The 144,179-nt window shown below is 42.7% G+C and overlaps 1 protein-coding gene across 4 annotated transcripts; it reads left to right on the forward strand.

Moving 5' to 3' along the window:
* Positions 1-18,304: 18,304 nt before the first annotated feature.
* Positions 18,305-78,018, forward strand: LOC141144295 (mycocerosic acid synthase-like). Of its 4 annotated transcripts, none has more exons than XM_073629826.1 (7): positions 18,305-18,442; positions 24,470-24,613; positions 47,408-47,561; positions 55,602-55,762; positions 56,790-56,993; positions 68,167-68,348; positions 72,060-78,018. In XM_073629826.1, exons 2-7 carry the CDS (start codon positions 24,556-24,558, stop codon positions 77,541-77,543), a joined length of 6,243 nt encoding a protein of 2,080 aa, XP_073485927.1. In that variant the 5' UTR covers positions 18,305-18,442; positions 24,470-24,555; the 3' UTR covers positions 77,544-78,018. The 4 variants fall into 4 exon arrangements, with proteins under 4 accessions (XP_073485927.1, XP_073485929.1, XP_073485930.1 ...); XM_073629828.1 differs by lacking the exon at positions 18,305-18,442 and adding an exon at positions 18,479-18,650; XM_073629829.1 differs by lacking the exon at positions 18,305-18,442 and adding an exon at positions 18,479-18,642.
* Positions 78,019-144,179: the final 66,161 nt, after the last annotated feature.

The raw sequence follows: 144,179 nt of genomic DNA on the forward strand, positions 1-144,179 counted from the left end.
AACTTGTCTTGCATACACACGGTCACACAAAGTTGTCGGAAAATCCGATCGTTTTAAACGCGGTGACGTAAAACATGTACGTCGGGACTATAAACGGGGCAGTGGCCAATAGCTTTCATCTCTTTATTTATTCTGAGCATGCGTGGCACTTTGTCCGTCGGATTTGTGTACACACGATCGGAATTTCCGACAACGGATTTTGTTGTCGGAAAATTTTATCTCCTGCTCTCCAACTTTGTGTGTCAGAAAATCCGATGGAAAATGTCCGATGGAGCCCACACACGGTCGGAATTTCCGACAACACGCTCCGATCGGACATTTTCCATCGGAAAATCCGACCGTGTGTACGGGGCATGACTCTACTCCATAATCCTCTTTGGTCAGAACCACCAACCCTCCCCCCTTGTCCACAGGTCTTATCACTATGTTTTTACTTTTCTCAAGCTTTCTTATTCCCTGCCATACTCTCTCTGTTTTCCTCGGTTTCTTTGGTATAATAGTTTTTATTTCTTTTTCCACCATTCTTTTAAAAACCTCAATATGCTGATTAGAACTGGATTTGGGATTGAACGTGGACTTGTTCTTTAAAAGACTGTGGGTGTACACAGTACTAGTCTGTTGTACATCGCTTTCTCCTTTTACCAAAAAATGTTTTTTCAAATTAAGCTTCCTAATGAATATTTGTAGATCAATAAATGCTTCAAACTGGTTAAACGGCTTGCTGGGTGCATATTTTATTCCTTTGTCTAAAACTACTAATTCTTCCTGGGAAAAGACTATGTCCGTTAAGTTAAAGATTCCCTCACCTAATTTTCTCTTTTTCTTTTTGCTTCCCCCTCTACACCCTCTCCTTCTTGCGGGTTTCTGTTCCAAGTAAGCCAGGTAAGCCAGTAGCAGTGTTCCTGATCACTGCCACACCAGTCTCAGTGTCACCAGACCAGTGTAATTCAGCGACAATGTTCCTGATTGCCACCACACCAGTCCCGTTGTCTCCAGATCAGTGCAAGCCAGCAACAGTGTTCCTTCTTGCCACCACATGAGTCCCAGTGTCACCAGAATAGTGTGAGTCATTCACAGTGTGCCTGATCACTGACACACCAATCCCAGTGTTACCAGACGAGTTCAGCCAGCAATAATGATCCTGATCACCACCACACGAGTCCCAGTATCACCAGACCAGTCTAAGCCAGCTACACTGTTCCTGATCACCACTACACCATCAGCCAGCAACAGTGTTTCTGATCAACACCACACATGTGCCAGTGACCCAAGCTAGTGTAGCCAGCAACAGTGTTCCAGATCATCACCACAACAGTTACAGTGTCATCAGGCCAGTGCAACCAACAAAAGTGTTTCTCATTGCTGCCACACCAGTCCTAGTGTCACCAAACCAGTGTAAGCCAGCAATAGGTTTCCTTTTCACTGCCACAACAGTCCCATTGTTACCAGACTAGTGCAGCCAGCAACAGTGTTCCTGATTGTTGCCACACAGCGGCGTATCAATATGGGGGCGGGGGGGTGTAGTCCACCCCAGGTACCACACATTGGGGGGTGTCAGTGGCTGAGTGACTTTGCTATGGGGTGCACTCCGCACCTGAGTCAGGTGACACGTCTGATCATCCCAAGAGCATCCCTGCTGTCTCTGGTTGCTCATTTTCACTTTAGTTGTTTTTTTAGAACACCCCCCCAGCGCTGCGGCCACAATAGACTGATCCAGACTGTCCAGTGAGTGACTGTTTTCCCTCCAGGTAGCTCCGCTTCCACCCACTACTGCTGCGGCCTGTGTGTGTCATCTCTCTCCGCTGGGGCGGCTGCTTCCACACACCGAATCCGGACCTCCCTAGCTGAGACTGAGAGCCTGAGGTGGTGAGCAGGGCGAAGGGGGTATTGTAAGCAGTAGAGGCTGGCTGCTGATGAGTGTCTCTGTCTGCCCTGCCACCCCTGTGCTGGTCCGACGGGGGGTAATTGCTGTGTCCACCACCCCCTTGCCACGTGAATAGTATAGCTGACCTGATGGGGGGATTTCAGAATACAGATATGTGCTATATACAGGTTGCAGAATGCAGAAATGTACTATATACAGGGTGCAGAATGCAGATATGTGCTATATACAGGTTGCAGAATTCAGATATGTGCGATTCACAGTGTGCAGAATTCAGATATTTGTGAATTACTTGTTGCAGAATGCAGATATGTGCTATATACAGGATGCAGAATGCAGATATGTGCGATTTACAGGTTGCAGAATGTAGATATGTGCGATTTACTGTTTGCAGAATGCAGATATGTGCTATATACAGGTTGATAAAGAGAAAGTGTATGAGAATTAAATGGTGTGCAGACCTGCCTTCATCCTAGATATTCAGAAAATATATGCAACAAAATGCATGGAGGGGACGCCCCTTTGGTCTTTATAGAGCAGGAAAGGAGTATAGAGAGTAAATATATGTAAAAGGCAAAAAAATGCCAACTTTATTGATGTACAAAAAATATAAAAAAAGTTTTTAAAAAAAATACATAATACAATTCACTTGGAAGGCAATAATGAAATGAGTTGATATATAACATACAAAGCATGTAATGTATATCACCCAAAGCTAGCAAACCCAAGTCATTTCTTGGGACTTGACCGTATTCATTTCCACCCAGGAGGTGGGGATTTCAAAAAGGGCCTTCAATGCGAACTTAGGTGGATCCACAACCTACGGGCTACCTCACCACCTGGATTGAATGAGGCCTTTAATTTTAGATCATTCCTCCCCGGGTTTTCTTCTGGGGTTTTTGAGCTGAATCTATGAATTTCTGGCTTTTTTATCCGCACCTCTGATTACAATAATATTGTTTGTACTGTATTTTCAATTTTTATCTTTTATATGGTTATCTTTTATATAGTTGGCTATAACAATGTTGAGCTACTTAATAATAGCTATTTTTTTGCTATTTTTTCAAATTTTTATTTTTTTATTTTGTATGTTAAAAAATGCAAAGCCACAATGATGTGCTCCATGTAACCCTTTTCACCCACTTCTCTTTCTTTATTTTGTCCTTTTCTTTCTGTGAACCTGCTGGCTGATATTCCATTTTCACCCACTAGATGGCCCGTGGTCCATCTAGTGGGCCACGGTGTGTAGGCTCCACCTGTGCAGCAGGGACCTATGACGGACTAGTTTCCGTCTCTGCCCTGGATTGGCTTGCAGGGGGGAGCGTATCCATGCTCTCACCGTCGTCTCCCTGACGATCGGTGAGTGTTTACCCGCCGGTGATGCGTGACGTCATCACGCCCTTTGTGGGCGTGGCTACACCGTGCGCCTCAGCATCAGAGGAACGTCCTGACCTTCGCTGTCTTGCTGTGTTTATACACAGCTGTACCGGCGAAGTTGATTGTCTCTATCTTACTGGCTGACCCTTTCATTAATCAGGTACTTAAGTGCTTACTCCCGGACGGCCTGTGTCAGTTCACTGGCCGTTACCGGGATGTTAACAGCATACTTGAATGTCCAGCCTGAGGTAAGCACCATGCCCTTAACAAGCCATATATACACATGGCTGTTTGTTTTTTAAACACCTGTTGTACTTTTTCTCTCCCCCTTTTTTTACTCCTCTCCACACCTCATGAGATTTTTTTATCCTTAATATCTTTTTTGGCACAATTTCTCCCTACAGTGGCATTAATTTGGTCGCTGTGGGGAGGACTGGGTGTCCCCTGTGAACACGCTTTTGTGGATTAACGCATGGACATGGACCCCCTTACTTTTTGCCATACACGGACCTTTGAAGCCAGCATGTGACTTCCTGTTTGTTTTTCATTCCTCTTTTAATGAGTCTGACTATGTAAGTACTATGTATTTGTTTATTCTACATAGTGGCATGATGGGTCAGTCTTTGATGCTTTTGCTATGTCACTTTTTGTAACATTATTATGTGTATATACGTCTATGTTTCAGAAACAAGAAAATATCTTTACCCAACTGTGTAAATTCCCCTGAAGAAGGAATATATACGTCCTATTACGGCTCTTTTTCGAAACATGTCGGGATGTACACTTTAGCTGCCAACCCAAACTCGTGCCCAATTTGATTTGGGATGGCTTATTGGGTTTGCTAGCTTTGGGTGATATTCATTACATGCTTTGTATGTTATATATCAACTCATTTCATTATTGCCTTCCAAGTGAATTGTATTCTGTATTTAAAAAAAAAAACCTTTTTTTAAATTTTTTGTACATCAATAAAGTTGGCATTTTTTTGCCTTTTACATATATTTACTCTCTATACTCCTTTCCTGCCCTATAAAGTCCAAAGGGGCGTCCCCTCCATGCACTTTGTTGCATACATTTTCTATATACAGGGTGCAGAATACAGATATGTGCTATATGCAGGTTGCAGAATGCAGATATGTGTGATTTCCAGGTTGCAGAATGCAGATATGTGTATGATTTCCAGGTTGCAGAATGCAGATATGTGCGATTTACAGGTTGCAGAATGCAGATATGTGTGATTTACAGGTTGCAGAATGCAGATATGTGTGATTTACAGGTTGCAGAATGCAGATATGTGCTATATACAGGGTGCAGAATGCAGATATGTGCTATAAACAGGGTGCAGAATGCAGATATGTGCTATATACAGGTTGTGGAATGCAGAATTGTGCTATTTAGAGTGTGCAGAATGCAGATATGTGTGATTTACAGGTTGCAGAATGCAGATATGTGCCATATACAGGGTGCAGAAGGCAGATATGTGCTATATTCAGGTTGCAGAATACAGATACGTGCGATTTACAGGGTTTAGAATGCAGATATGTGCTATATACAGGTTGCAGAATGCAGATATGTGCTATATAAAGGTTGCAGAATGCAGATATGTGCTATATACAGGTTGCAGAAAGCAGATATGTGCTATATACAGGTTGCAGAATGCAGATATGTGCTATATACAGGGTGCAGAATGCAGATATGTGTTATTTACAGGTTGCAGAATGCAGATATGTGCGATTTACAGGTTGCAGAATGCAGATATGTGCTATATACAGGTTGCAGAATGCAGATATGTGCTATATACAGGGTGCAGATTACAGATATGTGCAATTTACAGTGTGCAGAATGCAGATATGTGCTATATACAGGGTGCAGAATGCAAATATGTGCTATATACAGGTTGCAAAATGCAGATATGTGCTGTATACAGGGTGTAGAATGCAGATATGTGCGATTTACAGGGTGCAGAATGTGACAGACTCACCCGGGACAGAGGCTTTTGGAGGGGACTGAATGCCAGCCTCTTGCTTACCGATTATGTTCCCTGGCATTTGGAGGAGCGGTGCGCTCTGTGAGCTGTATGCCTAGGGACCCTTGAGGTGGTGTTACTTTGGATTCAGGTCCATATCCCCCCAAGACACACATGCTCTGGGAACCCTGTATTTGCCATATTATAAATAGTGACTGATTCATACTGTTGGGACACATATTGTGAGGAGATGCTAATATCATCAACTCCAGCCACCTGTCTAATGTTAATGAGTCTAGTCTGGCTTACCACAGCTTCTAATGGGGCGTACACACGGTCGAACTTTGTGACCAGACTGGTCTGACGGACGCCGACGGACCAAATCCGGTGGACAATCCGATCGTGTGTGGGCTTCACCGGACCTTCAGCTGACTTTTCCAGTCGCAAATCTGACGGACTTCAGATTTGGAACAGGCTTCAAATCTTTACGTCGTAACTCCACCGGACCCAGAAATCCGCTCGTCTGTATACTAGTCCGACGGACAAAAAACGACGCTAGAGCAACTATTGGCTACTGGCTATCAACTTCCTTATTTTAGTCCGGTGTACGTCATCACCTACGAATCCGTTGGACTTTGGTGTGATCGTGTGTAGGCAAGTCCGTTCGTTAAAATGTCCGTCAGAAGTCCGTCAAAAGTCCATCGAAAGTCAGCTGGAAAGTCTGTCGGACCAGTCTGGTCGAAAAGTCAGCCCGCGTGTATGCGGCATAAGAGTATTCCACCCATTGTTGTTTGTGATAATTAACCCTGTGTTGATGTTTATGGTAATGTGTTTTGAATAGTCAGTGAGCTAGGAGATGTAAAGTCTTAAACTGAAAAGTCATATCTCTGAGTCACCTAGTCTGGGTCACTGATTAGATAACTAGCAGTTTTATTGTAAGCCTGCTGTATATATATTTGTGTGTCATCTCAAATAAAATGAGTCCATGTTAGCAGTTTAAGCATGTGTCGTCTTGTTTTGTGCTTATGAGCGGTTGGAATATCTGATATCTATATCCAGACTGGGAGGAAGTGGTATAATGACGGAACCACTCAAGCAGAGTGCGGGATAGGTTCTGTTACACAGAATGCAGATATGTGCGATTTACAGGGTGCAGAATGCAGATATGTGCGATTTATAGGGTGCAGATATGTGCGATTTACAGGTTGCAGAATGCAGATATGTGCGATTTACAGGTTGAGGAATGCAGATATGTGATAAATACAGGTTGCAGAATGCAGATATGTGCTATATACAGGGTGCATTATACAGATATGTGCGAATTATAGGTTGCAGAATGCAGATATGTAATATATAGAGGGTGCATAATGCAGAAATGTGCTATATACAGGTTGCAGAATGCAGATATGTGCTATATACAGGTTGCAGAATGCAGATATGTGCGATTTACAGGTTGCAGAATGCAGATACGTGCGATTTACAGGTTTCAGAATGCAGATATGTGCTATATACATGTTGCAGAATGCAGATATGTGCGATTTACAGTGTGTAGAGTTCAGTAAATGTTATAAATAATTGAAATAAGTTTAAGTGAGTACGTTAATAACTTATTTTCCAATGTTTTTTTTTTTTTTTAAGTTGATGTAAAGTTTACAAATTTGTGCAATAAATATTCTTGAAAACATGAAAAAAAAATTGTGGGTGTTTTTCCATTTAAAAGTTGGGGGGGTGCCAGATGTAGGATCCGCCCCTGCTGCCACACAAGTCCCAGTGTCAACATACCAGTGAAAGTCAGCATTAGCATTTTTGATTGCTAGCCACACCAGTCCTCAGTGTCACCAGACCAGTGTAAGTTAGCAAGAGTGTTCCTGATCGCCATCACACCATGCCAGTGTCACCAGGCCAGTGCAGCCATCAACAGTGATCCTGAGATCAAGCAAGGATCAAACACAGGATGTCTATCAGGAACAAGGCAGAAGCAGGTGTGTGGAGCAAGCTGGGCTCAGAGCCAGGAAAGAAGCCAGAACAGGTCAGGGGTAAGCTGGGTCGGTAACGTGTAATCCAGCAGAAGCACAAGGCACAGGATACAAGGCTGATAATAATTCAGAAATTTATGAGAGGAACTGCTGTCCTTTTATAGGCAAGTGGACATTGGCAATTAGTGTGATTCACATACACGCATTAGTGTGGCTATACTGGATATTGCCATATTTGTCAGGTCTTATCGGAATTCTTCCCTGACAGAGAAACAACTCTGGAGGAATGAGAACGCTTTCATAATTTTGTTTCCCCTACAGTTTTTTAAAATGTACAGTACCTGACCGCGAGATTGTGTTGGGATCGCGCTGGTTCTCGGCGATAGGGTGCTGTGCATCTCGTGCTGGCTCGCTCATCAGGAAAGGAAAAATGTGTTTTTTCCTTTCCCGATGAGCGACACGCATTGCTGACAGGTGTCTGCGTGGGGGTCCCCCCAAAATCCATATCAGACCCTTATCCGAGCACGCAGTGCGAGCGCCCCCCCTCCTGAGCCGCATGCCCTCAACATGGGGGATGGATGCTTTGGGGGAGGGGGCGGTGTACAGTTCTTCTGCCAGGCTCCTCCGCTATCTTCTGCTGCTCTTTTGCTAGCGGTGGCCCAGTCTTCTGCACCATCTTCTCCCCTCTTCTCTTCTTCCGATGTTGACACAACGCTCTCTCTCGCTGTAATGCTGTGTGCGAGCTGCGCAACCATTTATATAGGCATTGGGCGTGGTCACCGGATGATGTCACCCGGTGACCCCGCCCCTTATGACGCCACAGTCCCTGCGCATGCTGGGACTGTGACATCATAAGGGGGTGGGGTCACCGCCTATATAAGTCATTGCAGAGCACTCACACAGCATTACAGCGGGAGAGAGCGTGGTGTCAACATCGGAAGAAAAGAAGAAGAGAAAAAGGGAGAAGACGGCGCAGAAGACCGGGCCACCACTAGCAAAAGAGCGGCAGAAGATAGCGGAGTAGCCTGGCAGAAGAACCGGACATCGGGAGAAGAGGCCGAACACCGGGAGAAGAACCGTACACTGGGAGAAGAGGCTGAACACCGGGAGAAGAGGCCGAACACTGGGAGAAGAGGCTGGAGAGAGCGGAGAAGTCAGAAAGAAGACCCCTGAAGTCAGAAGAAGACCCCCGAAGTCGGAAGAAGATCCCCAGAGCTTCTTAATAAATTACTTTAAAAACCTGTGTAGTGTGTTTTATTTATTGACACTTTTTTCCCTAGGTGAATAGGGTGGAAGGCCGAGATCTGAGGGCCCCCTTATCAAACGGGGATCCCGGATTCCGATAAGCCCCCCACCAGCAGACCCCGACAACCAACGGCCAGGGTTGTCAGGAGACCCTTGTCCTCATCAACATGGGGACAAGGTGCTTCGGGGTGGGAGGGGCCGCAGGGCGCCCCCCTCCCCCAAAGCACCCACCCCCCCATGTTGAGGGCATGCGGCCTGGTACGGTTCAGGAGGGGGGGGGGGGCGCTCGCTCATCCCCACCCCCTTTCCTGACCGGCCGGGCTGCATGCTCGGATATGGATTTTGGGGGGACCCCACGCCTATTTTTCGGTGTAGGGGGTTCCCTTTAAAATCCTTACCAGACCGAAGGACCTGGTATGCTCCTGGAGGGGAACCCATGCTGGTTTTTTATTTAAAATTTGGCGCGGCGTTCCCCCTCATGATTCATACCAGACACCTGTCAGCAATGTGTGTCGCTCATCGGGAAAGGAAAAAACACATTTTTCCTTTCCCGATGAGCGAGCCAGCTCAGCACTGGCTCCCGTGACGGGGCTCGCAGGTGTCAAATCTCGCCGATAACAACGGCAAGATTGATACAATATCGTGGTCGCCTACTGTATTGCAACATTCTGGTATTAGGGTGTAGAGTTCAAAGTAAATACTGCTTTTATCCAAGAACTGCTGTCCACTGGTGATAACAGTCCATAATTTGATATTTTTGCAGACACTGCTCAGAACAAAGGATGCCCCATCAATTTTTACAGTAACATATTGCATTATGAAAAATGTTATTGACAATAAAATTATTACACGTAAAAGGCAGACTAATGTCCCTGAATTTAGTGATATCCTATCAAATGTCAGCTATGGATTTTTTTTCCAGGTAAACCACATATTGTGTTGATGGCTTTTACATTGTATATAACATTGACACCAATATGATAATTTGTGATAGACTATTGTTTTCAACTTTATGGGTTCACATGCATGTCATTGTACGTTCTTTGTGCTACCTTTACTTTGCTACTGTATAAATTAATAATATGAAACTCTGGAACAGATTGGGTTGACTCATGTAGTTGGTTATGTGATTGCCATCATCCCATATAATATTTCAAAAATTGCACAAACCTCTAATTTGGGATTTTTAAGGCAATGAAACAATTTAGATTAGATATAAAATTCATTTATTGTGAATATAAATATAGATAGAAAAATTGATTGATTATAATTCAACATATTGTAAGATTCCTGCTACGTGACGCCACCTTTTTGCATTGGTGGTGATTGTATCTTGTAGTAAGCTGTATCACTTTCTAAAAAACTTTTTCAAATATGCAAAGTGATTCACATGTTGAAGTATAATCAATAATTTTTTCTATTTATATTTATATTCACAATAAATGAATTTTATATCTAATCTAAATTGTTTAGTTTAGAAGCTTCTGAAGACGCCCAGTGGGAGGGGCGAAACATGTCAAGCTAAGGACTATATGTGAAGGCTGTTTGGATGCCAAGGCGGCAATTTTGCACATTTTAAAGATTTTTCATGTAAGTGTAATGATTTTAAACCTTTTAAATAAATCTTGCAGTATTACACTATATCGTCTCTCTCTTCACTTGCCCGAACTTTACCATTGCAATTACCTATGATTGAGTAAAGTATGTAGGACTCATAACAAGCGGTGGAGGAGAGAACAACTTATCCATTTTGCTGGACAGAAGATACCATCTTTAAACACAAAGGCGCATTGATTTTCACTATCTGGTGAGTGGGGACCCAGGAGGGGAACACAGGAAGTCACCAAGATTACACCTATGTGTCACCATTTCCGTACTCCACAATAGATGAACTTTATTGATTGCACTTTATTCTTTGCACCTTATTGTATCATATTGTATGAATTTATTGGCACTTTAGCACTTTGCTGTATATGTTGTTATATGACATATATTTGATGTAAGTAGATGTAAATTATGATATAGAGAGGCAGTGCTGAGTATTAATTTCTTTTTCATCAGTTTTTTGGGGGGTACTTACCTCACCACTACAGCGGCAGCCCCATTGCATACATCTTGTGTGTGTGTGTGTGTGTGTGTGTGTGTGTGCAGACATACACACACATTTACATTTTGGATTCACTAAAAATACTTTATTTACATTCGTTTTTTTCACTCACTATATTCACTCCACGGCGCGGGTCCATTCTCATTATTTAAATTGTTTCATTGCCTTAAAAATCCCAAATTAGAGGTTTGTGCAATTTTTTAAATAATATGAAACTCTAACTGATATGTATGCTAATTTATAATCTATGTTTTTTTTTCTGTTATAATACACAGTACTTTTTCTAATAGTGGTATTTGATATGTATTACTTTTAACCACTTGCCCTCTGGAACATTTACCCCCCTTCATGTCCAGGCCATTTCTTGCGATACAGCACTGCATTACCTTAACTGACAATTACACAGTCGTGCAACTCTGTACCCATATAAAATGTATGTCCTTTATTACAAATAGAGCTTTCTTTTGGTGGTATTTGATCACCTCTGCGGTTTTTATTTTTGCGCTATAATCAAAAAAGGACCAACAATTTAGAAAAAAAAAAACCCCAATATTTTACTTTCTGCTATTAAACATATCCAATAACAAATAAAAATAAAATCGAATTTCTTCATCAATTTAGGCCAATATGTATTCTGCGACATATTTTTGGTAGCAAAAAAATCCCAAACAGCATATATTGATAGGTTTGCGCAAAAGTTATAGCGTCTACAAACTATGGGATTATTTTTAAAATTTTTCTTTTATTTATTTCGTTTTTACTAGTAATGGCGGCAATCAGTGACTTATAGAGGGACTGCGATATTGCGGTGGACAAATCGGACACTGACACTTTTGACACTTTTTGGGGACCAGGGACACGAATACAGTGATCAGTGATAAAAAAAACATGCACTGTCACTGTACTAATGACACTGGCTGGGAAGGGTTTAACATCAGGGGCGGTCAAAGGGTTAACTGTGTGCCTAGCCTGTGTTTTACTGTAGTGTGGGAGGTGCTTTTACTAAGGGAAGCCATAGATCCATGTCCCTGCAGGAACACAGGATCAATGCCTTCCCTACTAACAGAACAGTGATCTGCCTTGTTTACATAGGCAGATCGCTGTTCTGCCTGTGTACTGAACAAGCGGCGGGTGCCACTGGGGCCCGCTGTGTGTGATCACAGCAGGAGCAGGCTGGTGACGGCAAGCATGCGTGTCCCAGACCCGGAAGTGTCAGATCATGTACTAGGTAGGGGAGAAAAAATATCTATGGTGGGCAGTCTGCAAGTGGTTAAATAAATAAAAAATCTATTGAAACACAAAAGATACGTGTTCTTTGAATTTTTTTATGAAAGACAAAATAAATAAATATAAATAAACACCTTGCATTGTCAACAATAGTGAAACAATCTTTCCTGATCCCCAAAAGGAAGAGGGATACTCCAGAGATCAAAATTCTAATATCTCATATAAAGTAATACGTATCCATCCAGCTCCTCCATGCCATAAATTAATTACAAGCCCTTCTCTGTAGTCTCTGCAAGTGGTTATCAAGCCTGTCAATAAAGAATCTGTAAAAACCTGAAGCAATGTATTTGAAACAACTGAGCTCAAATCTTTGAGGACACAGTGTATCTCTGTGTCTTTCAAGCCCAGCAATATGCTGACACAGAGGCTTATCCATTTGACCTCTGGAAGATTTACCCCCCTTCATGACCAGGCCATTTTTGCTATTAAGCCCTGCGTTACCTTAACTAACAATTGCGCGGTCATGCAATCCTGTACAAAAATGAAATTTATATAGTTTTTTAAGCACAAATAGAGCTTTCTTTTGGTGGTATTTGATCATCACTGGGTTTTTAATTTTTTGCACTTAAAAAAGACCAAAACGTTTGAAAAAAAAAAGATTTTATTATCTAAAAAAAAATTTCCAATAAAACACTTTAAAAAATATAATTTCTTCATAATTTTAGATTAATATGTATTCTGCTACATATTTTTGGTAAAAAAAAAAACAATAAATGTTAATTGGTTTGTTTGTGCATAAGTTATAGCGTCTACAAACTATGGTGCATATATACTGGAATTTCTATTTATTTATTTTTTATTCTAGTAATGGCGGCAATCAGCAACTTATAGCGGGACTGCGATAGTATGGCGGGCAATCTGACACTAACTAACACTTTGTAGGAACCAGTGACACTAATACAGTGATCAGTGATAAAAATATGCACTGTCACTATACTAATGACATTGGCTGGGAAGGGGTTAAACATCTAAGGTGATCAAAGCGTTAAATGTGTGCCTAACCAGTGTTTATGTGTGTACTGTGCTTTCACTAAGGCTCCATTCACACCTGGGCGATTTGAAATATTTCTCAATGGCTCCCTAAATGTGGTGCGATGTGCTGCAATTGTTCCACAACAAATTGCGGAACAAATTGTGCAAACAAAATCACGGGACGCATGTTGCCCAATAGAAGTTCTGGAGCTTCTTTTAAGCGACATGCGTCCCGTGATATTGTTTGCGCATTTTGCCACAAATTTTTGCAAGACAATCATGGCAAAATCACATCTCATTTTGGGGTGCCATTCAGAAATAATGTAATCGCATTAGCATCCTGCATTTTGCTGTGATTCTGAATTGTGGGCAGAATTGCAGCGATTCTGTCTGCGGTTCAAATCACCCAGGTGTGGATGGAGTCCAAGAGGAGTGCTGGTTGTTATTCCCTGCTTTGAAATCCTTCTGTAACCAATGCCATCTGTATGTTTTGCAACAATAAGGTTACAAAGTTCTTGAGATAGCTCTTTGCTTTTACCCATCATGAGATGTTTCTGTGTGACACCTTGGTAATGAGACGCCTGCCTTTACATGCACATGAACTTAATAGCATCCTAGTCTTAGTCCGTAGAGTTCAATGTTGAGTTGGCCCACCCTTTACGGCTATAACAGCTTCAACCCTTTTGGGAGGGCTGTCCATAAGGTTTAGGAGTGTGTCTATGGGAATGTTTGACCATTCTTCCAGAAGTGTATTTGTGAGGTCAGGCACTGATGTTGATGGAGAAGACCTGTCTCACAGTCTCTGCTCTAATTCACCCCAAAGGATTTCTATTGGGTTGAGATCAGGACTATGTGCAGGCCAGTCAAGTTCCTCCACCCCAAACTCCTTCATCCATGTCTTTATGGACTTTGCTTTGTGCATTGGTCCAAATCATTTGGTGGAGGGGGGACTATGGTGTAGTGTTGTTTTTCAGGGGTTGGGCTTGGCCCCTTAGTTCCAGTGAGGGGAACTTTTAAGGTGTCAGCATACCAAGACATTTTGGACAATTTCATGCTCCCAACTTTGTGGATGAACAGTTTAGGGATGGCCCCTTCCGGTTCCAACATGACTGCGCACCAGTGCACAAAGAAATGTCCATAAAGACATGGATGAACGAGTTTGGGGGTGGAGAAACTTGACTGGCCTGTACAGAGTCCTGACCTCAACTTGATAGAAACACCTTTGGGAAGAATTAGAGAGGAGACTGCGTGCCAGGCCTTCTCTTCCAACATCAGTGCCTGACCTCACAAATGCACATCTGGAAGAATAGTCAAACATTCCCATAGACACACTCCTAAACCTTGCAGACAGATTTCTCAGAAGAGTTGAAGCTCTAAAGCCCCATACACACTATTAGATTTTCTGCTGATTTTTGTCTTCAGATTTACCAAAACCATGTAGTGCAAGGGCCTGCCTGATTGCATACACATTGAAACTCCTAAGGTTTGACCTCATATTATATGGTTTTGGTAAATCTGAGAGAAAAAATCAGCAGAAAATGTGATAGTGTGTATGGTGCTTTATAGCTGCAAAGGGTGGGCCAACTCTTATATTAAACCCTATGGACTAATGCCGCATACACACAATCGGAATTTCGGGCCGCAAAAGACCGATGAGAGCTTTTCGTCGGAAAATGCGACCGTGTGTATGCTCCATTGCTCTTTTGCTGGCCAAATTCCAGCCAGCAAAAGATTGGGAGCATGTTCTTAAGTTCCTATGTGAAAATGTGATCGTCTGTGGCAATTCCGATGTGCAAAATCCCTACGCATGCTCATAAACAATTTGATGCATGCTCGGAAGCATTGAACTTCATTTTCATGGCTTGTCGTAGTGATGTACGTCACTGCGTTCTTGACGGTCGTAAGTTCAGTGAACTTTTGCATAACCGTGTGTTTGCAAGGCAAACTTGAGCCGAATTCTGTCGGAAAAGCCATCATATCTTTTTCTGATGAGAAGTCCGATCATGTGTATGCGGCATTAGACTGGGATGCCATTAAAGTTCATGTGCGTGTAAAGGCAGGTGTCCCAATACTTTTGGTAATATAGCATATATATATATATACAGTTTAGTGCCAGCAATCAGGTCTTCCCACCGACCTTATATATAGAAAAAAAGTCCAAGAGGTTGCGGCACTTAAAAACTTCTTTGCTTTATTTCACAATATCTTCAGGAGAGATTTACAAAGCAAGTATAATCCTTTCAAGCAATATCAAAAAGCAACAAATGCTTACACAGTTTCAGACATGAGTAGATTCAGATATGGATGGATGGATGGATTACGTTTCGGGCTAGTCAGCTTACGCCCTTCCTGAGATCCATTGAAACGTAATCCATCCATCCATATCTGAATCTACTCATGTCTGAAACTGTGTAAGCATTTGTTGCTTTTTGATATTGCTTGAAAGGATTATACTTGCTTTGTAAATCTCTCCTGAAGATATTGTGAAATAAAGCAAAGAAGTTTTTAAGTGCCGCAACCTCTTAGACTTTTTTTCTATATATATATATATATATATATATATATATATATATATATATATTACTAATGTGGCTATTACTGATCACAGACAATGGCTGCCACGCTTGCATACATTGTCATCAGTGTAACATCGAATGTCTCTGATGAATAGAGAAAGCAGTACTGCACACTGTACTGCTCAGAATTGTTGTTTATTTTCTTCATAATGACTGTAGTAAGCAGTCAGTTCCCTCTCTCAGCTGACCGCTTATAGCGTTTGTTAACATCTGTGATTGGTCACATGGTACAGGGCCAATTTCATCACCCCATTCTGTGATTAGCTGTATCGGAAGGAGTAGCTGATACGGGAGTACAAAAGGTGCGTCCACCCGTATCAACGCTTGTCCCATCCAGCTGTTTATGTACATGGGCTGGACAGGAAGCTTTTAGAGTAACTTCTAGCAAAAAAAAAATACATTTTAACTTGTATGGGAAAACATTTTACATTTCCCTTGTAGAAAAGTGGCTAAGCAAGGATTTGTTGCATAAGTAGTATAAGTACACACGGTCGGATTTTCCAACGGAAAATGTGTGATAGGACCTTGTTGTCGGAAATTCCGACCATGTGTAGGCTCCATCACACATTTTCCATCGGGTTTTCCGACACACAAAGTTTGAGAGCAGGCTATAAAATTTTCCGACAACAAAATCCGTTGTCGGAAATTCCGATCGTGTGTACAGAAATCCGACGGACAAAGTGCCACGCATGCTCAGAATAAATAAAGAGATGAAAGCTATTGGCCACTGCCCCGTTTATAGTCCCGACGTACGTGTTTTACGTCACCGCGTTTAGAATGATCGGATTTTCCGACAACTTTGTGTGACCGTGTGTATGCAAGACAAGTTTGAGCCAACATCCGTCTGAAAAGATCCTAGGATTTTGTTGTCGGAATGTCCGAACAAAGTCCAACTGTGTGTACAGGGCATTACACAAGACAAAATTTAGTAAAAACACCTATTTTAGAAGAATAACAGTAGTAAAAGTGGTATGTTATCATGCTTTGACACATGCAAGTTATTATCCCAGTAATATGCCAGAAAGGGTGTCAATGACATATAACTTTATGTTGGGGATATTAAGGATGTCAACAAGATTTTAGTTTAAAGTGCAGATAGTTATTGCACTAACCAGTAAAGGAAAAAAAATATTTGATGAGCTTCTACATAAGAATGTGACAAAAATTCATAAAGTGGTGAAATGTGGAAATGTAGCGCTAAAGTGAAAACAGTAATGGTAAATAACTGTGGAAAACTCAAATCAATAACATCAATGTGCAAATAAGAGAACAAAACAAGTCCCAGGTGGGTCAATCCAGACAGTCTAGGGGGTGCATACCTGGTGGTCCAGATGTTAATGGCCATCCTGGTGGTCCTGGGCGGCATGATGGTGGTCCTGGGCGGGATCCGAGGGGGGGGGCTGCGCTGATAAACAATCAGCACAGACCCCCCCCTGTCAGGAGAGCCGCCGATCGGCTCTCCTCTACTCGCGTCTGTCAGACGCGAGTGAGGAAAAGCCGATCACCAGCTCTTCTTGTTTACATCATGATCAGCCGTGATTGGACACGGCTGATCACGTGGTAAAGAGCCTGCGCCAGAGGCTCTTTACCGAGATCGGTGTAGCGGTGTGTCACACTGACACACTGCACCACCGATCGCCACAATGCGCACCCCCATGTTAGCTGTTATCCTGAAGGGCGTCATATGACGCCCAGTCAGGATAACTGAACCACCGCCCCGCCGTCATTCTGCTATAGGCCGGGCGGAAAGTGGTTAAGGGGGACTATTGACAACTATTTCAGTGGGTTTGGGAAGCTGGGCTCTGAAGGTGCATGGAACTAAAAGATTGTAGTGGGGCTCTGAGGTTGGGTTCACACCGGTTTGATGCCAGACATCGCATGTAATTTGCACTGCATTGCTGTGCACATCACATGCGATGGGAATTCAGCCATACAGTTTGTATGACTGAAATTGCATTGTATTCGCACCAAAATAGTGCAGGACCCTTTTTTGGTCCGCACTGGAATTGGATCACATGGGTGCTAACAACTATGTGATCCGATTCCTGCACCATTTGACAGTTCACACTGTGATCTGCGAACCAATCTGGGGGTGTCAGTAACTTAACAATGACACCCCCAGTGGTTCGCAGATGTCAGTGTGAATCAGTCTGAGACATGGGAACCGGCACTGAATTTTTAGGGTTTCCCGCATCACACCAGTGTGAACCTGGACTGAGGGAGGAAGGGGCCTGAAAGGGCTTGATACCATGTGTGTCTATCATTGCTGGTGTTTGACAGGTGGTGAGGGGGTAATATTACTGCGTAATCAGTTTGCATGAACAGGTTTGCGAATTAGATGTGGTGCGGATTTGCAGCAAATTTGCACCACTACTAGTGTGAACTGGCCCCTGGGTGATAACATTTGAGTCATAAATAGGAAAAAAAGTGGAATCAGGGAAAAGGAATGAGTGAAAACATGAAGGCGGTGGGGTAGTAAGGGCCTGTTCAGCATGTCTGCATTTTATCGCCTCTGGGCTGCATTGCACTGGAAATGGGGCACAAATAAACAATTGTATTCTATATAAGCCATTGCAGTGACTGGCTTTTCCAGTGTGAAAATAAGCCAGTTACTGCAGTAGAGTGAGCCCCTGCAGTGTTAATAAAGAGCAGAGTAAATAGGTGCAGAGAATGTGCAAGGTGAATGAATGATGGTCACAGGATAGTTCCAGAATAGAAAAAGCTAAAAAATAAGCTGTAATGGAAAGGGTGCCTGTAGCAAGTCCAACGCTGAGATCAGGAGGCTGCAGTGAGGTTTGCTGTAGGGAGAGCAGAGATCATAAGAAAAACAGAAGAGATAAGGTGAATGAGGAGATGGGCAGGAAGATCGGTGTAAGGAGAGTCTAATTGCAGGATTGTACTGGGGGAAATGAGCAGACAGGGGGGGGAGGAGCAAAGTGAAAGTAACTTATCTTAAACAAACACCAAGAAGGAGAGCAAGACAATGCAATTAACTCATAGTAGAAGCTGCTAGAACAGAGCGGAAGGAGAATAACAGCCACTTCCATCTGCCAGGTAGGAGAATCATCTGATGCTCCACTGCCCCCTTTTCACACAAATTAACACTGCGCTCAGGGCAAGTGCCCTCTCTACCCACCCCTTGTACCGGCACTGCTCATATGAAAGCAGATGATAAGCTGAGTGTGTAAAACATCCAAGGAGAATGACAGCAGGAGTACACTGTCAAGCAAATCTCCAGGGAGGAAAACAGCAAGGTGGGCTGGTGAGTGTTACAGTCAGAGGACTGATAGGCATGCCTTATCTTACATCCAATGTAAGATAAGATTATTTACTCTTACAGGACCTGAATGCCAGGGACACCAGGTCAATCAGGCATGGATATCCAAATCAATGGATCCACAGGAATTTTAATTACTGTGATTCACTCTTCAGTTATATTGATAAAGTTTACTGTGTCATAAACTTACTTGTTATAATGCAGCTATAAATTGTTTGAGTATTTGCAAGATGATTGGCTAAAATGTTCATACAGTTCTTTAGAGTGAAATATAAGAGGAATGGTTTCTCAGTTGTATTTCATGTTTCTGTTTTTTGTTTTTTTTTTTTTAATTCAAAGAAAATAGAGCACAGGTAAAATGCATCTATTATTGTTTTTAGTGTTATTATTGTACATTTTTAGGTTCAAACAGTTTCAATTCAGTGTATTTGCTAAAAGTACTGTATATATAAAAACATAACAATTTATATACACAGTATATATGAAATTAATCTATTGTTGTTTTTAGTGTTATTATTGCATATTTATATATTTGTTTTTTGTTGCTGATGTGCAAAAGATAAGGTCTACGTATCAGTTGTGACATAGACCTGGTAGGAATACCTACAAGAAAACATAGAAAAGTGATGGCAGAAAAAAAATTCTGCCGCATTTTTAAAAATTTACACTTTTATTTTTTTTTGTTATTTGTTGTCTGAGTATTGATCTATGTTTGTCCCAAGCATATTTGCCTCCACTTACTGTTGACTGACTCACTACCTCTGCTGGAAGTCTATTTCAAGCATCAACTACCCTTTCAGAAAAATAATACTTTCTAAGATTAGTTTTGAAAGTTTAGTTTTGAAATTTCTTCCTTATTTACATCTAAAAAATTAATCAATTATATTCAGAAATTAGGATGAATTAAAAGACAGCACAATACAGTATCTATCAATCTATGAAATCAGCTTTGCTTAGTTTGGATATTCAAAAACAATTTTTTTTAAGGGTACATGCACTGTATATGGTATTCAATGATTTAGTTTCTGCTAACATGGTTTTGCGTGTTGCAGTTTAGCAAAATGCAGCGTAAGGTTTTTTCCCTTTTTTTTTAATTCTTTATTTAAATTGATACTAAACACACACTGTTTAATTTACATTCTCTCTTCTATTTCTGTATGTGGATGACAGCACTGAAATTATTTTCATTTAAAAAAAATATCTAAGTACCGTTTTCCTATGTGATATACAGCCATCACATGACCCATATCTTTCCCAGCCTGTCTGCAGGGAAACATAAGTAGGAGGAGCTTCTAGTCCTCTGCTGCTGGTCACATGTTCAAAATAAAAAAACAGCCCTTGCAATACAGAGTAAAAAACGTCAATAAACTGTTTTAAATTGACATACAAATTTATATTTGAAATCAAATCTTTATTATTTTTTTGGAAATAACATGGTGTGGGCAGATTTTGTCCAGTCACACCCCTGCAGCCTGTGTCTTAGAATAAGAGGGAGGTGAAGCCACCATTAATATACATGTAATATCCCACCCACATTGTTTTTAGTTGTTTAGTGGGCATTGAGGAGGAGGAGGGAGGGAGTGGGCTGTCATTTACCACTGTGTATACGCCCACATGTGTGACTCTATAGTCACATGGGCTGCTCAGATGTGATAGGGAAGAAATGCTCAGCATAGAAGCTCACTTAAAACTGAGCATGTGCACATTTGCCACCACAGCTGCAAAATCCCTAGCTGAATTGGGGACATGAACAGAAGGTAGAGATAGAGAGTAGCAGAATCAACCAGGATTTTTGCAGAATAAAGAAACAAATCCCATAGTGACTGAGTGAGTATGAACAGCATGTAATACAGCATTTGTTGATAGTTTTTTATGATGTGTGTTTAGTGACATTTTCAAACAGGTCATATCCATATATAGTACATTTCACGTACATCAAAGTAAGCAGTAAATATGGCAAGTGGTACAAGGATCATAAGGGCATATTCAAAAATACTATTACAAATTATGTCACCATGCACAAAGCAGGGGGTCCCTGTAATTAGAAAGGTCTACAGGCATAAAGACAGAGATAAAAAGACATGATCACAGGGTGTCTGAACTGACAAGCATGGTAACATTAAAAGATTCAGCTGTATATGGTCACAAAGGAGAGATGCGATCCAGTAAACCAGCAAGGTCATAAACATCAGTTTAAACAAATTGGAAAGGGGGCAGGTAGAGGGAAGTGGGAATTGGAAGAAAGTAGAATAAAGAACAGAACAGAAAGGGGTGCAGAACAAAGCAGACCAGTGCACCTGGGGAGGAGCCCTACTCCTAGGTCTATACGAAAATTCCTATGGAAAACAGGCATTAGACATGGGAAACTGGTACAGGGACTGTGTCTGGAGCATCCATGAGAAAACATGGACATGTCAAGATAAGGGAGCCCGGGCATCTGGGGTCATTATTCATTGGTAGGAGGGAGAGCAAGAAAGTTCCATCCAAGGGAGCCAGGTGTTGCGATATTTCTCTTCTTGTTTACAGAGGGTAGCTGTCAGCATCGCCATCTTACAAATTTCATTGATTCTGGAAAATCACATATGAGCCATGGAAGATATTGTTGATTTCACGTGCCAGAACACGCACATACTGTGGTACAGTATTTATATGTAGAAGGTAGCTGATGGGGTTCTTCCCCAGATCAACTGGGGTAAGCTGGAGAGTTAATCTACGAACCAGCTGCAGTATGGAGCAGTGCCAGAAGATGTGGGACAACAGCCCCAGACCAGATTGGTATTGCCATCAGCTTATGAAGAACAACAGGTACACAGTACCACTGACTTCTGGAAAGGGAATTTCAAAGGTTAAGCTTTCCATTTTTGTATGTAGGGAGGGACATAGTCATCAGATGGAGCAATAAGCCACCTTTACAATAGAGAGAGTACATGAGGGACACTAGCTGCATCATGACATAAAGACTCAAAGGGGGTAAGTGGCTTAGCATAATGTGTCAGAGAAGGTGGAGATCTAAGGAAGTGTTTAAGTTGAAATTCGACCAGGAAATCAGGGAATTTGGATTCCCTAATGGCTGTGCCAATCTTGTTTCACTAGGAAATGCAGAATTCTGATCTTACCAGCATCCATAGGGCTTCTTAGGTGTTTGTTGTATAGGCCAGCAGGGAACTTAGGGCAGCTCAGTACCAGAAGTAACAGTGTGATCTTCGTGTTCAGAGAGGTTCAGTTTGCAATCCGGAGGGTGGCCCCAATGGCCAAGTGGCACTTTAGGACTTGTCACACACTAGGAGTGAGCTATGGGGGGATATAGAAGAACTATCCTGTTCCACAGAGACCCAGCGTTAAAGCAGCAGATATATTTACCTATGTCTGGGATTCTAGTAGCTCCATATAATTTGGAGAGAGACAAGACGGGGAAACATAACTGAGGACACTGTTTATCCTAAATGTAAGACCACAACAAAGCACAGAGATGATTGAAGTATGCTTGAGGGATGTACAGTATATAGAGAGCATATGAAGGAAAGAAAACACTAAATTCACCCCCAGCACACACAGGTGTATCCAGCCAAAAAAAAAAACTTCAATGCCAGTAATATTGAACAAATATACCCAGGATCTTGGGGCAGCACCGTGGTGTAGTGGGTAGCACTCTCACCTAGCAGTAAGAAGGGTCGCTGGTTCGAATCCCAACCACGACACTACCTGCCTGGAGTTTGCATGTTCTCCCTGTGCCTGCGTGGGTTTCCTCCGGGTACTCCGGTTTCCTCCCACACTCCAAAGACATGCTGGTAGGTTAATTGGCTTCTGTTCAGAATTGGCCCAGGTGTATGGGTGTGAGTTGGGGACCTTGGATTGTGGGCTCCTTGAGGGTAGGGACCGATGTGGGTGTACAATGTATGTGCGGAGTGCTGCGTGAATTGGCGGCGCTATATGGGTACCTTAAATAAAAAAAATAGGGATGATTGTAGACACTTTTTTTTGTCTTTATTCAACCTTACTAACTATGTAACTATATATATATGTAACTATATATATATGTAACTATGTATATGATCTGTGCAGCTGCCCTTTAACTTGTCTGATTAAGGTCTTGGTCACAATCCATACAACAAAGGAAACAAAAAGGAAAGAGCAACTTAGTGCAATAAATCCTAATAAAATAGAGTAAAAACAATAAAATACCACAATACAATACCACAATAAAATACCACTAACAAGAGAGGTGTGTGACTATTGTTAATAAATCAGTTAAATTTGGACTTGTCAAACAAATCTTTAAGTAGTTTATGTACTCTCTTGTAAGTGAATAAGTGTGTCCTTGTTTCAAGCACGTGGTAAAAAAAGACATTTGGGCTCACAAGCATTACTCCATTACTGTACAAGCACTTGGAAGAGATGGACTTTTTGAAGTGGGACTTACTTATATATGTATTAATATTTAAATTTATGTAATTTTTTAAAATATATTTTAAGGATTTGTTTTTTCTGAAGATTAAGTATGATATTCATGAGGTTATATAGTAGTACATGGTAAAAGGCAGTCCCACTTTTAGTACTGCACATTTTTTGTTTATTATTTCTACAGCCTTTTGATGAGCCTCCATGGCAGACACCCTAGTTTGCACAGCAGTTAGATTCAGTCTCACCTCCAAGATCCTTGCACAGCTCTACCACAATACGTTGGGCTAGGATTTCTAAGTCTTTTGTGGTTGGGAGGGAGTCCAGGTCCTGTCTGGTAGGTAGAGATTGCAAGATGTTTCTTAGATCTGAGTCTTCTGCCCACAAATGGTAGATAGAAACTCGTGATGAGTCCGACTCTGAGGGAGAAGCGTTACTCATGATGGGTGATGGGTCAGTCGGCTACTCCTCAGGGGGGAGAGTCTCGACCTGTAAATCCATTTTCTCATCTTCCTTGATGTAGGATGCAGCTGGGTGCCATCTTGTGAGGAGAGCAGGGTGAACTCAAAGGGGCCAAAATTGTTAGATAACACCGGAGGCCCAAGGTTTTAGGCATACAACCCAAGTCAGGGTACTTCTATCTTCTGGTCATTGGGTAAAGGAGGCAAACATTTGTCTCGATTGCCCTCAGTATATCAGAGCTCCACTATTCAGCTACAGCCCTGGACCATCGTCAGGCCACCCCCCTCTCCCTCCAGTTTCTGAAATACAGCCTCATTATTTTCATTGGCCCAGTGCATGTAGACCCAAAACAAACTAGCACTAGACCAGAAGCAGGTCTATGCTGGAAGCTCATACAACTCGTGCAAACCTCAAGAAATCAGGAAGCAAAACAAATTCACAGAAATGGGCTTTAGAGATTCAGTGAGGAGGGTTTAATGTTATGATGTGCTGTAATTTACGTAAAAAACTACATGTTAAGGACATTTAAGGAAGTTTTAGGATTTTTATTGTTCTCTGGGTCAAATTTTCCCTAAACACTACTTCAGTAGGCTCCTAGTGCCTCAAAGAACAAATGTACTGGATACTAGGTGTCCAGTACGAAACATTGGTGGACACTGAGGCAGTTAATGTGTGGGTTGTAGAAGAGCACAACGGAGGTCTCCATTGCTGAAGCAGTTGGCATGCTTAGTGGATACTTTGCCAGGTATTGTGGAGCGGTATCCAAATGTAGACTCTGAGAAATATGTAATTTCACCAAAAAAAGGGGGATAGATGTGCACAAAGTTAGTGTAGGGAACAAATATCATAAGATCTTTGAACTGTTCTGTGCCATATACCAAATCTGCAGTGCAGCAAATATAAAAATCACAGCGATTATAACACATTCTTCTTTTGTTTCCCAGCATTAATCAGGTTGGAAAAACCTTTCCTCACCCTATGGTTATCTTACAGTATACAGTTAGCATTTACCTTTTAGAAATACTGGAATATGGATTACCCAGAAGATGCAATCGCAATAGTTGGAATAGGATGCAATTTTCCTGGTGGTGAGTATTTCAAACCATGATACACATGATAAAACCATGATATATGCAGTGTTTAGTAAGCTGTATAATATGCATATGAGGAAAAAAAGCTGGTGTCAATATAACCACACATTTTATTATGCTCTCTTTTGTATTTTCAGTGCCAAACAATTATCACAAAGCAGAAAATAGGCAAAGTGCAAAATTAGAATATTTAAATAGCAAAAGGAATGCAAACAGTACAAAATTTGTTTTAAAATGTATGTACAGTATACCCAAAACCTTTTTTTGAGTTCTGAATAGCATATGAAAGCGTAAAAATAACAGGAAATCAAGAAGAAATTTGTCTTAGACTGTTGTTGCTGAAAATCTGTCTCCAATTAATGATTTACCGGTACCTTCATTTCTTGCTATGGTGACAAGTCAACAATTTTGATTATGTCATAACTTTGCTGTCCTGCCCAAATAGAGAGGGTGAATATCCCAGGGTAGTATACAGACATCAGTATAAATGTGACAGAGGGTCAAACTTACTCCACTATATGCAAAACTAGAAAAATAGATTTAGCCTTTTCATACACCCTAAGAAATACTGAACAGAAAATGTGTGCGCAAAAAAATAAAATAAAAAAAATTAAGATAGTTGGGTTACATTAAGGTCTTGTTCTCAAGTGGCATATGAATCTGTGCCTTGTTTGATGGCCAGGGATGCACAGGTGTTCCATGCATCTCTGAGTGGGTAGTCCCATTGCTGTCAATTGGGACACAGCTAATGCTCCCAATGTGACAACTGTGCGGGTGCATGGTCCCAAACTTACCAAGGGTGCGTGCACCCATACCTGCACAGATGTCACATTGGTTATGTACACAAATGCCAGAAGCCTGGTTAATATAATGGAAGAACTAGAACTTCTGATATTCAAGGGGGAATTTGACTTTGTGGAAATATCAGAAACCTGGGTTGTTAGCTCACATAAATGTGCTTCACTCAAAAGTGAAATTTCACACTCTACTGGACAAAAGTGAAATTTCACACTCTACTGGAGAGCCATAAACTCACCACAAGGGATGGACCTCTGTCAGATAACAAAAGGTCTAAAGCACATTTTGGAATTATGTGTCCTCTCCTTCATAGACCTGGATAAGCTCAACTCATAGAGAGAGGTTTTACACAATGAGTCTCCCCCACCATTTCTTTTTCTATGAGTGGAGCTTATCTGGGTCTGTGAAGGAGAGGATACATAATTCCATATTGCGCTTTTGACCTTTTGTAATCTGACAAACGTCAAGCCCCTATGGTAAGTTGAATGCTGTTTAGAAGAGTGCGCATGTGACTTTGACTATTTCTGGTGTGGAAGGATCACAAATGAAATTTCACTTTTGAGTGGAGCACATTTAATGTACTTCATTTTGTCATCTGATTATTTATTTTTGGAACAGATGTAGCACGCTGGTGTTCAGGCAGGGTTGCTAATATATTTAGTTTGCCAGGAGGTAATTTTCCTGGTTGATTGTTAGAAGATCAATTGATTTCTCTCTAACTCTGGAATTGCTGCACCTTTTTCTCTTCTGTCACTAGGTGGCACTGTGGCTGGTAACAATAGAATGGCAGGGGCTTAGCAAGGTCAGATCACGAATGGATGAGTATCTCAGTCAAATGGCAGGGGTTTTGTTAGTCCGTTGGCCTCCTGGGAGAGCCTATATATTTGGGTGGAGTCAGGTGATCGGGGTTCTGTGCCACCAGGACGGCTGTCTAGATGGACGTGTGTTATGTTGCCCCGGGCTGCTAGGCCAGAAGCCTGAGGCCTATCCCAGAGCAGAAGAAGCAGCATAGGGTTGGGACTGCAGGATTGGAGTCCAACAAAGTTAAGAAGGTTCAGCTGGATGGGGGAACCAGTTGTGGTCGGAGGTAGAAGGGAAGCTAATTTACCATCCATTTAACTACCAGAGACTACAGTGAGTAAGCTTGAGCAAATACCAGAACAGTCTTCTCACCAACCGGGGACGGTGAAGAAATGGGAAAGCATCAGCAAGTGCCCAGCAAGGGACCCAGCAGGATAGCAGGGGCAACGCTTGAGGAGTTTACAGCGGGATAGCTGTGGAAGAGCTCAGGGGATCCAGTGACGACTGGGATCTGAAAGTCTAGTGAGAGACTGGGAGCTCAGTGAGTGAAGATCTACAGTGGGATACTGTGAGATAAGAAACGGACTGTTCTGTGTTACCAAGAGTTGCGTACAACTACCTTTAGTGACTGTTACAAGATTAGTTGCCATAGGAGACAGCGGTCCTACCTATACAGAAGTGTTTTCTGGCTGGAGGCTTATAGAACTCCCGGAGTCTGCCAGTTAGCATTGCATCTACTCAAGGGGGTCCTGGCCCTAACCCCCTCTCCCCCATAGTTCTGTTAAGAGACAATAAATCTCTTTTTCGCATTCAAAAATTGACTGGCGCCCATCATTTTCTTGCATTACATCCACCATGCCTGGCAACCCACTCTACATGGAAGGATGTCAGCTCTCCCTGACACTGGAGGTCACCATTAGGCCTCTAGGGATCGGGGCCCTTGCTACACATATCTTTGCTAATGCATGGTGGAATGGACACTTTGATGCATTTTAAGATTTTTTTGCACTAATAATTGATTTGTACTTTATGCATTGTAGCACTTTATGATTTTGCTGTGATATTGCTGTGAAAAAATATCTTATATTTGTAAGGTAGTGCAGCAGCTTTTTTTTGCATTGATATTTATTTATTAGTGGGGTTTTAGTGCTGCCTGAAATTTCTACATGTTTTTTGATAGTCTAAAGCCAGTCTTGTGAACTATCCAAGAGTGGTCCCTATATCAGAGGGAAAGGGTAAGCAGAAGAGGGGGAGAGGTATGCCTGTATGTGAAGAGTGATTTGATTGTGAGTATAATGAATATCATTATATATAAATACTTAATTCTGCGCTAAGGTAAGTATACATAGAGATAAGTGTGGCTGCTGCCTATCCCAAAAACTCCACTAGGTAATCGTTGAAATAGTCTAAATTGATTGGGGAGGGTTATGGTGACGCTGCCAATTGTGTAAGATTAAATATGTGTGCATGGTCTTACATCATAACATCCTCTGCGTGCTCAGTGTAAGTGATGATCCATTTAAATTAATAAACATCATCTATAACAAATATAATAATCAATATAAATAAAGTGCAACGTGCTTATGGTGCAAAACATGACCATCAAATAGTTCAAGTTCATAAAATTGTAAGAAATTACTTTAAACAACAGAAAATGAAAAATATAATAATATAATCTGTAGTGGCCCCATTGGCTTTGAGTAAATAATGAGAGGAGAGCTTCTGATTGGTGCAGTACTTTTATTCTTTGTCTCAAAGGTGTGCATTAAGGTTGAACACCACAGAGGTTAATCTTTTGACTCCTTAAACACCATAAGCACCATTTGTACGATTTGCACCGTGAAAACTGTAAAATGACATACAATACAATTAGTTTACAGAGATCACCAAAAAAGGGGGTTACAACAGAATTACAAAAGTGGAGTTACAAAGTGGTGTTCCATTATCTATACACATATATCTAAATTAACATTAAACATCTAAGGAAAATTGACTATGTATTCAAACATGTGGTTTGTCTACAACATATCTTTTAACTAACAGCATGGACTCAATTTATGCCTAAAAACATATATACTGACAATGACAATGCACCTTTACTGCATACCTTGCTCCGCTTGCCAAGGGGTGCAAACTTTAAACTTTAGAAAACTTCCATAAACTGTATCCTTCCTACAAAGTACTGCTTCATTGCCTGGATGCTGAATTAAATGAAAGCCCCTTGGAAAACTAGAGGAAGCAGGCAGTTTCTGGTGATTAAAACATTCCCCAGAGAAACAAGAGAAAGGCAATAAAGGTTCCACCTGTCAGTCAGTGCTGAACAAAGATTTAAAGTGACAAGTGGACAGTTACACTCCCACCAAATTATGTTAATGATGAATAAGATTTAGAGTCATACATTATTTACAGAACATAACCATGGCCACTATAAAACATGAGTCTTACACAATTTAGCTTGTAGGGACAGTGCTGGTACAAGCCCATCTGGTGCCCAGGGCGAAGATGGCAAACTGCGCCCCCCCCCAGGTATAAAGAAAGAGTCAGTGTCCTTTCAAAACCAGAAAACACTTAAAACAATACAACAATACAATACTGTAGCTGCAGCCTCTGCCACCGCACCTCTGGACCCCTTTACATTACACAGCACCCTGCCCCTCTGGACCCCTTTACATTACACAACTCCCTGCACCTCTGGACCCCTTTACATTACACAACTCCCTGCACCTCTGGACCCCTTTACATTACACAACTCCCTGCACCTCTGGACCCCTTTACATTACACAGCACCCTGCACCTCTGGACCCCTTTTAATTACACAGCACCCTGCCCCCCTGGATCCCTTTACATTACACAGCACCCTGCACCTCTGGACCCCTTTTAATTACACAGCACCCTGCACACATTTACATTACACAGCACCCTGCACCTCTGGACCCCTTTACATTACACAGCACCCTGCACCTCTGGACCCCTTTACATTACAAAACCCCCTGCACCTCTGGACTCCTTTACATTAAACAGCACCCTGAAGCCTTTGGGTTCACACTTGTGTAATGGAGTTTGTCGCAGTGCTGGCGTATACGTTTTTTTTTTGTACAATTTATCCCCATTTTTAGCTGCAATCCCACAGAATTCTATTAGCTTGTGTAATTTTACTGTGTTTTCTGAAAGCACACCAAAGATTCAGTATAGAGGACATTTGGTGCGCTTTCAGAAAATGTTGCAAAAATGTGTAACCTAATAGAAGTCTGTGGGACTGTAGTGAAAATTGAGGTAAATGCAGGAAAACTGTGTATACACCAGCACTGCAACTGAACCACAGGGCATCAGTGTGAACCCACTTGAGTCCTGGTTAAGGATGAGCTCCGGCGTGTTCGCATGCTGCATGCGCAGAGCCCGTCAAGAAGTCGGCATTGCACGGCGCTAATCACAAGCAGTGAGACATTTCCCGATGTGCGGCTGCAAAGATCAGGAAATGTCTCACTGCCTGTGATTAGCGCAGCGCATTGCCGACTTCCTGGCGGGCTCGGCATGTGCAGCATGCGAACATGCCGGAGATCATCCTTAGTCCTGGTTCACATATATGTGATGCAGAAATCGGAGCGATTCCAGTGCGGATTCCTGCATTGCATGTCGCTTGTCGGCCGTCCACATTGCCCTTTGCAAACTGCTACGGGTATCAATTTCAAAATTAATGACACCCCCAGATCAGTTTGCAGATTGCAGTGAGAACTGTAAAATGGTGCAGGAATCGGATTGCATAGTGTAAACACCCATCCAATCCGATTCCAGTGCAGACCAAAAAAAGGGTCCTGCATAGTTTCGGTGCAAATGCGATTTCAGCCATACAGTTTGTATGGCTGAATTCACATCGCACAGACATCGCATGTGATTTGTACAGCAATGCGGTGCGAATCACATGCAATGTCTCTGATCACACTAGTGAAAACCCTGGCTAAAGGAACATGATGGGGCCAACTATTAGCATAGAGATAATGAAAGACTCTGCTACTGGACAACAGAGAAAAGAGGGGGAGTGAAAGATTGGGAGAGAGAGAGAGAGAGAGCAGAGTCTGGACACAGTGACAGTGCTGATAACTCACTTCCCAGGTTGATCACACTAGTTCCGTCGGCGGCTACTTGTTTAAATGTTCCCGCCCCCACATTCCTTTCGGAGGCAGCACACGGGCTGCACGGAGTATAGACGGGACACAGAAACAGAGGGGAGGGAGGGGCAGAGCCGATGCAGCCTTTTCTATCTCTGTGGAGGGGGGGGAGTTGTACTCATTGGGCTATTAGAGTTTAACAGAGAGTGAGACACACAGCATTGTGACAATGGGTCAGTCCGCCTGAGCTCTCCCAGCGCTGTCAGCATGTCACACTGTTTCATAGAGGGGAGGATGAGGTAGCCGCCTGACACCCCCCCTAGTTAGTACGCCACTGCTGCGCCCCCCTTCATGCAATAAATTGATCCGCCCAGGGCATCCGCCCCTTCCGCCCACCCCCCGGCCCTGTGTAGGGACCTCTGTGACTGGCTACTGTATTGCATGGTGGTATGCTAGTGTATCACTAAACTGGTAACTCATTTACTTTCTATGAGAACTACTAGCTTTTCAATAGGACATTCAATAATTGAGGGTTTTGATACATAGCCCTTCTTATCTTGCAATCTTCTGTCACTTTTGTACCTAAGGTAAGAACAGGCACCATATCCTAAGTTGCTGGCATCGGAAAAGTGTTCCACCTTCACTATTTTACCAAAGTCAGGATGGTAGCATCTGAGTATCTTGATTTTCCTTAAAGCTTGCAGACTACTCTTCCAGGCCTCCCACTGTGGGCTTAAGCTCTCATGAAGTGCTTCATCCCAACTGATGCCCCTGCGACAAAGCTCCTGAAGAATGCACTTGCCACTCAGTATGAAGGGAGCTATGAAGCCTAGAGGATCATAAAGAGAGGCTACGACTGACAGGATACCACGATGAGTTGAGGGTCGATCCTTTATGTCAACGCTGAAACTGAAGGTGTCATTTTCAATTGACCACTGATGCCAAGTACTTGTCCTTCTGATGTTGAGTCTGGGTTAAGGTTCACTAGTTTTTGCTCTTTCTGATGGAGCTACACAAGACAGGATGTCCCTGTTATTAGAGTTGAACTTATGCAGTCTAAAAGTGGGAGTCCGGCGACCAATCTTTTTTTTTTTTTTTTTAGGTCATTGAGATACTTTGCTAACCCCAAAATAATACTCACAGTTTGGGTGTAATATTTCCGCCTCTGTCTGTTCGTACTGAAGAATAACTTAAAAAACGTGATGCTGGCTGTTTCCATCTTGCTTGTGGGCATGTGAAGCCAACAAGCATTGATTTCCTGGATACGGTGAATGCTATTCATTCACAGCTTGTTCACACTGAATCTTGGGAAGCCTGACACTAAGCTCCCAGGAGACAGTGCGGCGCCGGGGAAAAGCAATAAACACGCCTACTCCCATGGGAGGAGAGACAGGAAGTGCCACAATAAAGTACAATATAATGGTAATTACAGCGATAAAAAAAAAAATTTCGTGCGGCATTTGAACATCTATGCAATTAACTGAAGTGGGTAAGATTAAGTTAAAAATTTGAGTGGAACCCCGCTTTAAGCCAGTATTTTTACATAATCCTTGCGCTTCGAGGATTAGATTTGTAGCTTCACTGATTGTTGAAACACTGGTTAGGCTGTCGTCGACATAAAAGTTCTTCTCAATGAAGGCTGATGCTGAAGGATACTCTGCCTTGTGTTGTTGTGCAAGATACTTGAGGCCAAAGTTGGCACATCCTGGAGATGAACTGGCACTGAAAAGGTGAACTGCCATTCTGTATTCTTTTGGTTCTGTTTCTCCCACCAAAGGAACCTTAAGTAACTGCACATTTCTGGGGGAATGTAGAACTGGTGGAACATCCTTTCAATTTCGCATTTCACATCGACTGCTTTCTTCCTGAAGCGACAGAGGACTCCCACTGGAGAATTTATCAGGTCGGGACCTGTCATTAAGGTGTCGTTTAGGGAGATGCCTTGAAATTTTGCTGAACAATCAAAGACGACTCTTAACTTGTCTGGCTTCTTGGGGTGATAAACCCCGTGATGTGGGATGTACCACACTGTTTCTTTCTCTGATAATGAAAGGGCTGGTTCTGCATCACCCTTTCTGATCGTTTCTTCCATGAATGCAGTGTAATGTTCGTTGTACTGTTTATTTGCCTTTAACCTTTTCTTTAGATGTTGAAGTCGAATAATGGCCAGCCTCTTATTGTTTGGTAGTGTTGGTTGACTGTTGTCTTTGAAGGGTAACGGCATCTCATAGTGTCCATCTTTCGTTTTCATTATGATTTCAGAGAGAAGCTGCACAAAACGAACGTCATCTTGAGACACGTACTTATCTTCAGAATTTCTTTCAGAGAAGTCCATTTCTAGAGCCTTTAACACATCAGTGACCAAGGGCATTGGCATTTCTTTTACTGCGACTCTATGTACGAAGCTCTGGCTACCCTGTCTATCAAGATGTGGATTTGCTGATCCTATGATGCTCCAGCCCAGCATAGTTTTTTGAGCAAAGGGTTCATCTTCAGAGCCTGTAATGACCTCCAAGGGAGCCAGTGCTGATGGGCAATCGTAACCAAACAGCAGTCCGACTTTGCAGTCTTGAAGTGGCTGTAACTTGTTTGCCAAATGCTTAAGGTGTGGCCAATGAAGTGGAATGAAATCTCTCGTATAGGCTTGATGGAGTTGAACTATAGCTTTAGAGTTGAAACCACGCACTTGCAGACCATGAGCAATTTGGCTTGATATAACTGTATCAATGGCTGTCATGGTGCTGAGCTTTAGCTGTAACGGCTTGGTGCTCACACTTAGCTTAGATACCAGGTTTGCCAAAATAAAGGTTGAATCACTCTGCGTGTCAAGTAAGGCATAAGTGAGGATTTCTCTCTGAGGCTCCGCTGCAGCTGACAACAGAACTGGAACAATGCAGGAGGTGGCAAGAGCATGCCTTGTCAATGTATGGGACATAACTTTGGGAACGTTGTCATTTACCTTATCTCCCGTAGCTACTGAGTCATCGTTTGGTGTTTTGACAGGCTCAGTGATTCTCTGTATGTGCAAACAGGTTGGATGACGACGATTACATATGCTACATGTGTGTCTTCCTCTGCAGTCTTTTGAAGTATGGCCCTTTCTCAAGCAACCAAAGCAGAGGTGGTTTTCATAAATAAGAGGCCTTCCTTTCATCGATGGTCCTTGCTGCAAAAGTGAGACATTTAGTGACACCGTGCGTTTTGTCTTTGCAGACTAGGCAGGGTGGTTTTGGTCTTGAAGCTGAGATCTCTGGAACACTGGAGGTGGAGGGCTTCATTTGAGTGCTTGTGTTGAGCGCCTTGGCTCTTTTGGGAATTCTCTCATCTGTGGTCTTAGTACTGAGGAGGAAGGGGGAGGCAATGGGGTTGCATGCTATCTTGGCTTCCTTCTGCAGGAACTCTGTGAAAGGAGCAAAGGTTGGGCATTTTTGAGACTTGTCTAATTCGTCCAGAACGATGCAACTCCATCTACGCACGACCCATTCAAGCAGTTTCTTGAGAAGCTTGTGGTTTTCTTCACAATCATTTAGAATAGCTAGGCCTTTAACATGGGGAATGGCCTCCACACAGCCTTGAAGGAAACCCGCAAACTCTCTTAGTGCTACAGGGTCGTTTACTGATATCTTTGGTCAGCCTTTCTCTGAAAGCTCTTTGCACTATGAATGGACCTCCATAAATGTCCTGTAGGATTCCCCAGGCACCCAGATAAATGTCTTCTGAATTCCGATAGAAGAAACCTTCCACTGCCTTATGAGCTTCACCACCGAGATACCTCTTCAAGTGCAGCATTTTTTCGCACACAGGGATTGTTTTTTGATCAATCAGCACCATAAAGGATATTTTCCAATCTATGAACTTTAAAGGATCACCTGTAAATACAGTTGGTTCAGGTATAGGGAGACGGTTGGAGATGAGCAGACTTGTGAGTCCTGGAATTAGACTACCTTTTTCTTGTGGTCTTGACACTTCAAGCAGTGTATTTGAAGGTTGAAATGACACAGCTTTCGGATTCAATGAGGTTTGTGGTTCATTTTTTTTTTAAAGATTTTTTACCTTGTAGTCTGTCTCCTATTCACAATATTCAAAACTATCATAGGCGTTGTAAGCTTTCACTCTTGCTGCAGCTACCTTGACTTCATGTTCTGCTTGTAGCTGTTGCAGTCTTGTCTTTTCCTCTTCTAACCTAAGTTTAATTTCTGCTTCAATTTTGCTCAGCTTAGCTTGTTCTATCTTGGCTGCAAGGTTGGCTTCTGCGTCTGCGTGTTTGCCAGAAGATCTGGAAGTAGCTCTCGAGCTTGAGCTAGAGTCTGGTAATGACTCTGAGAGGACAGTTTCTATTTCCATGTTTCCAAAGACTGACTCATGCTCTTCTTTATTAAGTACCATCCTCACTCTTTCCTTCTCAAGTTGATTGTTAAAGGTTTTCTCCACATTCTCTAGCCGCTTGTTGGTGAGTTTGCAGATTTCAGCTGTTAACGTGGTGCATGCATCCATTCTTTTAACAACATATGAGGTAGTGGAATGATTATGGCAAATGGACTCATACTGTTGGTGTACCAACGCTTCTTTGGCTTTAATCTCTTTCATTCTTGTATCAAGGTCTTCGGCTAGGCAGAAGTTCTTTAACTTCATCCTAATTTCTTTTGCTAGCTCCTTCCAAGAGTCATATGCCTTGTTGAATGCTATTTCATTTTTCTTAACTGTTTCTTTGTGCATCTCTTGGCCCTTTTCTGTTAATCTTCGCTCTCTGGAGCTGGACCGCACTTCTTGTGACTCGGTGGGTTTGTCTGTTTCTTTAGTGGGTGACAACATTTTGTTTTAGTGTGACTTTGCCTTCCAAGTGTGTGTGTGCCTGAAACCTAATCTGAATGAGAGTTGGCTCAAACTTGCTACCAATAGGCTTCGAAAGAAAATAGGCATTTACACTTGTAACTTACAAAGATTAGCAAACAATGCATACCATATGACAAAATGTAGTTAAACGAATATACTGCTGATATTTTTTAACACCAGACAATTTACCCTTTATGTAATTAACAACAGTTTAGTGGATTAGGAACTTAGGATATAGCGTTGTTTATGTAAATCTGTAAAAAATATGAGTTTATTCAATCAAAGGCAGGTTGTAACTTTTAAAACCGCACTATCAATAGTGCTGGAAGATCAGTAACAATCGTTTACAGCCAAGAATCTGGGATGCCGTGTGTTCCACAGATGAAAATTCATCAGAAGAGGCAGCTTCTGATGACGTCGGATGATGAAACGCATAAGGCAGAGCTTGGAGAGCCATCATGTCACTTCCGGTTTTGTCCCAGATTCTCAGCTGTAAATGATTGGTACTGATCTTCCAGCACTATTGATAGTGCAGTTTTAAAAGTTACAACCTGCCTTTGATTAAATAAACTCATATTTTTTACAGATTCATGCTATGAGTGTCAATCTTCTCCATTCATCCATATGTGAACTTACCACATGACCGTAACCATTGGGGAAGAGGAATCAATATCGGCACTGAGATCAGAAGCAACTCTGCTTGGGCGTGCTTTACCACTGCAGGGGTACATCTTTCTGGTGAGTGTGGAACCAGGAGGGGAGCATAAGTGAATCACCTTTTTGCACTGAAAATTGTGTCAGATTCATGCACAAGCTACTTTGGAAGTTACAACACTAGAACACAATTTTGTCTATTTTTTGGACTGTTTTTTGCACCAGAGAACAAAGATTATATTCTTATATTTAATTTTCTGTTGTTTAAGGAATTTAGTCCAAATTGATAAACTGAAACTATTTGATGGTCAGGCTTTGCACCATAAGCACTTTGCACTTTATTTATATTGATTATTATATTTATTAAAGATGATGTTTATTAGTTTATATGGACCATCACTTACACTGAGCACGTAGAGGATGTTATGATGTAAGACACCAGACACACATATTTAATCTTACACAATTGGCAGCGCCACCATACCCCTCCCCCATCAATTAATACTATGAAGAATAACATTACCAATGGGGTTAGCGAAGAGGTTGAGTCTTTGTGGCTGGGGCTTCAAAGGGACAAAACAAATGTTAAATTAATAGTGAGTGTATGCTATAGTCTCCTTAACCTTGAAAAGGAGGTGGAGACTCAACTTATTTCACAGTTAGAAATGGCTGGAAGGCAGGACCATGTTATCATGTAATCTTGTGGAACTTCAATTATTATGATATTCATTGGGCAGACGGAACTAAACACTCAACTAAGGGTCGTCATTTCGTGAATGTAATGCAGGACAATTTCATGTGTAAAATGGTTGAAGCCCCAACTAGAGATAATGCTCTTCTGGACATACTAATTAAAACAATGCAAAGCTGATTGCAGAGAGTAAAAAAAAAACAATATTTTTCAAATTTATTAATTTTAAAAATCTGGTATTACCTGGATCAACTACCCCTGTCATTGTTACTCTGAATGTTAATATCCAGTTATATTTTGTGCATTTAGGAATGCATCCAGCCCTTTATAAAACATCCCGTGCTAAGTGTCAAAAATGTTAAATAAATATCACATTTGAAACCAAATGCGACTTTGAAAAAAATCGCTAAAAAGTCCCATGCAGATAATTGGTTGCAAAAATCAATAACCTTGAAGCAATAAAAATTCCAAATCCCAAGTAAAGTGCTTGTGCTCTACAAAGTGGATATGAATCCGTGCTTGATAAGTGCTTGACATGTGCTCACAAGATGGTGCCCCCATATAGATGTGAACTCACCCCTCCAAATGGACCAACTATTTGGTATCAGACGAGCCATCTTCAGGAAATTGTGGTTCTGCCATTTTTGTTGAGGGTATAAATACCCTCACTTCAGGTCACATGTGTGATTATATCCAATCCGGATTTATTGGGATTTTTTACCTACTATTTACTCTAGGGTGCTCACAATCTCTTTAATAACACATTCGGTGTACCACATACTTAAAACATCACACCTGAACAAACTTTTATTTCTCTATCAAAAACTCATTTGTACCTACAAATACACATTCGTGCCATCTTGTGGTTGAAAATAGGTACTTGTCTCTCTGCCTTCATAATGCTAATCTGAGGCCATCTAGTGGCTCAGGGTGGTAATTATCCAAAACGCTTGTAGATGGAAGAAAAAGATAAATATATAAAAAAAATACAAAAAATATAAAAAATAAAGAAAAATAAGAAAAATATGAAAAATAAAAAAAAAGAAAACAAAAACAAAACTGGCAAATTTTTAAAATTAGTTATAAAACAATTGAGGTGCAGCTCATTGTTTAACCCTAATAGTGCGAGGGTCTGGAGTTCAAAAATCCACCTAGACTCGTTTTGGGATATCTGTTTAACTATATTAGCACCTCTCCAGTGTCTATAGTATCAATAGCATAAAAACATCAAGTAGACGGGTCACAGTTATGTACCATTTTGAAATGATTTGACACGCTGTGTTCTGGGAAACCATTGCGTATGTTGGCAATGTGCTTCCCAGCACGTATGGCCAATGTCCGATACGTACGGCCTATGTACTGGTGCCCACAACTGCACTCTAGGACATAGGCCACGTGTCTGGTATTGCATGTGATAAAACTTTTTATGGGATATTGTTTGTTGGTTTGATTAGATTTAAAATGAATACGTTTCCTAGGTGCAGCCTCAGTGCTTCTACAGGGCAAGCATCTCCTGCACCCGTAGAAATCCTTGAAGTCGAACATAGTTGTCCTTTCCCAACTGGGAGGATCAGGAATACTTTTAACCAATCTGGTTCTCAGCCCAGGGGCTCTGCGATAAATGAGTTTAAGTGTAGGATCTTTTTGCAGGATTGGCCAATACTTCTTAAAGATCTTCTCTAAGTATTTGTATTGCTTATTGAAGCCTGTTATAAAAGTGATGTCTCGGATGTTTTTCTTGTTTTTGTTTACTTTCTAGAAGTGTTTCTCTGTTTATTCTTCCCACCAGTTCTCTGACTTCCAGCAACCTGGTAAGGGTATAACCCTTATCCAGGAATCTCTGTATTAATACATTGGTTTGGTCTATGTAGTCTTTGAACACTGAGCAATTTCTGCGTATATGAATAAATAATAAAATGAATGAATAAATGAATAATAAATTGACCTTTGGGGATTGCTGTTTTCCATTGAGGGTGATGGCAACTATCGGTAGCCTTAAAGTGAGTTTTAGTCCATCTTTGAATATATGAAGATTTTAAAAATCTGCATGCTGATCATGTATATTAACGGTGAATCTCATTCCATAATGGTTAGTATTATTATGTTGAACAAATTCATTAAGAGTCTCTACCGTCCCTTGCCATTCAATCAGTATGTCATCTATATACCTGTAATAAGCTCATAGGTTTGGCCACATATTACCATATATCGCCTCATCGTCCCACTTGTTGAGGAAGATGTTTGCGACACTCGGGGCGTATTTCGCTCCCATCGAGACCCCTTTGATATGGTTATAGTGTTGGCCCCATACCAGAAAAATTGTTCATCATGGCCAATTTAAAGCTCCGAAGAACAAATTGTTTCTGTTTAAACTTTAAGTTGGTAAACTTGTTCATAGCCCATTTTACCGCTTTTATGGCATCTGCTTGTCGGATGTTGGTATATAGTGACTCCACATCTATTGTGACCAGTATGTTGTTGTCATCTACTAAAATTTGTTGGAGACGATTGATAACATCCTTACTGTCCTTCAAGAAACTGGGACTTTTACTCACAAGTGACTGGAGGTACACATCTATGTATTCTCCCAGCCTTGTAAACAATCAGTTTGTCCCACTAAGGATAGGTCTCCCTAGTGGTTTTTCTGCATTTTTATGTACCTTTGGTACTTGATATAACACCGGCATGATAGGTACATCCGGGACCAGATACCTAGCTTCCCTTTTATTCAGAACATCACCTGCTTCATCTATCAAATCCTGCAATTCTATTTTCAGCTCCTTAGTAGGGTTTTTATTCAGTTTTTTATACATGCTTTCGTCACCGAGGATGCACTGCATTTCTGGGGGGGCTTCTTTGAGGTTCAGGCGAGTGATATTGAGTATATTGTAGGAGTTCATAACTGTTATGCGTTGGAACTGAGTATTGTGAGGGACTAGGGATGAGCTTCGAGTTCGAGTTGAACTCATGTTCGACTCGAACATCGGCTGTTCGCCAGTTCACTGAACAGCGAACAATTTGGGGTGTTCACGGCAAATTCGAAAGCCTCAGAACACCCTTTAAAAGTCTATGGGAGAAATCAAAAGTGCTAATTTTAAAGGCTTATATGCATGGTATTGTCATAAAAAGTGTTTAGGGACCTGGGTCCTGCCCCAGGGGACATGTATCAATGCAAAAAGAAGTTTTAAAAACATCTGTTTTTTCGGGAGCAGTGATTTTAATGATGCTTAAAGTAAAACAATAAAAGTGTAATATTCCTTTAAATTTCGTACCTGGGGGGTGTCTATAGTATGCCTGTAAAGGGGCGCATGTTTCCCGTGTTTAGAACAGTCTGACAGCAAAATGGCATTTCAAAGGAAAAAAAGTAATTTAAAACTACTCGCGGCTATTAATGAATTGTCGGTCTGACAATACATATAAAAGTTCATTGATAAAAACGGCATGGGATTTCCCCACAGGGGAACCACGAACCAATATTAAAAAAAAAAAATGGTGTGGGGGTCCCCCTAAATTCCATACCAGGCCCTTCAGGTCTAGTATGGATATTAGGGAAACCCCGCACCAAAATGTAAAAAAAAAATTGCGTCGGCACCCCCTCAAAATCCATACCAGACCCTTATCTGAGCACGTAACCTGGCAGGCCACAGAAAAAGAGGGGGGGACGAGAGAGTGCCCCCCTCCTTAACCGTACCAGGCCACATGCCCTCAACATTGGGAGGGTGCTTTGAGGTAGCCCCCAAAGCACCTTGTCCCCATGTTGATGAGGACAAGGGCCTCATCCTCACAACCCTTGGCCGGTGGTTGTGGGTGTCTGCGGGCGGGGAGCTTATCGGAATCTGGAAGCCCCCTTTAACAAGGGGACCCCCAGATCCCACCACCCCTGTGTGAAATGGTAATGGGGTACAAAAATACCCCTACCATTTCACAAAAAAAGTGTCAAAAATGTTAAAAATGACAAGAGACAGTTTTTGACAATTCCTTTATTTAAAGTCCTATTCTTTCCATCTTCTTCGGGTCTTCTTCCTTCTTCCTTCCTTCTTACTTCGGTTTCTTCCCCCATTTTATTCTTCCTCTGGTTCTTCCTCCGATCCCCTGCTTCTTGCTCCGGTGTTCTTGTCTGGCATCTTCCTCCGCAACGTCTTTTTCCCTGCTTCGTTCTTGGGCCGTTCCGCATCCATGGGAGGCTCCCGCTGTGTGACGCTTCTCTTCTGACACTTCTTATATAAAGGAGAGCGGGGCCACCCGGTGACCCCGCCCCTTCTGACGCACGGGGGCTTGACGGGGACTTCCCTGTGGCTTTCCCCTTGACATCAGAGGGGGCGGGGTCACCCGTTACGGGGAAAGCCATAGGGACATAAGTCTCTTTAATTCAGAGATTTTCTATTCTATATTCTTAAGCTTACATTTTCTTCTATTTATAATGATCCCCATTCATTTCTGTTCATATTGACTGCAGAACTCCATCCATTCATCAGTCAAATGCTGTTCAGTCATTCCATCATTGGGTCCTAAGTCCCAAGGCTTCTAGGTGTGATCTTGTCACTAATGTATTGCTTTATAGTGGCAATATCCCACCATGTGCGTATCTGTTTGTCCATAGAGGTTTTAAGTACTTTGAACCACTGGTCCAGATTATCATGTTGTATATCATCAGCTTTCTTGAATAGATCTCCCACATGAAAGGATCTACATATGCAGTTAAATAAATCCATGGCTGCTCTAGTGAAAACACTATGTATAGTGATAACTAAAGTAAAAAGTGCCAAAGAAATCTAAATATTAATATGAATAAATGATAACATAAAAATTGACAATTGGCAGCTGCAGTAAATAAAACTTTGCAAGTGCAAAAGTGCCACTGCTTATGGGCAGATTTCCTAGGAACTTACCTGCTGTTCACACTGGGTGCCAGGCTTTTAGGCACCCTTACATGTGAGTTTACCACCATGTTTTTTTATCTGGAATAAATGTTTTAAACATTGCTGCGCAATGAGGCTTTTTCTGTCATTTTTATGAGGAACATCTGCCCCAAACAATGCTAGTACATAGAGGAACGAGGCACGCTTTAATACGTCCATTCATATGAGGAAACAACTATTTTAAACCACATCAGCCCACAGAAAATCCACGGGGACTGTCCCACATGTGTGTTTAAACAAACTAGAAATAGTTGATCCATTTGGAGGGGTGAGTTCACATCTATGTGGGGGCACAGTCTTGTGAGCACATGTCAAGCACTTATCAAGCACGGATTTGTTTCCACTTTGTAGAGCACGAGCATTTTACTTGGGATTTGGAATTTGTATTGCTTCAAGATTATTGATGTTTGTAACCAATTATCTGCATGGGACTTTTTAGCGATTTTTTTCAAAGTCGCATCGGTTTCAAATGTGTTATTTATTTAACATTTTTTACACTTAGCGCGGTATATTTATTTTCTCTACCAGTATCATTTTGCACTTGCGAAGTTTTATTCACTGCAGCTGTCAATTGGCAATTTTTATGTTATCACTTATTCATATTAATATTTAGATTTCTTTGGCACTTTGGTTTTTTTCTTTTTACTTTATAAAACATCCACTTAGCTGGCCAGAGCCAGTTCTTGAGGGAGTCTATTGTACATTTTCACACCTCTTACATTGAAGAAGCCTTTCCTTATGCGAAGGTTAAATCTTGTTTCTTCCAGACATAAAGAGTACCCCTGTGTCATCTGTAATGAGGTGAAAGTGAATAACTCTACACCAAGTTCACTATATGGAACCCCTATCTATTTATACATGCTAATCATATACCTCCTTAATGTCCTCTTCTCAGGAGAGAATAAATTAAAATCTTTCCTCATATCTGAATTCCTCCATGCCTCTTGTCAGTTAGTTTGCCCTTCTCTGCACTCTTTCCAGCTCACCAATATCCATTTTGTGAACTGGTGCCCAAAACTGAAGTGCATATTCTAGAGAAGATCTTATTAATCATTTGTACAGGGGTAAAAAGATGTCTGTCTGGAGTCTATGCCTTTTTTCATACAGTAAAGTATTTTGCTAGCTTTAAAAACTGCAGAGTGGTATTGCATGCTATTATTAAGTCTATGATCTACCAGAACACCCAGATCCCTCTCCACCATTAACTCCCCCAGCTGCTCTCCTGCTAGTGTGTATGATGCATGCATGTTTTTGGCCCCAAAATGCTAACTTTATTTCCTTGTTACATATTTTGTTATACTCATTGCAACTTTCAAAGGATGATAATCAAACATTCTCACATCACAGCCAACAACACAAACACCTTCAATTCAGTTAAAACCTTTCTTTAACCGCTTGCCGACCAGCCACCATCATTTTACTGAGGCGGGTCGGCACGATCTCGTGAGCCATCCTAGCTATACGTCAGCTCCCAGGATTGGGATAGCAGGCACACAGTGGGGGTGCCGATGCTCGTGGCCGACGGTCACGATGACCACCGGCCAAGAGTGATCGTGGGCACGAGAGGCAGAACAGGGACGAGTGTGTGTAAACACACAAATCCCTGATCTGTTCTGTGAGGTGTGACAGATCGTGAGTTCCTATTAGCTAGGAACCACAATCCGTCACTTCCTCTAGGTCAGTCCCCTTCCCCTACAGTTAGAAACACAAACAGGGAACAGAGTTAACCCCTTGATCGCCCCCTAGTGTTAACCCCTTCCCTGCCAGTGACATTTTTACAGTAATCAGTGCATTTTTATAGCACTGATTGCTGTATAAATGCCAATGGTCCCAAAAATGTGTCAAAAGTGTCCGATGTATCCGCCAGTCCTGATAAAAATCGCAGATCGCTGCCATTACTAGTAAAAAAAATAAATAATTATAAAAATGCCATAAATCTATCCCCTATTTTGTAGACGCTATAACTTTTGCGCAAACCAATCAATTAAACAAAAAAGCCGCGCTTAAAAACTGATAATGATGATAATCAATCAAATATTAGTAAAAAAATAGTCCTTGTGATAAATGTCCAACACCGATATATTAATTGAATGTATGGTGAAAAATGGTTGTTGTTAATGATCAATAGCCAATGTTCAGGTATCACACTTCCTGTAGGATGGAATGCTTACCAGATAGCAAGCCAAATAAGACAGGTGTCTATAAACCCAGCCTGGGCCTTTGGGGAACCTTTCCGGATACGTCCTAGACAGAAATCACTCACAGACCAGATCGGATCCACGAAGGTTGAACCCAGAAAAAGTTTTAAATAACATAGCGTAATACTGACATGGATAGGTATTTATAAAAATAAAAAATGACACTCCACCAGTGATAAATCATAAAACTCATACAATATTTAGTGCCATAAGCCCAAAAAGGGACAATGAGGTGAGTGACATCAAATATAAAAAACTTCGTGTGTAAAGGGCTAGTGCAAAAAACATCCAAAAAAAGCCGCTTACCAGAAATAACACCAAAAAGGCATGTGATAAAACACCAGATGATAGATGAAAAGGAAGGGATCTGAGGCCGCTTACCAGATTTAATTGAAAATGGAGCATGTAACTAATTTAGCAAAAAGAAGTGAAGGAATACCAAGGTGCAGATCTGAGGCCGCTTACCAGATACAATATAGATTGGAGCATGTAATTAGTCAACAAAAAACAAATGAAAGGAAAAACCGAAGTGCTGCAAACCGCATAAAAGACCTGCTTACCAGACAGCAGGCTCTTTATGGCAGATTGATTTAATCACAGGACCGGCTTCCTGACATGGGGTTGCGGGGATCCATTGTACCATCCATAACTCGTGCTCCGCAATACATGTGTATAAAGAATGATGGCAAATAGTGTAATATGTACAAGCTATTTATTGCGCATAGAGAAAAAAACACTTACAGTGTAGTAGGATAAAATCACAACACCAGCCGGCATACAAACAAAACTCCCGTCCTCTGTGAGGCAGCGTGGTGACGTCAGCACTTCCCTTCCAAACGCGTTTTGTCATAGGCTGACGTTCTCAACCAATCAATATACACTTATTGAGTTTTTTTCTACCAAAAATATGTAGAAGAATACATATGACTGAGAAAAAATTTGTTTTTTTTAAATAAAAATGGGGACATTTATTATAGCAAAAAGTACAAAATATTGTGTTTTTTTCAAAATTGTCGCTCTTTTTTTGTTTATAGTGCAAAAAATAAAAACCGCAGAGGTGATCAAATACCACCAAAAGAAAGCTCTATTTTGGGGAAAAAAAGGACATCAATTTTGTTTGGGTGAAGCAATTGTTAGTTAAAGCGACGCAGTGCCGAATCGCAAAAAATGGCCTGGTCATTCAGCAGCCAAATCTTCCGGGGCTGAAGTGGTTAAAGGGATAGTTCACCTTTACCACAAAACTACCTATGCAGGTAAGGGGTGTCTATAGATGAAAACAAACTGTGCAGCTCTGACTAAAGTTGAATAAAGCTCTTCTATAGGTGTAGGCCATTTACATACCTTATGAAACCTGACTGGAATACTCCCAAGACATTGCTAAGTACTCCAGCACGTTGCTAAGTAAGGCCTAGTCATCCTCCACCATCACAGGAGAGAGCTCTCAAATGCTGAGCTCAAAGCTACTGCACAATGGGAGAGGGGGTTTGAATCAGAGAAAGAGCTTACTCCTGTGATGGTGGAGGTGAGCAATGATGACTAGGCCTCACTTAGCAACATCCTGGGAGTATTCCAATCAGGCTTCATAAGGTATGTAAATGGCCTACACCTATAGCAAGGGTATTATTGATCTGTAGTCAGAGCACAGTTTGTTTTAATCTACAAACATCCCTTACCTACATAGGCAGGTTTTTTATAAAGATGAACTTAATTCAGCTAATTTAAAAATACTTTATAAGTTATTTTGGTAAACCATATACTATAACTGTTTTATACCTCAACTGGTTTGTTACTGCAAGCTTGAAAAGAGGCCATTGTTTTGACATCTACACAGGAAAAAGATGCACTTTTGCTTGTGAATTGACTTGTTCCGAAATCTATTTACATACAGTCAGGTCCATAAATATTGGGACATCGACACAATTCTAATCTTTTTGGCTCTATACACCACCACAATGGATTTGAAGTGAAACGAACAAGATGTGCTTTAACTGCAGACTTTCAGCTTTAATTCGAAGGTATTTACATCCAAATCAGGTGAACGGTGTAGGACTAACAACAGTTTGTATATGTGCCTCCCACTTTTTAAGGGACCAAAAGTAATGGGACAATTGGCTGCTCAGCTGTTCCATGGCCAGGTGTGTGTTATTCCCTCATTATCCCATTTACAATGAGCAGATAAAAGGTCCAGAGTTAATTTCAAGTGTGCTATTTGCATTTGGAATCTGTTGCTGTCAACTCTCAATATGAGATCCAAAGAGCTGTCACTATCAGTGAAGCAAGCCATCATTAGGCTGAAAAAATAAAACAAACCCATCAGAGAGATAGCAAAAACATTAGGTGTGGCCAAATTGACTGTTTGGAACATTCTTAAAAAGAAAGAACGCATCGGTGAGCTCAGCAACACCAAAAGACCCGGAAGACCACGGAAAACAATTGTGGTGGATGACCGAAGAATTCTTTCCCTGGTAAAGAAAACACCCTTCACAACAGTTGGCCAGATCAAGAACACTCTCCAGGAGGTAGGTGTATGCGTGTCAAAGTCAACAATCAAGAGAAGACTTCGCTAGAGTGAATACAGAGGGTTCACCACAAGATGTAAACCATTGGTGAGCCTCAAAAACAGGAAGGCCAGATTAGAGTTTGCCAAACAACATCTAAAAAAGCCTTCACAATTCTGGAACAACATCCTATGGACAGATGAGACCAAGATCAACTTGTACCAGAGTGATGGGAAGAGAAGAGTATGGAGAAGGAAAGGAACTGCTCATGATCCAAAGCATACCACCTCATCAGTGAAGCATAGTGGTGGTAGTGTCATGGTGTGGGCATGTATGGTTGCCAATGGAACTGGTTCTCTTGTATTTATTGATGATGTGACTGCTGACAAAAGCAGCAGGATGAATTCTGAAGTGTTTCAGGCAATATTATCTGCTCATATTCAGCAAAATGCTTCAGAACTAATTGGACGGCGCTTCACAGTGCAGATGGACAATGACCCGAAGCAAACTGCGAAAGCAACCAAAGAGTTTTTTAAGGGAAAGAAGTGGAATGTTATGCAATGGCCAAGTCAATCACCTGACCTGAATCCGATTGAGCATGCATTTCACTTGCTGAAGACAGAACTGAAGGGAAAATGCCACAAGAACAAGCAAGAACTGAAGACAGTTGCAGTAGAGGTCTGGCAGAGCATTACCAGGGATGAAACCCAGCGTCTGGTGATGTCTATGTGTTCCAGACTTCAGGCTGTAATTGACTGCAAAGAATTTGCAACCAAGTATTAAAAAGTGAAAGTTTGATGGATGATTGTTAATCTGTGCCATTACTTTTGGTCCCTTAAAAAGTGGCAGGCATATATACAAACTGTTGTAATTCCTACACCGTTCACCTGATTTGGGTGTAAATACCCTCAAATTAAAGCTAAAAGTCTGCAGTTAAAGCACATCTTGTTTGTTTCATTTCAAATCCATGGTGGTGGTGTATAGAGCCAAAAAGATTAGAATTGTGTCGATGTCCCAATATTTATGGACCTGACTGTATGTACAGTTCAGTAATGGTGCTTGGCCATTTGATGCATGACTGTGGTGAAAATTGCTTGTTGAGCTTCTGCCTACACTGTTTCTGAGGTTTTGCCTTCTCATTCTTCTGAAATCCTTTCTCTTCAGCATAAATGGGTGTATATATAGGGGTATATGGGTCACAGCTTATGTAAAGTTTATATTAAAATGATTATAATTTAATTTGTGGATTAGATTTATAATGCTGTTTATGCTGTTGATTTTTCTATTTATTAGGAGAGGGAATTGATAACTTTTGGAAAGTTATTGCTGAAGGAAGGAACTGCACAGTTGAGATACCTGAAGAAAGATTTACCACCAAACACTGGTACGACTCAGATTACAACAAGCCGGGCAAAATATGCACCAATCGAGCAGCTATTGTAAACGGGTAAGTGTATTCTGTAAATATTAATAACTCAGCCTTGAAATGGTTGTGTCACATAGAGAACATTGTATCTGTTTGTGGTGCAATCTGATAAAGTTTCAGTGTGGATTTTGTTAGTCCTTCCACAACTCCTGACTGAAGTTTCCTGTCTGAGGTTGCTTGGGGTAGGATTGATCAACTGGGATGGATCTTTTTGGCCGAACAATATTGTTTCCCCTGAAGAGGCTGGTGTGCCCAGTGACCTCCTTTCTTCCACTACAGATCTAAAAACTTGTTTGTAGGAAGATCTGTCATTGACTCCCAGTGTAAGAGGGCATGTCTCTACTGACTACCAATGTAACAGAGGCACTTCTCCAATGAACACCAATGTAATTGGTGCACTGATCCACTGATCACTAAAAAAAAGGGGGCCACTATAGTGACCACCAATGTACCAATGTACCACCAATGTACCAGAAGAACTTCTCCACTGACCACCAATGTACACAGGAACTTTCTACACTGGCCATCAATGTAAGAACAAACAGCTTTTTCTTCAGAGCAGACAGGTATGACTTTGCAAAAAAGTTTGTTAAATCCTTGCAATGAACATTGATTACCCAGAAGGTTTTTTTTTCCACAACAAAAGTGGAGTTACTCTTTAACATTGGCTAAAAAGCATATGGAGTTGAACAGTTTCATTATTATTTTGTTTAACCACCTCAATACAGTGCACTTACACCCCCTTCCTGCCCAGACCATTTTCAGCTTTCAGCGCTCTCACACTTTGAACGACAATTATGCAACACTGTACCCATATGAAATTTGCATCCTTTTTTTCACACAAATAGAGCTTTCTTTTGGTGGTATTTAATCACTAGTGGGTTTTTTATTTTTTTGTGCTATAAATAAAAAAGTCAGTAAATTTTGTGAAAAAATGCCCTTTTCTTTTTTGCTGTCATAAAATTTTGCAAATTAGTAATTTTTCTTCATAAATTTTGCCCAAAATTTATACTGCTACATATCTTCGGTAAAAATAACTCAAATAAGTGTAAATTATTTGGTCTTTGTGAAAGTTATAGAGTCTACAATCTATGGTGCCAATCACTGAAAATTGATCACATCTGATCACACCTGATGTACTGAAGGCCTATCTCATTTTTTGAGACAATAACAAGTCAGGAAAGTACAAATACCCCCCAAATGACCCCTTTTTAGAAAGTAGACATTCCAAGGTATTAAGTAGCATGGTGAGTTTTTTGGAGTTGTAATTTTTTCCCACAATTCTTTGCAAATTTAAGATTATTTTTTTTTTACAAAATTGTCATATTAACAGGTTATTTCTCTCACAGAGCATATGCATACAACAAATTACACCCCAAAATACATTCTGCTACTCTTCCCGAGTATGGTCATATCACATGTGTGAGACTTTTACACAGCCTGGCCACATACAAAGGCCCAACATTGAAGTAGCACCTTCAGGCGTTCTACAAGCATAAATGACATCTCATTTCTCAACCACCTATTACACTTTTGAAGGCCCTGGAGCACCAGGACAATGGAATTGCCCCCAAAATGACCCCATTTTGGAAAGCAAACACCCCAATGTATAATGTATGAGGCATAATGAGTCTTTTGAATGGTTCATTTTTTTCCAGAAGTTTTTGGAAAATGTGGAAAAAAAATGAAAACGCATTTTTTTTTACACAAAGTTGTCCATTTATCAGAGATTTCCAACACATAGCATGTGCATAGCAAAGACGACACCCCAAAATACATTCTGCTACTCCTCCTGAGTATGGCGATACCACATGTGTGAGACTTTTACACAGCCTGGCCACATACAAAGGCCCAACATTGAAGTAGCATCTTCAGGCGTTCTACAAGCATAAATGACACATCTCATTTCTCAACCACCTATTACACTTTTGAAGGCCCTGGAGCACCAGGACAATGGAATTGCCCCCAAAATGACCGCATTTTGGAAAGCAAACGCCCCAACGTATATTCTATGAGGCATAATGAGTCTTTTAAATGGTTCATTTTTTTCCAGAAGTTTTTGGAAAGTGTGGAAAAAAATGAAAACGCATTTTTTTACACAAAGTTGACCATTTATCAGATATTTCTAACACATAGCATGTACATAGCAAAAATGACACCCCAAAATACATTCTGCTACTCCTCCTGAGTATGGTGATACCACATGTGTGAGCCTTTTACACAGCCTGGCCACATACAGAAGCCCAGCATCCAAGTAGTACCATCAGGCATTCTAGGAGCAAAAATGACATATATAATTTCCTGGCGACCTATCATTTTTGAAGGCCCTTTATATTTCTAACACATAGCATGTACATACCAAGAATTACAATCCAAAATAAATTCTATTGCGGAAAGGGTAAAAAAAAAGCATTACCTGTGCTTTTAGTAGTATCCACAGAGGAGAGCACTGGTCCAGGCAGCAGGCAGGGATGTGCTTAGTGACAGCAATAGTAATTATCCAGGCAGCAGGCATAAATATTGTCTATAGTCAGCACAAGGATATTGTCGGCACAGCACAGTCCATAGAAATTGTCCAGGCAGAGACAGCCAGCACAGCCATAATATTGGTCCTGGTACACTGTTACCTGCAGACACTCATTGTACTGCTCTCCAGCCCTTCATAAACATACTGCCTCTTGCTACAGCAAATTATTTGCATAGTCCAGGTAGCGGTGTGGTCCGTTCATGCGGCAGGCAGAGGCATGATGGCAGTAAGTCAGCAGCAGGCTGAGGGCCGCAATCAAAGACCTGTGCACAGGGGCACAGGGGTAGAGGCTTCGACCCACTCAAATCTCTATGAAGCCTCCAGACTCCAGATCCTAATCCGGAAATTCCAAAACCCGGAGAGAACAAAAAAAAATAGTTTTCTCCATCCGGATAAACAATTCTGGAGCCCCTCACATATGTGAGATCCCTGTGTACTACAGTAGCAGGGCAACAGATCAGTCCAAGCGGTAGGCAAAAGCATAGTCCATAAAACAGGCCAGGGTCAGTTCACGTGCAAGCAGTCCAAGCGGTAGGCAGTAGCGTAGTTGATAAAACAGGCCAGGGTCAGTTCACGTGGAGGCAGTCCAAACAGTAGGCAAAGGCATAGTCACAAAACAGGCCAGGGTCAGTTCACGTGGCAGCAGTCCAAACGGTAGGCAGAGGCATAGTCAAAAAACAGGCCAGGGTCAGTTCACGTGGAAGCAGTCCAAACGGTAGGCAGAGGCATAGTCAAAAAACAGGCCAGGGTCAGTTCACGTGGAAGGCAGTGGCATGGTTATTTGGGGAAGCATGGAAAATGGTCAGCACAGATGATGAAAATGGAGAAATGGTTAAAAATATGGGCTAATATTTTAGGGATGTATGATAAAGTTGGAAGCATTCACCAATGCAAAGGCCAGGTTGGGAGGGACACTGGGGACAATGGTAGCTGGTATCTTTAATAAATCCTCTTTTGGTGCACACGCAACATTTTTGTTGCAAAGTGGCGCTCATGAAGTCGGCAAACAGCCTCAGAGCGAAGGCCAAATGGATGAGATAAATTGATACCTTCTTGTACCAGAATCATCTGGACCTCCTTATCGACAAATAGGGCTGAATCATTTGATCACTGAAATCCACCCCCCCATGTAGAGATTATAACCTGGACAGATACTGGCTTTTCAATGGGACCTCGTCTGCTTTGAACCTCAATTGTAGTGTCATCATGGATGGTGGATATCATGTACACGTCCCTTCTATCCTTCCACCTAAAGGCCAGCACTTCATTGCATCTCAATGCTGCTCTTTCCCCCCTTTGCAGCTTTTTGTTTGCTAGTGATTGCGGGAAGCCCTTCCTATTTTTTCTGGAGGTTCCGCAGGCCAGGGTTTTTGCAATGTATAGGTGTTTGAAAAGGGGCAGGCCAGTGTAGAAATTGTCAAGGTATATGTGATATCCTTTGTTTAGAAGTGGGTATGCCAAGTCCCATACGATCTTTCCAGTTGTGCCCATGTAGGCCGGGCATTCAGGGGGCTGGAGCTGGGAATCTTTTCCTTCATATATGCGGAAAGCATACAAATATCCTGTGGCTCTCTCACAGAGCTTGTATAATTTTACTCCGTATCTGGCCCTTTTGCTAGGAATATATTGCTTTATTCCTAGCTGTCCTGAAGAGGGTACCAGGGACTCGTCGACACATATATTCTGATCGGGGACATAGAGTTCTGCAAATTGTTGGGAAAAGAATTTTATCAGTGGGCAAAGTTTATATAATTTGTCGTAATTTGGATGATTGCAGGGAGGGCACTGTTGTTGGTGTTGTCAACAATGAAGAAAGCGCATTATCATTTCGTATCAGGACCTGGCCATTACGGCAGAATAAATGGGGTTGGTGGACCAATAGGCATGTCCTTCATTTTTTTTTTTGTAAGCCCCATGTTTAGGGTGAGGCCCATAAACAATTTGAACTCCTCCAAATTCAGATCTCTCCACTCAAACGGACGGGCATAGGATGATTGGGGGTTGGTGGCAATATACTGCTAGTCATACAAATTTGTCTGGTCCACAATGAATTGCAGCAAAGTGTCGGGCAAAAACAGATGAAAGCAATCAATCTCTGAGAAATTTTGGGTGTTGGCCTGCACACCTGGCTGTGCTGTGAAAGGGGGAATAATTGGTGATCTCGAGTCGGATGGCAGCCATGTTAGGTTGGCAAGACCATCTGGCATATATTTAGAGGTCCTGGATCTTGGGGATGTGACACTCCAGTAGTTGGGAGATTTGAATTTCCTGTGCTGGTACTCAGGCGTGATGTGGCAGCACTGGTACTGGGTCTGGGCATTTGTTCCTGGGGCCTATCGCCGGCGGCAGCGCTGGTACTGGGCATTTGTTCCTGGGGCCTATCGCTGGCGGCAGCGCTGGTACTGGGCCTGGGAATATAATTCTGGTTTCCAGAGTGCCGTGCCCTTTTAGGAGGGACCCATTCTTCCTCAGAATCATTTGCCGATTCACTATTCGGAATCAGAATTGGAATCTGATGAGAACTCCCCGTTGCTCTCATCAGTCATGGAGAGGATCTGGAACGCCTCCTCACTGTTGTAAACTCTTTTAGACATGACTCTGATGGCTGTGTGACAGGTGGCAGGTGATGGTCACTGATGGGCTGTGAGATGGGTGGCAGGTGATGTTCACTATAGGTGATGACGGTGTGACAGGCCACGGACGGTGACGGGTGATGGTCACTGATGGGTGATGGTCACAGATGGGTGATAGGCCACGGTCACTGATGGGTGATGGGTGCACTGCTGATGGTCACTGATGGGTGATGGGTGCACCGCTGACGGTCACTGATGGGTGACGGGTGATGGCTGATGGTCACTGATGGGTGACGGGTGATGGCTGATGGGTGACGGCTGACAGTCACTGATGGGTGATGGCTGACGGTCACTGATGGGTGACGGGTAATGGCTGACGTCACTGATGGGTGACGGATGATGGCTGATGGTCACTGATGGGTGACGGCTGACGGGTGATGGCTGACGGTCACTGATGGGTGACGGGTGATGGCTGACGGTCACTGATGGGTGATGGGTAATGGCTGACGGTCACTGATTGGTGACCGGTGATGGCTGATGGTCACTGATGGGTGACGGGTGATGGCTGACAGGTGACGGCTGATGGTCACTGATGGGTGACGGGTGATGGCTGACGGTCACTAATGGGTGGCGGGTGATGGCTGATGGGTGACAGGTGCACCACTGACAGTCACTGATGGCAGTCTCTTATGCGACAGGTGCACTTTATGGGGGTGACTGTGGTGACTGTCGGGTGACAGATGACAATGGGGGGGGCGATGGGACAAGTGTTGTGCTTGGTGCAGTACAATACAAACACAGATCGGTAACTCATTGCTCCTGGCTCTTCTCTCCTCACACTGGAAACAATGTGTGAGGAGAGAAGAGCTGGTAACAGCTAGTTACCACTCTGGGTTTACATTTAGTGATTGGCTGTGAAAGGATCACAGCCGATCAAGTGGTAAACAGCCACCAGCCAATGGCTGTTTACCATCCTTGGTGACGAGCATTCACGCGTGGCGCGCTCCCGAACGCGCGCACGCGCCGTGCACAATGGGGGCGGTACCACTGTCATTGTCTGTGACTTCATCACAGCCGATCACGTGGTAAACAGCCATGCCCAATGGCTGTTTACCCCCGTCGGTGGCGAGTGGTGTCTCCAAGCCCCGTTAACCGCTTGCCAACTGTGCACTGTAGTTTTACTGCTACAGTTTGAGCTATCTGTGCTGAATCACTTATATATAGGTGATTGCTTATTTCAGGGTAGGGGGTGCGTGCTCGCACCCTTACACCCGGCTGCACTCTCACTAGCTCCCTTAAATGCCAATCAGCCAGTCTTGGCCTATGATTCAAAGCCAGTACTCGCCGATCGGAAACAACACAGATATCTCTACTGACAGCGGGGATGTGCCGGTTTTTGTCTCCCTGTAGGGGGTAAAAATCGTCACATCCCCTAGTAAAAACAGCTCACAGTTAACACAATAACACTTGCTAGGCACACAGTTAACCCTTTGATTGCCCCAGATGTTAACCCCTTCCTACCCAGTGTCATTAGTACAGTGACAGTGATATTATTAGCACTGATCACTGTATTAGTGTCACTGGTGATGTCGGTGTCAGTTAGTCAGTTCCCACTCAGTGTCAGTTAGTGTTAGATTGTCTGCCACACTATCACGGTCCTGCTATAAGTCGCTGATCGCTGCCATTACTAGTATAAAAAGGATAAAAAAAACAGTATATACCATCTTTTGTAGATGCCACAACTTTCGCATAAACCAATCAATATACACCTATTGGAATTTATTTTACCAAAGACATGTAGCAGAATACATTTTGGCCTAAATTTATGAAGAACTTTTAAAAAAAAATATTATTGGATATGTTTTATAGCAAAAAGTTAAAAATTATGCCTTTTTTTCAAACTTTTTGGCCTTTGTTCATTTATAGCGCAAAAAAATAAAAAAACCCAGTGGTGATCAAATACCACCAGAAGAAAGCTCTATTTGTGTGAAACAAAATTATATAAATTTCATTTGTGTACAGTGTTGCATGACCGCACAATATTAACTAGACAACAAGGGTGTTAATGCAAGGCTAACATTATCGAGAAGGCAGTTCAGTTATTCTAAATGTCCACTCATATCTTAATACATAACTAAGAAAATTGTGGAACAACCTGATAAAATGGTAACAAGATAAACCCAAATAAGTTTAAATGTATAAAAACCCTTTGTCACGTACCTGGTGGAGATCGAGAGTGAAAGGGGGCTTTTCGTACACCTCTTGTCCAACACCTCTGATGGTGGTGACAGAAGCTGAGGACACAGAGTGGCACGAGGTCTGGTGTAGCGGGCAACACCAGCTGTTGGTTGCAGGATGCAGCTGACTGTGGATCTCCAGACAGGGTCCAGAGACCAGAACACGGTGACACTTGATCAGCAGACAGGAGTGTAGCCAGGACATAAGCCAAAAGGTCATCAACAGCCAGGCAACAAGGTACAGGTACATCAAGCAGAGGCAGAGTCAGGATACAAGTTGGGATCAGTACACATCTGGTCAGCAAGGTACAGGAATGTAGAAGCTGAGGTCACAACAGGTAGGCAGGAATCCAGTGACAGGTCAGGGGTAAGATGGGTTGTGCACAGGAAGGCAAATCTAGCTGGTCAGAGCACAGGTAAAGCAGGGACGAGTTGAAGACCCCTCAGCAATCTGTTCATGTCACAATCCAGCTTAAATAGGCCATTTGATGCCAAAGACAGTGTTAAGTGTTCACATGTGCGTGCGCATGCGCTGCTTAGCGTGCACACTAATATGTTTGCATGCATGTGCTAGTACACTTCCTGCAGTAAGCCATACATGCCCGAGTCGTGACTTCTGGATCCTTTGTGTTTATAATACTGTAGTTCCAAGAATCTCTCTCTACCATTTCAATATCTAAAATGAGCGAGTACCACTAAAATGACCCTTGTTTCTGTATCCTAGAATTCATATGTTTGACAACAAACTGTTTGGAATTCATAATGCTGAGTCTGATCACATGGATCCACAGCACAAATTATTGCTGCAGTGTACATACAGGGCTCTGGAAGATGCTGGTTATGCCATGGAGAGCATCAGTGGAAGCAATACTGGAGTCTACATAGGTAAACAAAAATAATTTATGCTGCCAAAAATATCTTGTCAACATCTGAGATTTCAGTAGTAATTCAGGTCTGCCACACAAAGAACAATGATGTCCAATGTGCAGGAATCCATGGTAACCAAATCAGGAATTTAGGAAATCAGGAATAAGTGGGTGATGAATTCTGTTTGCCTAGAAATTATACTGTTTATCGATTCTTTGTTGAACGCAAGAAACAAAGTGATATCAAACAACCATGTTAAAGCGGGGGTCCACCTATCTATCGTTTTTTTTTTTTTGGAGTTCATTCACAAACTTTTCTTCTCATGATTATCTACTCACATGTTCTGTGTAATAAGTCCGCCTGTGTCCGATTTCGTTGTAAAGAATAACTTATAAAATTCACTGAAGGCAGTTTCCATCTTCATTGTGGGCATTTGAAGCCCACAAGCATGTATTTCCTGGATGCGGTGAATGCTGTGCTCCCAGCATTCAACGAGATGTTGTGATGATGCTGTTGCACAATGCATGCTGGGAAGCCTGAGACTAGCTCCCAGGGGACTGTGGGGGTCTGGGAGAGGCTAGAAACACGCCTACTCCCATGGGAGGAAAACCAGGAAGTGCTAAGAAGATTAGAAAAAAAAAAGGTAATTACGGCGATTTAAATTTTTTTACACAGCATGTCAGCATCTAGGCAAGGAAGAGAATGCATAGAGATAATGTTCAAAATTTGGGTGGAACCCCGCTTTAATGATTAGATGATCCACTAACTCTTACCAGCCCCAAACAATTTAACTGTTTAACCTCTAAATCTTTATAACTTTGGGGATCATTATGAGGGATTTTAATTATTATTGATGGTTTTTTTAATACTTTGCACCATGGAGAATGTAACAAAAGAGGAGGGTCATTAATTTGCATTAACAGAAAAGCACTTGGTGGGAGAGTGGGCTGAGACCATAGAGCTATTCGACCCAACAATTTTTAGCTATAATTGTAATGAGGTTTAAGAGGATTAGACTTTCAGTATATCTGTCATTATTTTGCAGGTTTAATGAACAAAGATGCGGAATTTATATACAATAGTTATCCTGAAAACATCAATCACTTCAATGGAACTGGCATGTCAATGTGCATAGCAGCAAACAGGATATCATATCAATTCAATCTGACTGGGCCTTCTTTGTCACTGGATACCGCCTGTTCTTCCTCCCTTGTTGCACTACATTTAGCATGCCAAGCCATCAGACAAGGTACTAATTGAGATCAAACCAGAACTCCTATAATATAGGCTGTAAACATGCAGCCTTTGTGTAGCCCATGTGTCCATAATCATGCCAGACAATTACTGTTTTATTGTTTCAACTGAGTTTAGAAAAGGCAAGTTACAGCTCACTTACTATAGTGCAGTGATATCGAACCTTGCCACCCCAGATGTTTTGGAACTACATTTCCCATGATGCTCAACTACACTACAGAGTACATGACGCGGCGCGCCGTGTCATTGGATGTGATTGACAGCAGCGCGAGCCAGTGGCTGCGCTGTTTTCAATCCATCCAATCAATGGCCAGGCTGAGCGGCAAAGAGGATGTTGGGGGCGAGCGCGGGACTTTCGAGGGGTCAGGCAAGTAAAACGGGGGGGCTGGGGGGGCCCGGTATTGTCAGATGTTTTTTCACCTTTTTCACAGAATGCATTAAGGTGAAAAAACTTTTACCTTTACAACCCCTTTAAAGCAACCTACTTAAAAAATAGGTGTCTGCAAACAAGTAAATTGTTACCGCTCATGCTGTCTGCAGCAGGAGAGGTAAAATTGTGTTAAAATCCTTCTGCATCTGTGAGAAGCAGAGAGGAGGGGGTGGAGAGGCTGCAGTTAAACTGTGTGAGAGCTGATTGAAGGAAAGGAACACACCCCCTTCACAAAGCAGAACTGTATTATGAAAAGACAAGCTGTCTGCTGAGCTTCCTCCCCGACTCAAATTTTATCTCATGTGTCAGGAAAACTTCTCAGAAGTGACTCATGCTGGTAACAGAGGAATAAAGCACCACAGAGAAATGACACTTAAAGCTTTGGAGAGATAAGTAAACACTGCAGATATATGTGCTTTGCTTAGATTTCATGACTGAGGTTTTTCAACCACTGCCAGACCGCCTACGTACATTTACTGTGGCAAGGCGGCCCAGGTGCGTGAAATCAGGTACCTGTACGTGATTTCGAGCAGCCTCGTTTTGGATTTTAGGTGTTTACATGTTTAAAACTGTTTTTTTTGCTAGAAAATTACATAGAACCCCCAAACATTATATATGGTTTTTCTTCTAACACCCTAGAGAATAAAATGGCGGTCATTGCAATACTTTTTTTGCACCGTATTTGCGCAGCGGTCTTAAAAGCGCACTTTTTTTGCAAAAAATTCACTTTTCTGAATAAAAAAATAAGACAACAGTTAGCCCATTTTTTTTATATTGTGAAATATAATGTTACGCCAAGTAAATTGATATCCAACATGTCATGCTTCAAAATTGCGCCCGCTCGTGGAATGGCGTCAAACTTTTACCCTCAAAAATCTCCATAGGCGATGTTTAAAAAATTCTACAGGTTGCATATTGTGTGGTACAGAGGAGGTCTAGGGCTAGAATTATTGCTCTCGCTTTACCGGTCGTAGCGATACCTCACATGTGTGGTTTGACCACCGTTTTCATATGCGGGCGCTACTCGCGTATGCGTTCGCTTCTGCACGCGAGCTCGTTGGGACGGGGGGTTTTTAAAAAAAAAATTTTTATTTTTATTATTTATTTTTCATTATTTTATTTATTTTTACACTGTTTTTTAAAAAAAAAAAATGTGTCACTTTTATTCCTATTACAAGGGATGTAAACATCCCTTGTAATAGAAAAAAGCATGACAGGTCCTCTTAAATATGAGATCTGAGGTCAAAAAGACCTCAGATCTCATATTTACACTAAAATGCAATAAAAAAAAAATTAATTTAAAAAATGACATTGAAAAAGATGTGCCTTTAAGAGGCGTGGACGAAAGTGACGTTTTGACGTCGCTTCCGCCCAGCAGTGTCATGGAGACGAGTGGGCGCCATCTTAGCCTCACTCGTCTCCAGGCACACCACAGTGAAGGACGCGATCGCCTCCGCCGCTACCGACGGCTCCGGTAAGCGGCGGAGGGCACCAGCCCTCTCCCGCCACCGATAAAAGTGATCTTGCAGCAAATCCGCCCCAGAGACCACTTTTATCTGAAACCCGGCCGCCGCACAAAAAACGGGGATACCGGGGTTATGGCAGCTAGCTGCTGCCATAACAACGATATCCCCGTTCAAAGTTTGGACATACATCGTTGTGCGGCGGTCGGTAAGTGGTTAAGGGGCGCGCCGCTGTGATTGGACACAGTGGGAGCCGATCATTCACAGGAGAGACGGAGCAGACCACTGCTCTGTCAGGGAGGAAAAGTGGGAGATCATCTCTTTTCCTCTTTTCCTCCAGTGAATCCACTCCCTCCCACAGTTAGAAAACACCTAGTGTTAACCCCTTCCCAGTGTTTATACAGGGATCAGTGCATTTTTTTAGCACTGTATTGGTATCACTGGTCCCCAAAAAGTGTCACTTAGGGTCAGATTTGTCCGCTGCAATGTCGCAGTCCCGCTAAAAATCACAGATCGCTGCCATTACCAGTAAAAAAATAAAAGTCCCTAAATCTATCCCGCAGTTTGTAGATGTTAAAAACTTTTGCGCAAACCAATCAATATACGCTTATTGGGATTTTTTTTACCAAAAATATGTAGCAGAATACATATTGGCCTAAATTGATGAAGACATTTTTTTTGGGGGGGGGATATGTGTAGCACTTACCCCCGAAGGAGCTGCTGATTTATTTGGGCCTGTACCCTGCTTTATTTGCCCTTTGAATATCTCAGTCCCCCTGACACAGCTGTGGTGTAATAGTGTGCAGTCAATATACCTGTTTGTCTTTACCTTAGCCTCCACTTGCTTCATGATGCAGAGGAAAACAACACTCACACAGTTGAACTTGAATAAGAATCTTGTTTACTGTAATTGCTTTAAAGGTTAAACACTACAATGGTTGTACTGTCAAACCAACATAGTCTGACAGTCAAATTAACTTTATCTTACAAAGATATTATACAGATATAAAGTGTCTGAAATAACTTGTGAGTAATGTAATAAAGTAAATAGGATAACTGTCAGAGTGAATTGATCTCACTTTGAGCTCTATCCTATTCTATGCTCGCTTTATAACTATACTAAATCAGAGATTAACTTGATAAAGTATAATACAATATTTAGAGAGCTCCCATATTTAGTATCACAGTAACCTTAATATGGTAAAAGAACACAAGGCCTTGTGCTTTATTAAAACAGTCCTTCTTTTCTTTTTTCTTCTACTAGCAAAGAATAATAAATTTGTAATCCAAGGGTTAATGACTCCTGATCAAAGTAGGCTGAAATATAGAAGCAAAGTTCTGGTGCAGCAGCACTGTAACTATCTCTGATGCCAATGACACAGTACTAACTCTTCAATGAGGTACAGGCCCGAAGCCTAATATTACCTCAGTCTAATCCTCTTGACTTTGCTTGTGGGACTATGGGTCCCAGCAACTCTGTCTTGTACAGATGAATGTCTAAAAGTGCATCAAGAAGCTTTTGGGCAACAGCCCTTTCACCCAACCAGGACAGTGTTGTCAGAAGATTCCGCTCTGATGTACAGGGTTCTGTCTCCGGCCGGCCGGCACTGCTGCGCTGTTCCGCTCCACAGAACGAGACACTCCGACACTCTCAGATGGCTCCGACAGGCTCCTCTGGCTCCTTCCCAGTCCCGCTTCGTCGTCAGCTCAGCTCACTGGTGTGTCGCAGTACCGCTGCTCGAATCGCTCTTCCATGGAGGTAGGCCGCGCTGCGCTGGAGACCTCACACAGATCCTCCCAGGCTGGCCATGCGTGTCCAAGAGGCCTAAGATGGCTGCGCTCAGCCCTTTTATAATCTTCCCACAATGCAGTTCTGTTCTCCACTTTTGGGTATATATTCAGGAGCCTCTGGCCTAAGAACTCCACCATCCTCTCCCCCTGCTTGGAGTGAAAAGTCCACTTCAGATTCTGATAGTTCAGATGGCCACAGCCAGCTTATCTCCATCTCCTCTTCCTCTTCTTCAGTAGCAGAAGGTTCAGGCCAAAGTCTGGTCAATGGTCTGTGTACAACAGTGGAGGTGGACGGCAGCTCCTCCTGTGCAACAATCCTGATGGCTTCCATGAGAGGCAGGAGGTGATTACGATGCCAAGTCTTTATTGGCCCAGAGCTTCCTTCTGGCCGAATCTCATATACTGGAAGTCCTGGAAGTTTCTTGCACACAATATATGGTTGTGATTTTCAGCGATCAGCCAGTTTGTGCTTGCCTGGGATTCCCAAATTCCTTAACAGGACTCGGTCACCGGGTTGTGAATCTTGAACCCGTACTTTGAGATCAAAGTTATTTTTGTTTCTGTACCCTCTGCGATCTGATGTGACTTGAGCCTTATCATAAGCAGTTTTCAGACTTTTCTTCAACCTATCCACATATCCTCTGTGAGAAGTCGCTGAGGTATGATCCAGGCTGGTTCCAAAAGCCAAGTCCACCGGTAGTCTGGCTTCTCTTCCAAACATTAGCCGGTATGGAGAATATCTTGTTGCATCACACTTTGTACTATTATATGCATGTACTAATGCAGTAATGTGCCTGCTCCAATATGGTTTTTGCTCAGATGTCAGGGTTCCCATCATATTTAAAAGAGTCCGGTTAAATCTCTCTGGCTGAGGATCACCTTGTGGATGATATGGAGTAGTTCTAGATTTCCGAATACCTAAAAGATCCAACAGCTTTTGAATCAGAGTACTTTTGAAGTCTCTCCCTTGATCGGAATGAATTTGTTGTGGTAGACCATAATGGACAAAGAACTTCTCCACCAAAACTTTCGCCACTGTAGAGGCCTGTTGGTCTTTAGTAGGGAATGCTTGAGCATAACGAGTAAAGTGATCAGTAACTATTAGAATGCTCCCCTTTCCACTTAAGTTAGATTCCACACACAGGGAATCTATACAGACCAGTTCCATTGGTCCTTGGCTCTCCAAATGGCCTCAGCTTTCTGAGGTAAGGTCTTCCTCTGTATACATCGGAGACATGAGTGACAATAGCCCTCTACTTCGGTCCTCATATAGGGCCAGTAGAACCTGTCCTTCACCAGCTGGAAAGTCCTTTCTGCTCCCAAATGGCCGTGGTGGTCATGTAGAGCAATCAGTACCCTCTCTCAGTGCTTCTCCGGTAAGAACAGTTGCCACTTTTCTTCACCATCATCAGAGAGGCCCCTTCGGTAGACCACCCCTTGTTTGAGCTGTAGCTGATCCCACTCTTTGTGTAAGACACAAGCTTCCTTTTCAGTGCTTTTGAGAAATAAGTCAGGGAGTTTGCTCTCCAAAGCCTTCAGTGCCAAGCTACAAAGTGGGTCTTGCTGTTGGTCCAACCGAAGATCCCTCCTGGACAGCTTTGGTAAACCTTCCTCTGCGATCTGAGTGACATCGCAGTAACACTTAGGCACTCCGGCAGCAAACACTCCAACTTCTTCTGTTCTAGCCCCACCTTTATTTTGTTGTTGTGCTCCATCACAAAGGGCTCTCACTCCTTCTGAGGTGAGCTGGGTTCATTCTTCTTGACTCTGGGAACAGTGAGGTCCTCTTGATAATGCATCTGCATCTCTACTTCCAATTCCTGGTCTATATTTCAAGCTGAATGTGAAAGCTGAGAGTGCAGCCAACCACCTATGACCCGTGGCATCCAACTTTGCTGTGGTAAGCAAGTAAGTAAGTGGGTTATTGTCTGTCTTAACCACAAACTCTGCACCATACAGGTAATCCTTGACTTTATCTACCACAGCCCATTTTAAAGCCAGGAATTCCAGTTTGTGAGTAGGGTAATTCCGCTCAGCGGGGACTAGACTTCTGCTCACATAGGCTATGGGCCTTTGTTGCCCATCATGTTCCTGGTAAAGCACTCCGCCCAATCCGTCTCGGCTGGCATCCACATGCAATTCATAGGATTTAGTAGGGTCTGCATAGGCTAAAACCGGAGCAGTGGTAAGGCTCCATTTCAACTGTCTGAACGCCTCTTCACACTGTGAAGTCCATACTTCTTGGAGGGCTCCTTCTTCTTTCTGGGGCCTTCCTTTGGCCTTCCTTTGGCTTCCCAAAGCCTTCTGAATTGGAGCCAGTTCCGTCTTGTGTTGTGTAAGGCGATTGTGTTGCGAATGCTGACTGAGATACGTCCTTTACTTTTCTTCAACGCCTTCGTTGACAACATTTCAGGGATAACTTTCAGGCCCTTGTTTGTTTTCTGCTTGTCCGTCTCAAGAACGATGAAGGGACCCGGCTGTCTCCAACTCAGCTTAACAGAGGCCTTTAAGCAGACTACTTCACCCGGCTGCACCAGCTTTTCTCCCTTGTCCAGACGCCGGACCTTTCCTACTCCTTCTGGTGGGGCCTTTTGTTCCTGCACAAGATCCTGGTACACCTGTGTTAGTATGGGGTGCACTCTCTTGGCTGTAGTGTCCTTCTCCTGTACACGCCTTTAAGCAGACTACTTCACCCGGCTGCACCAGCTTTTCTCCCTTGTCCAGACGCCAGACCTTTCCTACTCCTTCTGGTGGGGCCTTTTGTTCCTGCACAAGATCCTGGTACACCTGTGTTAGTATGGGGTGCACTCTCTTGGCTGTAGTGTCCTTCTCCTGTACACGTGGAGTTACCAAGTCTTCTTACCAAGTCAGTGTTGGTCCCAATAATAAGTGAACTTCTGTCAGCCCCTGGAGGGCGAGGACACACCACTGCCAAGGTGTTGAAGGTTTCAGCCTCCCCTGCCACAATTGGATCAAAGGTAAGCTTGATGGGTATGTATCCATCATAGGGGAAGTTCTGTGTCCCTAAACCCCATATCTCCAGCTCCTCAAGCTTCTTCAAGGGGAGATGTTTGAGATATTTCTCATAAAAGTCTTTGTATAACAGAGTTACTTGAGCTCCAGTGTCCAACATGGCTTTCGTGTATATGCCTTCTATCTGAATTGGGACAATCGGGGAAGGTCCCACTAACTTGGGAGGAAATCGATTTGTTTTAGTACATTTTCCCCATTGAGTGGCTTGTACTTTCATGCCTTGCTTACGTGAAGTCTTTTTTCTCTGCTTCAACTTAGCTGTGGCCGACTTAGCCTGATGAGTACAATTTAGTTTGGAATTGACTGCTGTGACAGGGCGCCCAGTTGCCTCCTTCACTGGGGCCCTCGGAAGTTTTCCACCGGCTTTTGTGGTTCTGCCTCAGGTTCTGTTGGACTTGGACATATTCAACGGTAGTGTCCTGCTCCTCCACAATTAAAGCAGATCTTCTTCATTGGTTTCACAGTCTGATTAATGTTAGTACTCGTCAGAGTCTTAAAGGTCAAAACTTCATTCTCACGTGGCATAACCAGTTTAGCAATCAGTAGGGTCATCATCTCTAACATTTCCTTCTGCAGTTGGAGCAGTTTCTCCAGACCAGACTCACATGTTGACAGATGTTGAGTAGATGAAGGCCAAGATGTCTGATCTGCGCTCACCATCAAGACACTGGGTTCCTTAATGCCTTGTAACACATCTAACTGCTGTCCCTTTGTCCTGGTTATACTGGGAGGTTGACGCTTTCTTTGTTTCTTGTCTCTTTCTACTTCCATTTTTGCTGCCTCATTTATCTCCTCAATAAGGACCTCATCTGGTGTAGATAGATCTTCTAGGTGCTGCCTCAACCGAAGCTTGATAGTCATGAACCTCAGGAACTTCTTCTGGACCCGTTCAACACCAAAGTGTTCCTCGGAGCCTTCTCCCATCAAGACAGACAACAGACGGTCCTTCAGCTCAATGGCTCTGAACACAAAGTTCTGAGGAGTCTCCTGACTACTCTGTGTTATATTTATCAGTTGATGAAACAGTTCTGCAGCATCTTCCTCTTGATAATAACTCTTCAGAATTCTCCTGAGTTGTCAATCCATTTTTCATCTCCAGCATTCCCTTAATGCTTAGGCCTGGACTAATGGCGTTGATCACAGCCTCTACAATCTCAGACTCCAAGTATCCTCTCTGTAAGCCCAGTTCAATTTGGTGCAGGAGTTTTGTATAAGGGAGCTTATCCTTCTGTCCCCTCTCTCCTATCTGACCATCAATTTTGAAATCTTTCCTGATAGTCACCTCGGGCAGGCGACTATGAGGGCGCCTCTTTATTACTGACACCGGTCTGGGTATCACTTGGCTGTCCTCCAGATCTCTACATGTGACAGTTAGTCCCTTAATGTGTTCTGCAATCATGTTGGAAGTCTCCTGAAACCTCTCCTGTATTTCGTTGTATTGCTGTTTCAGCTCAGTTAACTGTTTTTCTGAATTTGTATTCCTCTCAGGAACTCCAATTGTTTTAAAAACTGCCCTTTTTTTCATGGGAGGGAACACTCTGCCACTTTCCCTTGGGGTAGACTGGAGACTGAACCCTTGCTGAGTGAGCTCTGTCTCCCCCTGCTTGGCAGGATGTGTCAAGCAGAGTTCAGTTCTATCCGACAGTCTCACACTGGTGCCTTGAAAATTATCAGGGACCCCCTTTCTCCATTCCAGTAAGGCATAAGTGCAGGAGGTTCCATGGTCTGGCCTCACAGCTATCACCCAGGCCTTCCTCTCTGGGGACAGTACCTACACCACTTCTTTCACCTGTTTCTCCTCCCATCCTTCCCCAGGGAGTTCAATTGCCATGCTCGCTTCTGAGCGTGCGCCTTCAGCTTCACACCACTGTACCACAGTAACAGGATCCATGCTGACATCAAAAAGGGTGGGTTTGTCTACAAAGTAACAGGATCCCGGATGAGCCCCCACGTGTAGCACTTACCCCCGAAGGAGCAGCTGATTTATTTGGGCCTGTACTCTGCTTTACATAGTCTGACAGTCAACTGAAGTTTATCTTACAAAGATATTATACAGATATAAAGTGTCTGAAATAACTTGTGAGTAATGTAATAAAGTAAATAGGATAACCGTCAGAGTGAATTGATCTCACTATGAGCACTATCCTATTCTATGTGCACTTTATAACTATACTAAATCAGAGATTAACTTGATAAAGTATAATACAATATTTAGAGAGCTCTCATATTTAGTATCACAGTAACCTTAATATGGTAAAAGAACACAAGGCCTTGTGCTTTATTAAAACAGTCCTTCTTTTCTTCTTTCTTCTGCTAGCAAAGAATAAAGTAAATTTGTAATCCAAGGATTCATGACTGCTGATCAAAGTAGGCTGAAATATAGAAGCAAAGTTCTGGTGCAGCAGCACTGTAACTATCTCTGATGCCAATGACACAGTACTAACTCTTCAATGAGGTACAGGCCCGGAGCCTAATATTAACTCAGTCTAATCCTCTTGACTTTGCTTATGGGACTATGGGTTCCAGCAACTCTGTCTTGTACAGATGAATGTGTAAAAGTGCATCAAGAAGCTTTTGGGCAACAGCCCTCTCACCCAACTAGGACAGTGTTGTCAGAAGATTCCGCTCTGATGTACAGGGTTCTGTCTCCGGCCGGCCGGCACTGCTGCACTGTTCCACTCCACACAACGAGACACTCCGACACTCTCAGATGGCTCTGACAGGCTCCTTCCCAGTCCCGTTCCATCGTCAGCTCAGCTCACTGGTGTGTCGCAGTACCGCTGCTCGAATCGCTCTTCCGTGGAGGTAGGCCATGCTGCGCTGGAGACCTCACACAGATCCTCCCAGGCTGGCCATGCATGTCCAAGAGACCTAAGATGGCCGCGCTCAGCCCTTTTATAATCTTTCCACAATGCTGTTCTGTTCTCCTGATGTTCATGGGAGTTAATGGCATCATGGGTAGGTCAAGTTAATATCCAAATGTAAACAAACCAAACACTTCCATGTGAACTCCTTAAATGATAGAAAATAAAGATGCAGTCCTTTCATATTGTGGCCGCTAGATGGCGCCAGATGCTAAGCTATAACACACATTAAGTTACATACCAAATATGTGACCGCTACATATGTATTAAAGCAGAAAGTAAAAAATATTGTTTTTTTTCTCAAAATTGTTGGCCTTTTTTTGTTTATAGTGCAAAAAATAAAAACCACAGAGGTGATCAAATACCACCAAAAGAAAGCTCTATTTGTGGGAAAAAAAGGACATTGATTTGGGTACAGCATTGCATGACCGCACAATTGTCAGTTAAAGTGACGCAGTGCCAGTTTGCAGGAAGTGGGTAAAACATTCCGGGGCTGAAGTGGTTAATTCAAATTTCTGAAAACTCCACCCTGGAAAATTTGCATACATACTGGCTAGCAGATTTTTCGGGGAAATTGTTTCTAGAATTATCATTTGCATTCCAAACATGTCTTAAAGGGTAAAAACATGCCAAACGCACGTGTCTGCTGACTTTTACCTGATGTCTGTGGGTACATTTTTACCTCAGAAACTCTCAATGAAATGATATATGTTAGGGGGTTGATTTACTAAAGTCACGTACTTTGCAAGGGAATTTCCACTTTGAAAGGGAATTTTCCCTTAGCTTAGTGAATAAGGTGAAGCTCTGCTGAATTCCATCATTCAATCATGTGCAAACAAAAATACATTATTATTTTTTTTTTTCCTTGCATGTGAATGGGTATTCTTTGCAAAATAATCATTCCCTTGCAAACTGGGAATTACCTGTAACGTGAACAGCCCATTTGCCTTTAGCTTTTGAAATGATCCCCTAGCACTATTCCAGTGTATACAACAGATGTACTGTAGCAGTGCTACATTTACACATCTCTAGGAATAAACAACCAATAAAAGCAATGATTTGTGTATTAGACAGAGATTTTTAACATTTAAAAAGAGAACAATCTTTTCAGTTTGCATTAGATGAATGGAATAATAATGTTATTAATATTGATAATTATAAATAATAATTGGCCAAGTGCATAGCAACAGTTGCAGTATTTGTCATGGTACAAAATATTTAAGGTGGACAGATTTTGCAGGCAACAAGCTCTGCCTATCCATGACCTAACATGCACAGAGTTTCCTTAGAATATTCTCAGATGAAATAGAAAATCTAGTGGGAAAAAACACACAGTTAGAAGCTGTTGTAATTACTGAAACATTCATGGCCGCTGTTATGGTCTACAGCGTTTAGTTGCATAGTATACCGCCGTGGAAAAAAATACAGAGATTCTAACTTCTCCCTTTATCCAAAATGTAAACAGAAAGGTTGCCTCTCGATACACTTTAATTATCAGTAATCATCAGACTTACATTACATATTCTTACAACCAGACTTGTATTTTATAATATTATAATGCTTGAAAATGGTTCTTTCCTATCACAGGAGATTGTGAGATGGCGATATGTGGTGGTGTCAGCTGTATCATAGATCCCCATATCTATGTTGCTCTCAGTAAAGCAAAAATGATCTCTCCTGAAGGAACAAGTAAACCATTTTCCAAAAAGGCTGATGGCTATGGAAGAGGAGAAGGATGTGGCATTGTCATTCTTAAACCTTTAAAACAGGTATTTAACTGTATTTAACCACAGTATTGCCTGTTTAATAAAATAAAGTATAATTTAAAAAATACCTAATACTAATGAATTCGGAAACCATAATTAATTATGATCAAAACATATTATACATAGAAAGACTGCTATTAAAAATAAATAAATAAATATAAATTATAATGCAAACTCCTTACCACAGCTATCTGAAAATAAAAAAATATATACACATTTGCTAGCGTAAGTGTGTGTATACTGTGTGTGTGTGTATATATATATATATATATATATATATATATATATATATATATATATATATATTTATTTTTTTTATAGCAGTGAAAATACAACAAAATATATAAATATACTATATCCTAATAGGGGGATCAAAGGGAAAAATATATATGAAATAGATACGAATGTGTGGCACAAGAAATAGTGAAACATTTTTCTCTAACTGGTGGTATATGGTATGGTATAAGATAGAAAATCTTGAAAAAATTAAAAAAAAAAATACAACTATGTAAATGAAAAATCCAATATATAATAAATGAGTGTTAAAACAATAGCTGCAAATAAAGACTGTTCACTATAGCAAAAGTAAATGACTATGTGTTACCTTTACAGCCAAGGTAGCTGCCATCTTAGTTTCTGTTTGACCTGAAGTTGCTATGGTGCAGCAAATGTGATCAGTTATGACTCCTATCATTTAATGATTTGACAGTCTAGCTCAGAGCACAAGCACCAGAAAGAGTTATGGCAAACAGTTCAAATTAACAGGCTTAGTTCTGCTTTAAGGTGAAAAAAACCCTATGTGCTGGACTGAATTAGGATGCAAGATAAGTGCCAGTCAATGCTCTCTGGTCCAAGAAGATTGAGCACTGACTGATCAGTTCTCAGGTCTTAGAGCCAACGTGGGACAGCTGCAGTATCATATCAATGCTGCAGCAGAGGTGAGTATGTGTATTTGTTGTTTATATTCCCCACATTTCACCTTTTATCAAGCTGTGCCTTGCCCCAACTTACTGTATATTAGATCTGTTATTGTTTAGTCTTTGGCGAAAGGTTTGGATACTTCCTCCCACATTTTGTAAACCCCATGGACATTTAAGAATGTATACTACAAATTGGGACAACCAGTTCAGAAAGGAACTAATCAGTCATTCTATATCAGTGCTGGTGGCAAAAACTATAATTACTTTCTTCTTGATAGATTAGCTGGTGAGGCATTTTGGTACTTCACACTGGAAGCAGTCAGCAATTGTTTGATACTGAAAAAATCCCAGCGCTAACAGTATCAATTTAAATCAACACTGTCCCTTTAAGAGAGCATAAATTCTATTTCTGGAGCAGCTGCCACTGAATGGTGCAAACACCACACCACATACCCCATATAATTTAAATAAACTGTGTGAAGCAATTCAATCAACCAAACCTCTATAATGATACAAAACCTACTCAATATTTTAAAGTGCTACCAAGTAATATATATGAATGGATAAAACAAATATGTAATGTAAAAGGTATATATATATCTTGCTTACTGGGTGTAAATAAGTATATAAAAAAACTACTCATATCAAATAATTTATCAGTATATACACTCTGTAATCCATATGTACAAGTGAATAACTTGTGCAAAATGTAATAAATTGTCCAATCTCATATAATAGTCCTCTAATCTTCAATTTCACCAGATAATAAGCTAATAGATCTTCTTAAATCTTCATACAAATACCAATGTGCCCTTCACCATAAACCCTCTTAGGGTATGCACTAACCTCATCCAGTGCACCCCTCAAATAAATAGGGGGGGGGGGGTCATACACACTGGTTAATGCTCTTAAGCAGCTAGATCCAAAAATCCTTTTTTTTCCTCTTCTCAGCCCCAAATATGTAACGGTTCATGCAGGAATTTTCATGTAGGATAAAAGGAGAAGCTCATATTGCTAAAGTGCAGTATGTGTGCTAAAACTCACATTTATTTAAAACATACAGGTGTACACTTACATAAAACACAGCATCTCCGAGCATGTAATAGTTTCCATAGTATCATCAAACCAACCAACAAGATGGTGTCTAGTTTCCACCTGGCGTGATGAAGTCAATAACCACTGACACGTTCCCAATCGGCTTTCTCAAAGGATATGGAATAGTCATATGAAATTTGATATGACTATTATATGAGATTGGATATTTATTACATTTTGCACAAGTTATTCACATATATATATATATATATATATATATATATATATATATATATATATACATATATATATATATATATATATATATATATATATATATATATATATATATATATATATATATGGTACATATGGATTACAGAGTGTATATACCAATGAATTATTTGATAGGAGTTGTTTTTTATATATTTATTTACACCCAGTGGGCAAGATATATATATAATATACCCTTTAGATGATATATTTGAAATGTTTTATCTGTTCATAAACTGTATATATTACTTGGTAGCACTTTAAAATACTATTGAGTAGGTTTTATATCATTATAATTACATTATACTTATACTATACTGACTTGTACTATATTTTAGTAGATAAATAGTTTATTTAAATTAAATTGTTTGATGCTCTAAGTTCACTTTTTCCAGAAAATAGCCTATGCAGTCAAGGGGCCCCAATGAATATCAGAAAACTGTACAGCTTTGTAAAATGTTCAAATGTTTTATTGTCATACTTGTAGGCCATTTGGTTTTCCTTAAAAGCCTGACCTAAACACTTTTAGTTAACAACTCTCATGTCCATCTCCTGCAATGCTGGGAGCGAGCATCCAATGGTTTTCACATCCTAGCAACAAGGCCAGACATGGGGTTGCTAACTGGGAGTTTTCAGGTCAGACTTCTGATGGGACCCAAATAGCCTACAGGTATAGCAATAATATTATTTAACATTTCATAAAGTTGCATAGATTATTAATATCACGTTGAGATACACAGCAGGGAAAACACATCATTCACTGTCATGGTTTATCATGGTTTATCTTTCACTGTATTTTCTGAACATAATATTGCATGCATTATCTTATTCTCTCGTTATTCTAAAATTTACTTACTGGTTGTGGTATTAGCCTAGAATTACAATGCTTTGTAGTCATGCCATGTTTGAATAAAAGTTGTACAAAGAGTCCAGAAATACTTATATTAAAAAAAATTGCTATGCTTCTTTGTTTATTTGTTAATTTATATCACTCAGAAATTAGCTTTAAAGTTTTCTTGTAAATCATACCTAACAGTTTAGGATATTAACAATAACCTTAAAATGTATATTAAACTCCACAAGACTTACAAAATGATCGAGGCTAATCAAAAGTCCAACAAATATTTACAATACACAATTTGAGTGGACTTAACATTTAATTGGGTTAATAATCTTGATTGGATCTTGAACGGAGTAATACTTCTAAACCAAGATTCCTAAGACTACTCCATGGTAGACTATAAGAAAACTTTTAGGAATCAGCACTATAATATGGTAAAATAAGATCACTTCAGATTAGATATGGTGAATTATAATGTCTCTCAAAAAAACTGGGGTGCACAGGAAATAGATGTAATCTTTACATTACTTCCCCAAACAAGTAGTATTTATACACATAATTTGCCTTTTAATAGGCACCCACTTTCCTACATCGCTATATTCCCACATGCTGTTTTTTCATATTTATATTTTTTCTGTTTTACAGGCTAAAGAAGATTACAGCAAAATCTGGGGAGTCATATGTGCATGTTCAGTTAACCAAGATGGGCGGTCAGTAACACCAATTACCAAACCATCCCAAGACCAGCAGGAGAAACTATTAAAACATATATACACAGCTATAGATCCATGTTCTTTACAGTATGTTGAGGCTCATGGCACTGGAACACCTGTTGGAGACCCAATAGAAGTCACCTGTATAGGAAACATCATTGGGAAAAAACGCCCAAGTGGAATGAAACCTTTGAAGATTGGATCAGTTAAAGGAAATATTGGACACACTGAATCAGCTGCTGGAATGGCTGGATTAATAAAGGTTCTGCTAATGATGCATCATGAAGTGATTCCCCCATCTTTACATTATTCTAAAGAACTTGGTATTAAACAAATTGAAGAATCCAAACTAGTTGTTCCAACAGCTTGTGAAACTTGGCATGAAGATGTAAAATTTGGAAGAATGGCTGGCATTAATTGCTTTGGCTTTGGGGGAACTAATTCTCATGTCATCATCAAACAATACAAAGAAAAAAATTGCAAACATCACTCCAAAAGACCTTCTGAAATATTTGTTTTCTCAGCTTGCTCCAGCAAATCACTTCAACTCAGCATTGAAGACACAAAGCAAGAGCTGAGCAAAATGCCATCATCATTATCTCTGGAAAACTTGGTCTACACTGCTGCCTGCAGAAGAAGTCATGTTAATTTCAAATACAGAGCAGCATTTCTGGCCTCTTCCCTGCCTAATCTGCAACAGCAACTTCAGTCTGTAAATACAGAGACACCCCCAGCCACAAAAAGCCCTCAGATTGTGTTTGTGTTTTGTGGGAATGGAGTCCTTTCCAAAGGGATGTGCAAGGTATTGCTAGAAAATGAGGAAGTCTTTAAAGCTAAATGTTTAGAGGTAGACAAGATGATTCGAGTTTACACTTCCCTTTCTGTTTTACAATTACTGGAGAATGAATATGATGACTTTTCCAGCCCAGATGTTGCACAGTTGTTGCTCTTTACCATCCAGGTGTCACTGGTGGATCTTCTGAGACACTGGGGAGTGAATCCAGACTGTGTTTTGGGACATTCAGTAGGAGAAGTTGCTGCAGCATATTGTTCTGGTCTTCTTTCGCTTGAAGATGCTGTTAAAGTTATTTATCAAAGGAGCAAAATGCAGTGTACAGTAACTGGAGGGAAAATGCTTGTGGTTGGAAATGTACCAGTAAAAGAAATATCAAATATAGTCTTGTCAAGCAATGGAAAAGCATGTATTGCTGCTTACAACAGTCCGTCCTCATGTACACTTTCTGGAGACAGAGAAGCTATACAGCAGATCAGTGATCACTTATCTCAACACTACAAGAAACACAATATATTTCTCCATGATTTAGATGTCCCAGCTGCATACCACAGTCACTTGATGGACCCAATACTGGATGACATAAGAGACATTTTATCAAACTTACACACAAATAATTTGAAATGTGAGCTGATTTCAACAGCCACTGGTAAGCCAGCAACAAAAGGAGATTTTACAACTGGAGAATACTGGGCCAAAAATATTCGTGATCCAGTTGAGTTCGAACAAGCTATAAAAGCTTCTGCAAATGATAAAGAAAACATTGTGTTTATAGAAATTGGGCCACGCAGAGCACTACAAAAAAACATTGTTGACATCCTTGGATCAAATACATTTGTTATGCCTGCTGCACATCCAAAAAATGAGCATGAAGCTCTTTTCTCTTTGCTGAGTGCTCTTTTCAAAAAAGGTTATAATCCTAATTGGAACAATATTTTTTCTGAATACAAATTATCTCCATCTTACATTCCAAGATATCAGTTTGAGCACAACAAGCAAGATATCCGTTTTGATGAAATTAGGCACGGAAACCAATCTGCAGGCTCTTTCATTCATCCACTGGTGCACAGTGTAAGTGCAGATTTCACCAAGTTTAATTGCACTTTGTCAAAATCACTGACACCATATGTTTATGAGCACAAGAATTTGGGGTCAACCCTTGTTCCTGGTGCATTCTTTGTAGAACTTGCATTAGCAGCTACAGTTATAAGCTTAAAGCCCAGGGTGCCTTTACACTTCTTAGAAATCAGTGCAAAATTTTTGAATCCCTGTATTCTTCAAAGAGAATCTCAGGAGCTAAATGTCAAGATACACCAACAAGACCAAGTAATTCATTATGAAATTCTGACATCACATGTCTATGCAACTGGGCATGTGCAAAAACGTAACACTAGAACAGACGGGGACAAAAGAATTTACATTCAGCATATTGTCAAGAGATGTCAGACGGTTTTCAAAAAGGAAGATGTCTATGAATTACTATCCACTTTTGGATTTGAGTATGGGAAGATCTACAAACAACTGTGTGATGTTCACTATGGGCAAGAGCTGAAAGAAGGGATTGCCAAGGTTAAAATTGGAGATGTCAAAGAAACAATGTATGAATACCACATACACCCAGTGATTTTGGACTGTTTCCTTCAAATGGTTGTTTGTGTTGCGGGTTCTGGAATAAAAGAAGCTGCAGCGATATTTCCATCTTCCATAGGAAGTTTGACAATTTTCCAGCCTCTTCAAGAGGAAATGGTGATCTACATAAAAACAATAACAATCACAGAAAGTTACACTGAAGTCTGTGGATGCTTTGCTGATACCAATGGTTTGGTGTTGGCAGAGATAAAAAATGCCAGGATAGCATTCATGAAACAAGCAGCAAGAACACAAACTAATGACTTTTTTCAAATTAATTGGACAAAAATACCAAGCTTTAAAAGTGAATCAAATGAGAAGCCAAGCCTGCTGGTTTATGCAGATAACTCTGGAGTAGGTCAGCAATTATCAGCATACATACATGAAGGAGTAAACTACATTAGCTTTAACAGCTGGGATTCAGACATTCAGTTACACAAACTTCTCAGCAGTGAGTGTAAAGATGTTGTGTTTATGTGGGGGATCCATAGACTCAGTGATACAATTCCAAACAACTCAACACAATATCTAGCAAAATGTTGTGAGGTCTATCGAAAACTGATTTTGGCAGTAAGACAGAAAGGTTCTGAAACATCTATCAAGACAGTCACATTCAGAACAACAGAAAACACTGTAGATCACATTAATCCTGGTTTTGTTTTTGTTGGGATGACACGAGCTTGTATTACTGAAGTGACCAACATTACTTTTCAGCTAATCGATATTGGCTCTTCAAGTCCACAAGATGTGGCAGTGCTTGCTCAAGTTCTCCTTCACTACAAACCAAATGACTACCCAGAGTTAAGGATAAAAGAAGGCTGTATTTACACAGGTGAAATTATAAATACAGACACTGAAGCCAGTAGACAACTATCAGCACCCTTAGAGAAGTCAGATAATTTTACTTTGTGCACTTCAGATATTCATACTATAGCTGACCTTTCTGCTGAACCAAATAATTCTAGACTCAATAAGCTGGCAGGCAAAGATGTAGAGATAAGAATTGACAAAATAGGTGCCCACACCGAAGACTATTTTCCTGTTAGTCTCTCTAGCTGGCAATATGGAAACACATTGTACTGGAATGGTGTGGTTTCTGATAAACATAAGCTAATTGCTCTGGATTTAGCAGGAACTGTAACAGCCATTGGAAAAGATGTCCAGAAAATTCAAATTGGGGATAGAGTTGCTTCATGTTATCCAACAGTTGCAAATTCCAAAGTGAGGATTCCAGAGAGAGTTTGCTGTTTAATTAAGAAGTTTCCAATGCTAAGAGATGCACCTTTTGTTTCTCTGTTTGTCTTGGCTTGGGAAATTTTACATAAGAGACTACCACGTGCCAAAAATAAACCTAGACTAACAATTGTAACAAAAGAAGAAAAGTCAGTTTTTAGTACACTTTTATCAAAGGCAGCAAAACAAAGTGGCTGGGAAACCACAATATCTCCAGGAAAAACAGCTAATGGCAAGCAGTGCAGTGCCATGGTTATTCTTCCTACATCAGAAATAATATCAGGAGAAGACCTTGCCCAGCTTTTCATTCTTAAAGATGTGGTAATCATATGTGACCACAAAAATTCTACCTATTTCTACAGTTTATTAAGCAGCTGCAGACAAAACATTCACATACATATACTTGACCTTGCAACTGTTTTTCAAAGAGCATACCTGCAAGAGTTTGCCAAAGACATTTACAAATGGCTTCGGTCACTGTCTTCAGACGTTCACCTCATCCTACCTAACTCTATAATTCAGGCTTCTAACAGTACTTCAAATTTGGACAATACAGTATCTAGTTATTTTAAAGCACAATCGTTACCACTCATTGAGTTAGACAATAACACAATTAGAAAGATACCAATGTCTATCTCTGGTGCAGTTCTTTTCAAGCACAATGCTGTTTACATTGTGGCAGGTGGCCTGACTGGGTTGGGATTTGAAACAGTGAAATGTATTCTACACAATGGAGGTGGCCACATTGTTATTCTCTCAAGAAGAATCCCAAACACTCAAATAGAGCAACAAATAGCCAAAGCAAATAGTGAAAACGAGAACACTAAGATAATAACACTACAATGTAATATAAGCCATTATGCTGATGTGAAGAAAGCAATTGATTCAACACAAAAGATTTTTCCAAATATTCCAGTCAAAGGTGTCTTTCACAGTGCTGTTGTCCTGCATGACAGCATCTTAGAAATGCTAAATTTGTCACTCTTTGAGAAGGTTCTGAGCCCAAAAGTCGATGGAGTTGTGAATCTTCATCTTGCCACATTAAATCAAAAGCTGGATTATTTTGTATGTTATTCATCCATTGCATCATTTGTTGGAAACTCTGGACAAGCTAATTATGCTGCTGCCAACTCTTTCTTGGACATTTTCTGCCTATACAGAAGAAATCTCGGCCTTCCTGCCCAATCAATTAATTGGGGAGCTCTGAATACCGGGCTGTTACTTGATCGAACACAGGTTCATAACATTTTGCAAGCAAAAGGACTAATTCTAATAACTGTACCGGAAATTCATGAATACCTGAAGAGAAGCCTTCTTATAGACAATTCCCAACAGGCAATAGTCAAGTTTGATTTTAAATTGATGTATGACAACTTGGCTTCACGCATCCCAGTTATAAAGAGGCGATTTTTCAGTTTGGCTATGGAAAATGTAAACAATTTGGATGACAAAAACCAAATAAAGCAATCCAAAGTTAATAAACAAAAATCAGAGGATTACATTTTGTCATTAGTAAGTGAACTCACAAGTGTCACAATTAGTGACATCACAATGAACAGCCTTCTGAATTCATTGGGGATTGACTCCATGTTGGCAATGACATTACAGAATCGTATCTTTGAAGAGAAAGAAGTAAATGTTCCTGTTGTCAAACTACTGGATCCCAATACAACCATTTTAGATGTGGCATCATTTATTAAACAAAACTCTCCTGATGAAGAAAAGCTGGTGGGGAACATCATATTGGAAACCCGGCTATAATAAAACTTTTCACACATACATTTAAAGTGTACCTAAATCCCAGACCTTTTTTGTGTGTGTTTTGGATAGCGTGCAGAAGAATATGCAACCCTGTCAGATTGAAATTGCTCTCTGGCTTGGCTAGGGAAATACCCCCTCTCTGTTTAGTCTGGTGACCATTGTGACCAGAACTGAAAGGGAAAATCCAAAATTTTGAGTGGTTGATGGACTAGGAATGGAGGGGGGAGTCTTAGAATAAAAATGCTTGTTGCAGTAACCACTATGTCAGAGAGGATATGCCTTACTTTGGGGAAATTTTCTCACAATTCCTGCTGTGTCTATGGGACAGGAAGTGATTGGAATCTCCTCAATGGACACAGATGTAAAATTGACAGGTGTTTTATTCATTCCCTACTCTATCGAAAAAAAAAGTTAAGGCTTTAGGTATACTTTAACTTTATAGCAAAAATATTTGGTAGAACTGTAAAAAAAACATTATTACTAAGCTAAAAGACGTTTACCGGAAAATTCTGAAAATAGTTTGTAATAATAGAGGACCTATGTTTATCCATATGAAAATATTACATTTGTGTTTAATATTTTTATTGGTGTATGTAAAAGTAACTTAGATGGCTTTTCATATCTATTTAATAAACAATGTGAAATAGGATATAAAATAAAGAAGATCAGATACACCATGGCCTTTAATTGATTCACTGATTGCAGTCCACAACTATGTACCTAGAGGACCCAGTAATGAGCATGTCTACTTTCATTGGTATCCCAGATTTGGTATATGGAACATAGGAAAAGTGGGACCAACAGTTAAAGAACTGCAGTTGGCTCGCATAATTTGTAATAAAAACATCTTTGCCATTCTGTAGCTTCCCTCCAACCACTTTGCATATTATTTTATATATACTCTGTGATTCTGTACTTTCCAAATATGCTGCAGAAATCTCTCTCCACTGAGTCTGGCTGCAACCATTTTAACTGTGGGCAGCTGAAGCTGCTGCGTGTTCACTTCCTGGATTTACACAGAGACACAGAGGCACACTTCCAGCTCTGCAGCTCTCATTGGCCCTCTTATGACTCACCGCCCCTCACTTCCTGGAAAACTCACACGAGAGTTGTGCATGATGTCATAAACCTAGGCTTTTTACCAGACAAAAAACAGGAAGTGGGCTGTATAAGGTATTTACTGGCAGAAAAAAAAATGTTTTACTATCCAAAGTTAAAACAACAAGGGCAGAAGATTTAACAGATGGAAAGATGAAAAAAAATGACTGAAGTTCCGCTTTAAAACCCACATCTGTTTTACCCACAACAAAATCTTAAATGTATACAGCAATAACCATCATTACATTACCATCATCTATAATTTTGTGTGTGGAGATTGCAGGTGTAAAGGAACAGTAATATCTTTTATACATTAAATAGATTTTCCATCTTTTATAAAGAAATTGGAAAACCTATATATATAAGGACCCTCCATTGATGGGAGTTTTACTGCTTCGAACATCCATTGTTTTAACAGTGCTATGGAACAACTGAGATCCTAACATCAGTTGCATATGAGCTTCCCATAGCCCAGCATGCCTGGGCCCTGAAAAGCTAGACTTCATAGGGATTTCGAACATTTCTAGTGATTTTTGCTCAGCAGAGTGTCTTGCGCTATATGATTCATACATACATATAATTTAAAAGTGTTTATGCATATATAATTTCCATTAAAGGCATCTGATTGAAGTAATGGCACTTTTAAACCACAACTTCTTTTATGTTTTTATTTGCTCAACCCTCACTGATTTGTCTGCAGGGGAATGAGAGACACTTGTCCATTTCAAAAACTCAAATAAATACATTACTAGGGATAATACTGGCCTTTGATTAGTCCCTGGGCAGCATTTTTTTAATAATATCAAGTCCTCATTTTCAATAAATTGAATAGGACTACATTGAACATGATAACTGAATATGCACTTTACACAACAAACCGATTTATTGCATTATATTAAAGAAAAATAGTGGTTTACAATCACCCTAGGCAACCTAAATGTTTTATTATAAATGGGAATAAGTACACCCACCAGACAATTTACAAGCAAAAATAATATATTAGTACACAAAGTAATAATACATAGATAGCTCAAATGTATACATACAAATTCAGATAGGATATACTTGCACTAGTACGTCACCACAGTGTGTCTCTATGTACGCCGCATAGGGGCAGAAGATATAAGGATTACTCGTGTATGATCAACAATGTACAAAAGATGTAGCAAACATATACATACAGGCACAAAATCAGGCTGAGAAAAAGAAATCCAATCAACTCAATGCTTTAGGGTTATTACAAACCCCTTTCTGAAACAGGATTATGAAGCCCAACTCCAGGAATTAGAAAGAATCAACCCTTGCAGCGGGCCCTTCTGCAACACAAGGGTTAAATGATTGTTATGTCTAGGGAGTAGTTGAACAGGCAGGATTACTCATCCTATCCCCCCTCTCTGGTGCTGCCCTTCACTTCCTGAAGCTCCAGTCTGTGAGTGGTCGGTGTCATCATGTACAATGCAGGGCTATTAACCTTGCACTGTACATGGTGGGGGCGAGTGTGTGACTACGACTTTGAGAGTCTAGAAGGGTGCTGTTAGCTGTAGGGACCCTGCGGAAGCATGGCATAAGGTGACTATTTCTCTTTTCTTTTAATAAAGGGGTGGGCTTTCCGTGCAACCTCAACGGATGGTCACGCCCCATGGCTGTGTAAGAGATGCCAGACAGCAGGGGACAACACAATGGAGGAAGACGGCGGCAAGGAAGAACACATCAGTGGGAGAAGTAGACGGTGGCGGAAGAGACGGAGACAGAAGATGGTGGCAAGAGAGACAGCACTGGGAGAAGATGACAGCGGGAGACACGGCTCGGGGGAGAAGACCGCTCAGAGCTATTTTACAATAAAGGAATTGTCAAAAACCGGCTATTGTTTTTTGTTACATTTCAATTCTTTTTTTTGGTGAATGGGTAGTGGTACAATGTGCCCGATACCCATTCACATAGGGGGGCGGGATCTGGGGGACCCCTTGTTAAAGGGGACTTCCAGATTCAGATAAGCCCCCCACCCGCAGACCCCCAGAACCACCAGGCAAGGGTTGTGGGGATGATGAGGCCCTTGTCCCCATCAACATGGGGACAAGGTGTTTTAGGGAGGACTCCAAAGCACCCTCCCAATTTTGAGGGCATGTGGCCTGGTACCGTTCAGGAGGGGGGGTGCTCTCTTTTCCTGCGGCCTGCCAGGTTGCATGCTCAGATAAGGGTCTGGTATGGATTTTGGGGGGACCCTCATGCCATTTTTTTTTTTTACTTTTGGCGTGGGGGGTCCCCTCCAGGTCCATACTAGACATGAAGGGCCTGGTATAGACTTGGGGGGAACCCCACACCATTTTTTTACTTTTACTTAAATGGACTGTAGAGTGTTTGTGCAAACTGCAAAATGCACTAAAAAATGCATACAGTCAGGTCCATAAATATTGGAACATCGACACAATTCTAATCTTTTTGGCTCTATACAATACCACAATGGATTTGAAATGAAACTAACAAGACGTGCTTTATCTGCCGACTTTCAGCTTTAATTTGAGGGTATTTACACCCAAATCAGGTGAACGGTGTAGGAATTACAACAGTTTGTATATATGCCTGCCACTTTTTAAGGGACCAAAAGTAATGGCACAGATTAACAATCATCCATCAAACTTTCACTTTTTAAAACTTGGTTGTAAATCCTTTGCAGTCAATTACAGCCTGAAGTCTGGAATGCATAGACATCACCAGACGCTGGGTTTCATCCCTGGTGATGCTCTGCCAGGCCTCTACTGCAACTGTCTTCAGTTCCTGCTTGTTCTTGGGGCATTTTCCCTTCAGTTTTGTCTTCAGCAAGTGAAATGTATGCTCAATCGGATTCAGGTCAGGTGATTGACTTGGCCATTGCACTTCTTTCCCTTAAAAAACTCTTTGGTTGCTTTCGCAGTATGCTTCGGGTCATTGTCCATCTGCACTGTGAAGCTCCGTCCAATGAGTTCTGAAGCATTTTGCTGAATATGAGCAGATAACATTGTCCGAAACACTTCAGAATTCATCCTGCTGCTTTTGTCAGCAGTCACATCGTCAATAAATACAAGACAACCCGTTCCATTGGCAGCCATACATGCCCACACCATGACACTACCACCACCATGCTTCACTGATGAGGTGGTATGCTTTGGATCATGAGCAGTTCCTTTCCTTCTCCATACTCTTCTCTTCCCATCACTCTGGTACAAGTTGATCTTGGTCTCATCTGTCCATAGGATTTTGTTCCAGAACTGTGAAGGCTTTTTTATTTGTTGTTTGGCAAACTCTAATCTGGCCTTCCTGTTTTTGATGCTCACCAATGGTTTACATCTTGTGGTGAACCCTCTGTATTCACTCTGGTGAAGTATTCTCTTGATTGTTGACTTTGACACACATACACCTACCTCCTGGAGAGTGTTCTTGATCTGGCCAACTGCTGTGAAGGGTGTTTTCTTCACCAGGGAAAAAATTCTTCGGTCATCCACCACAGTTGTTTTCCGTGGTCTTCTGGGTCTTTTGGTGTTGCTGAGCTCACTGGTGCGTTCTTTCTTTTTAAGAATGTTTTTGGCCACAACTAATGTTTTTGCTATCTCTCTGATGGGTTTGTTTTGTTTTTTTCAGCCTAATGATGGCTTGCTTCACTGATAGTGACAGCTCTTTGGATCTCATATTGAGAGTTGACAACAACAGATTCCAAATGCAAATAGCACACTTGAAATGAACTCTGGACCTTTTATCTGCTCCTTGTAAATGGGATAATGAGGGAATAACACACACCTGGCCATGGAACAGCTGAGCAGCCAATTGTCCCATTACTTTTGGTCCCTTAAAAAGTGGGAGGCACATATACAAACTGTTGTCATTCCTACACCGTTCACCTGATTTGGATGTAAATACCCTCAAATTAAAGCTGAAAGTCTGCAGATAAAGCACATCTTGTTCGTTTCATTTCAAATCCATTGTGGTGGTGTATACAGCCAAAAAGATTAGAATTGTGTTGATGTCCCAATATTTATGGACCTGACTGTAGGTGTGAACCTAGGGTCAGGGCCAGTTCACACTGGAGTGATGCGGGAACCCTGCAAATCCAGTGCGGGTTCCTGCATCGTATACAACTCGCAGGCAGTTCACACTTCCATATGCGAATTACTGGGAGTGTCAGTAGAAAGCTAATGACTACCACAATTTCAAATAACACCCATGTGATCCGATCCTGCTGTGGACCAAAAAAAGGGTCCTGTGCGAATTTGGTCCGAATGCGATGCAAATTCAACCATACAATCTGTATGGCTGAGTTTGCATCACACAGACATCATATGGTAGTCTGGTGGTGCGAGTACAGCGTAGCTCTCATAGCTCTCTGGTGGTGCTGTTACAGCGTGGCTCTCTCTCTCTGGTGTGGGTACAGCGTGGCTCTATCTGGTGGTGCTGGGGCTATTAGTTCCCCCAGCACAGTCCTCTTTCTTTTTCCATGTCTCCTGTAGTACCTGCTTGTTTCTGGGTTTTCTCCCAGCATAGTGCATGCTGGGGACTGTAGCCATCTCCTTGCTGGGACTACATTTCCCATGATGCCCCACTATTTTTTTCTGATTGGCCCTGCGCTGTGGCCAATTGGGAGGGAAAAACAAGCAGGAAGCTCTCTTATCTCCCGTGCTGCCGACATGAGAAAGGGGGAGGGGGGACATCCTGACAGCGGCCCGCAGCTCTCCCCCCTTACCCCACTGTGCGGATACCTATGGCTGGAGAAGGAGGAGCAGTGCGTAGGGGCCGAGAGCGGAACTGTCAGAGTGGCTCTGAGGCTGAGCTGTGTGTGAAAGAGACACACAGCTCAGCCCATGCAGCCACTAGTTCCGCCGGAGAAGACACAGGCACGGCCACATAGCGGTAGGCGAGCAGCGGCCGTGGCCTGAGTTAACCCTGTTCAGGCCGCGGTCGCCGCCTACCTCCCGCTGTGTGGCCTGATCATCAACAGGCCATGGAACGGACGGCCCCAGCCCACCGGGCAAATGATTCTGCCCTATGGCCAGTGCGGGCCTGGTCCTTACTGATTTACATCAGCAGAACAAATGCAGGAAGTGCAGGAAGTGATGTGTGCACATGGGCCAGAAGCAAATGTGTGGTGATGCCAAACAAATCAATGAACCCCACCCACACCAAATCTAACTACCACATCCACCCCCACATTATGTAAGCACAAGTACACATCCAACACTTACCCGGCAAATGAGCAGCACCTCCTCGCCATGTCCACCTAGATGGAGATCCTGACCAGCACAGGAACTTCTGGGTGATTACAATGACTCATTTTCGGGTCAGAGTGTGAAACCACATTCTTTTTATCGCAGCTGCAAATATTTGATCGCAACCACGGTTATATTTTTTTATTTTCGTTTATTTGCAGATATGCAAATTTGTATTTCTACATATGATATTTGAAGGTAAACTTAAGAGAGTTTGATAAGAAACGGTTTCCCTGGGATAGCAGCAGGTAAATTACAAAGACAAAGGCCCAATTTGAGCCCTGGTTCACACTGACAGCGGGAGGAAACCATGCGAGTTCAGCTGAACTCACACGATTTCATTCCCGCATGTCAGTCCCGACTGCGGGGGGGAATTTCAGAGACATCTATGCAGGTTTCTGCACTGATGTCAATAGGAAATCGCACCCCTAAGTCGCCAAAAAGTAGTACAGAAACTACTTTTGGAAATTGCGGCGTCGCAACATTTAGAACGGTGCAATTGCCGTCGATTTGACATGTCAAATCGCACCAATCTGAACCAGAGCTGACACATACAAAACTGCCTATCCACCAGCTGAATTCATTACCTGCAATTCTCCACAGCATTCACTTTTTTAATCACCTTCCTAAATAATAACATACAAGTTTACTTTTCACCCATAGCCTAGTTGTCTTACTCAGGATAGTTTTAGTACTCTGTGTTAAGGAATTTCTTCATGTTGCTTGCTCTTTTTCTCTATTTACCTGGTGTGACAGAAAGGCTAAGGCCTTGGGGAGGTCATGGCAGAGAACAAAGAACCAATCTTAACCAGTGGCTCCTTCAGGCGCAGTGCTACATCCTTATTTTGACCTCATAACTGTAACTGATCAATCTCAAATGAAATTAACTGTCACTTTTCTGAAAACAAGGATCATAGTGTGTTAGCTTCAAAATACACCATAGTAATGGGTTAGAAGGCAAGTGATCTAGCCAGGATACCTGTCACTACCTCCAGGCTTCTTCCAACCACCATCAGTCCCCTTACTGAGTGAGCTACTAAATTACCTCTCCCTGGGTATTGGCTGTGCCTCCCAAGGTCTCACGGAGCCTATACAACCAGCCCAACATATTCAAAGGCAGCCTTGTTGTTATTCCCAACTGCCTGAAGCCATACAGCAAACTAAACCCTCTTCACATGCAGATAGTCATTGTGATTTTGAAATTAGCCGAAGACTTTCCTCAACCAGGTGATGTGATTGCATCATTATCAATTTTCAATATAATACTCAGTAGCTGTGAGTGACTAAGTATCCCTTCATGGTCAAGGTGTGAATGGGAAGTGTCCCTACTCGGGCTATCAACCCAACCTATCTTTTTTCTACTGTCCTAGTGCCCTGTTCTTTCATGTGTACGTCACATCATTTTCCAAAGATTGTGGACTGTGTATAGAAAGATTGTTTCCTTACGTGGTATCCTTCTTATGGATTTGGTCCGGCTAGAAGGGAGATCCAACATGGGACCTGGACTTCACTATAAAAGTATCTTCAGTTTAGGACAGTAAAACATTTTTATAATGGGTTTGATTTGTGTGTGTGTTTTTTTTCCTTTATACTTTAAACACACAACAGTGGATAAGAAGGTAAGGGATCCCTTACAAGTGACACAGGGAGGGGGTGTCCATATAATTTTTTTTCATAGGTGGCAGGCATCTTGCACAAAGACTTCCTATAATGTCATCCTTTCTTGGGTGCATTGCTAAAGATCCCAAGTCCCTTTTTTGGGAACTTTATAACATCTCAATTCTGAATGACATGTGGAGTGGTTCAGCAGGGGGGGTTAAATTTGTTGCCCTTTTGGGAGATAGTTCTCACCCTATATTATGTGGTGCTATGGAAAAGTTTAATGAATCTTGACATGCTAAAGCTTTTATTAGATTTTATTAATTGGGTTTACATCTACTTTAAATTTTAAATAAAGGGGAATATTTTTGTGTAAGACTGTGATAATATTTCAAAAGCTACTTTTCGCACGCCTCTATGCATGTGGAAAAGTTTGGGCACCCTGTCGTCTGTCAAATTTTTTGTAGGCTTTAACCAATCTTTCTATTACCATATTATCTTATGTATTTTAAAGCGGAGTTCCACACAAATATTTGAACTTCCACTTTTCGGAACCCTCCCCCCCTCCGGTGTCACATTTGGCACCTTTCAGGGGGGAGGGGGGTGCAGATACCTGTCTGAGACAGGTATTTGCACCCACTTCCGGCATAGACATAGACCAGGAGAGAGCGGGGACCACTAGGGTCGCGCAGCGCGACTCGCGCATGCGCAGTAGGGAACCGGGAAGTGAAGCTGCAACGCTTCACTTCCTGATTCCCTCACCTAGGATGGCGGCGGCAGCTGCCGAGAACCGAGCGGGTTCTCGGCGTCCCCTGCCGACATCGCTGGACCCTGGGACAGGTAAGTGGCCATGTATTAAAAATCAGCAGCTGCAGTATTTGTAGCTGCTGGCTTTTAATATTTTTTTTTTTTGGCGGTGTGGGTGAACCCCCGCTTTAATATTTTTCCTTAACAAAAACTTCAAAAATATCTGCAGAGTATCTCACACGCACTTCATTACCAAACATTTTCAGCTTTTGTAAATAAGAAGGCAATGTTTCCTTCAGGGTGTACATCGGCTTTATAATTTGTGTATGTATGTATGTGGCATGCTGCATACTTCTAATGTTGACCTTTATGCTGAGGTTGTTAAGGAAATCCTTCTGTATTTGGTGTTTTGCTAGCAACCTGGATGAACTGAACCATTGTATGTACGTGTTTACTGTTAGGTAAATGTCAAGTTAGAACTCAGGCTAAATTCCGCAAGGTAGAAAATGGAACAGAAGCCAATGCATGATGTTGGATTATTTTCCTCTGGTTATTTTATTAGCGTGTGTCATTACTTGATGTTTACTTTTCCTGTTTTGAGTAACTGTTCAAATCCCCACAGACATTGTAATTTGGACCCAGCACTTAACTATATATTTGTTTTTCCTTCTAGATGATGTTGAATATATTTTTCTTTTGTTTTATCATTTCACTTGCGTCACTGGATTATTAGAAACTGAAAAAGCTGGAAGGTTTGGAACCACGTAATATTGATTCAGCTGGATGCATTGTCTATCTGTTTCTGCTCTGTAAGCATGCTGAATTGCAATGCATTTAGATATCCATCTTTTTCATCAGCCTCATATACACACTAGGCTGTACAGTTGTGTTTTGTGAAAAGTCTGACGCTGTTGTAGTTGTAGTACATGTAGTGCTACCTCCTGTAGGGGCCGCTGGTAATATCTGGTTCATTCCCAATAGTACAGAGGCTGCCCACCACAAGCACTAGCCCATGCACACCAGCTCCAATAACTCAGTCTAGGGGATGTTATTTTTTATTATTATTATTGTTATTATATAGGATTTATATAGCGCCAACAGTTTGTGCAGCTCTTTACAACATTAGGGCAAACAGTACAGTTACAATACAAGTCTATAAAGGAGCAATCAGAGGGCCCTGCTTGTTAGAGCTTATAATCTAAAATGGAGGGTTACAAAAGGTAGTAATTGTGGGGGATGACCCGATAGAGAAAATAAAAGAACTGAAGAGAATAGTTTTTAGGGATTGCCTAAAAGTAGATAGAATAGGAGATAGTTGGACAGATTGGGGTAGGGAATTCCAAAGGATGGGGAAGGCTTGGGAGAAGTCCTGGAGGCAAGCATGGGAGAAGGTGACAAGGGAGCTAGAGAGCAGGAGGTCTTGGGTGGAACGAACAGAATGATTTGGTTGGTATTTTAAGGCTAGGTTAGTAATGTAGCTGAGGGCCAAGTTGTGGATGGCTTTGTAAGCTATTGCTAGTATTTTTTATTTAATTTGTTGGGTGAATGGCAGCCAATGGAGGGATTGGAAGAGAGGGGTAACAGACACTGAGCGGTTTGTAAGGCGGATCAGCAGCATTTATGATGGACTAAATAAGGGATAGCCTATTTAAAGATAAGCCAATGAGGAGGGAGTTGCAGTAGCCGAGGCAAGAGATAACCAAGGAGTGAGTTAGGAGCTTGGTTAGGAAGGGGCATATTTTGGAGATTTTGCAGGGGTTGAGGAGACAAGCTTTGGAAAGTGATTGGATGTGGGGCTGAAAGAAAAGTTTAGAGTTCAGGATAACACCTAGCATCCTGGTATGCGGGAACGGGTTGTGCCATTGATCTTGACAGAGAAGTCAGGGGAAGAGGCACGTGGGAGAGGAAATATTATGAGCTCAGTTTTGGACACGTTGAGTTTGAGGAAGTGGTATGACATCCAACCTTATATGTCTGTTAGTAAATTAGTGATACTGTACATGAGGAGACTGAGAGATACATTTGGGTGTCATCAGCATAGAAACTATATTGAAAGCCATGGGAGAAGAGAAGGGACGGACTGCACCTAAATGGGAAAGGTGCAGATCTGCTGGGAGTAAAGATGGCCGAAAAGTTTGAGGGGCTTTTAAACTAGGTGACAGGAGGGAGGGTCCAGAGGTAGAGATAGTCAGCGCGGAACATATTCCAGAGGGTAGTATTGGGGGCATTAGTGGCAGGTTGACTAAGGCACCTCAACCTGAGGTAAGTATAGTAACAAGTCCTATTTGCAACCCCAGAGCACCCAATAAGGAGATGGTATGCGACAGTTCTAAACTATGTGGCGTGTTCACCAATTCCAGGAGTCGGGCGGACAAGATGGGAGAACTACAGCTACTGTTGTACAAGAAGGATTTAGAATTTATAGGAATTACAGAGACTTGGTTCGACAGCTCTCCTGATTGGATGGCAACCATTCAAGGGTATTTCCTATATCGCAGGGATAGAGAGGGTAAAAAAGGGGGAGGGGTATGCCTGTATATCAAAAATGATGTACAAGTGAATGTGAGAGATGACATCACTAACGGAGCAAGGGAGGGGATGGAATCCTTATTGGTAGAGCTACAAAGGGAGGAAAAAAAGCAGAGGGTAATACTGGGAGTATGCTATAGGCCCCCTAACCAGAGGGAGGAGGCGGACCTCCTATCACAATTTGGATTAGCGGCAAGAAAAGGGAAGTGTCATTATAATTTTAATTATCCTGACATAGACTGGGTGGAAGGAAGCACGCATTCATCTAAGGCTCGCCAGTTCCTAAATGTCTTGCAGAACAATTTCATGGGTCAGATGGTAAATGCACCAACTAGAAACAAAGCGTTACTAGACCTACTGATTACCAACAATACAGACCTGATCACAGGTGTAGAAATACAGGGCAATTTAGGAAACAGCGATCACAGGTCAATTAGTTTTAGTATTGTAACAGAAATTTCTAAGTTCTGTATATAATTGTATTCTGTATGTATTGCGCACTGCCCTCACTGTGCACACGGCACTAATAATGTTTTCAGTACATGTTTACATTCTTTCAAGTCCTGTTTAGAATTAGCCTGCCTATGTAATGCCCCTTGTTACCATAAACGTATAATTGTAATATTAATGTGATACCTACGTAATCATGTGTATAAAAACCTTCAATTGCATCATATTAAAGCAGAACAGTTATTTGGAAAGGTGCTGAGCGTATCTTTTGTGTCTGTTCCCTACTGCAGTAGTTAATATTAATTTGGAACCACTAATCAATATGAGGATAGGAGTTGCCTATCTATAGAATGTCCTGGTCAAGTGGCGAGCTTTGCCTAGGAGGGGTTTTGCAGGTGACCCTGAGAATCTGAAACGAGGAGCTTGAGACGATCTGGGAATTTCTGATAATCAGCCGGCTGAGGTAAGCCTTTTGCTTACATTTGAGTTATCAGACTTTCTTGGTCGTTAAGGCATTTTCGGGACAAAGGGTACCTATTTTACTCCCCTTAATCGAACTGTATTGATTGGTGGTTATATGTTATGTTGTCACTGTTTACTGTCCATCAGAGTGTTATAGATAAGAAAGGGAAGAATAGTGCTGTTCACAGGTATATGTAGTACATCTGCTAGATAAAGTAGTTTAGAGGCAAGAGGGTATAGGCACAAATAGAGAAGACTGGCCAGTCATTATGGGCATTAAATTAAGTAAGGGAATGAAGGGTAAGAAACCCTCAAAAATACCCAGCGCAAGAGGAGCGCTATATATGAACTGAAGGTGCGGTTCCGCCTATACTGAGCCCCTAGATTAATGGTTAAAGTGGACAGGGATCCACAATAAGTAACTGGGTTACCAAAGTCCACAGGGACTAAAAATCATGCAGAGTAAACAGCTAGAGAAACAGCTATCTATATGAGCAGGATGGATCAAGGGAGACAAATAACACTAGAAAGAAAGGGACATTTTCATGATAAGTTGTGGGATGAATTTGGGGTCAGGCACTACAACTAGTAAAGTCAAGAAAGCAGAGGTTAAGCAGGGATATAAAAAGAGTTAAAAGAAAGTGAGAGAACGATATGCATGTGTTGTGTACAAATGGGAGAAATTTAAGCAATTTTAGAGAGATATTCGTGTGTGTGTGTGAATGCTGGAACCTTTAGTTCTATCTCTTGTGTGTGTCATGTATGCAAATGTGACCCCCCTCCTTTGCACTCTCCTGAAAGAATTTAGCTGGGATGAGAGGTCAGTAGGGATGGGCTTTATGTTTGGGTCGAAAATGAGTTCGACTTGTACATTGGCTGTTCGCCCGTTCGCCGAACAGTGAACAATTTGGGGTGTTCGCGCCAAATTCGAAAGCCGCGGAACACCCTTTAAAAGTCTATGGGAGAAATCAAAAGTGCTAATTTTAGAGGCTTATATGCATGGTATTCTCATAAAACATGTTTGGGGACCTGGATCCTGCCCCAGGGGACATGTATCAATGCAAAAAAAAGTTTAAAAAACGGCCGTTTTTTTTCGGGAGCAGTGATTTTAATAATGCTTAACCACTTCAATACCAGGCACTTAGACACCTTCCCGCCCAGACCAATTTTCAGCTTTCAGCGCTGTCGCAATTTGAATGACAATTGCCCGGTCATGCTACACTGTACCCAAACAAATTTTTTATCATTTTGTTCCCACAAATAGAGCTTTCTTTTGGTAGTATTTGATCACCTTTGCGGTTTTTATTTTTTGTGCAACAAATTAAAAAAAGACCGAAAAGTTTTTCTTTGTTTCTGTTAAAACTTTTTGTAAATAAGTACGTTTTCTTCTTCAATGACGGGCACTGATATGGCTGCACTGACGGGCACTGATATGGCGGCACTGATGGGCACCGATGAGGTGGCACCGATGAGGTGGCACTGACGGGCACTGATGATGGGCACTGATAGGCGGCACTGATGGGCACTGATAGGTGGCACTGATGGGCACTGATAGGTGGCACTGGTATGCGGCACTGATGGGCACTCATAGGTGGCACGGATGGGCACTTATAGGCGGCACTGATGGGCACTCATAGGTGGCATTGGTGGGCACTCATAGGTGGCATTGATGGTTACTTATGGGTGGCACTGATAGTTGGCACAGATGGGCACAGATGGGCACTGATAGATGGGCACTGATGGGCACGGATGGGCACTGACAGGTGGCATGAATGGACACTGATGGGTGGCACTGATGGCATTACTTGTTTGCAGTGATGCCCCTAAGGGTGGCATTGCTGGGCATCACTGCAACATAATTGTGCCAATCAGTGCCCATTTGTGGGCACTGATTGGCACAGATTTGGCACACAGGGCACATGTGGATGGCCATGGGGTACATACCTGGCCATCCACATGTTGCCCCTTCCCTGGTGGTCCTAGTGGCGATCCCTGGTGGTCCAGTGTGGTGATCTGCGGGGGGGCTGCGCTGATAAACAATCAGCGCAGACCCCCCCTGCCAGGAGAGCCGCCGATCGGCTCTCCTCTACTTGCGTCTGTCAGACGCGAGTGAGGAAGAGCCGATCAACGGCTCTTCCTATTGATAGCGTGATCAGCCGTGATTGGACACGGCTGATCACGTAGTAAAGAGCCTCCGCCGGAGGCTTTTTACCAAGATCAGTGTAGCGGTGTGTCAGACTGACACACTGCTCCACCGATCGATGCGATGCGCGCCCCCGGGGGCGCGCTGCGGCATGTTATCCTGCCGGACGTCATATGACGTCCAGTCAGGATAACAGAACCACTTCCCAGACGTCAATCCACTATAGGGCGGGCGGGAAGTGGTTAAAGTGAAACAATAAAAAAGTAATATTCCTTTACATTTCATACCTGGGGGGTGTTTATAGTATGCCTGTAAAGTGGCGCATGTTTGCCATGTATAGAACAGTCTGACAGCAAAATGACATTTCTAAAGGTAAAAAAGTCATGTAAAACTACTATCGCTAGCACCAGCTATAATGAATTGTTGGTCCGGCAATACACATAAAAGTTCATTGATAAAAACGGCATGGAATTTCCCCATAGGGGAACCCCGAACCAAAATTTAAAAAAAAAATGCGTGGTGGTCCCCCTAAATTCCATACCAGGTCCTTCAGGTCTGGTATGGATATTAAGGGGAATCCCGCGCCAAAATTTTTTTAAAAATGGCGTGGGGTCCCCCAAAAAATCCATACCAGACCCTTATCCAAGCACGCAACCTGGCAGGCCGCAGGAAAAGAGGGGGGGACGAGAGAGCGCCCCCCCTCCTGAACCGTAACAGGCCACATGCCCTCAACATTGGGAGGGTGCTTTGGGGTAGCCTCCCAAAGCACCTTGTCCCCATGTTGATGGGGAGAAGGGCCTCATCCCCACAACCCTTGCCCGGTTGTGGTTGTGGGGGTCTGCGGGCGGGGGGCTTATCGGAATCTGGAAGCCCGCTTTAACAAGGGGACCCCCAGATCCTGGTCCCCCCGTGTGAATTGGTAATGGGGTGGGTACAAATGTACCCCTACTATTTCACAAAAAAGTGTCAAAAAGGTTAAAAAACCCAAGAGACGGTTTTTGACAAGTCCTTTATTAATGTCTTCTTCTTTCCGCTTCTTCTTCCACCTTTTTTTCTGGTCTTCCTTCTGTGTTCTTCTTCCTTCATCTTCTTCTCCATCTTCTTCTTCTCCATCTAATGTATAACGGAGAGCGGGGCCACCCGGTGACTTCACGGGGACTTCCCTATGGCTTTCCCCGTGTTGTCGGACAACACGGGGAAAGCCATAGGGAAGTCCCGTGAAGTCCCTGTGTATCAGAGGAGGGCGGGGTCACCAGGTGGCCCTCTCCTCTGTTATATAAGAAGTGTCAGAAGAACTTCTTATACACCCAATACGAGGACAATATGCGACCGGTCTAAACTATGTGGCATGTTCACCAATGCCAGGAGCCTGGCGGACAAGATGGGTGAACTAGAGATACTGTTGTACAAGGAGGATTTGGATTTTGTGGGAATTTCAGAGACCTGGTTCAACAGCTCTCATGATTGGCTGGCAAACATTCAAGGGTATACCCTATACCGCAAGGACAGAGAGGGTAAAAAAGGGGGAGGGGTATGCCTATATATCAAGAATAATGTACAAGTGAATGTGAGAGATGACATCACTGAGGGGGCTAGGGAGGAGGTGGAATCTTTATGGGTAGAGCTCCAAAGGGATGAAGCTAAGGGGAAAATAATACTGGGAGTATGCTATAGGCCCCCTAACCTGAGGGAGGAAGTGGAGACGGATCTCCTATCACAAATTGGATTAGCAGCAAGGATGGGAAGTGTTATCATAATGGGGGATTTTAATTATCCAGACATAGACTGGGCGGAGGGAACCGCGCATTCATTTAAGGCTCGCCAGTTCCTTAGTGTCTTGCAGGACAATTTTATGGGTCAGATGGTAGACGCACCAACTAGAAATAAAACATTACTAGATCTACTGATTACCAACAATACAGACCTGATAACAGATGTGGAAATACGGGGCAATTTAGGTAACAGCGATCACAGGTCAATTAGTTTCAGTATAAATCACACAAATAGGAGACATGAAGGGAGCACAAAGACACTGAATTTCAAAAGAGCCAACTTCCCTAGACTACAAACCTTGCTAAAAGGCATAAATTGGGATAATATATTAGGAACAAAGAATACGGAGGAGAGATGGGTTTGCTTTAAGAGCATATTAAATAAGGGCATTAGCCAATGTATCCCATTGGGTAATAAATTTAAAAGAGCGAACAAACATCCTGGATGGCTTAACTCCAATGTAAAAATGCATATAAAAGCAAAGGAGAAGGCCTTCAAAAAATACAAGTTTGAGGGATCATCCACAGCATTCAGAATTTATAAAGAATGCAATAAGAAATGTAAGGGTGCAATTAGGATGGCTAAGATAGAACATGAAAGACACATAGCGAAGGAGAGCAAAAAAAATCCCAAGAAATTCTTTAAGTATGTAAACAGTAAAAAAGGGAGGACAGACCATATTGGCCCCATAAAGAATGAGGAAGGACATCTGGTTACAAAGGATGGGGAGATGGCAAAGGTATTGAATTTATTCTTCTCCTCAGTCTTCACGAGTGAATCGGGGGGCTTCAGTAACCAAAACTGCAGTGTTTATCCTCATGACACAACACAGGAAGCACCTACATGGTTAACAGAGGACGGAATTAAAATTAGACTTGAGAAACCTAACATTAATAAATCACCGGGACCAGATGGCTTGCATCCGAGGGTACTTAGGGAACTCAGTCAGGTGATTGCCAGACCGTTGTTCCTAATTTTTACAGACAGTCTATTGACTGGAATGGTACCAGCTGATTGGAGAAAAGCCAATGTAGCACCAATATTTAAAAAGGGCCCAAAAAACATCCCTGGGAATTACAGACCAGTTAGCCTAACATCAATAGTATGTAAACTCTTGGAGGGGATGATAAGGGACTATATACAAGATTTTAGTAATAAGAATGATATCATTCGCAGTAATCAGCATGGATTCATGAAGAATCGTTCTTGCCAAACCAATCTATTAACCTTCTATGAGGAGGTGAGTTGCCATCTAGATAAAGGAAGGCCCGTAGACGTGGTGTATCTGGATTTTGCAAAAGCATTTGACACAGTTCCCCATAAACGTTTACTGTACAAAATAAGGTGCGTTGGCATGGACCATAGGGTGAGTACATGGATTGAAAACTGGCTACAAGGGCGTGTTCAGAGGGTGGTGATAAATGGGGAGTACTCAGAATGGTCAGGGGTGGGTAGTGGGGTTCCCCAGGGTTCTGTGCTGGGACCAATCCTATTTAATTTGTTCATAAACGACCTGGAGGATGGGATAAACAGTTCAATCTCGGTATTTGCAGACGATACTAAGCTAAGCAGGGCAATAACTTCTCCGCAGGATGTGGAAATCTTGCAAAAAGACCTGAACAAATTAATGGAGTGGGCGACTACATGGCAAATGAGGTTCAATGTAGAAAAATGTAAAATAATGCATTTGGGTGGCAAAAATATGAATGCAATCTATACACTGTTTGGAGAACCTCTGGGGGAATCTAGGATGGAAAAGGACCTGGGGGTCCTAGTGGATGATAGGCTCAGCAATGGCATGCAATGCCAAGCTGCTGCTAATAAAGCAAACAGAATATTGGCATGCATTAAAAGGGGGATCAACTGCAGAGATAAAACGATAATTCTCCCGCTCTACAAGACTCTGGTCCGCCCGCACCTGGAATATGCTGTCCAGTTCTGGGCACCAGTCCTCAGGAGGGACGTACTGGAAATGGAGCGAGTACAAAGAAGGGCAACAAAGCTAATAAAGGGTCTGGAGGATCTTAGTTATGAGGAAAGGTTGCGAACACTGAACTTATTCTCTCTGGAGAAGAGACGCTTGAGAGGGGATATGATTTCAATTTACAAATACTGTACTGGTGACCCCACAATAGGGATTAAACTTTTTCGCAGAAGAGAGTTTAATAAGACTCGTGGCCACTGATTACAATTAGAAGAAAAGAGGTTTAACCTTAAACTACGTAGAGGGTTCTTTACTGTAAGAGCGGCAAGGATGTGGAATTCCCTTCCACAGGCGGTGGTCTCAGCGGGGAGCATTGATAGCTTCAAGAAACTATTAGATAATCACCTGAATGACCGCAATATACAGGGATATGTAATGTAATACTGACACATAATCACACACATAGGTTGGACTTGATGGACTTGTGTCTTTTTTCAACCTTACCTACTATGTAACAATGTAACTATGTAACCGAAGCGTCACACGGATACAAATGTACCCCATTACCAATTCACACGGGGGGGCGGGATCTGGGGGTCCCCTTGTTAAAGGGGGCTTCCAGATTCCGATAAGCCCCCCACCCGCAGACCCCCACAACCACCGTGCAAGGAGTTTGGGGATGAGGCCCTTCTCCCCATCAACATGGGGACAAGGTGCTTTGGGAGGCTACCCCAAAGCACCCTCCCAATGTTGAGGGCAATGTAAGGGGACATGTGGCCTGGTAAGGTTCAGGAGGGGGGGCGCTCTCTCGTCCCCCCTCTTTTCCTGCGGCCTGCCAGGTTGCATGCTCGGATAAGGGTCTGGTATGGATTTTGAGGGGGACCCCCACGCCATTTTTTTAAATTTTGGGGCGGGGTTCCCCTTAATATCCATACCAGACATGAAGGGCCTGGTATAGAATTTAGGGGGACCCCCACGCATTTTTTTTTACATTTTAGTTCGGGGTTCCCCTGTGGGGAAATTCCATGCCGTTTTTATCAATGAACTTTTATGTGTATTGCTGGACCGACAATTCATTATAGCCGGCCCTAGCGATAGTAGTTTTACATGACTTTTTTTCCTTTAGAAATGTCATTTTGCAGTCAGACTGTTCTAAACACGGGAAACATGCGCCCCTTTACAGGCATACTATAGACACCCCCAGGTACGAAATTTAAAGGAATATTATACTTTTATTGTTTCACATTATTAAAATCACTGCTCCCGAAAAAACGTTTGTTTTTAAAACTTCTTTTTGCATTGATACATGTCCCCTGGGGCAGGACCCAGGTCCCCAAACACTTTTTATGACAATAACTTGCATATAAGCCTTTAAAATGAGCACTTTTGATTATTCATGTTCGTGTCCTATAGACTTTAACGGTGTTCGCGTGTTCGAACAGATTTTTTGCCTGTTTGCATGTTCTGGATGCGAACCGAACCGGGGGGTGTTCGGCTCATCCCTAGAGGTCAGTAATAAGCTGGAAGGACACCATGCCAATTTCAGTTTTTTAGACAAAACATTTATAACAAAATGTGCCAGGTTAACGAATCTAATGATAAACAATGTGATCACAATTATTTTTGAATCTGTTTTCCAAACATGGTAAAATGAAGGTTACATTTAACCGTGTATTACACAAATTGAATATCCCTTGATAGTGGAAACAGTGCATTTAAAAAAGGGAAATTCAGTAAAATTAAGTAATATGTCCCCCTCTAAGGAAATTTATCTGTGGATATATATATTAGTGTGTGATATTGAAATTATCATTTGAATATTAATTTCTAATATGAGTTTAACAATTTTATTAATAATATAGATATATTGAAACCTTTGGTTGGAAATGAAATCCAGGTTATTGGGAACATTTGTAAAAATGGGATTAGTTTAGATCAAGATAACAATTTTGTAATTTTACATTTATACAATAATCCCTTATTGAAAGAAAAAAGAGATTAAGATGAGGTTGTTATTTGGAATACAGCTGCCATAATATTTAACAAAGCCAAGATGGATGGGATACATAAGAATGTTTTCTACAAAAATGAAATCTTAAGGTCTGATAATAACTTGATGTGCGGTCCATGATGTGAGAGAAATAATAAATACAATTTAAATATAATAGACCCATCACATCAAGTCCACACACCCTGTTAGGATAGATGCTACCTGCACCCAGTTGTTTATAGTTTTTGATGTGGCTGAGTGCTTTCTGGTCCATCATACAGATTGTTGGTCCTTTTGTTTTTATTTATTTTTATTTTTGAAATCCAAAGCAGAATGTGTGGATTGCGAAATGATGTGCCTCTTTTCCTTGTAAGTGCAGTGGTATAAGCAGAAGAATATTTCGGATTTTTTTGGACATCTCTGCATGACCGCAGGGTATTGTTATCATTTATTATAATGTTTCCAGGAAAAAGTTGTCTTTTTGAAACATGAAACTGGAGTTCTTACACAAACAGCATGATAGAAAACAAGCCATTGTAATATATTTATGCAAGCTGGACCCAGTAATGAAGGGTTCATCCCGATATATCAGAGCTGTAGCTTTATGGAAAGTTGCTATTAGACAAAGTTACAGACATTATTTTGGCCAAATACTTAATTTTTAATGGTCCCACATTCTGCACAGCAAATATACAGCTAACTAAATGTTTGTCTAATGAAAGGTTCAAAATATGAATTTGTTCTGTTGTTTATGTACAAATCTAACAATGAAAAATGCGTACATTTGAATCCAGCCACCTTATTGCCTCTATTGGAGGAGGCTGGAGACAAAGGAAGCCACATGTGTTAAATCGATGGTGTAGGAATCAGCTGCTGTGAGCCCAGTGCAGGACACACTCCCTGAAGACCCAGATATTTCATTTTTTGTAGAGTTATTCCTGATTTTATACTGAGGATGGCAATACCCATACTGAGTATGCAGTTTATCACCCAGAAGGATACTCTATATTCAAAGTAATTGGATCCTTTTTCCCCAGCTCAAGAAGCAGAGCTCCATGTTTTAGCAAAGCCTGTGAGCTATAAAAAGAGTGTATATTTATATAGATAGTCGAGATAGAGCTTTTGGTTCCATTTGAAGGGCCAGAAGTTTGTTTTTACTTCGGCAGGTAAACCAATCAAGCATGCCAAGTTAATTTGATTGTCTGTTTTCAGCCTTCCAGGTTCTTGCTGAGGTAGCCATACTAACATTAAAACTCACACATGGAAGCAGACCAGGCGACTAAGGATACTGCATTTACAGGCCCAGACACTTGCTGGGTCTGTGCAACTCACAGATTCCACCCTAGTTCTGGCCCAGTATAGCTGGGATTAATAATTCAACTTTAAGGACCCCAGAACGAGAAGAACAAGTGGTCCACAGGGGGCAACTTCTTATGAAACAGGACTTTGGAAAAGGTGATCATTTATGTCTGCCAGCCACTCTTTTCCCTCCAGCTTGACACATGGACTGTGTCATCAGTCACAAGCAGTTATGGCTGCCTTAGTAAATGAGCGTGGGATAGAGCCAGGGTTCTCCACAGTTGTTTTTATAATATACCATTTCTTGTTTTACCTGTTACCAAAGGTGTTACCAAAAGCTGAACATCCCTTCCAGAGATTACAAAAAGATATATCCAGATGCCCAAGTCAGGATCTTACGAGTATGCATTTTGTCTGTATGGACATGTTTTCTGGATGTCCATTGGCAAATGCAAAGGCCACAGTAAAAAGTGTTATCAGAAGTAGTTTGTAAGTACAGAGTGCCAGAATCTACAGAGAGAGTAACAGAGGAAATCATTTTTATAGGAGGAAAAAAAAAAAAAGAAGAACAGGGCGAGACTTTGAATGAGTCATGCAGTTAGCAGTGGTGGGTGTAAAAAGGGCATATTTAATATAAATCATGATTAAAAATTCATACAGTGAGATACACGATGAAACAGCAAATTTCATATATATACATATAGGAACATGAATTACATGACAGTATGTAGACCCTTATGCTACATTAACTGAGAAACTTCCTATTTGCTGGAAATGACTGAAAATATTGAAAATATCCATACAAATGATAATACGTGAAAACAATTAATCGGTTTAAGCATTGCATGTACTAAGGCGCTACGCCTTTTGAGGTTTTATTTTTACACTCCCTACTGTCTACAATGTAGCGGACAAAGTAGAGTAAGAAACTAGAAAACTTTTGCCTGATTGTTTTCTTATATTTTATCAAGCCCCTAAGGGGATGTTGGACTCTCTCCCTATGGGATTTGGTTTGGGAGTGTGTTACTCACTTGCTTATATTTTGTCTCAGCAGCTGAAGTCCTCCATTCGGATCTCACAGAGAATGTTGCTGATCTTTTAAGGTTTTTAACAAACTCATTTATGTGTTTTCTCCCCAATTCCAGATCCTAAAAGTTTGGAAGGATCTAAAACTAAAGCCAGGTGACTTGTGGTTTGTTAAGAGACATATATATATATATATATATATATATATATATATATATATATATAAGGAAATGTTTGGAGACTCAATACAGCATCTATTTCATGTACAAGTTGTGCAAAACTTGAAGGAAAAGTCACCTGGATCCACACCAGACACAGCGAAAATGACTGAATTAAAGAAATCTCTGTGTTTGATTTCTTACCCTCTTGCGATCACAGTCTAGGGTACTTTGATTCAATTACTTTAATTGTAAGGGATATATATACATATATATATAATGTAATTTGAAAAGTAGTTTAGCCATGTTGAAGTCATATTTGTCTTTTGTACGTCTTCCATTTATGTAGAATTGTCTGTGTTTACATGTGCTGATAAGTCAGCATGCCAACAATTCAGCTAGAAGGCCATTCTGGCCACAGGAGTGTACAGCCAGTACTCTGTAATATGTCTTATCAATCATTTGTTTTTCACAATCAAAAGTAATTTTGTAATGAAAAAGCTGCTCAGATTTTATTTTCTCCACAATGGAGTTTTTGCCTCTTTGGCTAGGACTACCTCTACCTAAGCGTGTGGAGGTTCCAGGTTAAAGGTGATAGCAGGTGTGGTTAGTGATCAAAATATTGATCAAATAGGGGAGACTGTAATGGAAATGTGTAAGTTCTGTATATAATTGTATTCTATTTTGTATGTATTGCACACTGACCTCACTGTGCACAGGGCACTAATAATGTTTTCAGTACATGTTTACATTCTTTCGAGTCCTGATTAGAATTAGCCTGCCTATGTAATGCCGCTTGTTACCATAAACGTACAATTGTAATATTAATGTGATACCTATTTTATCATGTGTATAAAAACCTTCAATTGCGTCATAATAAAGCAGAACAGTTATTTGGAAAGATGCTGAGCGTATCTTTTGTGTCTGTTACCTCTACTGCAGTAGTTATTATTAATTTGGAACCACTAATCAATATGAGGATAGGAGTAGGGTTGAGCCGAACACCCCCATGTTCGGTTCGCACCAGAACATGCGAACAGGCAAAAAATTTGTTCGAACATGTGAACACCGTTAAAGTCTATGGGACTCAGAACTTCCGGCCGGATGTGATCGAGGCAGGATGCACCTCTCCATAGCTCTGCTCTCCTGCTCATCATCCGCAGCTACAGAGCACATATTCTGACCCACAAATTTCAGATCTGGTGGGGGAGAGAACGCTGAACGTGGGGATGCCCTCTTCAACCTCGAAAAAGTCCGGCAAGGCACCGCTAGATCAGCGGCAGACGCGCTCCATTAAGGACACGGCGCCTGGCCCCGCCCCCGCCATCTTGTCTTCCTCTCCGAAAGAGCAGCGCGACAAGACACATCCTGGTAAGATGGCTCACACGGGGAGTGCAGGGGGGATGGAGGGAGCAGGTGAGCTGAACCCTGCAGTAGACGCAGAAGCTATCACAAGGCCGATTCTTGAGGCAATTAACGCTAGCAAAGCAGAGCTCATGGGGCGCATTGATCATCTCTCATCAGAGTGCAATCTAATCAGGCATGATCTGGATAAGATCCGAGGCCGACTAACCACCGTGGAGACACGTGTCTCAGACATAGAGGACACTTCACATGATTATGGAGCGCAAATTGCAGAGCTTAGAGATCAAGTCAGATCCCTTCAGCACAAAACCATAGATGCAGAAGACCGCCAGAGGGGGAACAATGTAAAAGTGGTGGGTCTCCCTGAGGGAGCTGAGGGGGAAAGGCCTGCACAGTTTGCTGAACATTTTTTTAAACAGCTGCTAGATATGCCAGATATGCCCCCAACTTATGTGGTTGAAAGAGCGCACAGGGTTCCGACGGGCAACAGACCCCCAGGGGCTTTCCCCAGACCATTCCTGGTCCGCTTCTTAAACTTCCGTGATCGTGACATGATCCTGATGCAGGCCAGGCGGACACAGGAGCTGAAGCATGACAAAACACGTATAATGCTGTTTCCAGATTTCTCAGCTGCGACTCAGCAAAAACGCAGATCCTTCAATGAAGTCAGAAGACGCCTGAGAGAAAAAGAAGTCAAATACAGTATGATATTTCCTAGCAAACTCAGGATTCAGCATAAGGGATCGGTGAAATTTTTTGAGAATCCAGAGGAGGCCAGTGAATGGATGGACAAGGAACTTTAACACGCTGAATAAACGAAGATATTGTCCTCCTGAAGTGAAGGATATGGGGTGAGGCCTTGTGAAATCGGCTTCTGTTTTTCTTCTCATTTTTTCTTTCTCATTCATGTTATATTTTCTTTTCCCTTTTCATATCTTTAATTTTTCCTGGGAATTTTTGTTTTCGGCTATATTTTATGGAGTCCATACTCATGAGAAATGATGAGGAAGCATGGATCTGTTGAGCTTTACACCACCATAACTTGGCATGACGGCTCATATTCCCCTTCAAGGAATCCCTAACAAGTAGTAACTCTCATTGACACCCCCAATTTATTTTTTATTACTATTATAATTTATGCTATGGGGGGTATGGTATAGTGCGGGTGGAAATTCTGTATGGTACTGCTGACCACAGTTAAATTGTTGACGCACATGTTCTGCATCCCCTGTAGAGTTAGAAGGGGTGTTTTTGTATCTCTATTCAGAGACTTCCGTTTTTGAGAGGGGGAAAAAAATTTTTTTTTTTTTTTTTTTGTTGTTCCTTTTTCTTTTTTCTATTTAATACAAGTTGTTTTCTCTTACCAGCATATCCTGAATAATTCACATGTACTGTGGGATAGGAATTCACGTAGTCCTTATGGAAAATTCCATAATGGACTCTAACTATTACAGTAGAAGTGTGTAGAGGTGCTAAAAGACCAGTTAAAGAGCTGCCGAACTTTCGATTGCCGCGGCGGGAGGTCACCTCAAGTTTTTTTTTGATGCTGCTGTTTTGTTTAGGGAATAAGCTATATACTGGACTGGGGTGTTTTGTTTCTGGTATAAAAGCAGGGGGGGGAAGTTTTGTAACCACAGCTCGACATAGGGTTTCTTGTTTTATTTTAACTTCTTGTACAGTAGTGATGGATAAGATATGTTGGGGTGACCCCCCTATATGGATAAACATCCGATTGATGACGGACAGTGGTAGATACAATGATGGCGGAGGTTAAGATTGTGTCTTGGAATGTCCGAGGCATGAACCACAAACTTAAGAGGGCCTCCATATTCCAATACATTAAACAGATCCGCCCACATATAATACTCCTACAGGAAACACACCTGGATGGCAGTAGAATTCTCTCTTTGCGCAAACCATGGATTCAAAGGGCAATACACTCAACCTATTCCACGTTTGCTAGGGGTGTTTCCATCTTGATATGCAAAAATCTCTCTTGCACGATACATCAGGTATTCACAGATCCAAATGGTCGCTATGCAGCAGTAGTCCTAGATATATGTCATAAAACTATCGTGATAATAAATGTTTACGTACCTCCTCCATTTCAGGCTAAAATACTATATGACCTCTTGCCTAAATTAGCACCCTATGCTCACTTTCCTGTGGTGGTTTTGGGGGACTTCAATGCGGTTCTCGATGCAGCATTGGATAGCTCTAACCCATCTAGGGGAAGCTCCAGTGATCTGAATGGATGGCAATCTGTGGCCGGTCTCACGGAGTTATGGCGTTGGAGGCATCCAACTGATAGATGCTATTCACACGTGTCAACGGCTCATAGATCTGCAGCAAGGATTGATCTTGCTTTCGGGAATAATCTCTTGCTACCATTGGTGAAAGGCACAGAGTATTTAGCTGGTGGTCTGACTGATCACAGTCCCCTAGCTGTTACTCTGATCCTTGGCTGTATACAGAATGAGCAAGTTTCCGCCCAGGTAACTGAGGCCATGAATACATATTGGTCCTCCAATGTTGACTCGGCGGAACCTCCTGTGGTATGGGATGCCTTCAAGGCAGTGACAAGGGGGGAATTTATCTCAGCCATCAAAACAACACGTAAGCAGGATAGAGAAGAGATAGAAATTCTAGAGAATAAAGAAAGAAAAGCTGCAGAAGCCCATGCGGGTTCCTCTACAAGAACATCCTATGACGCCTTGCTGGAAGCAAGACGGTCCATTTCACTACATTTTACGGGACAGGCCCGGGTAGAAATGGTTAAAGGGGCACAGACGGTCTTCGCAGAGGGAGATAAAAACGGGAAACTGCTGGCCATGTTGGTCGCTGACTCTCGACAGATTACAAATATTCCACTCATTAAAACCCAAGGGGGTTCCATACTTAGTGAACCAGAACAGATTATGCAGGAATTTGCCCGGTTCTATTCCTCTCTCTACTCTCCAATCTTCACTTATGACCAGACTGATTTAGACTCCTTACTTGAGGGCTTGCCAATACCAAAACTTACCGAAGCGGACAGGAATACACTGGAGGCTAAAATTACCAAAAAGGAAATTGAACAGGCAATTTTTTCATTTCCCCCAAATAAAGCTCCTGGCCCAGACGGGTTTCCAGCAGACTTCTATAAGGCAAACGTGGAGGTCCTGGCCCTGAGAATTAACACACTACTGGCTTATTGTCATGAACATAACGCCCTGCCTGATTCCATGTTAGAGGCATATATGGTCCTTTTGCTAAAGCCAGGGAAAGACCCACAGGAATGTGCCTCGTATCAGCCTATAGCATTATTAAATACAGACCTTAAAATTCTGACTAAAGTATTGGCCATGAGGTTGGCTACAGTAATCCCCTCGATCATCAACATTGATCAAACCGGCTTTATGCCGGGGAAGTCGACAGACACTAACTTAAGGAGATTATTTACTCATTTACAAGTGCACTCAATGACCCCTGGAACTAGAATAGTAGTATCTATTGATTTTGAAAAGGCCTTCGACTCAGTGGATTGGGCCTTTATGTTTAAGGTCCTGGAGATTATGGAATTTGGGCCCTACTTTAGGAGATGGGTGGCCATGCTGTATAATCATCCAAAAGTAGCAATCAGATTGGGAACCTCCAACTCAGATTTTTTTGAAGTGGGTAGGGGAACTAGGCAGGGGTGCCCGCTATCCCCCTTTCTGTTTGCCATTGCACTGGAACCTCTGGCAGTTGCACTGAGATCAGCCAGCGCAATAAAATCCATTCAGGTAGGCACCATAAAGGAAACCTTGGCACTTTACGCAGATGACATGCTGCTCTTTTTGGATGACCCCAGGGAATCCTTGAGAGCAGCATTGGAAATTATTAATCGCTTTGCAATGTTTTCAGGTCTAAAAGTAAATTGGAATAAGTCATCAGTCCTACCGATAGACACGGGGGCTAGAACAGATGCAGATCCTGACTTGCAGATGGAGTGGGTTTCCTCCATTAAGTACCTTGGCATACAGATCACAGCGAACATTCAAGATTACATATCTCTCAACCTGTTACCTCTGATAACGTTGTTAAAGCAGAGGGTGCTGACATGGACAAAACTCCCGCTATCATTAATAGGCCGTATCAGCCTACTGAAAATGAAATTTCTCCCGGTGGTACTATATTTTCTGAGGCATGCACCTGTCTGGGTTCCGAAATCATATTTTCGGAGGCTGGACAGTATTATATCGTCCTTCCTTTGGGCCCCTAAGCCTCCAAGAATTGGGTATAAGGTGCTGCAGGAACCAGGAGAGCAGGGAGGTCTGGCATTGCCAGATTGGCAAAAGTACTACATAGCGGGACAGATGTTCTTTGCTCACAGGTGGCTGACGATTGAAGAGGGAGACACAGTTACGGTGCTGGAGGCGGCACACTTGGGATCCTATGAAAGTCTCAAGTTTGCTCTGTATAGGGGATCCAGGTCTGAGTTACCCTTGACTTTGACAATGAAGGCCACTATTAAGGCCTGGGAAACAGCAGTTAAATTAGCATGTCCTAGTTATGGGGGAGTGTCGCCGTCAACTCCCATATGGATGAACCCAAGGTTAATACAATTTTATAACTTACCGGATCCCATGATCTGGGCAATTAAAGGTATAAAAACGCTGGGGGATATTACAATGTATGGTAAACTCTTAACTTTTCCACAATTACAGTCTAGGCATGATCTCCCAAACTCCCATCTATTTAGGTTTTTGCAAATTCATCATGCATATCAGATGCAGTTTCGCGAGGAGAGGGTGGAATCCGTGCCCTCGTCTCTTGAAGCTATGTTGTCAGACGTGGATCTGGTCAAGCCTCTCTCAAATACTTATAAGGAACTTTTTAAGGTAACACCAAAAGCGATGTCTAGATGTTGAGAAAAATGGGAGGGGGAAGTCCCAGAAGTACAGGGAGAGGACTGGGATGATTTATGGACACAGCCATTTAAACATCTAGTATCGGCGAGAGACAGGCTGATTCAGTTTAAATTCCTTCATAGAAGCTACTACACGCCTGCTAGACTGAATAAGATTTTTTCCATGGTGTCGGCGGAATGCTGGAGATGCTCTTATTCTCCAGCTGACGCTGACCACATTTTTTGGAGCTGTCCACACATTCAAAAATTTTGGACTGATGTCACGACATGTATTTCTGAAGTGATATCAGTACCGATTCCAATGAATGTCAAGGTGTGTTTGTTGGGATTGGTAGATGAAGTTGTACCCTCACGGGCCATGCGAACAATGCTAACTGTCTTGTTTTTCTATGGTAAGAAAGCCATTCTCTTGGAGTGGAAAAAATCTAAAGCACCGAGTTTTGCTGCCTGGAAAGGCCTGGTAAATGCCATGCTCCCATATTATAAAGCAACATACGAGGCCAGAGGATGCATGAAAAAATTTGATAGGGTGTGGCAAGCGTGGTTTAAATCCAATAGCACGGTGGGTTAATGGGGAAATAATTTACTGTAATCTACTGTAATTTAATTTATGCAAAGTGATATCCTGTGTTGGACAATAGATGCCAGAAGGTCCTAATCACTTAATGTCTAAAAATACATCTGGATATTAGAGAAACTGAATGTTATAAATTCTGTCACAGGGGGAACAGGGCGTACATATCATGAAAAGTGCTGTATGGAAGTATGATAATATGTCGAGCTGTGGTTCAAAGGGGTGGGGAGGGGGGGGGGGGGGGAATGACTGTTAGATAGTTGGTCTTTGTTAGATAGACATGAGGTCATGTTGACCATATGGGCACGGTCCCTTGGACGAGCCCATTGTTGTATGATATTAAAAAGAAAAAACAATAAACAGAATTTAATAAAAAAAAAAAGTCTATGGGACTCGAACATGAATAATCAAAAGTGCTAATTTTAAAGGCTTATATGCAAGTTATTGTCATAAAAAGTGTTTGGGGACCAGGGTCCTGCCCCAGGGGACATGTATCAATGCAAAAAAAGTTTTAAAAACTGACGTTTTTCCGGGAGCAGTGATTTTAATAATGCTTAAAGTGAAACAATAAAAGTGTAATATTCCTTTAAATTTCATACCTGGGGGGTGTCTATAGTATGCCTGTAAAGGGGTGCATGTTTCCTGTGTTTAGAACAGTCTGACAGCAAAATGACATTTCAAAGGAAAAAAAGTCATTTAAAACTACTCGCGGCTATTAATGAATTGTCAGTCCGACAATACACATAAAAGTTCATTGATAAAAACAGCATGGGATTTCCCCACAGGGGAACCCCGAACCAAAATTTAATTAAAAAATGGCGTGGGGGTTCCCCTAAATTCCATACCAGGCACTTCAGTCTTCTTCTTTCCACCTTCTTCGGGTCTTCTTTCTTCTATCTTCCTTCGGTTTCTTCCTCCATCTTCTTCTTCCTCTGGTTCTTCCTCCGATCCTCTGCTTCTTGCTCCGGTGTTCTCGTCCGGCATCTTCCTCCGCGGCGTCTTCTTCCCCGCTTCGTTCCTGGGCCGCTCCGCATCCATGGGAGGCTCCCGCTGTGTGATGCTTCTCTTCTTCTGACACTTCTTATATAAAGGAGGGCGGGGCCACCCGGTGACCCTGCCCCCTCTGACGCACGGGGGCTTGACGGGGACTTCCCTATGGCTTTCCCCTTGACGTCAGAGGAGGGCGGGGTCACCCGTTACGGGGAAAGCCATAGGGACATAAGTCCCTTTTCTATGCTATATTCTTAAGCTTACATTTTCTTCTATTTATAATGATCCCCATTCATTTCTGTTCATATTGACTGCAGAACTCCATCCATTCATCAGTCAAATGCTGTTCAGTCATTCCATCATTGGGTCCTAAGTCCCACAATTTTGGCGCAGGATTCCCTTCAATATCCATACCAGACCTGAAGGGCCTGGTATGGAATTTAGGGGGACCACCACACATTTTTTTTTTAAATTTTGGTTCGGGGTTCCCCTGTGGGTAAATTCCATGCCGTTTTTATCAATGAACTTTTATGTGTATTGCCGGACCAACAATTCATTATAGCCGATGCTAGCGATAGTAGTTTTACATGACTTTTTTTCCTTTGAAATGTCATTTTGCTGTCAGACTGTTCTAAACACGGGAAACATGCGCCCCTTTACAGGCATACTATAGACACCCCCCCAGGTACAAAATTTAAAGGAATATTACACTTTTATTGTTTCACTTTAAAACTTTTTTTTGCATTGATACATGTCCTCTGGGGCAGGACCCAGGTCCCCAAACACTTTTTATGACAATAACTTGCATATAAGCCTTTAAAATTAGCACTTTTGATTATTCATGTTCGAGTCCCATAAACTTTAACGGTGTTCGCGTTTTCGAACGAAGCAGCTAACACAGTAATTGTGATATATGCATAGAAAACAAACAAAAAAAAAAGTGTAGCACTAATAAATAAGTACATGAAATTGCCATAAAAGGAATAAACCCAATATTCACAAACACATATAAGTATATATATAATCAAAATATAACTGCCCAGTGATTGAAAATCAGCTTTTGAACAAAAGTCCAAGTGAATAAATCAATAAATAGTAGGTGAAAAGTCCAACTTTGTGTGAAAATCTTGACAGTGAATAAGTGTAAGCTTGAAGTGAGGGGATACCACCACCATATACTCTGGAGGCTTACCGGAACGTTTGAACCCAAAAGAACATACGTTCAATGGGTCAAACAGGCTTGTGTAATGGAGCAGCCACTGAACGCATGGAGTCCTCTGGAAGCTGTAACGGAAACCCTACGACCGTCCGTGGACTGGTGTGTCTTGTAAAGAGACCCGGTATACGTGGATAGCAGATGGATTTAGAGGAGGAAGAACAAAAAGGGGCACATAGCATAATTACACAAATTACAAATAAAATTTATTAAAAGTTAGAAAACACTCACATTTGAGTAGGTAAAACAGTGCTTTTGGTAAGTAAAATGGCGGCAATGGAGTCCTATCCGACCCGTTTCGTCTCCTTAGACATCGTCTGCATATAAGCCTTTAAAATTAGCACTTTTGATTTCTCCCATAGACTTTTAAAGGGTGTTCCGCGGCTTTCGAATTTGCCACAAACACTCCAAATTGTTTGCTGTTCGTCGAACAGCCGATGTTCGAGTCGAACATGAGCTAATAAGTCCTGGGTGGCTTAACTCCAATGTAAAAATGCATATAAAAGCAAAGGAGAAGGCCTTCAAAAAATACAAGGCTGAGGGATCATCCTCAGCATTCCAACTGTACAAAGAATGCAACAAGAAATGTAGGGGGGCAATCAGGGTGGCTAAAATAGAACAGGCACAACGGTATCATTAGCAGTATTCAGCATGGATTCATGAAAAATCGTTCTTGTCAAACCAATCTATTAACCTTCTATGAGGGGGTGAGCTGCCATCTAGATAAAGGAAGGCCCGTAGATGTAGTGTATCTGGATTTTGCAAAAGCATTTGATACAGTTCCCCACAAACATTTACTGTACAAAGTAAGGTCCGTTGGCATGGACCATAGGGCGAGTACATGGATTGAAAACTGGCTACAGGGGCAAGTACTCGGAATGGTCCGGGGTAAAAGTGGGGTCCCCCAGGGTTCTGTCCTGGGACCAATCCTATTTAATTTATTCATAAACGACCTGGAGGATGGAATAAACAGCTCAATCTCTGTGTTTGCAGACAATACTAAGCTAAGCAGGGCAATAACTTCTCCGCAGTATGTGGAAACCTTGCAAGAAGATCTGCACAAATGAATGGGGTTGGCAACTACATGGCAAATGAGGTTTAATTTAAAAAAAATTAATATAATGCATTTGGGTGACAAAAATATGAATGAAATCTACTCACTATAAAGAGAACCTCTGGGGGAATCTAGGATGGAAAAGGACCTGGGGGTCCTAGTAGATGACAGGCCCAGCAATGGCATGCAATGACAAGCTGCTGCAAGCAAAGCAAACAGAATATTGGCATCCAAAAAAAAGCGGATTAACTCCAGAGATAAAACAATAATTCTCCCACTCTACAAGACTCCTAGATTATGCTGTCCAGTTCTGGGCACCAGTCCTCAGTAGGGATGAGCTTTGTGTTCGAGTCGAACCCATGTTCGACTCGAACATCGTCTGTTCGCCCGTTCGCTGAATTGCGAATGATATGGGCCGTTCGCGCCAAATTCATGTGGCGCGTCACGGCCCATAATTCAATGCGGCATCGCAGTGCATTGCTGGCTGATGATTGGCCAAGCATGCACTATGACCCGCATGCTTGGCCAATCACAGCGCCGTCTGAACAGAGAGCCGTAATTGGCCAAAGCCAAGGAGGCTTTGGCCAATTATGGCTCAGGGGATTTAGCACACGCCCCACACTATATAAGGCCGCCTACACGGCGGCCCTGTGTAGTGTGTGTTCCGGCGTTCATAGATAGAGAGAGAGAGAGACAGACAGTGTCGTTTGATTTGCGTTAGATAGATTAGGCAGAACAGTCAGTCAGTTAGCTGCACTTACAGTGTATTGTGTATATATATGCATCCCAGGTGTTGCATATATATATATACACTGTATTCAGTTTAGCTAGATCCGTTCCTGTTATCTTCTTACTGACAGGCAGGCTTGTCTTGTTACAGTATTTACAGCTACCTGAAGAAAATTGCTGGTGTTCTTTTGATCCTATTAGTACCACAGTCAGGCAGCTAGACTATTTACAGTTAGTGCAGTGCGTCCTGCTCACAGTGTTCAGCTAAAACTACAAGTTAGTGGGGTGCATCCTGCTCACAGTGTTCAGCTAAACCTACAAGTTACTGGGGTGCGTCCTGCTCACAGTGTTCAGCTAAACCTACAAGTTAGTGTGGTGCGTCCACCTCACAGTGTTAAGCTAAACCTACAAGTTAGTGTGGTGCCTCCTGCTCACAGTGTTCAGCTAAAACTACAAGTTAGTGCGGTGCGTCCACTTCACAGTGTTCAGCTAAACCTAGAAGTTAGTGCGGTGCGTCCTGCTCACAGTGTTCAGCTAAAACTACAAGTTAGTGCTGTGTGTCCTCCTCACAGTGTTCAGCTAAACCTACAAGTTAGCGTAGTGAGACCTCTGCACAGTGTTCATCTAAAGCTACAAGTTAGTTCAGTGCGTCCTGCTCACAGTGTTCAGCTAGATCCGTTCCTGTTATCTTCTTACTGACAGGCAGGCTTGTCTTGTTACAGTATTTACAGATACCTGAAGAAAATTGCTGGTGTTCTTTTGATCCTATTAGTACCACAGTCAGGCAGCTAGACTATTTACAGTTAGTGCAGTGCGTCCTGCTCACAGTGTTCAGCTAAAACTACAAGTTAGTGGGGTATGTCCACCTCACAGTGTTCAGCTAAACCTAGAAGTTAGTGCGGTGCATCCTGCTCACAGTGTTCAGCTAAAACTACAAGTTAGTGCTGTGCGTCCTGCTCACAGTGTTCAGCTAAACCTACAAGTTAGTGTAGTGAGACCTCTGCACAGTGTTCATCTAAAGCTACAAGTTAGTGCAGTGCGTCCTGCTCACAGTGTTCAGCTAGATCCGTTCCTGTTATCTTCTTACTGACAGGCAGGCTTGTCTTGTTACAGTATTTACAGCTACCTGAAGAAAATTGCTGGTGTTCTTTTGATCCTATTAGTACCACAGTCAGGCAGCTAGACTATTTACAGTTAGTGCAGTGTGTCCTGCTCACAGTGTTCAGCTAAAACTACAAGTTAGTGTGGTGCGTCCACCTCACAGTGTTCAGCTAAACCTACAAGTTAGTGCGGTGCGTCCTGCTCACAGTGTTCAGCTAGATCCGTTCCTGTTATCTTCTTACTGACAGGCAGGCTTGTCTTGTTACAGTATTTACAGCTACCTGAAGAAAATTGCTGGTGTTCTTTTGATCCTATTAGTACCACAGTCAGGCAGCTAGACTATTTATAGTTAGTGCAGTGTGTCCTGCTCACAGTGTTCAACTAAAACTACAAGTTAGTGGGGTACGTCCACCTCACAGTGTTCAGCCAAACCTAGAAGTTAGTGCGGTGCGTCCTGCTCACAGTGTTCAGCTAAAACTACAAGTTAGTGCTGTGCGTCCTGCTCACAGTGTTCAGCTAAACCTACAAGTTAGTGTAGTAAGACCTCTGTACAGTGTTCATCTAAAGCTACAAATTAGTGCAGTGCATCCTGCTCACAGTGAAGGTGTAGAATTAGGTGTGTCACAGCCAAGTACTTGTGGGCAATCTGCTTTTGGTACACCGATGTCAGATTGTACCAGGCAAATTTCCCTGCCCCAGCTGCTGCACCGCCGAAAGAAGTTTGCTCCCAGCCATCCACATGCCCAGCGGTTGAATGCTAGCTTGGCAAAATTGCTAGCACTTCAACTGCTGCCTTTTCAGTTGGTAGACTCTGCCCCCTTCCGCGAGTTTGTGGAATGTGCGGTTCCTCAGTGGCAGGTACCCAAACGCCACTTTTTCTCACGGAAGGCGATTCCGGCTCTCTACCGGCATGTGGAAGGCAATGTCCATGCCTCGCTGGACAGGGCGGTCAGCGGTAAGGTGCATATTACCGCTGACTCATGGTCCAGCAGGCATGGACAGGGACGTTACCTAAGTTTCACGGCGCATTGGGTGACTCTGCTGGCAGCTGGGAAGGATGTAGGACAAGGTGCAGTAGTGTTGGAGGTTGTTCCGCCACCACACCTCCAAAATGCTAATGATTGTGACACAACTCTCTCCTCCACCCCCTCCTCTTCTTCTTCCTCCATGGCCTCTTCCTGTGCTTTGTCCTCGGAACCAGCGGTGCTCCGTAGCCGTTCAAGTGGCTACGCAAGTACGCAGGCCAAAAGATGCCATGCGGTGCTTGAGCTGGTGTGCTTGGGGGACAGGAGCCACACTGGGGCAGAGGTTCTGTCAGCTCTGCAGGGGCAGGTTCAGAGGTGGTTGACGCCACGCCAACTTAAGGCAGGAATGGTGGTTTGTGACAATGGCACCAACCTCCTCTCTGCCCACCGACAGGGACAAATGACCCATGTGCCCTGTTTGGCTCACGTCCTTAACTTGGTGGTGCAGCGGTTCTTGGGCAGGTACCCGGGCTTACAGGATGTCCTGAGGCAGGCCAGGAAAGTCTGTGTGCATTTCCACCAGTCATATAATGCCAGTGCTCGGCTGACGGACCTCCAAAAGGAGTTTAACCTGCCCAAGAACCGCCTAATCTGTGACATGCCCACCAGGTGGAACTCAACGTTGGCCATGCTGCAGCGGCTGCACACGCAGCAGAGGGCCATCAATGAGTACCTGTGCGACTATGGCACCAGGACAGGGTCAGGGGAGCTTGGTTTTTTTCCCCACGCCAGTGGGCCATGATCAGGGATGCATGCACTGTCCTGTCACCATTTGAGGAGGCCACGAGGATGGTGAACAGTGACAGTGCATGCATCAGTGACACTGTCCCCCTTGTCCACCTGTTGGAGCACACGCTGCGTGGAATAATGGACAGGGCACTTGAGGCAGAACAGAGGCAGGAGGAGGAGGACTTCCTTAGCTCTCAAAGCCCCCTTTATCCAGACAGTGTTCCTGCGTGCCCGCCGATCACACAGGAAGAGGACGAGAAGGAGGAGGAAGATTGTGTCAATATGGAGGTGGAGCCTGGCACTCAGCATCAGCAGCAGTCTTTAAGGGATCAGTCCCAAGAAACACATGGACTTGTACGTGGCTGGGAGGAGGTGGCTGCGTACCATGCCGTCCTTAGTGACCCAGAGGACTCCGGACCGAATGCCTCAGCAAACCTACGCTGCATGGCCTCCCTGATCCTGCAAAGCCTGCGGAAGGATCCTCGTATTCGTGGTATCAAGGAGAAGGACCAATACTGGCTGCCAACCCTCCTTGATCCACGTTACAAAGGTAAGGTTGCGGACCTTATCTTGCCATCGCAGAGGGAGCAGAGGATGAAACATCTTCAGGAGGCCTTGCAGAAAGGTCTGTGCAACGCGTTCCCAGAGACTGGGAGGTTACAAACTCCTGTTTCTGGACAACGTGTTGCTGAGGCTTCGGTCAGTCAAAGAAGGAGTGGTGGAGAAGGTGGCCGTCTGACCGATGCGTTCAGACAATTTTTTGGTCCGCAGCCCCAAGGTATGATCGGTTCCAGCAACCATCGCCAGCGTCTGTTTTACACGGTGCAGGAATACCTAGGGGCAAGATCTGACTTGGACACCTTTCCCACTGAAAATCCTCTGGGTTACTGGGTCTTGAGGATGGATCACTGGCCAGAGCTTGCACAGTATGCAATTGAGCTACTGGCCTGTCCTGCATCCAGCGTTCTTTCGGAACGCACATTCAGTGCTGCTGGAGGCTTTGTAACCGATCACAGGGTGCGTCTGTCCACCGACTCGGTCGATCGACTGATCTTCATAAAAATTAATCAGTCTTGGATCACCACCAGCTACCAAGCACCTGATGCTGATGTAACCGAATAATTTTTTTTTAAATCTCAGATCCCTTCAAAGATTGCCTATGCTGATGCTGAGTGACTATCCCTGAGTAATTATCCTCTTTCTCCTCAATCATCACGCTGATAGCTTGTAAGAACATTTTTGGTTCTGGGCGCCACCACCAGTGCCTAAGGCCCAATTTTTCAGCCCCTGTTTAACAGGGGCGTGTTATTACAATTTTTTCATGCAATACTTTGCAGCAGGGCTCATTTCTGCGTTCCAACTAGAGTATCTGTGAGGGGTTGCAGTGTTGTGGCACCAGCACCAGTGCCTAAGGCCTAATTTTTCAGCCCCTGTTCAACAGGGGCATGTAATTACAATTCTTGATCTAATATTTCACAGCAGGGCCCATTTCTGCACCCACAAAGAGCGAGTGAGGACTTACAGTGTTGTGGCACCACCACCACCAAAGGCCCAATTTTTCTGCCCTTGTTCAACAGGGGCATGTAATTACAATTCTTGATCTAATATTTCACAGCAGGGCCCTGTGAGGGCTTACAGTGTTGTGGCCACAACAACACCTAAGGCCCAAATTTCTGCTGAGTATATAGGGCAGGCCCCTACTTTCAACCATCTAACTTACAAACGACTCCTACTTGCAACCGGAAGGAGACAACAGGAAGTGAGATGAAATCTACCCCTAGGAAGGGAAATTCTCTCCTGTAAGAGTTAATATGGGAAAAACATTTCACCTTTCCACTGATGCTTTCCAATCCTTGTTCCACAAAAAACCCCAAATTTTCAAAAAACATTTGTCATTGGGACAAAAAGTGAGGTGAAATCTTCTGAAGAGGAGGAAAGAAAGCAAAACAAATGTCACAGGGGTGATAACCCTTCCCTATGTTTTCCAAAAAGCTTAAAAAAGATTTTTTGGCTGGAGCTAAACACGTTAAAAATGTACCCGTTAAAAATTACAAGCAGATTCTACTTAACAAACCTACAGTCCCTGTCTTGTTTGCACCGCCTGTATACTGCTGTTCAGAGTATATAGGGCCTGGTGGCCCCACACCTTTCCTTATTTTAATTTGGGTGCGGGGTTCCCCTTAATATCCATACAAGACCCAAAGGGCCTGGTAATGGTCTGGGGGGTACCCATGCCGTTTGTCTCACTGATTTTCATCCATATTGCCAGGACCCGACATTACATTAAACCCGCAAGCAGTTTTAAACGAGATTTTTTTCCTTTAAAAATGACATTTTGTGCAGGGACTGTTCTAAACACGGGAAACACGCGCCACTTTACAGGCATACTATAGACACACCCCAGGTACGATATTTAAAGGAATATTTCACTTTTTTTTTTTTTTTTACTTTAAGCATCATTAAAATCACTGCTCCCGAAAAAACGGCCGTTTTTAAAAGTTTTTTTTGCATCGATACAAGTCCCCTGGGGTAGGACCCGGGTCCCCAAACCCTTTTTAGGACAATACCATGAAAATTAGCCTTTAAAATGAGCACTTTTGATTTCGAGCGTTCGAGTCCCATAGACGTCAATGGGGTTCTAACGTTCGTGCGAATTTTTGGTCCGTTCGCAGGTTCTGGTGCAAACCGAACCGGGGGGTGTTTGGCTCATCCCTAGTCCTCAGGAAGGATGTGCTGGAACTGGAGAGAGTCCAGAGAAGGGCAACAAAGCTAATAAAGGGACTGGAGGACCTTAGTTATGAGGAAAGGTTACGAGCACTGAATGTATTCTCTATGGAGAAGAAACGCTTGAGAGGGGATATGTTTTTCAATGTACAAATACCGTACTGATGACCCCACGATAGGGATAAAGCTTTTCCACAAAAGGGAATTTAATAAGGCACCTTAACCTTAAACTGCGTAGAGGGTTCTTTACTGTAAGAGCGGTTAGGATGTGGAATTCTCTTCCACAGGCAGTGGTTTCAGCGGGGAGCATCGATAATAAAAAAAAAATGTAGATAGGCACCTGAACAACCACAACATACAGGGATGTACAATGTAATACTGACTTAAAATCACACACATAGGTTGGACTTGATGGACTTTTTTCAACCTTGCCTACTATGTAACTGTGGCAGACTGCAAACTTTTGACAATTAAAGCCACACTTGAGGAATAAAGGTATCTTCTGGAAAGGGCAGCTCACCCAATATTTATCTACACTGACCACAAGAACCTGGAATAAAACCACGCCAGGCCAGGTGGGCACTGTTTTTCTTGAGGTTTGCCTTTCACATTACTTACAGGCCTGGGTCAAAGAATACCAAACCAGATGCGCTCTCGCATGTTTGGCAGTTCTGAAGAACCTTCTTCACCTGATACCATCCTGTCTTCAGGAAACTTTCTGCTGCTACAGGGGGATCTGCTGTCTCAAATCAAGCTTCTGTTGGGGTTCCTTCGCCTCCTGGAATAACTTTACAAGTGAAAGATGGACTGTTATGGTGTAAAGATAAAATCTTTGTACCAGAAAACCTGTGTGTTACTGTTCTGGGCCTGTGTCATGACCATGCATTAGCAGGACATTTTGAGGTTAAGCAAAACCACTGAACTGACACAACATACTTTCTGGTGGCCTAATCTGGAACATGACTGTAAAAGGTATGTTGAGGCCTGCTCCAGGTGTATTCGGAACAAAAGTAACAGGACCAGAGCATGGGGTCTGTTCAAGCAGCTGCCAATTCCAGACAGACCCTGGGAGATTATATCAATAGACTTCATTGCTTCCTCCATCAGAGGGTTACACCATCATCTTTGTGCTGGTAGACCCGCTGTCAAAGATGGCACACTTTGTTCCAATGAAAGGCACACAATCAGCTTTGGAGACAGCAGGAATATTCATCAAAGAAATAGTAAGGCTCCATGGAATTCCTGTTAACATTGTGTCCAATTGCGGGGTCCAATTCACCTCCAGAATTTGGGGGGCTGTGTGAAACCTTAAAGATTGAGCTTTCATTCTCAGCTTATCATCCCCAAACTAACGGTCAGACTGAAATAACCAATCAGACCTTACAGCAATATTTACGTTGTTTTTCCTCTTTTTTTCAAGATAATTGGGTATTATTACTGCCGCTAGCTGAGTTTGCCTATAACAACTCAAATCATTCTGCTACTAAGCAATCTCCTTTTTTGCCAATTATGGATTTCATCTGTCCTTCTTGCCCAACATAATTCCTGAGTGCTCAGTTCCTGCTGTTCAAGATACCTTGGCTTTCTTGAGTTCCAATAACAAATTGTTACAGGTAGTAATGGCCAAGGCCACAGGAAGGTAATAAGATAATTTTTGACAGGAAGAGATGGGGAGCGTTAATCCTGGAACCTGGTGATCAGGTATGGTTATCTACAGCAAACTTAAAGTTGGCCTGTCCTTCAAGGAAAATCGGACCTAAATATGTGGGACCATTTCTGGTGAAAAGGAGGATCAATGATGTTGCTTATGAACTAATGTTGCCAGAGTCTTTCAAGGTTCACCCTGTCTTTCATGTTACATTTATTGAAGCCTGCAATTCAGGATCCTTTTCCTAACAGGAATACTGGTCCATCTGAGCTGGTAGTAGTTGATGGGGAAACCGGCACACGCCGATGTACGTCGGCAGAATGGCATGGCTGGGCAAATAGACTTACAGGTACGTCCATTTGAATTTCCCGCCGTGCCATTGGGGGAGTTCCGTGAGTCGGGTCACAGGTCCCTTGGACTCGATCGCCGCGGGAATACCCGCGATCGCCTCTCGGAGAGAACGAATGGGGAGGTGCTGATGTAAACAGCATCTCCCCGTTCTGCCTAGTGACAAGTGTCACTGATCACAGCTCCCTGTAATCGGGAGCAGTGATCAGTGTAATGACACTGTAAGCCCATCCCCCTACAGTTAGTAATCACTCCCCTAGGACATACTTAACCCCTCCCCGCCCCCTAGTGGTTAACCCTTTCACTGCCAGTGTCATTTACACAGGAATCAGTGCATTTTTATAGCACTGATTGCTGTATAAATGACAATGGTCCCAAAAATGTGTCAATAATGTCCAACATGTCCGTCATAATGTCGCAGTCACAATAAAAATCGCTGATCGCCGCCATTACTAGTAAAAAAAAAAATTTGTAATAAAAATGCCATAAAACTATCCCCTATTTTGTAAACCCTATAACTTTTGCGCAAACCAATCAATAAACGCTTATTGCCATTTTTAATTTACCAAAAATATGTAGAAGAATACGATCGGCCTAAACTGAGGAAAAAAAATGTTTTTTTATATATTTTTGGGGGATATTTATTATAGCAAAATGTAAAAAATAATGCGTTTTTTTCAAAATTGTCGCTCTTATTTTGTTTATAGCGCAAAAAATAAAAATCGCAGAGGCGATCAAATACCACCAAAAGAAAGCTCTATTTGTGGGGAAAAAAGGACATCAATTTTGTTTGGGAGACATGTCGCACGACAGCGCAATTGTCAGTTAAAGCGACACAGTGCTGAATCACAAAAACCGCTCTGGTCAGGAAGGGGGTAAAATCTTCCGGGGCTAAGGCGGTTAAGCAATTCCGGACTGTAAGAAGAGAAGGAATCAAATTCAGTACCTTACTAAATGGAAGGGGTATGGCCTTGCAGATAACTTGTGAGAGCCTGAAAATAATATCCATGCCAAGAGACTTTTTCAAGGCTAATTTATGTTCCTGTTCATGCTATTAGGAATTGTGCACACGTGCATATTCGTGCGCATGCACGCACATCTGCTGCTCGTATTGGCACCAAGCGGGCTATTTAAACTGAGCCTGTGCTATGCTTCAGTGCTGTCTTGTCTACAACATTCCTGTGCATACCTGCAACCTGTAAATCTGTATCTGACTACTGTTATCGACCCGGCTTGTCCTGAATACTCCTGAGCTTGCCTCTAACCACACATCTGCCTGTTCCTCTTGCTGCTGCTCCACTATTACTCAGCCTGCATCCTGTCATTTCTCCTGTCTACGCATCTGCACCTGATCTGTCTGCCTGTGTATGACCCAGTTTGTCTGACTCTGCTTCTGTCTCCATCACTGCTGGACTGCCTGCTACGAGTCTCTGCTGATATTCCACTGGTGTCCATCCGGCACTCCTGCTCCACTGTTGTCTACTGATGGTCTCAGCCTGCTCCTGTCTCCTGATCACTGGTGTCCATCCAACACCCCTGCTCTACTGTGGTACACGAACAATCTCAGCCGGCTCCTGTCTCCTGCTCACTGGTGTCCATCCAGCACTCCTGCTCTGCTGTGATCTACTGACAGCCTTCCCCTGCTTGTTCCTGAGAGTCTGTCCAGCCCAGCTGCTAGCAAGGCCAATATGAACTCATGCCACTCTGCACTCCTGCACTACCTGTCTGCTCTATCAGGGGCCCCAAGTCATAAGTATCAAAGAGGCCTTCCTCACCGTGTCAGGCTCTTCAACCAGGTACATGACACTGCCTTCCATGTCCTATAGTGTTCCTGCCTTTCATGTGCCATAGTGATCCATCCTTCCATGTGCCATAATGATCCTACCTTCCTACCTTCCATTTGCCATAGTGTTCCTGCCTTCCATGTGCCATAGCGATCCTACTTTCTTGCCTTCCATGTGCCATAGTGATCCTACCTTCTTGCCTTCCATGTGACATAGTGACCCATCCTTCCTGCCTTCCGTGTGTCATAGTGATCCTTCCTTCCATGTGCCATAGTGATCCTTCCTGCCTTCCATGTGCCATAGTGATCCTTTCTTCCTGCCTTCCATGTGCCATAGTGATCCTTCCTTCCTGCCTTCCATGTGCCATAGTGATCCTTCCTTCCTGCCTTCCATGTGCCATAGTGATCCTTTCTTCCTGCCTTCCATGTACTATAGTGATCCTTCCTTCCTGCCTTCCATGTACCATAGTGATCATTCTTGCCTTCCATGTACCATAGTGATCCTTTCTTCCTTCCTTCCATGTATCATAGAGATCCTTTCTTCCTGCCTTCCATGTACTATAGTGATCCTTCCTTCCTGCCTTCCATGTACCATAGTGATCATTCTTGCCTTCCATGTGACATAGTGACCCATCCTTCCTGCCTTCCGTGTGTCATAGTGATCCTTCCTTCCATGTGCCATAGTGATCCTTCCTGCCTTCCATGTGCCATAGTGATCCTTCCTTCCTGCCTTCCATGTGCCATAGTGATCCTTCCTTCCTGCCTTCCATGTGCCATAGTGATCCTTTCTTCCTGCCTTCCATGTACTATAGTGATCCTTCCTTCCTGCCTTCCATGTACCATAGTGATCATTCTTGCCTTCCATGTACCATAGTGATCCTTTCTTCCTTCCTTCCATGTATCATAGAGATCCTTTCTTCCTGCCTTCCATGTACCATAGTGAGCCCTCCTTCCTTCCATATACCATAGTGATCCTTCCTTCCATATGCCATAGTGATCCTTCCCTCTCCCTAAGGGTTGGTTCACATTGGAACACGGTGCAGGAAAGGCGCATTCCAATGCACCTTTCCTGCACTGCATGCAACCATGCTGCCCTTGTGAAACGCACGTGGGTGCCATTAATTGTTATTGTCAGGATGCTTGCGGCACAAAACCACATAATACTGCAGTAATATGCAGTTTGGTGTGGTATGATTTGGAAAAGTAGTGCTTTCCAGAGCGTCCCCATTCACTTGAATGGGTCGTGGTCGGTGGGCAGTAGCAAAGCATCGTAGCTGCAGCATATGTACACCCCCGGCTGTTGTCTCTGCAGCTAAAGGTGGAGCATTTGATGAGGTGGTAGAACCCTGTGTTTGAGCCAAGGTTTTACTACCCCTCAAAAACTAGTGTGAATGAGCCCTCAGTGTTATGTTGCATATTTATGACATTTGAGTTAAGATTTCCTTCTGGGGGCGTGGCTTGGCAATGGCGCTGTGAGGCTGCTTTCTCTGGGAGCTCCGTGCCTCGTCTGAGCTGAGAACCGGATCTAGCGCACGTACCGGCTAAAAAACTACATGTCCATGACGGACAGACCTCTGGGATCACCCGCAACCAACAGAACCGCGGACATTGCTGCTTATTTCCTTCGGAATTCGGTAACTCCGTCGCAGGCCCCGGAATCCAAGATGGCGCCGCCACGCACAGGCAATGCAGGCACAGCATCGCTTAAGAAGACAGGCAAGGGGCTCCCTAATGCCCCACAAGGTAACGGGTCTCTTTCTAACAGACCAGACTCCCCGATCCTGTCCCCAGAATTCCCAGGGACCGATAGCTGCTCATCCATTCAGTCTGCTAACACTCAGGTGCAATCACTCCCTGAGTGTTGGAAAGAGATAATCGCCCTCCTCCCCACTAAACAAGACATCACTGAATCTGCAGCTTCTATTGTGAATACCCTGTCTAAAGAAATTCATGATCTGCAGCAGAGAATAGATACTGTGGACTCCAGGGTATCAGAGGTAGAAACATCTACCTCCCTGCTGGAGTCAAGAATGTCAGCCATGGAAAAGGCTCATGTGGATTATAAAAGGCGCTTGATCCTGATGCAACTTTCAATAGATGATGGCGAAAATCGCAGCAGGAGAAACAACATCAGAGTGCGCGGACTACCTGAAGCCACTTCAGGTGGTGACCTCAGAGCAACGATTGTGGACATATTTAATCGACTGCTGGACAAGCCCCCTACAGCGGAATTAGAACTGGACTGTGTGCACCGCGTGCAGGGCCCTAGGGGAGGAGATGATCTCGCACCAAGAGACATATTGGCGAGGGTTCACTATTACACAATCAAGGAAGAAATATTGAGAAAGGCATGGTCCCAGGGCCCTTTGGACTTCGATGGTGCATCGGTGCAACTTTTCCCGGATCTATCGCGGCTCACCCTACGCATGAGAGGCCAAATGCGAACACTGCTGGAAGCAATCAGAACGACAGGAGCCACCTACAGATGGGGCCACCCTTTCCACTTGATCGTACTGAAAGGGAACAACTCCTTTGTGCTGCGTTGGCCAGACCAACTTCCGGACTTGTTCAGGTTCCTGGCGATCCCCGGGTTCTCGGTACCCAACTGGTTGGACTTCCCGATTACTTTCAACAGTTTGCGATCTACATCACCAAGACCTCAACGAGCCAGCAGACGACAATGGCGCTCAAGATCCAGGATAACTTCAAGAGACAACCCTACCTCGCCGGAGTCTTAATCGATCACACTGGCACGGAAGGCTACTTACTGAGAAGCAAAAAGGGGACTCCTGAAGACCCCAGAATCCTAGACCACTCTGATATCCTTTTTGGAACTCATAAAAAAACCATTAAGTTTTATGATTAGGTCATGAAGTGCCTAAGGGGTATAATAAGTGTACGTTGGAGGGACTTTTAACTCCTCCGTGAAAAGATGAAGTGCCTTGAAATAGTGTTTTGATTTAAATGTAGTGGAGGCGTCTCGCCGCACCTCCCCCTCATTGCTCCACAGTTTGTTAAGGGCATTCTTGTCACCCTTTATTATTTTTCCACTTTTTTCCTGTTGCATGTGGGACATGAGGTGGAGGGGTAGGGGGGGCCCTAATTTAAAAAGGCATGGAATAGTGTTTAGTATACTACCCTCTGGCAGCAGGCCAAGAACGATAGTTGCAATACTCATACTGTATTAGGAATGTTGGTTCACATAGATTTCGTAGTTGATATACATTTCATAGTAGGCGGTTGCATACACACAACCCGAGGATCTTACAACGTAGAATCAAAGTTGTTTATGTTTTTTTATATAATTATTTTTATTTTTTGTTTATGACGGTAACAGTCTGGTATTGCTCATCATGCCGGTTCTCTCCTGACGACACGTCTCCCGCTGTGTCGCAGAGTCTAGTCTTCCACACCCACTAATAGGAAGCGCAAATTTGCGCAAGGCTTAATATAAGCAACAGTTGGATAACTAAATTATCCTTCCTAGTCTTTTCCTTCATCTTTGTTCAACTCTACTTCCTTCCCTTTTTTCCTATTTGCTGCCCTTCCCTTCATATCTAGTCTTCCCCTCCCTTTCCACCCGCCCTTTTCACCCCTTCTCTCTCTCTTCATACCCCCCCTTTACCCCTTTCCTTTACCTCTTTGATTTTTTTTTTTTTTTTATCCTCCCCGATTTGTTATTGGTGCGCGACATGGCCCCCCAAGAGGGCCTCTGGGCCCACACACTAGAGGGGAGATAAAATTTACCTCCCTCAATGTCAGGGGCTTGGCTACACCTGAGAAGCGCTCTAGACTACTCTCAGATCTCAAAAAAACACGCACACAGGTGGCGTTCATCCAGGAAACGCATTTCAAGCAGACGGCAGTCCCCAGACTCCGTAACAGGGACTTCCCCAATGTGTACCATGCTCCCTCCCCTCTATCGAAATCAAAGGGGGTCAGCATATTGATAGCCAGATCACTGCCGTGGACGCTGTTTGAAGAAAGAGCCGATCCACTTGGCCGATACTTGCTCCTAAAAGGCAAAATCAGAAATACCACAGTGACCCTAGTAAATGTCTATTTCCCTAATTCTGACCACCTGTCTTTCCTGCGATCTCTCATTCCCTTAATTTTGGATTTCTGGGAGGGTTTGTTCCTGATGGGCGGAGATTTCAATTTTGCTCCAGAACCACTGTTAGACGTATCGAGAGGGGCATCTCATTTATCTTTTTCATACCTTAAAAAACTCAAGGTAGAACTGACCAACTTACAGTTGGTTGACCCCTGGAGGATCATGCACCCTGGAGAGAGGGATTTTACCTACTTTTCTGCGGTGCATGGTACATACTCCAGAATAGATTTCTTTCAGATCCAACATAAAGATCTACCATACGTCACCCCATCCCAGATTGACTACATCTCCCTCTCTGACCATGCCCCCACTCACGTGACCCTATGCTGGGATACGGAACTCAGGTCCCCTCCAACCTGGAAACTAAACGAGTCACTACTACAAATCCCAGAGGTACGGGAACAGATAAGCAGGGCACTGACCAATTACTTCTCAGAAAACATAGACCCCTCGTTGTCCCCAATGACAGTGTGGGAGGCCCATAAATGTGTGATAAGGGGGGAATTAATTAGAATTGGGGCAGCAAAAAAAAGAGAAAGGACTAAACAGATTGACAGTTTGATCTCCCAGGTGCGGTCTCTCGAGCTGCTTCACAAGAAGTCCTTAGCTGAAACACACCTCCAGGCTTTATTAAAGGCCAGGGGTGAACTGAAAGACCTTTTGTACCATAAAACGGTACAAAATCTGGCTTGGGCTAGAAGGTCCATGTTCGAATTCTCCAACAAGCCAGGTACCATGCTGGCCAGACTCCTTCGTGGCCCGAGACTACGCACCTACATCCCCTCTATAGTGACCACACAGGGATCTACAGTTCATACATCCAGGGATATTGCTAATGAATTTGCTGCATATTATCATCAATTATATAATTTACGCAGGGGGGAACATGCTGAGCTTATGACAGAGAGGGAGGCGGCAGCAGGTGAATACATCGGGAATTCGGGTATGCCTACTTTGCCAGCTGATGTAGGAGACTCCTTTGAGGCGGACATCACCCCTGAAGAACTCTCACTAGCCTTGGCTCAAACGAAGCCTAGGAAGGCACCCGGGCCAGATGGCTTCACCCTGACTTATTACCAGACCTTTGGGTCTAATTTATCGACACACTTCCTGAAAGCCTACAACGCACTAAAAGAAGGTAACTCCAACATGGTAGACTCCCTTCGGGCATTTATCTCTTTGATCCCAAAAGAGGGGAAAGATTCTAGCCATTGCAGTAATTATCGCCCGATTGCCTTACTAAACGTTGATCTTAAATTGTTCTCCAAAATTCTTGCTAACAGAATATTGCCGCATATTCCACATTTGATCCACTTTGACCAGGCAGGGTTCGTGCCGCTGAGGGAGACGAGGGACAATACCATCAGAATCCTCAACCTCATACACGAAGCGAGGTCCGCCAAGAAGCCTTTTCTGCTCCTTTCTATGGATGCAGAAAAGGCCTTCGACAGGGTGGCCTGGCATTTTATGCGGGCCACTCTGGAACATATTGGTCTAGGCCCAAACATGAGAGGCTGGATGTCGTCTCTGTACTCGTCTCCCTCGGCGGCGGTACGGGTCAATGAGTGGAGGTCGGACTTTTTTGACATTTCTAACGGGACGAGACAAGGGTGCCCCCTGTCTCCACTGGTTTTTATTTTGACCCTTGAGCCGTTCTTGTGTAGCGTTCGTAGGAATCCCAATATAACTGGGATCACGAAGTCCTCTGGACATCACAAAATCGCGGCCTTCGCTGACGATCTGATTTTTTTCGTCTCCAATCCGCAGATCTCATTGCCTAACATCTTGTCAGCTCTAAGGTTGTATGGCGAAGTATCAAATTTCAAGGTCAACTGTGCCAAGTCCGCAGTGTTGAATATCACAATACCAGTTTCGGAAGCAGTAGAGATGAGTAAATCTTTCCCGTTTCGATGGGCGGAGAAATCTATCCGCTACCTGGGGGTGGACATCACTCCGGACTTGGCACATCTGTACACAAGTAACTTCCAACCCTTACTCCAGAGACTTAAGATAGACCTTCAGACCTGGCACAAACTTACTTTGACCTGGTTTGGGCGTTGTAATGCCCTGAAAATGACGGCCCTACCCCGAGTTTTATATTTACTCCAAACATTACCGATAAAGTTACCAACGACCTTCTTTAAGCAAATACAGTCTATCGTGAGGGAGTTTATCTGGTCTCATAAATCCCCCAGAATAAACATGCAAACACTGTCTAGACCCAAGGAGAAGGGGGCATCGGTCTACCAGACATCTCCCGGTACTACCGAGCTGTACACCTTGCCAGGATTGTTGATTGGCATTGCAACAAAGATTCAAAACAATGGGTGGGAATGGAAATTGAAGACTCCTCTATCCCCCTGCTCTCATCACCGTGGCTCTTGTCCCCATTCCCAGAGGACCAGAAAACCCATCCGCTAATAGCAGCTACCCTCCAGGTAGCGAGGAAAATATTCCGTACTACAGACATATCACCGTTACCTTCCCCCCTGACACCTATCATAGGCAACCCAGATTTTACTCCTGGACTTACAAGCCGTAGACTGAGACAATTAATTACTTCTGAGAAACAGTTTTTAGGTGAGGTTTGGCCCCAGGGGGAGCTCCCATCTTCTTCCACCATCTCTAGACTCACTGAACCACCATTAGACAATCTCAGTATCATCCAGCTTAGACACTTTTTGCAGACTATTCAGAAGGCTCCTTATGTCCCTCGGGGCCACACCCCTCTGGAATCCCTTTGTAAATCTGGGGAACCGATAAGACATGCACTCTCATTTTTATATAGCCTCCTCACTATTCAGGGGGAGGACAAGACCCCAGAGTTCCTATTGAAGTGGGAAAGAGACCTGGGGACTCAGTTTACCACACAACAAAGGGAGAAGGTCTTGGTTTTGGCACACAAGTCCTAGATCGCGAGCCATTATCAAGAATCGGGATACAAAATCCTGACCAGGTGGTATAGAGTCCCATATATGTTGCACAAAATGAATCCTACGCTGTCGGATAGGTGTTGGAGGTGTGGCACAGAGGTGGGAAATATGCTACATGTTTTTTGGTCGTGTCCGGTCCTGAGACCCTTTTGGGAGGAGGTGACTTCGACTATTCAAAGTTTGACCTCGGTCGAACTAAAAGATAACCCAGCCGCATGCCTACTACACCTAACCACCAGACCTACTCGCAAATACAAGAAAAGCTTGACAATGCAACTCCTGAACGCTGCGAGAGCCTGTATCCCCGTGTTATGGCGAGATCCCCTTCCACCTACCAGGGTCCTGTGGTATTCGAAAGTGAACTGTATCCTACGTATGGAGGAACTGACTGCAACTCTACAAAACAAGGAGGAGCAATTTATTGACAAGTGTAGACCCTGGAGATATTTTGTGGGTACTAACACATATCTACAGGAGTTGGCACAAGCACAAACCCAGCCTACCTGAGATGGCAACCCCGCAGATAGTAATAAAACAGACGCCTATACTTACCCCATTGGGGTTCGGCAAGTGGGTATGACGGGGGGGCGGTGTCGCAGCCATTCCTTTCCATCCCTCTTTTTCTTGATCTCTCCCCCCCTTCTCCCTAAGGCCTTTTTGTCTTTCCCCCTCCCCGCCTCCCTTTTTACTCTTTTCTCTATCCTCCCTTTTCTGTTCTTTTGTACTGATAAGCTCACCAGGTAGCCGTGGTGACGGCGTTAACGAATTAATGAGAATATGCTATTCACGGTGAGCAGGAAATACATACTCGCATGGTATTAGACACATTTGTCTTAAAATGATTTAAATATTACATTATATCTCAATACTGTTTAAGATTTGTTCAAGACTTATGCAAGGAGGCCCATGTGTAGGCTACCTTGCTTTATTATGTTTAGGAATGATGTATAGTTGGCTGGTACACACATGTATTACCCCATTTGTTTGGAGGACAAATAGATCTTGGTCTACAGTCTCAATCTACCTGATCCAAAATGTGTTAATGTATGGAAATGTATGACCTGCTTTATACTATACTATGTATCTATGCCTGCTTTATAATAAAATAAAGGAATTTAAAAAAAAAAGATTTCCTTCTGATGTTCATTTGTTCAAGCAATGCTACACTGTATACAGCAACTACGCTCAGCTTCTGTTTAACCACTTGCCGCCTGCTCAGCATCAAATGACAGAGGAGCAGTGCGGCTCTCATATGAAGGCGCCTCAGAATGGCCACTCTCGCGCGCCTGTTAATGGCGCTTTAAACATGTGATCGGCTGTGTCCAATCACTATTGGGGAATATAGTGGGTTGGAAGAGGCAGACCCTGAGCTGAATATTCATGCAGACTCAGCCAATCCCTGGTCAAGAGAGGGAGCAGCAGGGGGCTGATGTGTCATAGTCAATAGTCTGGGGCCTAGAACAACTGGGTCCTTGTCCTGGTGGGTCCTGGTCCTGCTGTCCGCCCTCCTGGGCTACTTAGCTAAATACCACAGGAGATTCATCAAGGTCACAGCTCAGGGAGATATGGGGGCCTATTGCTGAAGCTGTGAGAACAGTCAGGAGAGATTCTGTTGAGGATCTGGCCTGAAGGCTCAGTACTGGGTCTGGCTGGTACTGGAAGGAGTTGTCCATGTACATACAGGGACACAGTGAGTACTGAGAGAGAGATCCTAGAGGGACTGCTGCTGCTTGATTGTTCCAGATTTGCTGGCTCAGTGTTGTTTCCTGTGTGGGATCCCGCTGAGCTATATGTCCACATCCTCTTGCACTAGAGCTCTATCTTGAAGAGCTTAACTACTACTAGAAAGCGTCCTCTGTTAGAGTTTGCACTAGTTCTGGAGTATCCCAAGGCTCACCCTATACCTTTATCCAAGTTCTTCAAGCAATAAATTGTAAAAAGACACTTTCTGTCTGGTTATTGCATGGAGAGACTGAGAAGCTGATGTGTGCCTGGCTGCTGTGTACCCAATAGGGAATAGAACCTGGGACAAACAGCAAGAAAGGCTTGTGGTCTTCACTACACATGAAACATGGTGTTAAAGGTGGACTGTGCCTTTAAATACTAATACCAGTAGAAAATATTTCAAAACTTACTTGGAAGACAGCAAAATAGGAAGCACAATATCATATCTCCCAACCGCTCACATAGTGCAGAGTGGAGTGCGTGCTCCCTGACCCCTCCTCCTCCGATGTTTTGTTTTCCTATACAGAGGAGGAGGCGGGGAGCACGCACTCCACTCTGCTAGAACAAAGATCTGAGGTCTGTGTGACCACATGATGGAAAGCTCCCCCACTGATCGCTGGACTAAAGAGCGGAGATACAGCTACATGCTGTCAGCCTAAAGGTACCTGGATGTGGTGTCCTATGTGACTGATGGGAGGGGGGGGCAATCATTGGGTAGTGCAAAGGGGGGAAAGATTGCGGGGGTGTAAAGCCGTATAGACTGGGGTGGATTTTGGCTAAAAAGAGGAATGTGGGGAGGGACTTGACCCCCTGTACCCTTCCCTACTGACTCAAGATCCTCCATCCTGATCCCTTTACCCTGCCATACTGACCCGTGGTCCTGCTGACCCCTGTACCCTGCTCTACTGAAGCCAGATCCTCTGTCCTGGCCCTTTTACCCCGCCATACTGATCTCTGGTCCTGCTGACCCTTGTACCCCTAGATCCTCCGTCCTGACCTCTTTACCCTGCCATACTGACCCCTGCTCCTGTTGACCCCTGTACCCTGCTCTACTGAACCCAGATCCTCCATCCTGACCCTGTACCCTGCCCTACTGACCCCTGGTCCTCCATCCTGCTGACCCCTATACCCTGCTCTAATGACCCCCTGTGTTCTGGCCTGCTGACCCCTGTATGCTACACTACTGACCATCTGTCTTTTGTCCTGCTGACCCCAGTACCCTGACCTACCCACCCACTGTCTTTTGCCCTACTGACTCCCTGTCTTCTGTCCTGCTGACCCATTTACCCTGCCCTACTGACCCCCTATCCTCTGTCCTGCTGACCCCTTTACCCTGTCCTACTGACCACCCTTTCCTTTGTCCTGCTGACCCCTGTACCCTCCCCTACTGACCCCGTTTTCTGTCCTGCTGACCCCTGTACCCTGCTTTACTGACCCCCCTTTCCTTCGTCCTGCTGACCCCTGTACGCTACCCTACTGACCCCCTTGTCTTCCATTCTGCTGACCCTTGTACCTTGTCCTACTGAATCCCCCTGCCTTCCTCCCTATGGACCTCATCTTCCATTCTGCTGACTCCTTTACACTGCCCTACTGACCCCCTATCCTCTGTCCTCTGACTCTACATTTTGCCGTGGCGAATTCCTCTCTTAAGTGTCCATTCCAAAGTTCAAAATTTGATAGGTATGCAATATGTATTATAAAACAGAATGAAACACCACCCCAGCACAACACATGTCAAAGGTTACAGACATTTAAAAAAGCCAATAAATACAAGGCATTTAAAAAGACAATAGGAACAAGGATTCCTTACTTCTGGCAAAGTTAGTAGTTGCAGACTGAAGACCACAGCTGATGGAGAGCTGCTTAGCTGATCTTCCGCTTCTTCAAAGTGAATTCAAACCCATCCTGTAGATCTTCATGTAATGTCAACATTGTGAATCCTCTTTTGTATATTTCCTGCTTTCAATTAAACAATGCTTCCTCAGAAGTATGTCATAGGTAGAGTTCTTGCCTTCCTACAATTAGGAGTGGAAATGAAGCTAGCCTTGAGTACAATCAGGGGTCAGATCTCGGCCTTGTCAGTGTTTTTCCAAAGGCCGCTTGTTTCACATTCTTTGGTCCGGGCCTTTATACAAGGGGTAACACGTATAAATCCACCAGTTAGGTCGCCCTTGTGTGTGGGATTTGAATCTAGTTTTGTCGGCTTTACAAAGACAGTCTTAAGAGCTGATGCGCCATGTGCCCTTGATCCTTGTAAAAGGAAGTCAGTGTTCTTGGTTGCAGTAACCTCCGCAAGAAGGGTTTCAGAGTTGGCAGCTTTCTCTTGTAAAGAGCCATACTTAATTATTCATAAGGATAAGGTGGTGTTGTGTCCTCACCCATCCTTTTTGCCCAAGGTAGTATCTAGTTTTCATATGTATCAAGATGTTTCCCTACCTTCGTTTTTTCCAGAACCCCATTCTGCAGAAGAGAAATTATTACACTCTCTTGATGTAGTGAGAGCGATTAAGGTCTATTTAAAAGTAACAGCTCAGATACGGAAGACTGACGCTTTGTTTGTGCTGCCAGAAGGCCCCAGGAGAAGGCAGGCAGCGTCAAAATCGACTATTTCAAGATGGATTTGTCAGGTTATTATTCAGGCTTATGGTTTGAAAGGAAGGATTTCGCCTTTTCAACCTAGAGCGCACTCTACCAGGGCAGTAAGTGCTTCATGGGCAGTGCATCACCAAGCATCTATGACTTTGCAAGGCCACAACTTGGTTATCAGTACATACATTCACTAGATTCTACCAGGTGGATGTAGGTCAGCAAGAGGATGCTGCCTTTGTGCGCAGTGTGCTGCAGGCAGCAGTATAGGTCCTCACGTCTGATGGCGGTCTGCTTTAATTTTGTGTCTCCCTCCCCTCAGATGGCATTGCTTTGGGACATCCCACATAGTTATTATTATGGCTGCTCTGTTTTCTGTGATTTACGATAAAGAAAATAGGATTTTTATAACAGCTTACCTGTAAAATGCTTTTCTTGGAGTACCCTGCCCTCCCTCCCCTCTTTTTTTTGGGGATATGAATTGCTTTGCTACAAAAACTGAGGTATTCCCTCTATGGGAGGGGTTATATAGAGGGGGACTTCCTGTCTTTGAGTGTACCAGTGTCCAATCACCTGAAGGTGGCGTATAACCCACATAGTTATTACATGTAAGACAAAAACAATTCCATAGCTCAACTCACCAACCAGTCTGCTGACCAACCAAATTAGCTGTCTAACCGTCTGTTAAAAGCAGGGGTTTAGTTAGCACACATTTGTAAACGCATGTGAAAGCTGCAAGGCCTCGTCATGTCTCCTCTTCCCCATAAAGGAACAGGAGCACACTGGACACCCAGCAAGAGCACAATGACAGCGAAGGTGCCCAGTGTGTCCCCGGACCTGGGGGCTTGGGCTGTCTCCAGGCTCACCTGCCCCACATCTATCCATTCCATGCATGTGCTTTCACTGTGGAGACACTTATAAATTTGTAGTGTTAGGACTGCAAGCAACACAGGGTGCCGTGACGAGGCCTTGCAGCTTTCACATGCGTTTGCAAATGTGTGCTAACTAAACCCCTGCTTTTAACAGATGGTTAGACAGGTAATTTGGTTGGTCAGCAGACTGGTTGGTGAGTTGAGCTATGGAATTGTTTTTGTCTTACATGTATATGCCCCTCCATGTGCTCCTTGCTGTGAAGGCCAGTTATAGGTGGGGGCATTGGCCAGTTTTTTGTCCACATAGTTATTACTATGGCTGCTCTGTGTCCCGTGATGTAAAATCCAAGAAAAGGATTTTACAGGTAAGCTGTTATAAAAATCCTATTATTATTATACATTGACATCTTTTCAGCACTTTTCTGTGGAGGGCAAGTATACCAACTCTGCTGTCAATCCTATGTAAACAGTTGACAGCGTCGTCAGAAGGCCATACCCCTTTATTTATTCGTCATTGGGAGTTAGACTTAAAAACATAATCCTTAATACAGCAAATCAACAGAATTATCTTTCTGGACCATAAATCATCTATAGCCAGTCACTACCAGGAACAGGGCTATAAGCTCTTATCCAGGTGGTACAGGGTCCCGGCCCTAAATTCTATCTGCAAATTTCTAAGCTTTGTAGGCGCTGCAACAGAGACTCCTACATATCTTCTGGCAGTGCCCCATGCTTAACCAGCTTTGGAAGGAGGTGGGGTACGTGATTAAACAGCTGACATCTGTTGATCTTTGCATTGACCCCTTGCGATACCTTCTGAACATCTAAACTTGGTGCTCCTATGTCGATACAAAAATCTTTAACAGTACACTTGGTGAATGCTGCCGGGCGTGCATCCTCAACTTTTGAAAGTGTACTATTATCCCAATTTTAAAACACTGGTTTTAAAGAATTGACAAAATTAGGACAATGAAAAACATGACAGCGTCTCTCTGTGGAAGAGAGGATCAGTTCAGGGATACATGGTCGCCATGGACGGCTTTTCTTTGCATGTTTCAATACACTGATGGTTCCCCGTCTAGTTCAATAGAACCCGGTGTATGGCCATGTGCCGTGCCCCTCCGTTGTTTTCCTGGAGGAGGGGGCACAGTGGACGGAGTGTAATTCTCAGCCCTCCCTATTCTTCTTTTCTCCATCTGACTCTAATACCCTCCCAACTTCGTGTTCTTGTTTTTTTTTTCTTCTGTGTTTATTCTTTTCCCCTTGTGCCCCCTTGTTCGCATTTTTTTCTTTCGTTTTCCTTTCTTATTAGATCCCCCTGCTTGACCCCCTCAAGTTGGGGAACAGGAAAGGAACTTTCTTATCCTCATTAATTGGGGAAAAAGAAAGGAATAAAAAAAGAAAAAGAAACTCATTGTGTGACGAGGTTCAATCCTATCAGTTTGCTATATGAGGCACTATAACAAATACTGACTGTGATTTCTGGTCCTAAAGTTCTGGGCATTTCTGTTTATTGCTTAATAGTTTTTTTTTTTTTATACATTTCGGGAATGTTGGTTTTATTGAATCGCTGTGTTATAATATTTGAAGTTGGGCCGAGAGTGTTTAGTGGGGTCGTAGATTGTAATAAATAAAGATTTAAAAAAAAGAAAAGTTTTTGCCAGGAGCTGAACATTTATTTAAAAAGGGGACGTTTTTGGAAACTGTCAAGCTGGTAATTGTTCACACTAGAATAACTGTTTAGGAAAAATATAATTATTATAATGGTTGCACTAGGGCCATTCATTTGAATCTTAACCGTGGCACTACCTGCCTGGAGTTTACATGTTCTCCATGTGCCTGCGTGGGGTTCCTCCAGGTACTCCGGTTTCCTCTCACACTACAAACACATGCTGGTAGGATAAGTGGATCCTGTCTAAATTGGCCCTAGTATGTCTATGTATGAATGTGAGTTAGGGACCTTAGATTGTAAGCTCCTTGAGGGCAGAGACTGATGTGAATGTACAAAATATGTGTAAAGAGCTGCGTAAATTGACAGCGCTATTATTACAGTACCTGTAATAAATACTTAAAATGCCTTTTAAGCACAATTTATGCTGCAATAATGTATTATATATTTATGACACACATAGTATAGTTTTGATATTGGTGCAGTCACTAATGTAACAAAGTAGTTGGTTACCTTAGCGAACACACGTATGATTTTGCTTAGAGGCATGAAAAGGTCTTGTATCTAGATGCATGACATGCATAAACTCATCATTCCACCCGAACAAATAAACCAAATACATTGTTTGTTATTTTTTGGCACAGTAGTTTGCAGCAAACACTGGGTGGTGTTTTCATGGAAAAGTCTTTATGCAAATGTAACACTAACTCTCGATGGAGCTTCTGGTTTAAGCGGGCTTGTTACCTTTACTCTCGACACCCCTGTTTCACCGGCACCGGGTCTAGGGTTCCGTTGAGTTTACCTCTGGACGATAAAAGCACCAACACTTGAGTATGTTTTCAATGCTTTATTGAACCAAGTAACGAAAGAAGTATTAAAAAAAATTACTGCGCTTCCCTACACCGCCCAGCTGCAGTTCTAATTCTAAGGTAAAAGAATAAATAGGTACAATGTATAAGAGAACCGCGCTAAATATGAACAATCAATGAATCCTCAAATGGTACAATACCGTAAAATGATCAATATAAATTATAAAATTATGATCTTAAATATCGACAGAATATATAAGTAGAAAATATTCCGAAATTAGTGCTAAAAAACAGATACAAATAAATGAGATAAGTGAAAAAAAGAAAAAAAAGTTCGTGAAAAAAAGGTGACTTCTGATATCCACAGTCCTTATTGCAATATGCTCCACCAGTAGTGATTGAAAGCTTTAGTGAATAAAAAACATCTTGTGAGAAGAATCCACCACCTATATAGATATATGTTTACCAGAGGTAAGCTGTAATGAAGCTTATGCCAGAAATCCACTCAGTGGGGACACCACCATCTGTCTCAGCATAGAGGGAGGATCACCCGGGACTCATCGACAACAAATAATTCAGCAATGGAAACCCAGGGGAATAAAAAAGACATCCTCCATAGTGTGAATCCGTTTAGATAGTTTATTGAGAGTAATAAAAGTAGCGCACTTACCAAAAAGAACAAATAAAACAGCATGTATTAAAATCAGCCGGCCGGCCTGCATACACCCGTTCGCTGTGGAATGGAAACGATGACGTCAGCGCGTCTGCCTTCCGACGTACGTTTCGTCCTATTGGACGTTGTCATAGGAACGGGCGACGCACTGACTCATCGCTCCTTAAATACACTCATAGAGCCACACCTCGTTCTGACGCTCTGGTGGCCACATCCTGATTGAAGGACAGGAAGTGCTTAGGGCAAAACCAAGCCTCACTATAATACCAGGAAATGACGCCGGTCAAACCTATCTAATTGTGGACAAGACACTGCTATAACGAAATGAACATTTGCCTAAGCACTTAACAGTGAAACCTCTCGATTACCAAAGAGGTCAAAACCACGTAGAATTCTCCTTATACACACACTACCTGAGCCTCGCAGAATAATGCCATTAGGAGAATAGACACCGGACAGGAATAACTAATTTGAAGTCGTCCTATCAGGGTCTAAAAACGCCATCTAGTGGAGATTGTTAAATTGACAGCATTCTAAAAAGCTTACATAGTACGCTTGGATATTAAGAAAATAGGTTTTATATTATGCCGTTCCCAGGGTCAAATACCAATCTGCAAAAAAATTCAAAAAAATGCAGACCATATCCTTCCTCTGTTAATGCATTAGAAAACAAGCTTTTTGTATATGAAAACATAAAAAACATAAAAATATATAATACATAAAAATTAATATTTCAAAAAACTTATACCTGAGCCTCATAGGGTAATTAGGCCTCTATATGGCTAATTAGCCACCCATTTGGGGTTAATGAAATATTTAAAGAAACAAGAAACCTTCAACAGGGATAGGACATACCAAACATTTAATGGACCCAAGTAGGTATCATAATCATTAATAGCATAAATTCATATTTAAAAATTAAATAAATATTTGGCACTTATTTAGACAGACCTAAGACCGTACAAAATTCAAAATATATGTGCCCCCGCCATAGGGGTGTGCAACCCCCCTAGATTAACCGCCCTAAAAGTTAGAGCCAATAAAAGACATGGTCAGACGGGGGGACAAAGCCAAAAATGGCCAATCGGCAAGAACTAATTGACATTAGAGAAAGGCCACCAGAGGGTCAAAACGGGTTCACATTGGGCAGTAAAATCCAAAGTAGAAATTGTAGTTGATCAATAATCACATACACCTACAGCTCATGGGTTCATCTTAACATATATATAACCCTCACAACTCCATAATTCTGTTGTAGGAAATGCAAATTCATGAATTATCTAAAAAGGCGTTAAGGTCTACCTCAACGTTGAGCCCAAATGGGGTATAACCTAAGTTTGTATATCCAGGCCATCTCAAGTCTAGAGATCCCCCTTAAAAGGGAACCCCCTCTCCAGGGTATGGTATATCTATCAATCCCCAGGAAGATAGTCTTCCTAGGGTCTCGATTATGTGTCTCGAGATAGTGTCTAGAGACCGGATGTTTGGGGAAACCTGCCAAGATGTTAGTCACATGCTCATTGAGCCTTACGGAGAGAGGGCGCTTTGTCCTCCCTACGTATTGCAATCCGCAAGGACATTGCAATAGATATACTACACGCTCGGTAGAGCACGTAATAAAAGATTTGATCTCGAATTCAACCGAAGTACTGGTAGAAGTAAATTTATGTGTTCTTCTATGCATACATCCACTCAGGGAACATATTCTGCATTTCTTACATTGGTAGAAACCCGTCATGTACTCAAAAAAACCCCTCTTGATTGGGGGAGGATCAAGAATAATGGGGGACACTCTCTAAGGGAAGGAGCACCTTTGTATACCATTTGGGGTTTGGCCGGGAGAATGGTACCCAATACATGGTCATTCTGGAGAACATGCCAATATTTTCTAACCAGCCTCGCCACATTTCTATGCTGTAGGGAATAGGTGGTTATAAACGGTACAGATGGTGCTCTATCGGTATTAGGAACCTTGTCGTTGAGTAGAGTGCGCCTATCGAGGATGGCAACCTCATCCAATGTGGTTTTAAGAGACACCTCTGGATAGCCTTTCTCAAGAAAACGTCCAATTAGGACATCAGCCTGAGCCAGAAATTCCTTATGGTCTGAACAGTTACGCTTCAAGCGTATAAGTTGACTTTTCGGCACTGACCTTATCCAGGCTTCATGATGGCAACTGTCTGTGGGTATGTAAGAATTACGATCAGTATTCTTAAAATAAGTTGCTGTAGAAAGTTGCCCATCTCTGATACTTATCTTAAGATCCAAAAAATTAATCTCGGTCTGGCTTGCCTCATATGTGAATCTTATGCCACGATTGTTGTCATTTAGCATACTCATAAAAGTGTCCAAATCATGGCGATCGCCATCCCATAGGAGGAGGACGTCATCTATATATCTAGCCCACAAGACCACCTGTGGTCTCTGGTGGGCATAGATGACATCCTCCTCCCATAGAGCCATGAAGAGGTTAGCCAGACTTGGGGCGTATTTAGCCCCCATGGCGACCCCTCTATCTTGTCTATAGAACTGACCCCCAAACCAGAAATAATTCCGGGTGGCTACAAAATGAAGTAATTGCATGATGAAACAAATCTGTTCGTCAAATAATGCGGAGTCACGCCTCAAATAGTATTCTACCGCAAATAGCCCCAAACTATGCGGTATCACCGTATATAATGAGGCGACATCGGCCGTCACTAACCAGCATCCTGACTTGGGAGTAACATTAGAGAGTAAGTTGATCACATGATGGGAGTCTTTCAAATGTGACGGCATCTTAGAAACCAATGGTTGTAAAAAGAAATCAATATACCTGCCCACCCGGGATGAGATGGAATCAATGCCACTAACAATAGGGCGTCCCGGGGGGCAGGTAGAATGCTTATGAATTTTCGGCAAATAATAAATAACCGGAGTACGTGGAGCCTTAGGTACCAAATATGATCTCTCCTTACTATTCAAAATACCCTGGTCGAAGCCATATTGAACAATTGCTTCAAGTTCCCTTTTATATTGTATCTTAGCATCTGACCTGAGGGGGGTATATGTGTCACGATCACCCAGTATCCTAGACATCTCAGCAAGATAATCCTTCTTGTCTAACACAATTATACCCCCCCTTTATCAGCGGGTCTAATAACTAAGTTTTTATTCTCGCATAAGGAATTCAATCCAGATTTCAACTCCTTATTAAAATGCACTTTTCTCAGGGGTAATTGCTCCAAATCCCTGAGGAGTAGGTCCCTAAATACCCTCAAGGAGGGAGCCATAGTACCCGGAGGGTTAAATAAAGACGCATTTGCCAATCCCGAATGGCGGTATTCAGTAGAATAGGACACAGTATTCGAATGGGGTTGGAGGCCATATACCTTTTGATGTTAATCTTACGCACAAATTTATGTATGTCTATATAAGTCTGGAATTTATCCAGACATCGAGGAGGTGCAAATTTAAGGCCCTTGTTGAGTAAGGTTTTCTCTGAATCGCTCAACGTGACAGAACTTAAATTAAATATCCCATCAGAGGTTACGATTTTTTCTTTTTTTGTTCGCAGTCGCCGCCCCCCTCTAGATCCTCTCTTTGGTCTACCGACCTTTTGATGCCCTGACCTGGCCTGTGAAAACCCCACCGTTGATAACCCGAACAGGAGGGGCCCGGAATACCCCCATCGTCAGTGGATCCCCTAACCATAGGAATGGGCTGCAAGGCACCTCCATCTTGGCCCTCCCTTACACTAGGAGGTGGAGCAGGTCCTTCCAGGTCACTCAGGGGATAGAAACAATTAGAGGTACTGATGTTATAATCAGGGTAACCTCTTCCATTGTTTAAAGGCCTAGGGAATTGAAAACCCCGCCCCTGTCTCTCATAGCAATCATGCCTAAAGCCTTGGCTAGGCTCATAATTGCGGTCAGGGTATGGACCAAAATCTAGGGTCCGAGGAGAAGGTGGATAATCCCCATATGCATTATATTGGTCGTGTGGTCTGTCCCCAGACTGTGGGGCCAACCAAGGACCACCATTACCCTGACCACCACCTCTGCCACGTCCCCCCTGGTAGGGAACACTCATCCCTCGAGACCGCCGTGAGGGAGCGGGCGGGTAGTTAGATGTAGCCCTCTTCCCTCCACCACCCCGTCTAGCAGGGGATTGTTGGAAACCCTGCTTAAACCTCCCCTGAGGGCCATTAAGGCCACCAGGGAAGTGTCTAGCATTACTAGATTGTGGTGGGGGAGGGGGGGCATATGGCACAGAGGGAGGTAATCCCCCTATGTGTGTCGGAACCGTATCCATATTGACAGGGTCGGTGGAGGCCTGTTCGGCCAGCAGCTTCTTCTGCCATTCAAACACCACTGCCCCTTGGTAGTCCATTAAATCTCTGTTGTATTTCTTTCTCTTCTTAACTCAGTGGTTTGATTTGAGGCTTAAAAACCTTACAATCTCCGAGATACACACTCAGTGGGATATAGCCTACCTAGATACTTATGTGAAAGGGGGTATGGTCCCAAGAAGTCTCAGGTGGGAGGTTAGCCCGCAAAAGGGCGATGTCCAACTTGAAGATTGGTTCAGCTATTTTAATAAAGCAGGGATTGATTTTTTGAAATTTCTTATCGACCGTAAGAAAGCCAAACTCACCAGATTGGATGAGGAGATTAAGAGCATTAAGGATAAATTGAGCCCTCTCAGGGAAAGTAATGAATACAAGGAAAGATCTCTCTCTCTCCTTACTCTTTTAGAGAAGGAGGAGAGGGACCAGAGAGTTAAGAAGAGAAAGAAATACAACAGAGATTTAATGGACTACCAAGGGGCAGTGGTGTTTGAATGGCAGAAGAAGCTGCTGGCCGAACAGGCCTCCACCGACCCTGTCAATATGGATACGGTTCCGACACACATAGGGGGATTACCTCCCTCTGTGCCATATGCCCCCCCTCCCCCACCACAATCTAGTAATGCTAGACACTTCCCTGGTGGCCTTAATGGCCCTCAGGGGAGGTTTAAGCAGGGTTTCCAACAATCCCCTGCTAGACGGGGTGGTGGAGGGAAGAGGGCTACATCTAACTACCCGCCCGCTCCCTCACGGCGGTCTCGAGGGATGAGTGTTCCCTACCAGGGGGGACGTGGCAGAGGTGGTGGTCAGGGTAATGGTGGTCCTTGGTTGGCCCCACAGTCTGGGGACAGACCACACGACCAATATAATGCATATGGGGATTATCCACCTTCTCCTCGGACCCTAGATTTTGGTCCATACCCTGACCGCAATTATGAGCCTAGCCAAGGCTTTAGGCATGATTGCTATGAGAGACAGGGGCGGGGTTTTCAATTCCCTAGGCCTTTAAACAATGGAAGAGGTTACCCTGATTATAACATCAGTACCTCTAATTGTTTCTATCCCCTGAGTGACCTGGAAGGACCTGCTCCACCTCCTAGTGTAAGGGAGGGCCAAGATGGAGGTGCCTTGCAGCCCATTCCTATGGTTAGGGGATCCACTGACGATGGGGGTATTCCGGGCCCCTCCTGTTCGGGTTATCAACGGTGGGGTTTTCACAGGCCAGGTCAGGGCATCAAAAGGTCGGTAGACCAAAGAGAGGATCTAGAGGGGGGCGGCGACTGCGAACAAAAAAAGAAAAAATCGTAACCTCTGATGGGATATTTAATTTAAGTTCTGTCACGTTGAGCGATTCAGAGAAAACCTTACTCAACAAGGGCCTTAAATTTGCACCTCCTCGATGTCTGGATAAATTCCAGACTTATATAGACATACATAAATTTGTGCGTAAGATTAACATCAAAAGGTATATGGCCTCCAACCCCATTTCGAATACCGTGTCCTATTCTAATACCGCCATTCGGGATTGGCAAATGCGTCTTTATTTAACCCTCCGGGTACTATGGCTCCCTCCTTGAGGGTATTTAGGGACCTACTCCTCAGGGATTTGGAGCAATTACCCCTGAGAAAAGTGCATTTTAATAAGGAGTTGAAATCTGGATTGAATTCCTTATGCGAGAATAAAAACTTAGTTATTAGACCCGCTGATAAAGGGGGGGGTATAATTGTGTTAGACAAGAAGGATTATCTTGCTGAGATGTCTAAGATACTGGGTGATCGTGACACATATACCCCCCTCAGGTCAGATCCTAAGATACAATATAAAAGGGAACTTGAAGCAATTGTTCAATATGGCTTCGACCAGGGTATTTTGAATAGTAAGGAGAGATCATATTTGGTACCTAAGGCTCCACGTACTCCGGTTATTTATTATTTGCCGAAAATTCATAAGCATTCTACCTGCCCCCCGGGACGCCCTATTGTTAGTGGCATTGATTCCATCTCATCCCGGGTGGGCAGGTATATTGATTTCTTTTTACAACCATTGGTTTCTAAGATGCCGTCACATTTGAAAGACTCCCGTCATGTGATCAACTTACTCTCTAATGTTACTCCCAAGTCAGGATGCTGGTTAGTGACGGCCGATGTCGCCTCATTATATACGGTGATACCACATAGTTTGGGGCTATTTGCGGTAGAATACTATTTGAGGCGTGACTCCGCATTATTTGACGAACAGATTTGTTTCATCATGCAATTACTTCATTTTGTAGCCACCCGGAATTATTTCTGGTTTGGGGGTCAGTTCTATAGACAAGATAGAGGGGTCGCCATGGGGGCTAAATACGCCCCAAGTCTGGCTAACCTCTTCATGGCTCTATGGGAGGAGGATGTCATCTATGCCCACCAGAGACCACAGGTGGTCTTGTGGGCTAGATATATAGATGACGTCCTCCTCCTATGGGATGGCGATCGCCATGATTTGGACACTTTTATGAGTATGCTAAATGACAACAATCGTGGCATAAGATTCACATATGAGACAAGCCAGACCGAGATTAATTTTTTGGATCTTAAGATAAGTATCAGAGATGGGCAACTTTCTACAGCAACTTATTTTAAGAATACTGATCGTAATTCTTACATACCCACAGACAGTTGCCATCATGAAGCCTGGCTAAGGTCAGTGCCGAAAAGTCAACTTATACGCTTGAAGCGTAACTGTTCAGACCATAAGGAATTTCTGGCTCAGGCTGATGTCCTAATTGGACGTTTTCTTGAGAAAGGCTATCCAGAGGTGTCTCTTAAAACCACATTGGATGAGGTTGCCATCCTCGATAGGCGCACTCTACTCAACGACAAGGTTCCCAATACCGATAGAGCACCATCTGTACCGTTTATAACCACCTATTCCCTACAGCATAGAAATGTGGCGAGGCTGGTTAGAAAATATTGGCATGTTCTCCAGAATGACCATGTGTTGGGTACCATTCTCCCGGCCAAACCCCAAATGGTATACAAAGGTGCTCCTTCCCTTAGAGGGAGAGTGGCCCCCAATATTCTTGATCCTCCCCCAATCAAGAGGGGTTTTTTTGAGTACATGACGGGTTTCTACCAATGTAAGAAATGCAGAATATGTTCCCTGAGTGGATGTATGCATAGAAGAACACATAAATTTACTTCTACCAGTACTTCGGTTGAATTCGAGATCAAATCTTTTATTACGTGCTCTACCGAGCGTGTAGTATATCTATTGCAATGTCCTTGCGGATTGCAATACGTAGGGAGGACAAAGCGCCCTCTCTCCGTAAGGCTCAATGAGCATGTGACTAACATCTTGGCAGGTTTCCCCAAACATCCGGTCTCTAGACACTATCTCGAGACACATAATCGAGACCCTAGGAAGACTATCTTCCTGGGGATTGATAGATATACCATACCCTGGAGAGGGGGTTCCCTTTTAAGGGGGATCTCTAGACTTGAGATGGCCTGGATATACAAACTTAGGTGTTATACCCCGTTTGGGCTCAACGTTGAGGTAGACCTTAACGCCTTTTTAGATAATTCATGAATTTGCATTTCTTACAACAGAATTATGGAGTTGTGAGGGTTATATATATGTTAAGATGAACCCATGAGTTGTAGGTGTATGTGATTATTGATCAACTACGATTTCTACTTTGGATTTTACTGCCCAATGTGAACCCGTTTTGACCCTCTGGTGGCCTTTCTCTAATGTCAATTAGTTCTTGCCGATTGGCCATTTTTGGCTTTGTCCCCCCGTCTGACCATGTCTTTTATTGGCTCTAACTTTTAGGGCGGTTAATCTAGGGGGGTTGCACACCCCTATGGCGGGGGCACATATATTTTGAATTTTGTACGGTCTTAGGTCTGTCTAAATAAGTGCCAAATATTTATTTAATTTTTAAATATGAATTTATGCTATTAATGATTATGATACCTACTTGGGTCCATTAAATGTTTGGTATGTCCTATCCCTGTTGAAGGTTTCTTGTTTCTTTAAATATTTCATTAACCCCAAATGGGTGGCTAATTAGCCATATAGAGGCCTAATTACCCTATGAGGCTCAGGTATAAGTTTTTTGAAATATTAATTTTTATGTATTATATATTTTTATGTTTTTTATGTTTTCATATACAAAAAGCTTGTTTTCTAATGCATTAACAGAGGAAGGATATGGTCTGCATTTTTTTGAATTTTTTTGCAGATTGGTATTTGACCCTGGGAACGGCATAATATAAAACCTATTTTCTTAATATCCAAGCGTACTATGTAAGCTTTTTAGAATGCTGTCAAT

The sequence above is a fragment of the Aquarana catesbeiana genome, linkage group LG05, assembly GCF_042186555.1.
Source record: "Aquarana catesbeiana isolate 2022-GZ linkage group LG05, ASM4218655v1, whole genome shotgun sequence".
Classification (NCBI taxonomy): domain Eukaryota; kingdom Metazoa; phylum Chordata; class Amphibia; order Anura; family Ranidae; genus Aquarana; species Aquarana catesbeiana.

Bases quoted from the DNA above. Each gene is read 5' to 3' on its own strand.
- LOC141144295 (XM_073629826.1), top strand. From the start codon at position 24,556: ATGGATTACCCAGAAGATGCAATCGCAATAGTTGGAATAGGATGCAAT. The intron at 24,614-47,407 runs GTGAGTATTTCA...TCTATTTATTAG, and splicing joins AGGATGCAATTTTCCTGGTG to GAGAGGGAATTGATAACTTT. The intron at 68,349-72,059 runs GTATTTAACTGT...TCTGTTTTACAG, and splicing joins TTCTTAAACCTTTAAAACAG to GCTAAAGAAGATTACAGCAA.